At 40.5% G+C, this 144,179-nt stretch overlaps 2 protein-coding genes across 2 annotated transcripts; both read right to left on the bottom strand.

Annotated features, from left to right (window-relative positions):
* Positions 1-13,942: 13,942 nt before the first annotated feature.
* AQR (aquarius intron-binding spliceosomal factor) lies at positions 13,943-118,677 on the bottom strand. The gene is made up of 35 exons (XM_065402921.1): positions 118,438-118,677; positions 116,054-116,110; positions 113,143-113,183; positions 112,034-112,069; positions 107,868-107,988; positions 106,054-106,194; positions 102,546-102,614; positions 100,024-100,124; positions 99,109-99,185; positions 96,252-96,316; positions 91,206-91,322; positions 86,977-87,090; positions 85,808-85,911; positions 84,221-84,323; positions 82,361-82,481; positions 76,498-76,639; positions 75,392-75,570; positions 71,554-71,721; positions 71,077-71,246; positions 65,553-65,794; positions 62,848-62,994; positions 62,393-62,462; positions 51,552-51,662; positions 49,486-49,595; positions 45,869-46,004; positions 44,988-45,197; positions 43,905-44,042; positions 42,487-42,558; positions 40,696-40,883; positions 29,818-29,989; positions 26,453-26,623; positions 24,623-24,708; positions 23,731-23,905; positions 22,544-22,657; positions 13,943-14,346 (listed from the first exon to the last, which is right to left on the bottom strand). The coding sequence occupies exons 1-35, from the start codon at positions 118,513-118,515 to the stop codon at positions 14,119-14,121; spliced, it is 4,374 nt and encodes a 1,457-aa protein (XP_065258993.1). The 5' UTR covers positions 118,516-118,677; the 3' UTR covers positions 13,943-14,118.
* Positions 118,678-135,910: 17,233 nt separating this feature from the next.
* Positions 135,911-141,373, bottom strand: ZNF770 (zinc finger protein 770). The gene is made up of 2 exons (XM_065404032.1): positions 141,312-141,373; positions 135,911-138,170 (listed from the first exon to the last, which is right to left on the bottom strand). The coding sequence occupies exon 2, from the start codon at positions 138,029-138,031 to the stop codon at positions 135,911-135,913; it is 2,121 nt and encodes a 706-aa protein (XP_065260104.1). The 5' UTR covers positions 138,032-138,170; positions 141,312-141,373.
* Between the last annotated feature and the right edge of the window lie 2,806 nt (positions 141,374-144,179).

Raw genomic sequence — 144,179 nt, forward strand, 5'->3', positions numbered from 1 at the left:
AGTGTATCATCACAATACCCAAACACAGAAAGTCCTGCAGATGGCTTGTTGCTCTCAAAAGGGGCATCAATGAATCTGTAAGTGTAATGTGTTTAAGGTAATAACTCCACTATGTAGTCAGCTGGAAAGGTACCAACAAGATTTACTGGCAGTGAATGCAACACAAATACCATGTCCAGTACAACTAACTAAATCGAAATATCCTATGGAACAAATAGCGTATGCAAAAGAAGGGCAGTATTGCATAGTAACGAATCATAAAAAAAATTCTAGCATGGTCAACATAAATGTATGGTCACAAATCCAAATTTTTGTTTTAAACCACAAGTGCCTACAACAATTGGTCATACAACAATATCTCCAATGCCCACTTTTAAAAATAAAACTGTTATTCTAAGTATCCCTAATTATCAGGATTTAACTAAACAAAGTACTCCAGTTTTTCGTGCATATATACCACCACTAACCTTACAGCTAAAACAATTGTTAAAAAAAAAAATTCACAATTAAAATTAGTAACAACATGAATAACGCAAAAAGTTTTAAATAGTGGTAGTTCAAAAGATAGTACACCTAAAGAAATGAAAATTGAATGAAAAGGATGAATTACTGGTCACAGTATCCTTACTATGTGCACCATCCTTGCCCTATGTCACATGAAAGGAAAACTTAAATCACTACGCACAAGAAGGGTTAACCCCCTGCCGCGTATAACTTAGCCTGTTTCCTTTCCCTTGTTGTCAACTGTCACAGCCCCAGCAGCAGCCAAAGCTAATATAAAAAAGTACATAAGGAAGTTAAAACTTATAAAAAATGCAAAGTATAAGTCCACATCAAGTCCCAAAAAGCTCCATATAATTGTAACTATGTACCACAATGCAGAGGAGCAATTGCTCCCCCAATTGCAAAAGTCCCTACAAAAACCCAACCCCAATCCCTAATAATATAAAAGAATGGCGTGCAAATAGAGTTATTACATATAATCTTTAGGCATAAATTTAAATTACATATAATACTTTAGCACATAACAAATGTAATTGATGTGTTTAAGTATTAATCATTACTGTCATATGCATGTAACAGGGGGTTCTTATTATCTAATCATTTCTTAATAACAAGATAACACACACCCTGTCAAGGGGGGGGGAAGTGGCTGATGATTTTAGTTTAGTATCCATTTATTGTGTTCTGTTCTGATTAATCAATATGTTATATTACATATATTCACTGTATGTTAATTAGAGTTAATTTGTAGGACTATAAAAGTATAAGACTGATCAGTATTTAAAGGAACTATGTGGTAGACATTAGTAAGAGAAGCTGAAACGCAAAAACCCATAGGCCGAAGCCTGCAAGACCTTAGCTTAGCTATTTTGGGCCTTGGAGACAAAAAATAATGGCACAAGTCAATGACCAAGAAATAATCCAAAAGATAATGGAAAAGAGGTACCAACCGGTAATATTGCAAAAGTATAGCTGGAAAGATAAAAATTAAATTATAAAATGATGTGACAACAAATATTGTCTCTAACACATGCCCTAACCACAGAGTAAAGGTGGTACGTCAATGTTAACAAAAACCTACCCAGCCTATAGAATTCAGGGTCCCTTGTGTTTCCAGGGGACACAAACCAATAAGAAAAAGAGGGTTGACACTTTCATGTACATGCACAGAATGTAGGTATAGACAAACTCGCAGTATAAAAAAGGTTGCCCAGAACAGGAAAATTGAGCTTCCTAGGTAAAACTCCAGCAGGAACCACTCCCCTATTAAGGGTCAATCCAAAAAAGGGCCATCTAGAAAAATGTAAGTATGTCTGTAGGTATAACTGGTCCATTATACTTATCTTTAGAAATTGTATATGCTGTAACATTTATAGCTTTGTCAGTAATTTTAATAAAATTACTAACAAATAAATGCTCTTGTAGTTGTTTGTGTTATTTGCCTATGGTTTCATGTGTTCCCACGAACTCTAAATGTAAAACAAACAGAGGTAACTCTGTTGAACTTAAAACGATAGCCGCCAGAGCCAAACCTACTAAAGTATAATTAACCTTAAATAAAGTAAAAGGCTACACTCATAACATTTTAACAGTGAGGATAATTAACTATTAGAATAATTTACCAACAGCTGTGATGGGTTTGCCATCACTGGCAATTTTTAAATCAAGATTGGTTTAGGATATGCTTTAATCCAAATGGAATTATTTCAGGGAAGCTCTCTGGCCCGTGTAATACAGGAGATCAGACTAGATGATCACAATGGTCCCATCTGGCCTCGGAATCTAGAGCTCTATGCTGGCCGTCCAGAAATGCCATTATGCAGCTAGAGCTCCCCTATGTCCAAAGGGTCATGACAGTTGTGTAAAGCTTGCCATGCCAGCCAGAGATTCCCCTAAAAAAGGGGGAAATTCCGGCTGCCTTGTTATGGTAGTGTTAGGTCTCTCATGCTGTAGAGCAGCTTAAGGGGGATTGTTCAGAACTGAGGATCTGGCCTACAGTCTTCAGTGATGGCTCTGGCAGCAGCATTTCAGTTCAGTAAACATCCTCTCTTTTCTACCTCAGGGAGAGGAGAAGAGGGAAAGATCCATAGGGAGCTTAAGATCGAGTTTAATAAATATATGGATGGAATTCTATGTGACAACAGGGAACTTGGTCATGGACTGGAAGGGACCTGTTGGCTTACATGTCCTAAGTGATAGTCTGAGTCCTTTGTCTGGGTCCTTCAATCCCAGGTATTTCTTAGCAGGGCTGAGATCCAGAAAGGTTTTGCTGCAGTGTGATGGACACAGTCCTGACATTAGTAGTGCCCAATGGAGAAGGCATGTGATGGAAGTAGTGTAAAACGGGAGAGGGGGAAAAAATCAGTGCTACAAAATCCCCAATGGAATGTTGCTGTGTTTGTATCAGTCACACATTCACTTTAAATATTTCCAAATTCCTCTGATACAGTTCAGATTTTTTGTAATGTTTTTTTTTGTTGGGAGAAGACAAATATGATAGCATTTCTGTAGTTGGCGAGGTACTTTCATATTAGACCTCTGCTTTTGGTGTTTATTCCTTAACCAAATAAAGTTCAATTAAATTCGGTTTGCTATTTTGGATTACCTTACAGTAAATAAAAGGTATTTGTCATGCCATAAGAAATTTTGCAGGTGACTTTTCTTGTTCTTGGATAGCTCAAAGAAAGAATATTTCTTCCTTCCACCACCCAAAAGGATTCCAGCAGGTAGCTCAGCTGCATGCCAGTTACAGGCTTTGGCCCTGATCACAGTTATTTAAATTTTACATCCTACATTCAAGATATATACATGATAATCTGAATCTTATATTGCCATCTCTCATGCAATCACAGTTTATCATCAATTGCCACTGAATTTTTATTTTCATTAATAAAATTTTCAGTGCAAACTATATTAATGCAATATTATGATTGCATTATGATTAAATGTGTAGAGGTCACAAAATTCATAGTTATGGCTTTCACAGCAACCTTGACTTGGACATATTGCAGATATATTTCTAATTTTGGAGTTAATCTGCGTAGGAGGCAGAGAGTCCTTTTCCATTAGCTCTCCTCCAACCCCATCTTCCCTGAGCAGCTCCATAACTTCCAATTATAGCACACATTTTTGTCTTTTAGAGCTTCATGAGTCTAACCTTTACTCTGAATAGATAAGCACTCAGTGCCAGCAATCTCACAAATTACTGCTCAGTTTCCAATCTCTCTTTTTTAAGCAAGTTAATTGAGAAGTTAACTAAAAATAGGCTGCAACTACACCTCTCTGTTGCCAACATCCATCCCAATAAGGCTTCAGGCCAGGACATGGTGGAGACACAGCCCTTGTCGCTCTGGTGAATGACTTCCTCATGCCCACAGTTTGGGGGTGGGGGGGAGAAAGCAGATCACTACTCAATGTTTTGGACTCACCATGGCACATGAAATGGTTGACAACCTAATTCTGCCATTCTATCTGCAAGGCTGAAATTGCTCAGGTCTTTCCTCTCAGCCTGAGGACAACTGTTCCTCACTCTCCATGACTCTCATATGCAGGACCCTTCAAGGCTCCATGCTTTCCCTTCATCCTATTCAGTATCTATACAGATATATTCACTGAGCTGTCCACTTAGTCCTATGACTCATAAGCTTTTTTCCTGAGAGGCTCCTATAAAATCAGAGCCCATCTTTGGCAATTTGTGTTACTTCATGTTTTTCCAAGTTAAAGATAATCTGCCATACACTTAACCAGTCCCCCAATGTGTTTAAATCCATCTGGAGCTCCTCATAATTCTCCATAGCTTTTACTAAATTAAAATAACCTAGAGTCTCCAGCTAACCTTATCAACCCACTGTCCATATCTTCCTTCAAATTATTAGTACATTAAACAATACTGATATCAGTACTGACCCCTTGAAGTGTTCTACTATTCATTTCTCTGCAACCTGAGGGGCATCCATTCACTATCACTGGATTTTGTTCCTAACCACATAGTTCTTTATTCTTACACATAAAAACACAGAGTATGCCTACATACGATTTAGGTCCTGAGCCAGCAAAGCACTTTAGCATGTTCTTAACTTTAAGAACTGGAGTTGTCTCATTGACTTGATTGCAATTACTTGGGATCTTAATATTAAGCCTGTGATTAAATGTTTTGTTGGGTTGGGCCTTAATGCACATACAAATCCCAGTCACATGTTTAAATTCTGTAATATTATTAACACTTTGCATTTCGATAGCATATTTCACCCACAAATCTCAATGTGCTTTAAAGAACCTAGTAAATTAAGCTTCCCTTTATCTCCATTTTAACAGACAGAAATTGATGTGAGGCCAAAGGCCAAAAGCAAGTCAGTGGCATAACTAGGAACTGACCTTTGAACTCCTGCCCTGTAGTCTCATGGTCTTTTAGGGAGGACACCGAGGGGACATGCTTTACACACGGACAGACATGGACGTACACACACTGTCACTAATTTAGAGATTGCCTTTGAAAGTTTGAGTTGGCCAAGCATTGTAGGTGACACCTTTATACTGTCCATGTAAAGTAATCCCTCTCCTATTCATCATAGTTCTTAGACTTAGTCTAATGAACTATATCCTACCACGAGAAGCTGAAGACACAGATTTAAACTGGGTTTTCAAGGTGAAGGTTAGTTGTTATGGCATTTAATTAATGTGATCTAAAGAAAAGGAGGAGATGGGCAAGGGTGCAAGAGCTAAAAGGGCATTTTGTGCCAAACACAAAGCTGCCAAAGTGAAGAGGATGGAAAACTCCAAAGACTCAGGAAGACTGGCAGGAGAGAAGTCAGCAGACAGGGAGAATCAAGCACAAGAGAGGCATGCATTACAAAAGAGGCTGTCAACTTTTACAGATTTGATTAGTGAACCGTGTCTCATTTTATTGTAACATCATTGATTATTTTGCATATTATTCTTAGGGTTTCTGGTTTTAGGTGGAGACTAATCAAACTACAGAAAGCCCCTCTCTTCAGCAAAAATTGGAGAAGAGACTTTTTAAAGACACTATCAATTTGAAGTGACCAGTATATGTTACACGTATATTTGTCCCACAGGCACAACTGCTAGGAGAGGTTAAGGTGGACATTTCCCCTAGAAGTTTCAGGTACGGGTGGGGGAGCCGTGATGTCTTTTCTCCCCTGTAAATTTGCATCGGTGATAGCAGGGAGGCAAGAAAGGGAAAGGGAGACCATTTCTAATTTCCCAAATGCCGCTGTGTGCAGCAGCGGTTATCTCAGCACTACCTGACAGCTGAGGAGTAGAGATGAAAAGCTCAGTTCCCTAGCATATAGACAATATCACTTCAGACAGCAGGAGGAGCCAGAGAGAAGAGACCTGCTTTTCTCCTCCAATCCTCTCCCCAGAGGACTGGAGCACATAGCATGGGACAGGGACAAGCAGCCCCTGCCCTGTTAAGGAAGAAAGGTATGGCTGGGAGGGAGACAGATATGGCCTGCTGGGGAGATTGAACAGAGACCAAAGGGGAATACAGAGTGCTGGGGGTGATGTGACACAGGACACAACCTTGTACGGAGGACACTGCGGGGATATGCTTTACACAGACACACATATGGACAGACACGACCATACACACAAAATTGCACACACAGACTTTCAGATATACATGGGACATGGTGCTGCTGGGGGACTTTTGGGAGGATGGGAACTGAGCTCATCTGTGGAGTTAGATCCTCGTCCCGCCCAGCTTTGGGGTGGAAAAAATGACTCAACCTGGTCTTCCCCCCAGAATTTATTTTTTGTGTTTGCATGGTTCCCTTAAAAAAAAAAAAGTTTTTTTAAGGTGGAAAGGGTGCAAAAGGGTGTTAATCCAGACTACAACCAACACCCAACCACATATACTTACATCTCTGTCACACACTCTGCTTGGAAGGCAACTCCTCATATAATGCCTCCCCCCATCAGGTCTAATGCCTTCAACCACTGCTCTGTGCACACTGCCTTCCAGCTCCAGTTGCCCACAACAGCACAGTCCCTCATGCAAAACAGAAGCTCAGATGGTGCATCCTGGGAGATTAAACTTTAAACTAGGGCTGCCAAATGATTAAAAAAATAATCACAATTAATCGTGAGATTAAAAATAAATAGTTGCGATTAATCAGAGTTTTAATTGCACTGTTAAACAATAATAGAATACCAATTTAAATTCAACATGGAAGCATGTCCTCTGGAATGGTGGTCAAAGGATGAAGGGACATACGAATGTTTAGCATATCTGGCATATAAATACCTTGCAATGCCAGCTAAAACAGTGCCACGTGAACGCCTCTTCTCACTTTCTGGTGACATTGTAATTAAGGGGCGGGCAGCATTATCTCCTGTAAATGTAAACAAACTTGTTTGTCTTAGTGATTGGCTGGACGAGAAGTAGGACTGAATGGACTTGTAGGCTCTAAAGTTTTACATTGTTTTGGTTTTGAGTGTAGTTATGTAAAAAAAAATAATTCTACATTTGTAAGTTGCACTTTTACAAGAAAGAGATTGCACTTCAGTACTTGTATGAGGTGAACTGAAAAATACTATTTCCTTATTTTTTTTTTTTTACAGGGCAAATATTTGTAATCAAAATAATAATATAAATACGTTGTATTCTGTATTGTAATTGAAATCACTACATTTGAAAATTTAGAAAAACATCCAAAAACATTTATAATAAAATACCAATTTAAATGTAACAGTGTTATTAAAACTGCAATTAATCACAATTTTTAAAAAATCTAGTTAACTTGTTTTGTGTTAATCATTTGAGTTAACTGCAAATAATTGACAGTCCTACTTTAAACACTTAAATTTGCCTGTGAATTTTGCACTAATGGGGAGAGCCAGAGGCTAAGCGGATTGGATTTAGAATAGTCTCCTCTCCCCATGTGGTGCACTTGAGTTCAGATCAGAGATGCTCTCTCCTCCCATATTCTCTTCTTCCCCCCCAGTGGAGTCCCTGGGCTCTGGCTCGCTCCTCCATGCCTCTGCTCATGTCACCCAGGCCATGTATAGCGTATTTATAATGTATACATTTTTACTGCAAACATATATTAACAGGTATAATTGCACCACAGCAATAGTTATTTGTATCAGCTCTATATCTTTGTATCAGAGGGGTAGCCGTGTTAGTCTGGATCTGTAAAAAGCAACAAAGAGTCCTGTGGCACCTTATAGACTAACAGACGTATTGGAACATAAGCTTTCGTGGGCATGCGTCTGACGAAGTGGGTATTCACCCACGAAAGCTTATGCTCCAATATGTCTGTTAGTCTATAAGGTGCCACAGGACTCTTTGTTGCTCTATATCTTTGTAATTCCCTCTCACAACTTTCCTAAAACATTAAAAGGCACCAATTTGGAGCAAGGCTACCAAAAATAAATAAATAAATTGTAATTTGCAGGGCAAACCTCTTTCAGAGATGGGGGCGGGGGGCAGAGAAAGAAAAAGCAGCATTAGAAAAATATCATAATTGAAAGGCTCCTCATATACTGAACCCTCAGATTTCCAGAATGCCTCTACAACAACTTTTGCCCAATTTGAACCAAACTGTCCATAATAAGGACAGAATTTAGGTAAGATGTGTAATGTACTATGTCAGACGGATTTATTTCATTTTGATTAAATTAGATGGGTGCATTACGTTTGGGTTTATAAGAGAAGCTTGCTTCAAGGTTGTAACTCGGAATTACAACCTGTCTTCCAATAAATATACCTGTATATATGTAGACAAATAGAATATATAATTTATTTCATACCATAAGGAGCCACACATTTCCTAAAGTCCTCATCCTGATTTTGCATCAGTAAATCTTACTTGATTCAGCTCAGAATTTTATAGTTGGGTACTGTGTACAGGACTGAGCGATAAGTCAGCAGCAGCAGCTGTCCTCAATGCCTCCTCTCATTACATAGTTCAGGCTGACAGAATGCCAGTGGGTGAACGTTGTGGGAGTAGGGAGCAATTTAGGACAGTTGGCCCACCACTGAAGTCTGAGCTGTGTGCATGAGAGAGATTAGGACCTAGTGCATTACAAGCCTCTCTGCTCAGTGGGGATTGAATCAGTTTGTGAATGGGAACACACACTAACAGAATCTGAATTATGTTTGGATCATTTGGTACCTATGAGGGAGCCTAAGGAGTCCAGGAATGATGGCAATGGATAGTCAGGCTAAGGGCACCAAGTCAGCCCAGTTTCACTTCTAAACTGGAGGGGAGAAGGCAGGGCACAGGTTACTTTAATCTTAGCCTTGTACTTCCTTCAAGTTATACTGGCTCATTGATTTCTATGACAGGATGTGGCAGTTTTCAAAATGCGAACTGAAGCAGCATGGCAGACACTAAGGGCTTAGTTCTCAACGGAGCCAAGCTTACATACAACGCAGCTGGGAAAAAGTTGTCTCTAAGACACCTTTCTTTCCTCTGATCCTGAGCTGACCACCTCAATCTACTAAATTACATTGGCTGGAGCAATCCCATAGAGATTTCTGTTTTGGCCAAAGATCAGGCGGAGCACCACGTGCCCCACCCACCCCTAGTCCTAAATTTTCCTTGTTACATGCTCAAATAACATAGTGATGAGAGCAATATACAAATCTAGATAGATGCACATCATACTCACTCTTGTCAGTAGGATTCTCATGCTAAGGAATGACTTTAACAGTCCCCACAAGGCATGTATGTAATGTTCTACTTTAGGGTACACACCAAGACAACTGAGCTAATAAAACTGGAAGTCAATCTTTTTTGCAGTAAAGATTTTCTCTACAGGTGGGGCACTGGGCATAGGCACATTCTCTTCATTTATAAACAATTCCAGAGTCACAAAATATAGTAATAATTTCCAACATACATCCTTGCTAGCCTAAGCCATTCTTTTTCAAAAATACTTGTTACAAAAATTTCATTTTAAAAGTGACTTACAAATGAGACTGGGGCCCAGATCCTCAAAAGATATTTAGCTTGTATTGATTTCAACAGGAATCAGGTGCCTAAATACCACTGAGAATCTGGGCCATAGACACTTGAAAGGGCCTATTGGAAAAAAAGTTTCCAACATGGAAAATGAACACAAACTTTTACTATTCAGTGGGGTCTGTCTCATCCAGGTCCTTCCCTTTCTCAGGATGGTTCTTCTGGCCCACTCACTAAAGGGTATGGATACTTCAGCCAATATCAGGGTTTAAGGTTATTTTACGTAAACTTATTTTTTTCAAGCTCGCACATACTTAAATATGGTGAATAAAAACACTGACCGGACAATGTCCATTCATATTTCAAGACAGTAGCCAATACATGTCCAAAAGGAAGACTCCTTGGCAACTAAGCATTCTCCCAAAACTCTTGTTTCAGTATTCCTGTATGTGTCCTCAGCTAAAGGGGATGATTTTTAAGGACCTCTCTCTCCCTATCCAACTCAGCATCCCAAATGTATGTGGTATGTCTCACTTTAGAAAACACAGTATAACATTAAGCTTATGCTCCAATACTTTTGTTAGTCTATAAGGTGCCACAGGACTCTGTCGCTTTTTACAGTATAACATTGTTCAATAGGATGGGGAGGCTGCATACTGTAACTGGAGGTTCTTCAAGATGTATGGTCCCTATTTGGATTCCAAAGGCGGTGTGCATGCATGCCATGCACTGGGACTGTTCGTAGTAGTTTATTGACCCTCATGTGTGTCGGCCGCGTGGTGAGTTTAAGGCTTTAAGAGGGTATGGAGGGAGGGTATTGGAATCCAAATAGGAACCACACATCTCAAAGAACCTCCAGTTACAGTAAGCAGCCTCCCCTTCTCCTTCAAGTGATGGTCCCTATATGGATTGCAGAGAGTAGAGAGCAGTGCTCGGCCTGGAGGTGGGTGCAAGGACTCGCAAGAAGTCAGTCTGTAGGATGGCATGGCCAACTGCCGCATCCACTGCCACCGTTGCTGGGGTGATGGCATCGTGAGCGGAAAAGATGTGGATAGAGGACTCAGACTTTAGGGTCAGAAGGGACCATTATGATCTTCTAGTCTGACCTACTGCACAATGCAGGCTACAAAATCTCACCCACCCACTCCTGTAACAAACCCCTAACCTATGTCTGAGCTACTGAAGTCCTCAACTTGTGGTTTAAAGACTTCAAGGTGCAGAGAATCCTTCAGCAAGTGACCCGTGCCTCACACTGCAGAGGAAGGCGAAAAAACCCAAGGGCCTCTGCCAATCTGCAGACCACGTGGCCGCCTTACAAATGTCCTGCCACAATACATCTGCAAGGAAGGCATTAAAAAATGGAAACATCTATAGCTCTTAGGGTTTTGTAAAAAGTGCTTATTTACAGTTTGCATTTCAGTCAACTTGAGATAATGAAAATATACTATTCAATTTCACTATCTGTCTCTCATTCATTAGCACAAAGCTGCAAACCCTAAAAGGAGATGTTAAATCCCAAGAAAATATTGTCTTTCAAAAACAAGCCACCAAGACCTAAATTATGGATTTAGACGTGTGTGTGTGTGTGTGTGTCTGTGTGATATTTTTGTACGAGAAAAAGGTCAACAAGTAACTATATGCATTTTTTGGAGGAAAGATTTCAATATATTTAAATCATGAAGGCTGTCGGCTTTGAATGGAAGCATTCAAAAAGCCAAAGCTTTACAACCATTCAGTAAACCATCCATTCTCCCAAACTTCTGAAATTTGATCCCTTCCCCTTTCAAGAAAATGAAGCCTATCACACTCCCCCTACATTAGAAATTTACATCAGTAAACCCACCTAACTGTTGACCTAGCTACCACCATCTCAGGGAAGTGGCTTACCTATGTAAATGGGAGAACCTCTCCTGTCGGTGTAGATAGCATCTATACTGAAGCACTACAGCAGCACTGCTTCAGCATTTTAAGTGCAGACATACTCTAAGTTAATAGACCTTTAATTCTTCTCCCCTCCCACTCCTTGTTGTCCCTCAATCCCCCAGGGAGGCATGCCCCAAATGAGGATGCAGTAAAACAGTAATTCAAGCTTTTGCTATTAGTTTAGTACAATCTCGGTTCCCTTCCAATCCCCTTCACAACTCTCCTCACCATTTTAGGAGCAAATCTATACTCCTACTCTGGACACAGCAGAGTAAGTACAAATTGCACTGGGGAGCCAAGACTTCTGGAGACCACGCAGAAGGGTCTGCATATATAGCACAGCTCAACACAGACTCTGTGTGCATCAGCATGTGGGGTAGGCATTGGGGAAATCGCCAGTGAGTCTGCAAATACATTCCACAGTATCTTCTCATTCTTTTATTCTTTCTAATCTTCTCCGGTTGCTGTAGGCATTCAGTCAGGCTCTGTACTCTTATTGCTACTGAGATAGTTAAGGACACCTTAACATTGGTAAGGGGAGGAAATATAAATAAGGAAGAGGGGGAAAACTCCTACTGAATATGCATTAAACATATTATAAAAGCAGCATCCCAGGGCAATAGTAGAGGGAGATGTAGGCCTTGGGAGGGGCCAGAATGATGACCACTGGTTTGTGACTTTGCTAAATGTATTAATAAATTATTTGTAAATAAAAGCGTTCCTATAGTGTGAATGTTGCACCTGTGCACATCAGGGTTCCCAACTATATAATAATTTTAATAATACTAGGCCTGATCTTGGGACCTGTCAACCCTCAAAGTGATAGCTTTTATTTGTAAATAAAAAGTTTGTGACTTTGCTAAATGTATTAATAAATTATTTGTAAATAAAAGCGTTCCTATAGTGTGAATGTTGCACCTGTGCACATCAGGGTTCCCAACTATATAATAATTTTAATAATACTAGGCCTGATCTTGGGATCTGTCAACCCTCAAAGTGATAGCTGCAAATTCTTATTCATAATCTATAGATCAGGCTACAATATTCAACTACCTATTTTAGAAAAAAAAAATCAATTTTCCTCCTTTCAGTTGCTTCATTAATTACGTACAAATACCACATGCTCCTGCTCCATTTTTTTTTTAAAAAAAACCCAAGATAGATGATTGTCAAACACTCAAATATTTATAGAAAATAGGTTGGAAAGCAAAGACGACCCTCAGCTGAGCTGGTCACATGTTGCCCGAAGGCCTTGTACTATTCATCCCTGATTAAACATATGCACGTTAGTTTATGAAACTGTATCACCCATATATTTAACTCTGCACCATTCACCCTCCACTAGCAGATAATTTAAAAAAGAACCTGTGCATTTTTTTCCTCTCTGTTAAAAGTGATGGATGGAGACAGACACACACGCTTCTCAAGTGATTCATTTGCTGGTTTGGCTGAGTTCAGAAAACAAATGTAGCAGCTCACAAAAAGGCTGGAGTACCAAAACTAGATATTGTGATGTGCAATAGGAGAGACATGGGAAGGGAGATTGATTTTAATGAAGATGATGGGGGTAGGGGTTATCATACATCATGTTGGCGGTGTGTGTGTGGGTGGGGAGGGAGGGGAGGCAAGTTTTGCTTCTAATTGTTTTTCTTTACATTTGAGTCTCATTTTACTAAAAAGATATTTAGAAAACTTGAATGTTTTAATTCATTAGTATGAATGATTTTCTTGTCTATATTTTGTTGAGGAAATCTTGCTGGCAATTTCACAACCGAATTATCTTTCATTTGCCAGCAAAGAATATGAAGGATGGTCCAATGGCTACTGCTTTGTTTGCAAATCTACTGAGAAAGAACTGTGTGTTTAACTGAATCAATTGCCAAGTTGGCAGATGCTGAATCAGTGGAAAACCTTTTACTCCCTAGGAGCTTATGAAGGATGTTTGGAAGTTACCCCAGAAAATCCACTCAAGCACTGTTTCACTACGTGTTTGATGTTTTGCAGACCCAGTTCCTGTGCATGTGGAAAACGACCTTCACCTTTATTCGATGTTACTTTATCATGGGCAATTACTGTCTCTCAAAATAAAAATGAAAGTTCTTTTTTATTGTCTATGCTGACAAACTAAGAACAGCAGCAGAAGGCAGCAATGAAAAGAGCACAGCTAGCACATGGTCTTATGCTGCTCTCAGAGGTCCCTGTTCAGCAAAGCACTTAAGCATGTATTTAACTCCCACTGAAGTCAATGGGACTACTCATGTGTCTAACGTTAGGCACATGCTTAAGTATCCTGCTGAATTAGGGCCCATACCAACATCTCTGCATAGAAGCATAGGCAGTTTGGTTCTGAACCTCTCCACTGTCCACTTTATATATAAGCGTTAGGGAAAGTGAATGTGAAGTGGGCCTGAAGATAAATACTTAAAATCACTAGAAGTTTGATGGTTGAATCAATGAACATATTAAAAATGTCTACTTTTTCTAACCAAAACATTAAAAAGTATAAAAACATTTTTACTAAATGAAAGAAAAGCACTAGCCACTTGACATGAATAACTACAAAGTATTGATACTGATAAGAATTCAATACCCATTAATATTTACCACTATATACCAACCATTAAATTTGTCCACTGAAATATTCAGTGAAAAATATGCAGAACAGGTCGCATTACACAGCCAGCTATTAATAAGGTCCAACTTATTTTGGCTCTGTCACCATCTCCAGTCTGTGCCCAAAACATATTGAGGGTAAAGATCACTTTTCTGTCTCAGTCTCAGCTTCACTGTCTTCACTATCACTATCTCTTCCTGGATGCTCTGGCATTTTCCGATGCTCTCCCTCTTCCTTCACTGTCTCTCCCTCTTCCTTCACCGTCGTCTCTTCACTCTCCACTGATGTGCTTTTGGTTTCAACTTCCGCTTCTGCTTCCTGAGTTTGAACTGTTTCACTTTCTTCAACCAGGGCTGGTGGGGGCAATAAATCCTGATAACATAAGGGAAGATTATTCAATACACAAACATAACTTCAGGTTTTATGATAAGACTTGTATACCAATTTCCATTTTAGCTTTAATTGTTCACCTTAGATCTAAGACCTAAATATCTTTAATAATTTGTGCATAAGACCAGAAACACTAACCACCAAAGTCATAAATGTCTTTCTCCCTTACATTCATAAGTATTTACTGTTTTTGAATGTTAGGAAACAATTAATGCAACTCCTATAGAGATATGAATGAAAATTAATTTAGCATATACTCATGTATTACCAGTTCATGCTTTCCAGATTAACTAAATCCTATAAAAGAAGGGGGGAAATTCACCCCTAGTAAATTGGGGGTAGTGGAATTCACTCAAACACCCAGGTAAGGATAAAAGAAGTAAAAAAAACAACAAGGATGATGTCATGGAGGGGTCTACTTAGACCACCTAAGTAGGAAGCAGAGGTGGATTACACATTTTTTAAACAACAAAATCATCCAAAACACAGGACTTGGTGGTGGGTGATGGGGGACTTCAACTACCCAGACATCTGTTGGGGAAACAATATAGCAGGGCACAGATTATCCAGCAAGTTCTTGGAATACACTGGAGACATCTTTTTATTACGGCAGGTGGAGAAAGCAACTAGGGGAGAAGCTATTCTGGATTTGATTCTGACAGGGAGGAACTAACTGAGAATCTGAAGGTGGAAGTCAGCTTGGGTGAAAGCAATCATGAAATGACAGAGTTCATGATTCTAAGGAATGGTAGGAGAGAAAACAGAAGAATACAGACAATGGACTTCAAGAAGACAAACGTCAAACTCAGAGAATTGGTAGGTAAGATCCCATGGGAAGCAAGTTTAAGGGAAAGAACAGTTCAAGAGAGTTAGCAGTTTTTTAAAGAGACATTATTAAGGGCACAAGAGTAAACTATACCAATGCATAAGAAAGATAGGAACTATGGTAGGAAGCCACCCTGGCTTAAACAGGAGATCTTAAGCGACCTGAAACTCAAAGGAAGTGGAAACTAGGTCAAACTACAAAGGATGAACATAAAAAAACACCACAAGCATGTAGGGACAAAATTAGGAAGGCCAAGGAACAAAAAGAGGTTAAAGTAGCTAAGGATATAAAGGGCAAGAAGAAAGCATCTTACAAATATATGAGAAGCAAGAGGATGCCCAGGGACAGGGTAGGCCCATTACTAAATGAGGAAGGAAAGACAATGACAGAAAATGTAGTGATGGCCAAAGTCTTAAATGCATTTTTTTACTTGTTTTCACCAAAAATGTTAGCAGTAATTGGACAACTAACATAGTGACTATCACTGTAAATGGGGTAGGATTGAGGCTAAAATAGGAAAAAGAACAAGTTAAGAATTACTTAGAGGTCTTCTAGTCAGCAGGGCCTGATGAAATATATCCTAGAATACTTAAGGAACTGGCTGAAGAGATTTCTGAGCCATTAGTGATTATCTTTGAGAACTCGTAGAGGATGAGAGATACACCAGAGGATGGAAAAGGGCCAATATAGTACCTATCTATAAACAGGAGACTAAGTACTCCTGAAGGAATTGTGCACCAAAAACAAACATTCTGTGCACAATATTTTAAAATTCTGCATATTTTATTTGTCAATAAATAAACGTGGAGGCTCCAGCATGGCAGTGGGGAGGAGAGGCCACTGGCGCACGGAGGTGGAAGATCACCCTGCAGCCTCCCCCAACTCCTCCCCTACACTCAGGACACAGACTCGGCGGTGAGGCTGCACCCTGACACAGCGCAAGGGCCCAGCCTGCCCCAGAAATACCCCAGGGCCCTGCGCTTCTGCGCCAGAAGCGCCAAGATAGCGAGTGAGAGGGACAGAGTCCTGCATGCATGCCCAGCCCTAGCCCCCGATCCAGGTGTGGAGTGGCTAAGTGGGGATCCAGGCGTGGGGTTAGAGGGTTCTGTGTGGGGCAATTTGGGTGTGGGCAGCTTGGTGGGGGTGGGGTGGGGGAATCTGGATGCACAGGGGCTCACTGGGGGTTTCTGGGAACAAGATGATTGGGACTCTGCAGGGGGGGTCCAAGTGAAGGTAGTTGGGACTCAGCGGGGGCATGTGGATGTGAGGGGGTGGGGCTCGGCAGGAGGGTCTGGGTGCAGGGGGTTCGGGCTCCTTGGGATGGGGGTTTGAGTGGGGCGGCTCAGCGGGGGGTGGTCTGGATGCAGGGGAAAGGGGCTCAGTGCGAGTCTGGATGCGGGGGGTGGGGTGGAGCTTGGCAGGGGGCCTGGGTGTAGGAGGTTGGGTGGACAGGGGAGCAGCTTCCCGTACAATTACCCCTTCCCCATTGCTCCTCAGCCACAGGAAACAGAAAATAGGGGAAGGACAGGTGTGCGGAGCTTCTTGCAGCTGGGGGAGATTTCTGGGGGTGGTCTGCCTCGGTCCTGGCCACTCCTTACAGGGGAAGAAGAAATCCCATTCCCCCACCCCACCCCCCCAGCACATCCGGCACTAGCTGGGAAACTAGCTGGGAAACCCAGGGAATTATAGACCAGTCATCTTAACTTTGGCACCCAGAAAGATAATGCAACAAACAATCAAACTATCAATTTGTAAGCACCTAGAAGAAAATAAGGTGATAGGTAACAGTCAACATGGATTTGTCAAGAACAAATCATATCGAGCCAACCTAATATCTTTCTTTTACAGGGCAACACGCCTTGTGTATAGAGGGAAATCAGTAGATGTCATATTTCTCTACTTTAGTAAGGCTTTTGATAATGTCTCACATGACTTTCTCACAAACAAACTAGAGAAATATAGCCTAGAAGAACCTATAAGACGGGTGCACTATGGGTTGGAAAACTGTACTCAGAGAGTAGTTATCAATGGTTCATAAAGGAGTTGCAAGGGCATATCAGGTGGCTCACACAGAGATCTGTCCTGGGTCCAGTTCTATTCAGTATCTTCATAAATGACTTGGATATAGTACACTTATAAAGTTTGCTGAGGATACCAAGGTAGGAGGGGTTGCAAGCATTCTGGAGGACAAGATTAAAATTCAAAATGATCTTGACAAACTGGAGATATGGTCTGAAATAAATGAATGAAATTCAACAATGACAAATGCAAAGTACCCCACTTAAGGAATAAAGAACTACACAAACACAAAATGGGAAATGACTGCCTAAGAAGGAATACTGCAGAAAAGGATCTGAGAGTTATAGTGGATCATAACCTAAATATGAGCCAACAATGTAATACTGTCACAAAAAAAGAAAACACCATTCTGTGATGTATTAGCAGGAGTGTTTAAGCAAGATACACTTCCACTTTACTCAGCACTGAGAAGGCCTCAACTGGATTACTGCATCCAGTTCTGGGCACCACACTTCAGGAAAGATGTGGACAATCTGGAGAAAGTCTAGAGAAAAGCAACAAAAATGATTCAAGGCCTAGAAAACCTGACCTACGAGGAAAGATTGAAAAAAATGGGTTTGTTTAGTCTACAGAAGAGAAAGCTGAGGGGGGAAGACACAGTAAGTCTTCAAATATGTAAAAGGTTGTTAAAAAGGGGAGGGTGATAAATTGTTCCTCATAACCACTGAGGACAGGACAAGAAGTTAGATTTAGGTTAGACATTAGGAAAAAACTTGTTAACTGTCAGGGTAGTTAAGCATTGGAACAAATTACCTAGGGAAGTTGTGGAATCTCCATCATCGGAGGTTTTTAAGAGCAAGTCAGACAAACACCTGTCAGGGATGGTCTAGATAATACTTAATCCCGCCTCAGTGTAGTGCACTGGACTAGATGACATACTGAGGTCCCTTTCAGTCCTACATTTCTATGATTCTATGGAAGATCACTGGGCTGCACTATGCCTTCTTCCTACTCCATCTATGGCTTGAAACAGGCAGCACAGCCCCTTCACAAACCTTGGTGCAGACATTTACAACCACTGGGTATTCTTGAGATCTGATCCAGCAGTCCTTTTCCAGGTCTGTCTTCAACAACTCTCTGTACTAGCCTATTTGTAGCTAGCACGATGCCTCTTCCAGGGAAACACTATCACATAGATTAAAAGGTGTGGAACGTGTTGTACAGGCTCTCTACACTTGTGTGAATTTTATCCAAAGCAAAGAACTTAGAACAGTAAGTCTGAGTAGTTGATAAAGCAATCCTTAGATAGCCCATAGTGCATCACAGCAATATTGTGAAGATTAATTATTTAATATATGCAAAGTGTTTTTGTCCTCAGGTGGGAAGGCACTATGTAAGTATAAAGCATTAAGAGCAGTAGTATTAACAGCATTATGGATACCTGGCAGAGAAGACTGAAGATACAATCAGCTGAAAAAGATTGCTAGTGCTGGGCACAACTCCAGGTTGAGGAGAGATGTGAATGTATGATTCAGCTACATGATGGATACTTCTTGGTAATACTGAGAATGGTTTTAATGAACCCAAAGTTCAGACAAAGGGAGTTTTCCTTCACACTATAAATTATGTATTTAATTACAGTGAAATCTTATCTACAATTAGCTGACATTGCTATTACGTGTTTATGACAACTCTGGAGAGATCTATATAGCTGTTATTATGGCTAATTATGGAGGTCGAGAAATAATCTTATGAACTCTGAAGTTACCATATGGGTCTTTATAATGTATGGTGAATACCAATTAAGAACATGTGAAAAAGATGAATTTCTCAATCTGAGATTCTTTTATCCTTACTAAAGATATGCTTCCTGATGGCAGATGTAAACTGGGACTTCTATGATGCAGCTGGTTTCATTTTGCCTCCCGTGTGATTACTGCCTCTCATTTCTTTTTTGTAAGAATGGATTAATATAAATCAAAAATAACTTCTTGTACTAAAATGGATTATGGAAAACACATTACAATGCTTTCTAATATCTGCATATTTGTTTTTTTCAATTTTTGGCTCCATTTTTTCCTGCAGGGAGAGCATGACTCACTGTCACAGTAGGGAACAAGTAGCTGCACTGCTAGTGTTAGCTATTAATGAGTTAGTTTTAGATGCTAGCAATGGTACAGTAACTCCGCACTTAATGTCCTAGTTATGTTCTTGAAAAATGAACTTTAAGCGAAATGATGTTAAGCGAATCCAATTTCCCCATAAGAATTAATGTAAACGGGGGGATTAGGTTCCAGGAAAAAAAATTTCCACCAGACAAAAGGCATTATATACATATATAGTGTAAGTTTTCAATATTTTTAAACAATTTAATACTGTACTCACCAGTACAGTAGAAGTAGTATTCCAACAAAGTCGGGGGTTTGCTCACTCCCTGGCAGGAGTGCCGGGTGGGTGGAGCGAGGCAAGTCCCCGCACCCCGACCCTGCTCCCCGGCAGGAGCGCTGGGCGGGCAGAGCAGTGGCAGCCAAACAATATTATAAGGGAACATTGCAGGACTTTAAAGGAGTATGTTCCCTAATAGATCAGCAACCTAATAGTGAAACAACGTTAACCGGGAGGACGTTAAGTGAGGAGTTACTGTAGTTAGATGCTAGCAAAATTATGAATGTATCTGTAAGTTCTTTTACATTCTTAGGTCAAAGAGCTATGCAAGTGCAAAATATCATCATTAGTGCCTGATGCCACACACAACTGTTTCTAGCATGTAGCACTACTTAATGATTATTTTTATTATTTCAACTGCTGTAGCAGCTAAGGACCCTAATCAACGATCAAGGCCCCACTATACAAATCACCACAAAGACAGTTCCCACCCCAGAGAGCTCACAGACTACAATTTAGACAATAAGAAGCAAGTGAATAAACTGACAAATGAGGAGGGAAGGGATAAGAAGGGGGAACGAGGCAGAGACATGTGTTTGCATAAATTAGTGCCCACTGATGATTGCTTGTTGGCTGCTAATCAATACTTGGACCCTTCTGCCTAATTAACTGCTAGCAAACCCTATCCCTGACTCTTTGCATAAATGCTGAACCATCTCGCTATCCACCATATGGAACTCCAGAACCACATCATCATCATCACATAGCAAGAGAAAGAAAGACACACTTACATAGGTTTTGGGTAGTTGTGGAGATAGCCAGACAACTGGCTGTGGAGGAAAGGAGAGGAGTGGGCTGGTCTGCCTCAGGTGAGGGTGGTGGTATTGGAAGAGAAGAAATAACTAGGGGACAAACTCCATACCACATGTTGTGTATATTCTATTTTCCTTTAAAAATGAAGATTTTTATTATTTCAACTGTTTCTTTTTAAAAATAGTGGTCACATATGAGTGAGTCTTCCACTGAGTTCGATGGATGAGCTAGCCACTTATTGTGGATCCTGGGATGAGACCAAGATCCAATTTCAGACTTGCAGCCCCATCTGCAAGTGCCACAGGTGAAGACAACTGTAGATAAATGTGTGCTGCTTTTAACTTTACAGATTTCACTTCTCTCCTTGATTGCAGCAATCAGCAAGCTCTTAACATTTTTCAGTCTGAGGTGGCGGAGCGAACGCTATTGGACCTTGTCATGACCAAAGGGTTCCCCGGTCAACATTGATAGACAGGCCTTGAGAAAGTCTTTGTAACGTTTTCTTGGTCTGCCCCTAAAATGAGTTCCAGTCTGCCATTCTCTGTAAAAGATCATCTTCAGTATTCTACTGTCAGATATATGGACCACGTGACTGCACTACCTTAGCTGCGCTCTCATTATAAAAGCTTCAATGCCTGTGATGTTGCGGCACTGAAGGACTTTGGTGTTTTGAACCAAATCTTGCCATTTAATTCCCAATATCCACTGTAGACTTCATAGGTGGGATTGATCCAAGTGTTTTATGTGGCATTGATAGTCCACATGTCACAGCCATAGAGGTATCTGGTGATGATGATGGCACAGCAAACATCAATTTTTGTTTGCAGTCTGGCACCGTGTTCATTCCAAAGATGACACTAAAGTTTTCCAAAGGCATTGCTGGCTGCCCCAATGTACTTCCTAATGTTGTTGTCAAATCATTCTATTTGGTGAAGCTACACTGCCTAGGTAGCAAAATTTTTCAATGACCTTGAATGATACATCATCGATAGACACATCTGTCTTTCCTTTTGTAAAGGTGAATAATGTTGGAATCTGTAAGTTTCTGTGGCACAGTCGCCCATTCCTAAAACCTTAAGTAGAGGCCAGTGATGTTCCTGATCAGCTCGTGGTCTCCATATTTGACGATCTCCACAGGAATACCAGCTGGATTCACTGCTTCACCATTTATCACTTGCTTGACAACTTTCCATATTTCACGTATGTTCGGTGAAACTGAGAGTTGGTCTTGAACTGAAAGTTCTTCAAGATCATAAAGTGCTGATGCTGATTGTTATGTATGGGCAGTTCAGAACCTTATTGAAGTGTTCAGCCACCTTTTCAGAATTTGACCACAGTCCTTTTGCAGCAGAGACTCATCCGCATTTCATACAGGGGTGATACCATTACACTGCGGGCCATACACAATCTTCAGCTCATAAAAAAAACAACAACATTTGGAGTCTTTTTAGTCTGCTGCTGATTGAAGCTGTTCGGCTTTCATTTTCCACCAGCTGTTCTTCATATGGGGAAGCTTAGCTTGCATGATATACTTTAAGTAGCTCATTAACTATACAATACATTGTTGTACACTTTCTCCCACATACCCAGCTCAAAATTTGTTTTTAAATAATAACACTTGTATGAAGAGAGGCCACTGCTCAGAAATGTTAAACTTCTTTAGTCCACCGATGGTAACTAACTTCCAGCTGTTACACCCCAGTGACCGCTGCATTGATACTCTTGTACTTGAAGACACCCGAATAATGTATCAGTGTTGGTTTTGTGTGTTTTTTTTTTTTTTTTTTTTAAATAAAAACAGTTCTTGCTCCTTCCTACAAATAACTCTTGCCAGCAACAAAATTTGATTCCTTACCACCATTTTGTTTCTATCCATCGCATTCATATATTTGTTAATACAAGGGGAGTTTTGAGTGCTTGTGTTGCAGGAAGCATTTTTAAATTAAAAAAAAGGAATCACTTTCTCCCTGCCTCACTGATCTAAAAAGTTACAGGGACTATGGAAACCAATGTAAGATAAGAGTTGGTACATCAAATTTTAGCCTACCCATCTCAAAAGCATCCCCTGAATAAGTTACTTTCTGCAGTGAATTACATTTTAGATGCATGCTTTCCAAAATGTATAAGCCTGCTTACCTGTCTGTAGTGGCGTGTACTCTGTATCACGTGCATATACATGTTGTACACGAAGTTAGCCATCTGAGGCATGTTCTTTATAATATGTACTTGGTGAGAAGACCTTTCTCCATTCTAGGGGAAAAATAAGAACAGTTAATATTCAGTAATACAGAAACACCACAATGGATCTTCAGAAAGGTGCTTTTCCCATGTTAGGGAAGAAATGCAAAAGCACAAAAGTGAAATTAAATGTATTTTAAACAAGACTGTGTGGCGGGAAGGGGACTAGGTTCTTGTCTAGATATGCAGCTCCTATAAATGTAATGGAGGGTTATCTATCTATACATCGAGAGAAAGAGACATCATTTGGAAAATTTGCAAAGGCATAGGAAAAAAATTACTAAAATAGTCTCCTTAGAAACACCTCTCTTTTTTTTTACATGCGCATATTGCTATGGGGGCTGAAAGTCCCATCGCTATGCAGCATCAACTGTTTCATTTAATTTACAGTAGCAACATTAACCTAAGAGTTTGGAATATTAACCTCTTGATTCCAAGATACCAAAGTGGCCACTTGCAAAAGGAGGAACAAATACCATTATAATCTAGAAGCACAGACTAAAATTCCACTGTTATATTTGTAACTTCTATCCTATCATTCCAGGAAAACACATCTATTAGATTCTAGATATCTCAATTCAATATATGTGACACAATCACACAAAAAGAATTCAAGGTAAAAAAAGACAGTGATGATTAATAGATTAAACAATACTTCTCAATATGTTGTGTCAAATATTAATTTATATTTCTCTTATTAAGAAGCCATGTGTTTTATTTCAGATAATTTACATGACTCCAAGTAGTGGTTTTAGCAGGAACAAAATATCCAACATACTGTACTCATTGTACTTAAGTGTTTAACGTAAAATAACGTATACTGTCGATTCAGTGTTGCACAAGCAAAGCTTAATAAGAAAACACACATAACTGAACTAAATTGTATATGTATAACTAAAATACAAACAATTCAATTAATGACAGCTGGTGCAACATGGCAAATTCCTGGGCTATAAGTATCCAAATAACATTTGTCTGTAATGAGGAAGCTTTGCAATCCTGTCTCTTTTACTATGCACCCAGTGAAGAAAGTGGACTGCTAACACACTATTCTATGTAGTACAATTTAGAACAGATGTGCTTACCTGTCTGATTGTTGGAAAATACTCTGAGGGAATTATATGCAGTTGAAGGGGTCGAGCTGTGAGTTGGCTGAAAGCTGGAGTTAGCTCAAAGCAATTCTGGAACAGGGATACTCTTGCAAAGATATAAAGCCCAAGCCGGGCTCTTGACATAGCAACCACTAGACGTCTGACATCCCTTCAGGAAACAAAACATCAAATAGATCATGGTCTTTTTACTACCTCTAGTGCTTTGATTGCCACTGAAACATCTTCATAAAACATTAATCTCACAGCCACGTATAATTAAAGGGCATATACAGCATTAGGAAATCTGTAGATATAAGGGAATATCTTTCTCAGGTTTTTCAATATTTTATTCTAGTATTTACAGTAAAGATTTACATTCAAGCTCATGTACAGTAACAAGATGTTTCTACAAAATTGTGTCCATCTTTTTCCTCCAAAGGCTCTTTTTTCCTCCACAGCTGAAGTGCAGACATTCTAAAATGTGCACATCAGAAGGGAACTACACAAAAGCCAAACACCTCAGATACACAAATCAAGCTCAGACAGACCATTTTCTCAAGATTATTTCAAGCCTTTACTTGAACTAGCATTGCATTCGCTACTATTTTAATAAGGTAATATTAAATTCACTGTACCTGCAATAATATGCACCAATTACATTAGTTAGATATGACCCAATAGTGAAGGACAAAGTGGCTGTGAAGTGGGTACCAGACAGCTATATATGGAATTGGTTTTGAGCTTCTTTCAATATGTCACACTGATTTTGTTACTACAATTTAGTACATGTAATACGGACACTCATTACCAGAAATTCTGCTCTGGTAAAATTAGGTGAAGTGAATTACACATTTTAAGGCATTTGTGAAGATATTTTCTTACATACCTAAGATGACCAACAGCTTTGGTTCGCACTAATGAAAGGATAATATAATCATTTTGTTGACCTTGAAATCTGTCTACAGTTGTCACCTAAAAGATAAAAAGAAAGATAAATTAAGATTAACTCATCTACTGTATCTTCCAAAAAATATTTGCATTTCCAAAGGTATTAAGAACAATTTGGAATTTAGTAGAAGCAAACTGGCCTCCAGCAGCAAAAAGTATCATGCTAAATTGATGCTGAAGGTTGACATGACTTGGAGAGAGGGGAAGAGCATGCCTTATCACTCGCTGTTATGGTTCATTTCTAGCCACTACCAGAAAAACATCAACCTTGATGGCCTGGAACTATGGCAAACACAAACCCTTTTTTACTAGAGAGATTGTAGTGGCTTGAAGACTATGAAAGTATTCAAAACAAAAATCACAGGAAAGTATCAATAATATTTGTATTTAGCTCTGATTCAGAGAGACAAGGCGAGTATCTGCAATTTCCAAAGAAATTAAGAGGAGTTGAACACCTTTAACATTCATTGATGTCTTCTTAAACGTTGGAATACTACTTCTAAGGGGAGACCCATAAAATCAGGCTTATAATCTTTCAGCTATCCTTGGTGATTACTGAACGAGCGAAAACAAACCTATGTATTCAAGGCTGAATCTATGTTCTTTTACATTTAGCCTGCTGTTAACCATTTTCCTCATATAGTTTTGACATCTGCCATTTAAAGTTCACTGTCACTCAGTTGGCTCCCACTTAATAAGTGACCAACTTAACATATCAATTCTAATTGAGCAGCAACAATTGTTAAACAATGGATCTGACACTCACACCTCTATCTGTTGGCTGCCACTAGGGGCGGGGGGGGGGGGGGGGGGAGAAGAGGAGGAAGAGAGAAGGAAAGGGATGGGTGTCTGGGCTGGGGTGGCAACAGCTGGGCTCGGGGGGGGGGGGGGAAGAGGGTGTGGGTATCTGGGCAAGAGGGGCCCTCTGGCTGTGCTCTGGGAGGAAGGGGGTTTGGATGTATTGGTTGGGGGAGCACCGTGGCTGGGCTCGGGGTGGGGGGGTGGGGAGGGGTTGTGGGTCTCTGGCCCCCAAGCTGGGCTCTGGAGGGGTGGTGAAGGGGGCAGAGACAGGGACTGGGTTGTCATAGGGGTTTCTTTAACTTTCTACTCCTGGGGGAATTTTTGTGCGTGTCTGTATTGTTACAGACATACTTGCTGACAGGTATTTTGAGATAAATTACCTAAATAATTGAAGTTCGTGTGATTATGTAGTGTTATTTTGACAAATAAACTTTTCAGAATTTTGCAGGATTTTAAAATACTGTGTGCAGAATTTTTAATTTTTTTGGCACAGAATTTTAAAATTTTTGGCGCAGAATGCCCCCAGGAATAAACAGACTCCTACAGTTATGTTAGTATTTCTGTTAATTAGGAATTTTAACCAGATATTTCACCAAGTGGGCATCTACACTCTGGAAAGATCTTTTGTTAGTAATTATGGTCCTTCTGCTGTGTAACACTGCTAGCCATCTAATTTATCCTTCCTGTATAGCTTGCAACCTGGGAGCACCATATTTCATCTAGTTATACAGCCTACGCAAGAGTCCAAATAAACAAAAGTAAGTGAAAAGATTAATGTACTGTTGAGTAACATCTTGGGAACAGTGGTCTATCCACAGTATCCCAGTGAATATAACATTTGTAGTCATCAAAGAAAGAACTGATCATGTAGGTATTGGTGAAACTATATAATTACAGTATATTGTTTTGTAATTTATAATTCTAAAAAGTCAGAGAATGATAAGTATTTGGTTATTTTGAGAATTACCTTGTTTGGTCGGCCTATAATTGGGTTATTCCCACAACGCTGATTAATGATATCCCGGATCAGGTGCTTTTGTCCATTATAGGTTGTCAGAATACTTATCTTGTCTGCAGGGTAACCAAGCAGGCACATGTACATGAAGAGTGCTACAACATACTCTGCTTCACCAAGATTCTGCATTTTAAAAGGAAAATAAAATGTTAGCTGGCTCATTTGTGCCTCTGATTTTGGGAGTGAGTTGACCCTACTGAGGCATCCTGGTGCATTTAGAAGACCCATGTTTAAAATAAATCAAAGCACTGAAAAACAAGCTCATTGTAGAAAAATGAGAGGAACGAACAACAGATAGCCTTAGGTTTCATCCATCTAATTTAGGTTCCTCATGAATAAAGGGATTGCTGAAAATCCCAGTTATCATATTATTGTTAACTGTTGTTTCTGTGGTTACAACTGTTGATGCGCTGAGCAATTCTGTGACTATGGGTGTGATATGAACAGATCAATCAAGAAAATATTTACATGAAAAGCTTAATGCTAATAAGCTATGTGTAAATACAGTAACTCCCCACTTAAAGTCCTCTTGCTTAACACTGTTTCGATCTTACGTCCCTGCTTCATTACAGAACCAGCTCGTTTAAAGTTGTGCAATGCTCCGCTATAATGTCGTTTGGCTGCCTGCTTTGTCCACAGCTGGCAGCCCCCCCATCAGCTCCCCTACAACCCCCCCCCCCGGTCAGCGCCTTCCCCGTGCTCCCCTCACCTCCTGCCCGTGGCAATCAGCTGCTTTGCGGCGTTCAGGAGGCAGGAGCGAGGATGCAGCATGTGGAGTAAAGGGGGAGGAGGTGGAGCAGGGGGGGAGAAGAGGTGGGGGCTTGGGGGAAGGGGTGGATTGGGCGGGCCGAGGGTTGAGCCCCCCGCCCCTGGTGCTTGCACAGTAGGGGAAGCTGCAACTGCTGCTGTGCAACGTGCTTCTCCTAGCCTACGGCACCTATAGCCTCCTTGCTTGCCTCATTGTCTGCAGTGCCAGTGGGCTGTGCCTGTGTGGGGTAAGGCGAAGGGGACTAGGTTCCCTTCATACTCAGCAATGATGATTGTAGTATTAAATTGTTTCTTTAAAACTGTTTAAAACTTATACCTGAATTAAATTGCTTGTTTAAAATTGTTTAAAATGTATACAATGCCTTTTGTCTGGCAATTCCCCCCCCCCCCCCCCGAATGTAAACCCCCCCCCCCCATTTACATTAATTCTTATGGGAAAATTGGATTCGCTTAACATCGTTTTGCTTAAAGTCGCATTTTTCAGGAACATAACTACAACCTTAAGTGAGGAGTTACTGTATGCTTAATCAGTCCCACCTACCAATAACTTCTTGGGAAATGCTCAAATACTCTTAGTTCATTTCAATATAGGATTAAAACTGAAGTTATCAGAAGTCCTTGAATCAGGGACTGTATCTTGCTTTGTACAGTGGGACCTTTGAGTACTACAATATACAAACTGTAATTTTTCATTTCCTCCTCACGGGAGACAAAGTGAAATTACAACTCTTATTTATACTGCCTCAAAACCATGGAATCATAGTATACAGATACCTCTAAATAAGTATCATAGTTTTGAATAAGTTTTAAGGCTGAGATTTTTCAAAAGTGCTTAGCAGTGATTTAACTCCTACTGAAGCCATTGGTAAAACTCCCACTGACTTTGTTCCCATTGGCAACAAAACTAACCTAATGCTGAGGATGTTTGAAAATCCCACTGTCAGAAATGAAACAGGGAAAAGAGGGATGAGTTGCAGCCTGTATTTATATAAATATAACAATTTGAAATTGGAATATGAAGTTCTTCAAATTGTTATATTTATATAAATACAGGCTACAACTCATCCCTCTTTTCCCTGTTTCATTTCTGATTTACTTGGTTGAATTTATTGCTACAAATACTGGAACACTTTACTCATGGTCTACAAATTCTGGTCACCTTTAAGTCTATACAAAAAGACATACTCATATGTTCATGAACACAAATAGCATTCTGAAAGCCATATTAATCACTGCCCATTAAAAAACCCTGAACCACCAATTACACATTCCATGTGCTATAAATACACACAGAGTGTGTACAAAAACCTCACATTAAAAAAAATATCAGAAATTACATGGAAAGGATAAAAGCTACTATGATGAGAAAGTGTGTACATTTTTTAGTATTACAGTTTCCACAAACTACAGAACAATTAAGTTCTTATGAATAAAGATAATCAAGGGAACATGGTGTTACAGCAGTGATATATTCACTATACCCAAATAATGGTTTAATTTTTAAAAAAGTAAAAGAAGACCTCAGCCATAATTACAAACATTTTTATACACCTTAGAAAAATTACAAGATTCAAAAATAAAATCTTCACAGACACATACATATGAAAATCCTTAACTGTGCAAATTATATCGAAGACTTTCACAATAGGAACCATAACATAGGATCCTATTTTTGTACATCTGTACCACAGTTTTTAATACAAAGCTTTAGGTAAGAAAGGAACAAAGAATTGAAGGTGTGGGGCATTTGATTTTCAGTGTGATAGAGGATGCACATGTGATTAATGGGGCCAGATGAAGATTGCGCTTAATCTTAGCTGGTTGTTGGCTGCGGTATAGCATTTGACATAATTGAATTGTGAATTTTCTAGTGTTTTAATGTTTGCTTTGATGGTGGTTATACTTGAGCAGCTTGAACTGTTACACAATGTAGTGTTACACAACATTGTGTTGAAATATACACATCCATGCACACAATATAGACATAGTACAGTTTGATCCTTTTGTGAAGGCTGGTTTGGGAAACCATTTTTTGGAACACTATATACAGATCAATAAAAACAGTGACTCTCCCAGTCTGGACATGTGTCTCAAAGCAAATCCTCCCTCTTCCAAGGACAGAGAAATTCTGCCATGTATTTTAATGCTGAAGCAGATAAACAAGATTACAACTGGTTGTAATTGGCACTGGTCCAGAAAAACTATTTATCTGCAACAAAATATGCAGTCAAAAAAAAAGAAAAAAGGGAAATTCACTTCTACTTTTGGGGGGTGGGAAGGGAGAGTCAAGGAAAATCATAGTTCAGTGCGAGAGCCAAACACCACAGAATAATTATTATACTTTTATGACCTCCATAACTAAATAATCATAAGGACTGACCATTAAAAACTGCATTCCATTGTGTATGCAAAAATATAAAAAACATTTTAATGCTCTGAAAGCTTACTTAACTTCAGTTAAAGAAATCAATATTCTATCTTCATTTCTTTCCAGATTTAATGAGGCAGAATGATGCATTTCTAATAGGGCACTGAATCTCTTTTCTTACCTGGTAGAAATAAGGATTGGGTTCAGACTCTCCCACACCATGGAAATCTTCTACGTTTATAAGCTGGAAATCATAGAGAAATCCAGCGTTTGCAGTTCTGAACTCTGGCAGAAGTTGCACATGAGGCAGATTACCCAGATTCTTATAACGCCAGTTGTAGAGATTACACAAGCTTTCAGAAAAACAAAAACAAAAACAGTAAGAGGAGCTTGAACTCCTTCCTGGCTCAGATTAAAAATATTTCTTAAGTGACATGCAAACCAGATAGATACAGTGTTTCTGTTTTTCTCATTACTATGCCTTGCTATTCAAAGGTTGCCTGGTATTTTTAATTTAAAGTTTTTTTGCTTCTTTTTCCACAGTAGGAAACTTGGGGTCTCACTTCTGTTTAATGGGAGGAATCTGGCAAGGTATTTGGAGGATGTGAATGGTGATATCGCACATGGCTGTAGTCTGAGCTACAATTCTCCCTTCCCTCAACTGAGGGGTAGGAGATCATGGACATAACTTGCCACGGTCCTCTGGTAAAGAGTGACGTGAGGACCCGACATTCCCATTTTACAAATGGAGAATGGAGGCAGAGACACGCTAATTTTCAAAAGTATTTTTAAGTTCCATTTTCAGAAGTGACAGACATTTAGGAGCCTAAGTCCCAATTAAAGTAAATGAGTCTTATGCTGCTAAGTGCAAGTTACTTCTGAAAATAGGACTTAAAAAACACTTTTGAAAATTTTGCTGTAAGTAACCTCCCAAAGGTCGCACAGGAAGACTGTGGGGGAGCAGGAAATTAAACTCTGGTCTCTTGAATGCCAGGCTAATGCCCTAACCTTTGGATCATCCTTCCTTCTGAACCAACCTCTTCCAAGTGCAAAAGACTGTATCTCTCTTACTGCAAATACTAGAGGCAGTTAGGTTCATCCATGGGGATTGAACGTGCCCAATCTACCTTTATACAGAGCCACATGAAAACACTAAATTACACTGCTCTACAGCCAAAATGCTTCTGAAATTAATGTAGTCAAACTTTACTAATACTGGGTCACTGAGAACGAAAATGATGCTTAAAATTGTGGATTGGCTCTAGTTTTCAAGATATGCTATTGGGTCAGTATATACGACCCTTGACTTGGGAATGGCGGAGGATAAGTGAGTTATAAAGGGAAGGGATCTCAATTTAAACCAGAAATGACTAAAATACATCTTTGACTGGATCTATGAATAAATCTATGACTGGGTTTGGACAGTACTTGCTTTTTAGGCAAAACAATGAATGATGCAATCTGAAGCTGGCATTGCGTCATACATGATATGAATTGCATCATGTTATTCCTAGAAGTCATAACGAAGCTTACATCACTCTGCTGAACAAATTGCCCTATATCAGCTCTAGAAATTATACAGTGTCATGCTCTCTTATTTGTCAGGGTTTGATTTTGCAAAGGGACACATTTCTGTTTAGCCAAAGTGAGCAGAGATGCCTCGTACTTGTGTGAACAGTGCAGATAACTTCTGCTATGTTTGTGGTGAAGTGACTTTTGCATCACAAAAGCGCAGTATAACCACTATGGTTAAGAAAGCCTATCACCTTTATTTTGGCTGCAAAATTGGAGATCAGGACAAGAGGTGGGCCCCACACATATGCTGCAACACTTGTGCAACAAATCTTCGCCAGTGGTTGAACAGGAAAAGGAAATCTATGCCTTTTGCAGTGCCAATGATTTGGAGAGAGCCAACAGATCATACCAGCAATTGTTACTTCTGCATGGTGCCTCCAGGTGGGAAAGGTGTGTCAAAGAAGAAAAAGTGGACTGTGCATTATCCAAACATTCCATCAGCTATACGCCCAGTACCCCACGGAGAAGGACTGCCGGTTCCTGATGCACCAGAATCATTCTCACTTGAATTAGACGAGGAAGAGGATGAAACTTCTGGTCCTGAACCATCAATGTCACAGGACCCACATTTTCTCCCATCCTCCTCCTCTGAAGCACACCTCATAACACAAGGTGAACTGAATGACCTTGTCAGGGATTTGGAACTACCCAAGAGTAAGACAGAGCTGTTGGGCTCCAGACTACAGCAGTGGAATCTCCTGGCAGGTGATGTAAGGGTTTCCATGTTCCGTGACCGTCAAAAGGATCTTGTCCCATTCTTCTTCATGGAAGGTGATCTTGTAGCCTGCAACAACATCGATGGTGTGATGGCAGCCCTCAACATCGTTCACGATCCAGATGAGTGGAGACTGTTCATTGATTCATCGAAGACGAGTCTTAAAGCTGTTTTACTGCATAATGGCAATGTTTTGCCATCAATTCCAGTTGGTCATGCAGTCCATATGAAGGAAACCTATGACAACATGAAACAACTTTTGAGGTGCATAAACTATGACCAACATCAGTGGCAGCTTTGTGGCGATTTGAAGGTTGTTGCTCTCTTGCTTGGTCTGCAGACTGGATACACAAAGTACTGCTGTTTTCTCTGCGAATGGGATAGTCGTGCAAGAGATTCCCACTACATCAAGAAAGATTGGCCACTCCGACAGTCATTGGAGCCTGGGAGGAAAAGTGTTCAGCATCCACCACTTGTTGAATCAAGGAAGATTTTGTTACCACCCTTACACATCAAGCTGGGTCTGATAAAGAACTTTGTCAAGGCCATTGACAAAACACAAGCAGCTTTCAAGTACCTCCGTGGAAAATTTCCAAGGTTAAGTGAAGCTAAGAAAAAGGAAGGTGTCTGTTGGTCCTCAGATTCGTGAACTTCTTCGAGATGATGCATTTGACCATGCACTGCGTGGCAAGGAAAAGACGGCATGGAAAGCCTTCCAGTTAGTGGCAATAAATTTTCTCGGAAACAACAAGGCAGACAACTACAGGTTGTTGGTGGAAAACCTCCTCAAGGCATACAAAAGCCTTGGTTGCAACATGTCACTAAAGATACATTTTTTGCACTCTCATCTAGATTTTTTTCCACCGAACTGCGGAGCAGTGAGCGACGAGCACAGCGAGCGATTTCACCGGGACATTGCAACAATGGAGAAACGCTATCAGGGCAAATGGAGCCCATCAATGCTTGCAGACTATTGCTTGACAGTGACAAGAGATGCTCCATTGAATGAATACAAGAGACAAGCCAAGAAGCGCCGAGTAGACACTGAATAGGACTAAACTATGTACAGAATAGTTTTTTGCCTTTTGTTTCATCATAAATTTTATTTATAACTCTTTTGCTGATTTTTAAAGTGTTACATAAACAGGACAGGTGAAATATTATCATGTAAAGCAACCATAAACACATGAAAAGACCTAGGTTTACAATTGATGATTAAAACTCTACTATCTACACAATATACATAGACATAAAATGTAAAAACTTAAATATCTTAGCAACAGTAGCCAGTTGTTTTAATTGTCATATTTGAATTCAGCACATCAAAATACATAATAAATAGCACATTTTATCTCTGAAGCAGACGACTTCTCAAAAATTGTAGACCAGTGTTATTAGTAGATTAAATCTAATTTAATGATGACACTTGGGGGCCTTGAAAAGACCATGGTATAGGGAATTGGAAACTGTATCTCAGAAGGGGCAGACTGAGGAGGAGAAGCCAGTCTCAGAAATAAGGTAACGTATGTTCCACTTTGGATTCGACTGCTCTCCTAGTCTGAGACATTTGGGATGAAACTGCAATAAGAAAAATTGGTAGGAAAGAAAGAAGAAGTGGGACAGAAGAAGAATGTTCTTCCACCTCCTCCTCTAAAATTAGTCTATTTTCGGTACACTGCTTAGAGCACCTTCCTGCCAAAGGATGTTTCTGCAAAGGAATGCAGGTCAAGCCTGTGGGGCTTTTTATAAGCGTGTTGATAGATGACCAGGTGGCAGCTTTACAGATTTCCTTTGTGGTGGCTGATCTCCTTTCTGGACAGGATGTTACCATGAATGTGCTGAGTGGGCTCTTATCCGCTCTGGGATCAGTTTATCTGTAGCTGAATACACTGCTGATACAGAACTTGATCCACCTAGCCAGGATTGGTTTAGATGCTTCAGACCCAGGTATGAAAATAAAAGAAAACAAAGATGTTTTCCTATATGGATAGGCTCCACTAACGTACATTTTAGCATTTTAAATGCTTTTTCCTTTTGGATATTGAGGCTTTGAGTAAAATGAATGCCTAGTGGATCTATCTATCCTGAGACTAGGATCTATTCCTGGCTTTGTCAAGGGCCCGCTGGGTGATCTTGGACAAATGACTTTACCTCGATCAGTTTCTCCATCCATAAAATGTGGATAACACTGACCTCCTGTGTAAAGAGCTTTAGAGAGCTAATGATGGAAAGCACTACATAAGAGCTAGGTATTATTTTTATTAATAAGGCAGAATTATTTCCTGTCAGGTACCGAAGGAAGAAGTAATCTTGATACAAATTACTCTGGAGAATGAACAACAGTGTTGGTCCTGTGGAAGATGCAGTAAGGCTAGTGTCTTCTGAGAGCAGAGATTTCAGAAACTCCTCTAGTTATTATTATTTATAAAATGGAAACACAAAGAGTTAGATTCCATAGAGGTTTGAATGCCTGGATCATGAAAACACAGTATTGTGTACAGATCCCAGGTAGAAAAAAATTTCCCTAATTGTTGGCTTGGGTAGTCATGCTGCACAAGGAAACTGTTACCATCAGCTATAGGAGACTTGGATGGGCTTGCATTTATGCTGCTGTTTAATGTTGAGACATGTAATGCAATGATGGAATGTCTTGGGCCCAGGTCTAGGTCATGCTGTAAGACAGTGGTTTTCAACCATTTTTCATTTGTGGGCCTCTAAAAATTTTTGAAAGAAAGTGCAGATCCCTTTGGAAATCTTAGACCCCCACATGTTGAAAATCACTGCTGTAAGAAAATCCTGGCTTCAGAGAGTTGATATATTTCTGTTTTGATACCAGTAAAAGGTTTTTTGTCTAGACTCTTGTAGGACAAACGGGTGAAAAACCTGCACAAAGCTAGTAGAATCTATTATTTGGAGAAGTATCTTGTTTTGGACTTGCTGGTCAACTAACCAAGCTATCAGGTTTAGTTAATCTAGATTGAGATGTGGCAGACAGAAGAGAAGATTCTGCCTGTAAGGATGACTGAGCAGAGTAATAACTATGCATAAGACCAGAAGACCTAGGAGCAGCAGATAAAGATGGATGAGACTGTGACCTGATACGCCTAGGGTAGCCCACACTGAAAATACCAAGGTCAGGGCAGGCCGCAAAAAGGAGAGCAAATTGTACTTGTGAGTCTTAGCAGCATTGGTGAGTTTGCTGGCTTGTAAAGTCCCTGAGGAACACATCCAAAGCTTGGATGGGTCTATCAGTCCTTTGTTCAAAACTTCAGTTTGTAGAGAAGATACTCCAGAGGTGAGAAGCAGGATTGAAGGCAAAATGGAAAAGATGCAGCTGTTTTTTTATATCCTTTGTCATGTGGCTTGTACATCCTCTGTCCCAAATACAAGTTCACAGCACATGGGCATGGAAAAGCTCTTGGAGTCCCCTGTCCACAAGCGTGTCCCTACATGTCCTGCTGTCTCATAGGCGGAGCCCCGAGCTTCTCTCAATGGGTTCATTGTACAGCTGATTGCCCTTGATGGGCCATCAAACAGGATAGATAGCGTTGATGCCAATCTGTCTGGGAGTGTCACCCAGAAACACAGCATGGGTTTGAGATGCAAATATACCACACATATTTGTAATTCACAATATAAAGATGATAATACATATAAACCAGATTATCATACTTGGCATATGTTGTAAGATTCATTGCAATTTTGTAATATTGGTACCAATAATAATATAAATGGTGACCCATATTCCATACAGCATCACACCTCCCCACGCAAGACATCAATGTCTTGATCCTGACAAACCTTTTCTAGTTCAAGAAGACTGGTCTTCATTTTGTCTATCTCAACTGTTAGGGGGATCGTATAGTCACATAAAACCAGGTGTTTGAGAAGTAGGATATCTTGCTATTACAGGTCTGTTGCTGATAAAAGCAGACTAGAGTTCCCTGATCCCAACTTCCCTCTGGTGGTCTTGGGCAAGGTCTTAAGCTATGGAATAAGTAGAGTCCCTTCTCTGGTACCTTTGTTGCAGTTAAGAACAAAAATAACTTCTGTCCTTGTATCAGGACTCATTGCTTTCCACTCCAGCAAAGTCTGAGAAGGGCAAACACTGGTCTGTTTGTGTCCTCAATCCCATCCTACCAACCTTCTTCCCAACCAGGATTCCACCCAAGAACTTGGAGGCACAGAGGGGATTTACTTTCAATAGTTATGTACTGTTCAAAGGAAAAGCCAGAGTTGGCTTTCATTTAGTCTCATGGATCAGTCCTTCACTAACACAATAGGTATCTCTTTAGTATTAACTTGAATTCATCAAGGGATCAAGGCTTTTTAGCTTATTACACCAGCACACTGTGGTGCTAGAGATTGCCAGTGTGGCTCTAAGGGCTGCTAATGCTTCAAAGTCCCTTTTATGGATGTTACTGTCTGCAAGATCTTTTGTGATGAAATCCCCCTCAGCAAAAATTACTGCCTTTTGCTATGGATGCCACTGTTACATCAACTCTTGATAGGGTGAAGAGAGTGTGAATTTGGATTCAAGGGCCCAGTATAATCCTTGATCATTGTGAATGGTCTTTTTTTTGTTGAGTCCCAAAAGACGGAGAGGATGGAATCATTTTTGCAGAGGTATCTCCAGAAGAATCCTGACTGGTTTGGGCAGGGGGATGCAGAGATCCCAACAAATTGCCCTACCTTTGAGCTCTTTCCCTTTGCACAATGAGGCTCTTCAAATAAGTTCCACATCCATGACTCCCAAGGCTGTCACTTCACAGATTGAGCACCTCCTAACTATGGGCTTGCACCCTTTGGTAGGCTATATCGTGATGGGGAAGGAAAGATGGAACAAAGGATCTGAAGGAGTTTGGTGGGTGGTACTATTTGGGGAACAAAATGTTAGGGAAATATTGGTTTCCAACCCCCACCCCCAAGGGAAAAAAAGAGAGATGGGGGGGAAGGGATTTTGCCAACTGTTGCCAACAAATCATTTTAAAGGTTAGCAATCTATAAGATTCAAGTGCTGCTGTTTGTCCACCATATGCAAAGAATCTGGCAGAAGGGGAACACTCAACCCTGGAGCATCATGGAGAAGTCTGAATTGTTTCTCGCATTTTCAGAAAGGGAAGCCTATCCCAAACATCTCCGACAAAGGGGAAATGGTCAATATCCAGAGAGACAGAATATTTAAAATAAGTAGCTTCCCATAAAGTGTCCATTACAATTAAAATCGGGGAGGTGAAGGGAAATGGGGTAGGATAAGTGAGAGCCTTGATCAGGAGTTGTTTGCATCAAAATGTAGGAATTCTTCAATCCTTTCATGCAAATTTTCTGGGAAGATGCAGAGCAACAGATGGCAAAATTTAACTTTATCGTTTAGTTGCATTAGATACTCAAACATTATAATTTAAAAATGCAAATCTTCCTGAAAAATATTTGTAGTGAATATGCTCAGAAAACAAATATTCTGCAAAGCTTTAAATTTTTCAATAAATTTGTATAATGGAAAAATTAATTTTAAAAGTTCTCATTTATTATGTTCATTTTACTTTACGTTTTAAAAAAAGACTAACTAACTTACACCTCTACCCCGATATAACGCGGTCCTCAGGAGCCAAAAAAATCTCACCGTTTTATAGGTGAGACCGCGTTATATCGGAGTAGGGAGAGGAACTGCTCCCTGCCCCAGCTCACCTCCGCTCTGCCTCCGCTGCCGCTCAACTTCTCCCTCCCTCCCTTCCAGGCTTGCCACGCCAATCAGCTGTTTGGCCCGGGAAGCCGGGGGGGAGGGGCGGGGGGGTGGAGAAGCGGAGCTGCGGCGCGCTCGTGGGAGGAGGCAGAACGGAGGTGAGCTGGGGCAGGGGGGTCCCGGGGAGGGCCGCAGCAAGTAACGGGCGGGCGCAGAGGAACCGCTTGCGGTAACACGAATTCGGATATAATGCCGTAAAACAGCCCCATCCCCCGGAGCGCTGCTTTACCACGTTATATCCGAATTCGCGTTATATTGGACAGCATTATATCGGGGTAGAGGTGTATTTACTATTTTAAAATAGCAGAATTTTATAGTGCAACATTAGAATTAAAGTCTCACATGGCAGAAATCAAAAGTGCACTTACTGGTGGTCTTTTTCTTACAAAAATTTCAACAAAACGTAGACCCTTTGCATATAGTTCTTTGCCACTGTGCAATGTGGAAGACCTGAATTAGGGAGCAAACTTAAAACTGCAAGCACTCAAGCTCCAGAATCACTGTGGAAGTGCTCCTTTTAGCCAACCTGCAATCAGAACTGGTGCTAACTTTGGAGAAAGACATGGGGCCAGATCTTCAGCTGGTACAAAATGGCACAACTCCAATGGAGCCAATTTACTTAAGATCTGGCCCAAAATGTCTGCCCTCAGGGATAGCCCTACAATAAAATGTACTGATATCCAACAACAAGAAGAATTTGGAAAATAAAGAAGTCAATGGAGTAGGTGTTTACAATCCAGTTAATGGATAAAGGGTAAGATATATTCCCAGTGAAACTCAACTGACTTCAGTGAAGTTACACTATGTATCTATTTTAGTTATATATTGAGCAGAAATCATAATATCCAGGTGCTGAAACAGAATAAAGCAAGAGATGCTCAAAATCAAAGTAGATGCTACTCCTACCTACCTAGAGTTTGGTGGTTTGTTCTTGAATTTTATTCTATTAATTTAGCTTCTGTTATTGTGGACAGACAATTGTGAAAAGTGAGATTTGCAGATTTTAAGGTTGGTACTCCAGATCACTGTTTGATCTCTTCTGGCAATATGTTCCACAGACAGAGATCCAGAACTGACTACCACCTAACTCAGTTCCCTGATGAGCACAGTGAACTTGGGACAGTTGTGGCTGGAGAAGATCCAAAGGTAGCTAAGTTGCATCCTGTTAAAGGCTTTAGCGATTACCAGTACTCTGAACTGGAGCTAGAAACAAATGGGTACTATTGTGATAATTGGGCCTACAAATTTACCCTAATTGTAAGTTTAACTGTAAAATGTAAGTGAAAGTTCATAAACTGTCACAATGACCTGTTATATAAAATTTATAAGGAGAGAGAAAGAATGAATTAACTTAAACAGAAAGGGTTTTACTGACACCACTCAAGGACAGTATTAAGTTTATGAATGGTAAAGAAGAGGATTAGATAACTTGAAATGAATGACAGAAAATTAGTGTGTCAGAAATTAGGTTTATTGACAGACTATTTAATGAGAGGATGGACTATTTCATCCCAACACTCCCTTTAATAAACCCAAAAGAAGATGACTTTTGGAAAAAGTTAGCAGAAGAAACAGCTGCCTGCCAACAACTGCAGCAGTGAGCTGCCACACCCATCATCTCCTAGGACCCCAGACCACCTTCATCCTAATCCTGAGACCTCTAAGCAGACTGAGCCACAGGGAGGGAGCCAAATGACACCACCACCTCCCTTGGCTTTGGCTAAATCCTAACCGTCACCTGGACAGGAGACTTTGTCACACACATACCCTCCCGTTTGTGTGTTGTTTTCTTTCCTAATCTTATTTCTTCTCTTTCCTATCCCTCACCTTTTGCCTTCTGTCTAATAAGGGTCTGGCTTAGTCAGGCAGGACTGCATATTTTGCATCACTCCTGTAAGTCTGTGACCAGAGAGAGGCAGCTAAAAACAATGCCCTAAACTGTCCTATGCTGGTACGAGGTTTGCCAAGTCTTGGAGTCAATGATAAGACCATGTGCGGTGCCAGTGTTGGTACAGCATTGAGGTTGCAAGTGAGAGTCAACACCAGAAACAGAAGCTGCATTTTTCTATCTTTGCTGTTCTTTTCTCTCCCTTCTTGTGTTTGTCTTCTAGGAATCAGGATTGAACTTTAACAGCAGCAACAAAAACAGCTCATCTCAACTACTTTTCTCAATTTTCCCCAAAAAGGACAGTTATCTCCATGTAAGAGGCTGTAAAAAAAGGGTTTTTTCCCTTTAAAAAAACCTCTCTACAGCTAAAGGGAACAAAAGTTGTTGTTAAAATGAAAGCATTATTTAATACATTTCAAATGCTTTAACTGTTTTTCCTTCTTTTACGTATTTTTAAATAAACAGTTAAAAGGATTTTAAATAGTGTGTTTGCCACGGTACTAAGCAGGCTGAGGTCTCTGTATACTAAACCCTGAGCCTTGTTTAAAACGGTTTTATGTTGGACAGTTCCAAGGTCATGTTAACACCTTTGACTATTTGGGCCCTTCATTCCATATAAATGAATACAACAGGACCCACTGGAGGGTATGGAATACTGCTGTGATGTCCTCTCTAGGGCTAGTCATTCTCAGGCTCCTGAGGGTTGAGTTTAAGGTTGACCTTATTGATAGAATAAGCTTGAGAGTTACTGCACTCCAGCCCTGAAATGACAAATGTGTGAATCATGGATGCAAGGGAGAAATGGAATGTATTCTCTGATAGCGGTATTATGAAAATATGAATAGTCAATCATGAATGCCTCCTATACTTAAGAGCTGAAGGCCATGTCATCATAATGTTACATGAAAGGTGCATTTTCCCTAGATTTGTAACATGATCTAGAATTTGATTTCAATGTTCTTAAAGTTTGGGCAATGTACCAGTTCCTTGGAAGGATACTTCCACCTCCACTAGCTGTTAAAGGGATCATGTCAGATCCATTTGGCCTTAATACTTAAGAAAGTAAGTTATTCAAAACCATATGTTTTTAACCTAGTACCTGGGAATAAGACCTCCTGACTTTTTTCCTTTATCTTACCTTGCTCTTGCTCTTCCTTGAGCATCCAAGTCAACAGTTGGCACCCCCACACGAACAAAGCGTGTAAAGAGAGACTGTTCCATGTTGGAGTATTTTTGAAAAGCCATGTTCTTAATGACAGGTGGCAACTGATGATGGTCACCAATCATAATCCATCGTTTTAGTCGGCTGAATCCATCTTGGGGATTCTATTATACAATTAAAAAATTGCAGAATTAACCTGGGTTATCATATGCTCAGGCATTACCTTATTAAAATAATTCTAGTAAAGTAAGGGTCAAATTGGCTTTGTTATAAGCACTAATTTTCAATATTTAATATCATTTGTTTTTAAACTGCACTGAACTGCAAATGAAATGTTAGTCTAAAGCAGCGGTGGGCAACTTGAGGCCCACGGGCCGCATGCGGCCCATCAGGGTAATCCACTGGCAGGCTGCAAGACAGTTTGTTTACATTGACCATCCATAGGAACAGCCGCCTGCAACTCCCAGTGGCCACGGTTCACCATTCCTGGCCAATGGGAGCTGGGAGCTGCGGGCAGCTGTGCCTGCGGACAGTCAATGTAAACAAACTGTCTCGCGGCCTACCAGCAGATTACCCTGACGGGCAGCGTGCGGCACACAGGTCTAAAGGCATCTATTACTGCCCTTCCAATGTCTCCCATGACCTGAAAAAAGGAGAGTTTAATATTTTATGTTAAATTGCTCATGTTTTATGAACATAACCAGATTAATTTATCCATTAACACAATAAGAGTTATAGCAAGAATGAATCTGACCCACTGCAATGACGATACAACAGAAGTAGTAATGCTCTATTACAGAGGGCAAAAGGAAGAATCATATGTACCTTCAGAAATTATGGATATGAGTTAAAGGAAACTGCAGAAGCAATGCAACTGTGGTTTCTGCAAGCCTTATTGTGCTCCTAGTTTTTACCTTTGACAATACCTCCACTTAAAGGGAGGCTGCACGGGGCAGCCAATCAGGGCCCAATGAGAGCTGCAGGGCAGAGCAGGGTAAGTTGGTGTTGGGAGCTCATGGACTGAGCACTGTCTCTCTAGAAGGCTGAGACACCTGCACCTTGGACAGGAAGGGGCACTGCTGTAAGGGGCAGTCAGGGCCAGCAACACCAGCTGCTGGGGGCCGCTGCTCCAGCTGCCCTGAGGGCCACTGCCGGGGGCTGCTTCAGCCACCCCTGGGACTGCTGCTTGGGTAGTTCACAGGGCTAGCTGCACCAGCTATTGCTTGGGCGGTCCCCGGGGCCAGCTGTCCAGGGCCTCTCGAGCAGCAGCCAGTGCGGCTGATGTGGGGCTGCCCGAGCGGCTGGCTGCAGAGCCGCTCCAGCAGTGGCCGATATGGCTGTCCCCACGGCCACCTGAGCAGCTGGCCCTTGAGCCAGCTGCTTGGGTAGCCCTGGGGTGAGCCACACCGGCTGCTGTAGAAGTCACAGAGGTTGCGGAAAGTCACGGAATCTGTGACTTCCACAACCTCCATGACAGACACGGAGCCCTACTCATAATGAAGAGAATTTATGAACTGATGGGCTGATCCTGAAAGTGCCAACTCTTCCAAACTCCTACTACTTCAATGGAAACTGCAGGTACTCTGGAACTTTCAGTACTGGGCCCTGTTTTGAGGATGAAACAGATACACTTAAATGATTTTGGCGTCATGGGTGTAACAAGCAAATACTATTCTCAAGAATGCATATCACACTTTCAGTTATTAGCAAAAACATACTGTTCAAGATTTGAGAGAGGAGTAATTTATTTTACAATGAAATTCTCACCTGCAAGAGGAGAGGTATAAAGGTTTCTATCTCCAGAATCTGAGCAGACTCTTCCATTAAGATGTTATCATACTGAAAGAGAGGGGAGAGAAGGGGGGATTAAAGATTCTGGTCAATAAAAACATAAAACAAGAACAGAAACTGGAGTACATTTTTGATGGGAGAAGTTATTTCAGAACCACATATACAGACAGTTGAAATTAACTTTTCATAGACTTGTACCAAAGGAGCAGCAACATTTCTGTCTGAGAAGCATCCATGAGCATGAAGGCACATCTCCATTAAAACCTAAATAAATAAGTCCACATGTATTCTTCTGTGTCTAAAATCTCATCATCAGCATCAGCCTATAATGCTACTCAGTACTCAATCAACAAGGCTCTAGCATAAAATGAATGCTATGCCTACCTTTTCTTCCTTTTCAGAGGAAAGTATGGCTTGTATCAATGACAGAATAAGTTGAATACCAATCTTGTTATATTAAGTTTTTGATTTACTTTGCATTGGGTCCCTATCTTATTTTCTCTTTTTCTTTCTTGTTCGAGGAATAAGCCCTAAGCTCCTTCTTCCATTCATACTTCTGAAGATCCACTGGCTGGAAAGGGGGGGGAAGACTTGCTGATGAAAACAGATTCACCAGGGAGACAGACAACTCCATTTCTTCTGTTTATCCTGCTCCATTCCATTACCCACATAATAGCCATATCTAGTTTGGAGGTGGGGAGGACAGTCCTGCCCAGTTTCACCTCCAAACAGATCTGCCTGCCTTGGAAGAAGGACCAAACTCCAAAATCAAGCTAACATTTTTTTAAGTAAACCAATTTTGGTCTATAATTTATTCTCTCTTTAACTGAAATAGCTATACCAGTATAAAAAACTGTGTGCTGACCAAACCTAAGTGAAAATGCAGCACTGATATTTACACTCTTCAATGGAATAAGCAAGTGCTGCTACATGAGCCTCTTCTTCAAACTGTTCATTATTTAGCTAAGCAACATGTTAATAGGGTCTTATTTATTTCAGCTCTCCACCTGCTTTTATCTTGGCATGCAATCACGTCACTAATTTATCACATTAGTCTACTACTGCAGAAATTTACAATGTCTTCAAACAGAATGATATACATTTATGGAATGCATAAATAGTAAGAAAACAAGTCATGACCACATACAAACAAGCACACAGTTTCATATATGCAAGCAATATTCAAATTAACATCTTTATGCCTTTCAATACTCAAAATACCTTAAAGGATCTCAACTTGTACTTATATTGATTATTTTTCATTAAAAGGAAAACTAGGTAATTTAACAGATTAAAAATTGCAGTGAGTCAACATAAAGTCTATGTTTACAATATAGGATTTTAATGCAGGAAAATATTTTAGATTAGCATATTGCCATTATTGGAATCATTACCTTGAAGCCTAATTCAACCAGGTCATGTCGTTTCAAGGCTGCATGAGTACAAGTCATTGCAATGATCTTTGCTTCTTTCACCAAGAGGTATTTGGATCTATCCAGGCCACTGCGGAGGAGTTCAAATGCCCTGAATTCCTACAGGAAGAGAAAAAAATCACTCAAGAATGAGAATACAAAATGATATTGCTTACAACAGAACTATGCACTCAAAAGCTATCTGACTTTACTCCTTCCATTCTTAACCAAAAAAGATCTAGGTAAAAAGTACTAGTCTACAACAATTTCATGTCTTAATTTCTTAGCTCTAACAAAACATAGCTGAGAAATATAAACAAAATTTCAAAAGGACCTGTAAAAATACACCCACAAAAAACTGGAATACCTATTTGTGTCTGCAAATTGAAACTTACACACATACAAAATTGCCTGATACTCTGAGGACACATTCATTTTTAGAAACAACTTGCTTTCAACTGTTCCCTCTTTTTTTTATCATTGTTTTTTATTGCTTCACGGGATCAAATTTAGAGATTAGAAAATTAGGCTCAGATAGTTTTAAAGTCACCAAATACACTGACTAGATCAGTGACTCTCAAACATTCTTAGACTACTGTACCCCTTTCAGAAGTCTGATTTGGCTTGCGTATCCCCAAGTTTCACCTCATTTAAAAACTACTTGCTTACAAAATCAGACATAAATATACAAGTGTCACAGCATGCTATTAAAAAATTGCTTACTTTCTCATTTTTACCATATAATTATAAAATAAATCAATTTGAATATAAATATTGTACTTACATTTCAGTGTATAGTATATACAGTATAAAAAAGTCATTGTATAAAATTTTAGTTTGTACTGACTTTGCTAGTGCCTTTTATGAAGCCTGTTGTAAAACTAGACAAATATTTAGAGGAGTTGATGTACTCCCTGGAAGACCTCTGCGTACATCTGGGGGTACGCATACCCCTGGTTGAGAACCACTGGTCTAGATTTCCTTTTATACTATCTGGTTTTTAAAATGCCCACTCAAATAAATAATTCCAAAAATTCCAGTAAACTGAAATTTTACAAATCTTACCTCAAGTTGGGTGAATATTTTCTTAATATGTCTGAAACACCCTTCAGCAATTTCCATGTCCTCTTCATAAGATTTGCCTTTAAAAATTGGTTGAGGGGCATTTGCAAAATACTGGTGAAAAGGGAAGAAACTAGAGACATCTGCAACATCAGGAAGCTTGCCACCTTTAACTTTCACTTTGCTAATATACTCCTCCCAACGAGACATTACCTGCGAAAAAACAAAAGGTGTCATGATGGTGTATATATTTTTCTATTCAACAGGCTTTTTTTAAACCTTAGGCTACCTATTTTTATTTAGTACATATTTGCATAAAAATCACAGGTTTATATTTGGTTTTCAACATAATTTCATAAAAATAATTTACAAATATATTCAAAGGAGAGAAATTGCATTTCTTTCGTAAGACTAAACTATCTCTGAAACAGATAAATTACTATTTTGATGTTGTACTCTAGCATAAAAATCAAATGTAAAGTGAATTTCCAGTTGTGTGTACCCTTTGTTTTCCTTCATTTAGTTATCTAACAAAAGTAAAAGCGAGTTACTGCCTTGAGATCTATCATCAAGAGCATGAAGAAATTTGCTGAGATTGTCATATCTGAAGAGGAAAATCCAGATCAGAAACGTTGCTAATAGTTGTACAAAAAAGCAAGAATGCTGGCCTTTCAATGAGAGTCATTAGGCACAGAGTTAAAAACAATAGCAACACAAACAAGTAACATTATAATTATAGCTTCAGTTGCTGTCTACATTTTGAGCCACCAAACAAAACCATTTCTTTAGACTCAATTCTGAGAAATTCACTCCAATATCCACATTGTGCTTTATAACATAGGGAGGTCCAAATCTGCTCTTTGGAAAAATATTTAATCTCTTACTTGGTATAAGAAGAAGTGGCCAGCTGTTTCACAAGTATAAGAAACATCTCCTGGGACTCCCAGGCTCTCTTGTAATCGTCCAACCTCCCGTAGAAGCTCTAGTCTTCGACCCAGGACATAATTAACTCTTCCATACCTACAGAATGGATGCAATGTGATGCAAAGAATTATGTATTCTGAGTTTCTTTCTCAGCTGAAATGAATTTTGCTGAATGCCAACACTTGGGTGTCGCAAAAATAACTACACAGAACAAGCACTGGCCTTTTCTAGTTACCAATAAAAACAGAACAAAAAACTGCTACCTGCCAACTGTTACTATATATCTAGATAGTACTTCTATGCCCCCTCTCACCACAGAATCAAAGTGCCTCAAACATATTCCTGTGAGGAAGGGAAGAATTATCCAAATTTTACATGTGGGGAACGGAGGAAGAGAGATTCAGCAACCTGCCCAGAGTCATACAGGAAGTCTGTGGCAGAACTAGAAATTTCACCAGTAATTCCCGAGTCTTACTCACACAAACCATGCTTCCTTATGTGAACACCAAAGCTCTCTGTGGTTATCCTTTCATAATGCAGCCCCAGCATTCTTAGAAGCACTTCTGTGTCCATCCTCTCATGGCCGCACTCTAGACAGGTGATTGGACCCACTTGCAGGGGGTAAGAGGGATACCTTCTGTCTGTGCTCAGAGTGTTCATTTTACCCAATTCAAACCCAGAATTGTTTCCTTTGCACAGTCAGTTTTCCCAGTTTGTTTAAGTCTTTCACACAACAATGGGAGAGAAAAAAATTAAACAAAAATAAGAAAATGTGACTAAAACCATAACAAATGGCATAGGAAATCAGGGGTGGCAATAGTATGTGATACTATTTTAACTTTTTCCCCTCCCACCCAATTATATTGACAACATCCCCTAAAGGTCAAAACAAAAATGTGTTACTGAGCTTAATGAGTTTTCCATACGTGTGCTTTTAAAATATTATTTCTGAATGTGAGAAAAGGATAATTTTGAAAGACAGTAAAAGCTCCTAACAAAACATTTATAAATGCAAGTTTTTTCTCGTAATGACTAAAAATGGAACCTCCTAGAACTCATGATTATTTCTATTTTCTTATTTATCAAAAAACAGGGTCGCTGAAGCTGGAAATTTGAATACTATAAGTTACAGAACTGAAAAGAGCATTCTTTTACAACTGAAGAAACAAAATTACTTTTTCAGTAGCCATAATCAAATATGCTTTCTGGAGTGTTAAAAACAAAATCCAGCCTCCAGAGTTACAAGTGGCCACAACCAGATTTTTCACTAAAAAGAAAAAATGTTCTGATTCATCACAATTCATGGCATGTGCCTAGTTTTGTTTAACTAATATGTAAAATAGCATTCACACAGGGCTATAACCACCTTTCATATGTTAAAAAGACAATTGTACTGGTATGAAGAATGAACCCAGGAACGACCCAAACACCAGAAAGTAATCAGTCAGAAAAAAACAAACATAAGAACATAAGAACGGCCGTACCGGGTCAGACCAAAGGTTCATCTAGCCCAGTATCCTGTCTACCGACAGTGGCCAATGCCAGGTGCCCCAGAGGGAGTGGACCTAACAGGCAATGATCAAGTGATCTCTCTCCTGCGATCCAACTCCATCCTCTGACAAACAGAGGCTAGGGACACCATTTCTTACCCATCCTGGCTTTAGCCATTAATGGACTTAACCACCATGAATTTATCCAGTTCTCTTTTAAACGCTGTTATAGTCCTAGCCTTCACAACCTCCTCAGGTAAGGAGTTCCACAAGTTGACTGTACGCTGCGTGAAGAAGAACTTCCTTGTATTTGTTTTAAACCTGCTGCCTATTAATTTCATTTGGTGACCCCTAGTTCTTGTATTATAGGAATAAGTAAATAACTTTTCCTTATCCACTTTCTCCACATCACTCATGATTTTATATACCTCTATCATATCCCCCCTTAATCTCCTCTTTTCCAAGCTGAAGAGTCCTAGCCTCTTTAATCTCTCCTCATATGGGACCCGTTCCAAACCCCTAATCATTTTAGTTGCCCTTTTCTGAACCTTTTCTAGTGCCAGTATATCTTTTTTGAGATGAGGAGACCACATCTGTACGCAGTATTCGAGATGTGGGCGTACCATTGATTTATATAAGGGCAATAATATATTCTCAGTCTTATTCTCTATCCCCTTTTTACCAACCACCCCAAATCCTTCTCTCCTGCCCCAAACAGCATTACTCAGCATATTGTTTTCTCCCCCAAAAACCTAGGCATAGAGCAGTAGCTTTGCAGCAAGACCTGAAGGTCAACAGTCTTGGATTATTTTGTAGAGGAAAATGTTAATGTATTATGTAAATTACTGGGTGTTAATATTTGTCTGAAGTGTTACTGTAGCCAAGTTGGTCTCAGGATATCAGAAACACAAGGTGGGTAAGGTAAGTCAAGATACTGTAAAAATAATCCAGTACTTGTTCACTTCAATTATTTTCCAATGCAAGCCACTGATCCTACAAACATTTACTAACTTGTGTAGCTCCAATGAAGTCAGTGGGACTACTCAGACCTAAAATTAAGCATGAGAGTATTTACAAGAACAGGGCCTACACCTGTACAAAAGTTAAGCTGAAGAACTGAAATCTTTATGAAATATGTATAATTGTTAATCATGGACACATTCTTCAAAATTTATTATTTACCATTACAGTACAAGCTCTTTAGTTTAAATGGGTCTTAAAAAAAATGCTTTAAAATGAACTATTGTAAGCAATTCTGTAAAATAATTACAAGCAGAAGGCATCTGAGTTTGAAATTTCAGCCATTCTATAATATGCAATATTCAGCATACTGCAAGTTAAAATAACATGAATAGCTGCAAAGAGATTTGAAATTGCAAAGGGTGCATTATTTTAGCCTTCAATTTGCATTTCATTAAATAAAAACTCCATAAAATGTTTACATGCTTAAAATATATTTACAAGTTCAAACATCTGGATGAAGACAGGTGAATACACAACTGCCTTGGTGTGTATAAAAATAGAAAAGTGCCGTTTTTTAACCTAATTGGCTACAAAATTGAAAAAAAAAAAAGAAGAATTAGTTAAACTATACTGAAAATAAAAGCCACACTCAGGGCTCTAAGGGTATGTCTACACTGCAATTAAAAACCCACAACTGGCCTGGGCTTGGGCTAAGGGGCTGTTTAGCTGTAATGTAGATGTTTGGGCTCTGGCTGCAGCCTGAGCTCTGGGATCATCCCACCTCACAGCCTGAGCTCTGGGACCATCCCACCTCATAGATCCTAGACCTCAGGCTCCAGCCCGAGCCCGAATGTACGGCAATTAAGCAGCTCCATAGCCTGAGCGCTGCAAGCCCCAGTTAGCTGACATGGACCGGTCAAAGATGTTTAACGGCAGTGTAGACATACCCTAAGTTACAGTTGCAGTGACACTATGTTAGGACATAATTTTATGGGAAAGGAAGCATGAGTCTAAGCAAACTGCCCCTTGTTTATTACCAATGAAAGTAGGAGTTTAAACATACACTTGCCATGTTTACACAAATTAGCTTATCATTAGCACCTTCCTCTTGCCCATCAGCTCACCTGCTGAAATCTTTCTCTGTCTCCAATTCCTCCTCTCCATGACCGAGACGCAGGAGGTGGCGCTCATCAATGTCTAATGCCATGATTTTCTCAAACAGCTGGTTCAAGGCCTAGAGATTGACAAGAACAGGGGAGAAGGTAGTTTTTAGAAGTTCAGAGGCTCTTGCAGGGAAAACTCAAGATTTACTATTGAGCATGCTAGAAAAGGATGCCTAGTTTGGTAAGAACTGGAATCAAAGCAAACATGAAGGTAACACTTAAATTAGAGCTCTTAATCTTGGGGAGGAAAAGAAGTCAGTCTACTGATACTGCTGCCTTTACATGCTATAGAAACAGTTAAAAAAAAACGCATTCACCTCTACTTCAAGCCTCTGCTTAAAAAAATTGGCTATCGGTTTACAAAACTGTTTCAAGTACTAGACTTCTTAGCATCCAATTATTATTTGCTATGAAAGCAACAAATCATGAAGAAATGACACCCAAACCAATTTTTGTCCATTTACCATTTATTGTACATGCCTTCCTAAAATTCCCCTGTAGTTTCAACTGGATAGAATACACTTCACTTTCTGCCTTAAACAGTTATAGAGTAGTGCTGTTCATAGGCTTTCACCTCAGGTATGGCTTTATTTCACTGATGACTAAAAGGAATCCCTGTATACAGAAGTTTGCAAACACTAGTCTATATGCAGGTAATGAACTCCCTAAGGCTTAGCTCTCCCATCACCCTTTGCTTCATCAAAAGCAGGACTGCTTCAGACAGAAGCCATTATACCAACACAGCCTGGATACCACTATCCCAGATTGTAGCCAATCAACAAAAGGGTGGGGAGAGCTATAGGTCAACTGCATGGCTGCTTATATTTGTTTTAATGGAAGATGCAGAAGTAGTTGCTCTCTTGTTGTGCCAATTAGAATGCCAGTAGAGGAGTGAAGTGGGATGTGGAGAAAGTTACTTAGAGAGACTGGGAGGTATGTACTAAGAATGGTTGAACTCCCCCAGATGATGATAACGTTACACAGCCTAATGACTGATTTGAGCAAAGGGGCAAGCAGAATTGGTGGTTTTATAATGCCTGAAGTGAGAGGAGGGTGCTAAGTAGGGCCTAAGGACACTTTCTGACTTTAAAAAAATAAGAAATGCAAGGGTGTATGGTGTAGTCTATGGCCAGTGATGAATAACTAACTATAACTATACACACACACACACACGATGGATGGGTTAAAGGTGCATCTCTGGAATGCTATAGTGGTAGGTTTTCCTGATCACATTTGGAAGATGAACAGATGAGGGAGACAATTAGATTTCTTGACTACATAATAATAGGAAAGGTAATTAGGTCTCTATGGCCTGTGATGAGACGGTGGATGTAGGGAGATGTTGTGTCGTGTCTGTATGTGAAAGACAAGACACAAGTGTTATAGGCCTGGATTCTATCCAAAAAGTTGCACCCGTGTAACTAAATTGATCTAGTCACACAGTGCAAACCTTAATATAGACACACTTAAATGAGTTTAGCTTTGCCCAAATTAACCTAAACTGACTTAAATAAGGATTAAACTGATTTAAGTGTGTCTATATTTGGGTTTGCACTGGTATAGCTAGATGAATTTTATATTAATTTAGTAACACTAGTGCATTTTGCCTGATATCTGAAAGCCCATAGTATCTGGCTTGTCAAAGGAAGTTGGACTGGGATGGTGGTTCAGTGGTAAGTGCAAAATTGAGATGTTATTCTGTAGTCCCGATAGGGCGACTGGGGCTATAATAGGTATTTCAGATATAGCAGAAACAGAAAAGTCCCATACATTTAATAGGAGAACAATATGTAACTTTTTGGATTTCCACCCTAATCACTTAAACGTCCTAAACAGAAAATGCATCTGATAACATACATCAGAACGTTTTAAATTTTGATTTCACTGTAATTTCCAAATCTGTTTTTATCTAGTTTAAGACTCCACACAAACCTGTTCAAGTCCACATCAATGGAAATAACTGTACTATTCAAACCACATAAAATAGAGCAGTACAAGAAAGTGTCATACAGAAGTTGTTCATTTACCTGGTTGGAATGTGTAACTATCAGGGTTCTCTGTTCTGGGAAATTATGATAGAGATTGGATATTATCTGCACAGCCACATCAGTTTTACCTGTACCAGGTGGGCCCACTACCTACAAAATGAAAAAAGAACAAGTATAGATGTGAAGTAATTTGTAACATATGACAACTATACAGTTGGCAGAATAAGAAGTTATTATGAGTTGGGTAGAACAAGATGGTTTGCCAGGAAGTATCTTTATTTTGACAAAGCATTGACGTAGGAAGCGGATGACAAAATTCTACTCTAAATTGCTCCATTCATTGTCAATTGTGTGTAATTTGTTACTTGTTTCTGTGGACTCCAGACAAATACAACAAGATACAGTGGAAAATTTAGCCCTGTGCTAATGCAGAATCCTGTGCAATTGGAATATACCTGACCGTATAGACAAACTGCTGACTCTGATTCCGTGGTGCACAATCTGAAACCAGTAGGCTGTGACCACTGCTTAATTTGTGCCAGGGCGTGCCAGGGCTGAGCCCTGGCATCTCTAGGGTTGGCAGTTCATTGCTCCAGCACCACTGTGCTTGCTGCATCAGTTATAAATGTAAAAAAATGGCTTGCACCCCGGCACCTCTTTCATTACAAATTAAGCACTGGCTGTCACTGAAACTTCCTCATACATGTAGCAAGAGGCTGGGGAACCTCAAACACTAGTGAGATATGGGGCAACACAGAAAGGCAAGAAAGAGCAGAGACTTAAATATCATGGATAAGAAAGGAGGAGTGGGACAGATTCATAGGTTGGGTGCTAGCCTGATGAGGCCCTGCGCTTTTAATTTACAATACACGTCTGTTGCATCTTACTCTGGGGTTACGTTCCGCAGTCAGCGTGTAAAGCGAAAATCGCGTATAGTCAAAATTACATTGAGTGTAATGGTGGGCGGAATCGCCGCACTACAGGTACAATATTAAAATTGTTATTTTTCTCTTTTTTTTTGTTTTTGTTTTTGGCGACCGCGTAAAGCTGAAATCGCGCATGTTAAATGCGCGTAAGATGCGACAGACCTGTAGGTCCCTGCAAAATCTAAGACTGTCCCTGGTGACATTATCAATATATCTGAGATTAATACATTTATAAGAAACTGCACAGAATGTAACATTAATAAATACATTATAACTCCGCATCTCAGTTACAATTCTTCATATTAAAAGTTTGGTTTTGAAATTCAGACATTATATTTCACTCCATGCTGCCTATTTATGATTATAAATACAGTATTTTCATTTTTATTCATGTGATTTAGTTACCATTGATGTAGCTGCATTATCCTTAATATCATTGCTATTTGAAACATATGTATTTAAAAGCAGTTAAACCATCTGTCTCTGTCTATCCAGGTTCTTATATTCACATCTGTCACAAATATATTTTAATTTACTTTACATACCCAAACTCAGTAGAGCTACCAAATGCTTTCCTTGAACCTGAGGGAGCTAATGTGAGGAATACTCTGGAAGAGTTCTGTGGAGACTGAGCACCTCACATTTGCATCCTGGAGCCATCAGATTCACCCCTATATACTGAAGCAAACTAACTTTCTCTACACCTAGCATTTTAAATATAAGCAAAAATCCAACTTGAGTAAGGTTTCTAAATATTATGGACAATCTCAAATTGTAGTATTTTGAAGAGAGTTAAGAAATACAGCACACATCAGATTACAATGTCACAAGAACCTACATATGACATTTCAACCAAAACGGGCCAAGTCCTGCTTGCCTCCTTCAGATAAGCAGTCCTATGGACATGTCATTTGGACTCCTCATATAAGGACAGCAGGATCACACCTCATTACCATAAATAAGCACAATATACTCAACAGCGGTTCATCTTATTTATCATAACTGGAATGAAAATATGGGTTCACACTGTAAAATGAATTGGAAAGAGACAGACTCAAACAGCTGCCAAAAAACAAAAACAAAAAAAGATCTTGTGGGCTCAAGCAAGTAAAAATTGCAAGAGGCTTGTTATTTAAGAAATGCTCATTTTAAGTGTCATTTTTCCCATTATGTCTAAGAGAATGCTCTCTGAAATCAGAGAAGATATTTTTAAACTGAAAATAAGTGATTAGCAAAATATAGCCAAAACTTTACATGATTTCTCTCAGTAGTTATTTTTTTCCTTATAGACTGCTGGAACTAAAACACGATCAGGTACTACAATATATCCCTAAAAGCCTTCAAATAAAAATATGCAGATGGTATTTCATAATACATTGTGCTTATATTGGAAAAGTTATTCTTACTGATTCATCAAAGATTAAATTATATTAATTAACAGCGCATAATACTAGATTTAAAAAAAACAAGATTGAAACAAAGAGCTACATCACCTAGAGTTTTTCCCCCCATGTATTTTATGTGTTGATTATATATTACAAAATGGCAATAAAGATTTTAATTTACTAGTCATCTTTCCAGCTGACAAGTAGGGAATACTGGTATGAAAGGAGACTCCCATACACAAATGTGTGTATTCTTAGCCAAACGCTATAATTATTAAAAAGCCAGCAGTTCAAATCAATGGGCTTGTTCCAGAAAAAGTCATTATTAACTAAGCAATTTTTAATCACTTATCACTAGTGAATTTTACTGTCGCCCAAAAACTTATCTGACATGGAAAATGTCTTTTTTCATTTTAAAAGAATCCCTCAGGAACTGCAGATATAGTCTAACTATAAGCCATTTATTTATCATCATTCACAGGGTCGTCATTCATCGTACTGCAAACTAAGTTGTTAACCAATCCTACAGCCTTTACTTGGGTGAGTAGCTCCACTGATTTCAGTGGGCCTACTTATGTGAGTAAAGACTGCAAAATCAGTCCATGAAAATGAACTTAACTGTATCTGGAGATTCTTCAAGATGTATGGTCCCTATCTGTATTCCACACAAGGGCACCATGCACCCGAGTCCAGAGATTTTTAGTAGTATCCACTGGTCTGCACGTGCACAGTTGTTCTCCTCATGCTCCAAACCAAGAGTATAAAGGGAAGTGTGACTGATGCATCTCCAGTTCCTTTTCTTACAATGAATCTGATTATGATCCGCAGGTAATGGACTACAGTCAGGGACCACACATACATCGAAGAACTTCCAATTATAGGTTTTGGAAAAAATAGCAATAAGTAGATGGTTTGATTCATGTGAAACTCTGAAATTACTTTAGGGATGAATTTTGGGTGGAGGAGAAGAGAGACCTGTTCTTTATGAATGATGATTCACGGCAGATCTGCCGTGAGTGCTCCCAGCTCACTTACCCTCTTGGCTGATGTGATGGTGAAGGCCACTTTCATTGAGAGATAGGACATAGAACATGTGACTAATGGTTTGAAGAGAGCTTTGGTGAGAACTGAAAGGACAAGACAGATCCCACTGTGGTGTTGGTTTCACCTCTAGTGGGAAAGTTCTAATAAGTGCCTTCGGGAATCAAGTCATCGTAGGATGGGTAAAGACAGTATGGGCCTCGATTAGAGGATGAAAGATGGACCCACCAGGAACTGACAAAGGCCCAATGTCTTATAGGTAGGTAGATAGTCTTCTGGGATTCCTCGTATTCTAGACTATGGAACTAACCGGCATTGACTTGACCAAAAGGAGAAACATTTCCATTTGGCAGACAACATTTCCCAGTAGACTCTTGCCTGCTTTGGTTGAGACTGGATTGAACCACCACTGAACATGAGCACTCTATGTCAGATGTCCATCCAAATACCAGGCCTTAAGCTGAAAAGGTCCTGGGTTGGTGTGCTAGATTGTATCATTGTATTGTGTCAGCAGATCTGAAAATGATCAGATGTGAATGGGTTGAAATCCTCAGGCGGCCAAAGAACAGAACTGTTTCAGCCAGTTGAGTGCGATGAAGATGACCCGAGCCATATCATGATGGATCTTTTGCAGGACTTGTGGTATTAGTGGAATGGGAGGGAAGGCATAGTCCATCCAGGATAGTAGCAGGGCATCAATCACCCTTCAAGCTGTGGCCCAGAGCTGCTCTGGAGTAGTACAGAGGTAGTTTCTTGTTCTCCTGGGATGCAAAGAGATCCCAAGATGGTGTTCCCCACTGAGTGAAGATGTCATTCAGAACAGAACCATGTATCTCCCATTCATGGTGTGTGGAAAAATGTCTGTTGAGCTTGTCTTGCTAGGGAGTTCTGCACCTGTTAGGTATGCTGCCAAGAGGGTTATGGGTTTTATGATATACCAGTTCCAGTGGCTGACTCACTCTATACGCAGAGGAAGGCACATGGTGGGCATGTGTACTCATGTGTGGAATACACATAGGGACCATCACTCAAAGAAAAAACGGTTACCTACCTTTTCATAATGGTTGTTCTTCGAGATGTGTTGCTCCTGTCCATTCCATTCTAGATGTGTGTGCGCCCACATGCGGTTGTTGGAGATTTTTGCCTTATAGGTATCCATAGGGTCAGCAGTGGCGCCCCCTTGAGTGCTGCGCTCATGCATCAGTAGGGCCGGCGGCACTTGATATACTGATGCATGAGTGCGGCACTCGAGGGGGCACCACTGCTGACCCTACGGATACTGCTAATGCAAAAATCTCAGACGACCGCGTACGTTCACACACCTAGAATGGAATGGACATGAGCAACACGTCTCGAAGAACAACAGTTACGAAAAGATAGGTAACCAGTATTTCTTCTTCGAGTACTTCCTCATGTCAATTCCATTCTAGGTGACTCACAAGCAGTGTCAATGGAGATGGGCTTGGAGTTCACAGTCTTGCAGCTCTGCTCTGCCGAAGCCAGCATTGTCCTGGGCCTGCTGGGTAAGTGCATAATGGGATGTAAACGTTTAGACAGACGACCAGCTAGCAGCTCTCCAGATCTCTTGGATCGGCACCTGAGCCAAGAAGACCGCTGATGACGCTCGCGCTCTAGTTGAGTGCACCTTGACTATCGCCAGTGGAGGCACTTTCGCCTGTTCATAGCAGTACTGGATGCAGGCTGCGATCCAGGATGAAATCCTTTGAGCAGACACTGAGCGACCTTTCATCCTATCTGCCACTGCAACGATAGCTGCGTTGACTTGCGAAACGGCTTTGTCCTGTTGATATAGAAGGCCAGTGCCCTCCTGACGTCCAGGGAACGCAAATTGCGTTCCGCTTCAGATTTATGGAGCTTTGGGAAGACCGCCAGTAAGTATATGTCCTGGTCAGTATGAAACTGAGAAACTACCTTAGACAGGAACGCCAGGTGTGGCCACAACTGGACCTTATCTTTGTAGAATACTGTATAGGGCAGTTCTGAAGTAGGTGCCCTGATCTCAGACACCCTGCGGGCAGACGTAACCACAACCAGGAATGAAAACTTCCAGGAGAGAAGGAGAAGAGAGCAGGAAGCCAGAGGTTCGAAGGGAGGCCCCATGAGTCTCAACAGTACGAGATTCAAATCCAAGGGAGGGACATGGTCCTGGACGCGAGGATAGAGACGCTCCAGATCTTTCAAGAACCGGGCTGTCATGTTGTGAGCAAAGACCGACCTGCCTTGGAATGGAGGGTGGAAAGTCGAAATAACAGCCAGGTGGACCCTGATCGATGACAGGGACAAGCCCTGAAGTTTGAGGTGCAGAACATAATCCAGGATCACCTGCAGCGAGGACTGCTCAGCCCAGATATGTCGTTCTGAAGCCCAGCACGTGAACCTTTTCCACTTGGCCAGGTAAGTTGCTCTGGTGGAAGTTCAGATGCAGGAGACTGACATGGTCTTGGGACAGCAGGTCCAGCCAGAGAGGTAGCCACAGCAGGGCAGCTACCAAAAGGTCCAGGAGCATGCCAAACCAGTGTTGGCAAGGCCACTCGGGAGCTATCAGGAAAATCTTCGCCCTGTCCTGTTTGATTTTCATGAGGACTCTGTGGAAAAACAGCACTGGCAGGAAAGCGTACATCGGGGCCCCAACCATGGGAGCAAGAAAGCATCTGATAAGGAACCCCTGTCCATCCCCCAGAGTGAACAGAACACTTGGCATTTCTTGTTCTGACGGGACGTGAACAAGTCCACCTGGGGAGTTCCCCGCTTTTGGAAGATCATACTGACCGCCTCCAGATGAAGCGACCATTCGTGGCGAGACGAGAAGGTCCTGCTGAGGCGATCTGCTAACACATTCCTGGTCCCGGGCAGGTGCACGGCTACCAGATGAATGGCATGCCACACACAGAAATCCGAAAGGCGGAGAGCTTCTTGGCAAAGGGCCGACGACGTCGCTCCACCCTGCCTGTTGATGTAATACATTGTAGCAGTTTTGTCCATGAGGACCTGCACCACCTTCCCTTTCAGGTGAGGCAAGAAAGCCTGGCAGGCCCACTATGAAATGGAGGAAACGTCTGTGACCTTGGAACATGGAAATATGGAAATAAGTGTCCTTCAAGTCGAGGGCGGCGTACCAGTCTCCCAGATCCAAGGAGTGGATGATGGAGGCCAGGGAGACCATGCGAAAATTCAACTTCCTGAGAGACTTGTTGAGGCATTGCAGGTCCAGAATGGGTCTTAGGCCCTCTTTTGCTTTTGGGATTAGGAAATAACAGGAGTAGAATCCCTTTCCTGTCATGTCCCAAGGGACCTCCTCCACTGCCACCATGTGCAGGAGGTTCTCAACCTCTTGAATGAGGACTTGCTTGTGAGAAAGGTCCCTGAAGAGGGACAGGAAAGAGGGTGGGGTGAGGGAGGGCGGCCAAAAACTGCAGGGTGTAGCCTCGAGACACTATCTTCAGCACCCAGCAGTGACCAGCGAGCAGGCCAAATGGAAAGGAATGAAGACGGTTGAGGAAAGAATGGGCTGGATCCTGGGAGGTGACTGGGGCATCGCTCTTAACCACACCTTCAAAACAAGTGTTTCTGGCCCCCAGCTGCTTTGCCGGGCTGGGCTGCGCAAGTGAGCGGTAGGAGGAAGGGAAGCAGCGGTTGAAACTAACATCCTTATCCCTTCTCCTTGCAGACCCTGGACTAGGCTGCCAAGGTCTTGGCGGCCGAACTGCTTTCTTGCAGACTGCGGCGTACACATGCCCAATGAGTGAAAGGTGGCATCAGTGTCTTTTAACCCATGCAACCTCGCATACTGGGCCAAACCATGCGGGAGGGACTCCTTGAACTTACGGAGGGAGTCCCATAAACTGAAATTGTATCTCCCTAGGAGTGCCTGATGGCTCGCCACCTGGGATTGTATGCTGGCAGTTGAATAAATTTTCCTCCCAAACAGGTCCAATCTTTTGGCCACTTTATTTTTGGAAGTCGAGCTGATATGCCCTTGTTTATCTTTTTCATTGGCTGCAGAGACCACCAGCGAGCCTGGGAGAGGGTGGGTGTAAAAGTACTCAAACCCTTTGGTCGGGACAAAGTATTTCTTTTCGGCCCTTTTAGAGGTGGGAGGAATGGATGAAGGAGTTTGCTAGAGGGCCTTGGCAATTTTGAGGACACCGTCATGCACTGGTAGTGCAACACAGACTGGGGTAAAGCTGACAGGACATTAAACAAGGTGTTTGCCTGCTCGGCCATTTCCTCCACCTCCAGGCCCAAGTTCTTGGCCGCCTGTCAAAGTAGGGCCTGACGTTCTTTAAAATCGTCCGGCAGGCTAGCCCTCAAGGGCCCCACAACCGCCTTGTCTGGGGACGAAGATGATGACTGTACTACCGGGAGAGGCCCTGGGGCATCTTCCCCCATGGGGGAGGGAGGCTTACAGATGGATGTAGTCTCCTCTACCTTGACCTATGAGCGCGCCTCATGCACCAAGCCTGGTGCCGTCGGTGCCGCCAGCTGTTGCACCGAGGTGGTGCAGATGAACGGTGCGAAGGGGGCATTGCCATGACCGGCATTCCCTACGCACTCCAATAAGGCCATTGTGCTGGCCACTGGCCGTGCTGCCAAGGCGGTGCCGTTGATGCGGCCTCAGGTGCCCATTCGCGCCGGTAGAGTCTAGGCGAGGAGCTGAACTGCCCTTCCGTGCCGGAGGAATCCCCTTCCGGTGACCACAGTGGGGCAGTCGATGCCTGAGTCTGCCTGCTGACTGTCGCTGTTGGAGACCAGTGCCCAGAGTGAGGCTGTTGCCCTGGATTTGAGGGGTATATATACCCCAGAATGTGATCAAGCTAATTGCAACCATATTATGTGCACTCAGCCACTATGAATTAATGAAATAGAACACCACATAGTTAAAGGTTAATTTGGAGACAGGATTTCAGAAACAAGGTCATAACTACTGGCAGTTTTGCTAATCAGTATGGGAGGAGGGGAAGAAAAAGTAAATAGAGTGAAAGAAAATATGTGGATGGACAGCCTTGAGTCTAGATGCCTCTGATAGTAAAAGTTTATTGAAAGATAAGAAAAGTGATGATTTAGTAGGGGTCATTATGACCTATGTGTTTTGTAGAAGTTAGTTATAAAAAGTTTAGATAATAAAGCGTGTTTGGGAGCAGTTCTTGGGACTCATCCTGGGAGAGACCTTTTCCTGACATCTTCACTCCCCAACAGGGAGGTGTTTGGCCAGCGCTGACCTGTCATTGATTACTCAATACCATCTCAGAATATAGGCAAACATCTGGGATATTTTAAACCTATTGCTTATGTCTGCGCGTGCTTAAATCTAATAAACTGCAGTGTCAGACAAGAGCATGCTTACTTGCAGTACTCCTTCATCAGACAGAATTGCTGAGTTCCTGTTGATTTATTCCTTACACAGCCAGGAGTGAAATAGTTAAGTTAATAGTTAATCCCTGTTGGGGATTCTGACAACCCCAGGTAACAAGCGGATCAGTGCTGGTATCGAGGGGACCGGTGCTGGGGGGACTGGAGACATGATGGAGAGCACACCCACGGGGTAAGCGACCAGGACCTGTGCCGAGAGGATGACCAGCGGGAGGGCTAACGGTGCCGGTAGTATGGAGAACAGTGTCCCCCTCTAGGCGATCCACGTTGATACGGCGGGGACCACGATCGCAGTGACCCAGGACAAGCCCCAGAGGATTTAGGCTGTGACTCCGGTGATCTGCGGTGCAGAGGCGGAGCGCTGCTTTGTCTCAGGGGATCGGTGGTGCTCCACTGCCTTGAGGGGTCTTAGTGGCTGGCTTGCCCTTGTGGTGAGCCTTTGCGGATACCTGCGGCACCTGCTGCGTTAGCGGCGCAGGCGGAGGCCTCTGCTCTCTCGGCACCGGGGCAACTTGTGAAGGTGTTGGTGACGTCAGGGGTTTAGGTCCCATGCCACTCCCGGGAGTCGGTGGTGGACCTTTTAAGGGGGCTAAGGGCCCCGACTGGGGAAGCACGAACAAGTGGCTCCTGAGTGGCCCGAACTGTGTCCCTTGCCTGATGACCCAGGGCCCTTCTTGCTTGGTGCCGGTGAGCCATGCTTTCTCACCTTCTTTTTGGGCACTGGCGACATGGAATGATACTTGGCAAGTCCTGGCGGGACAGCACGGAAGCTGGACGAAGGGCGGACTCCATGAGAAGAGCCTGTAAACGAATAGCCCGCTCTTTCTGTGTGCGGGGCCGAAAGTTTTTACAAATACAGCACTTATTTCTCATGTGCGATTTCCCACAAGCACTTGAGGCAGCTGCTATGGGGGACACTTATAGGCATAGGCCTGTTACAGTCCATGTAGGGCTTAAACCCGGGAAACGGGGCATGCCTCACCTGGGACTCTAACTTCTAACTACACTTAACAAGTACTTAAAACTAACTACTATAAAAAACTATTTACAAGGCCTTAAGGCTCGAAGTCAGTAAAGACGAAAAACCGCTAGCCCGTGGCTATGCAAGGAAAAGCGCTCTGACTAACCACCACAGGTGATAAGAAGGGACTCAAAGGGCATATGGATGACGGTGCCTGATATACTGACATTTGAATGCGGCTCTCAAGGGGGCGCCACTGCCGACCCTACGGATACCGCTAAGACAAGAAACTCTGACGACCGTGCACACACCTAGAATGGAATCGACAAGAGCAAGCACTCGAAGAACAGTAATTAATAAGTAAAGTTTCATTTTCTTTCCTTCCTCTGCGTTTGTGTGCTACATAAGAAGAGATGGAGAGGAAAGCAAAGGTAGCATGAGGCCTAATTTCAAAAAGCAGCATTGAGTGTCTAGACACTCAATCTCCTTGTTGAACAGTGGTGTGGAGAAAGAAGAGTCAGTGAGGTATTCGGAGTAGTTAATTTAAGGAAAGACAACAGCTGGCTGGCGAAAAAGACACTTATGAGCAGAAAATTTACTTAAGAACTGTGACCCCTGTAAACCCTTCACTGGTCATGACTACATTCAAGCAAAATCAAGTTCAATACTATAGATTATGTCCTCAGTTTTGGAAGTGAGGAACTGAAATTCTCCTGAGGGGCCTGACTGAAGCTCACTGAAGTCAACAGAAAGGCTTTCACTGCATGCAGTGGGTTACTGCATCAGGCCCAAGATATTGCAATTACTGTAAATACAACCAAAACACTCACAAATTTAGCACAGAATCACTGTACTCTAAAATTAGTAATCCCCCTCCCCCAGCAAACACACACACGCATGTCAATTCAGTGATCCAGAAAGACTCCCCAACCACTGGAACACAGGACAGAATTCTATTCAGAGGTTTTTTTCGTTTGTTTGCTTTTTGTTTAAGGGAGAGGATGTTATTGGGTGTTTCCTTTTCTTTATCTGCTGGTAGGAAGAAAACACAAAACACAATCAGAGTAGACATAGAAAATGCAAGTTGCCCGCACTTCAGAGAACCTCTCCTAAACTTAAACAGCATAATTTTCAACAAGAAATACAGTAATAACTCTTTATTATTATTGTCCTTACCATAGTCAGCCCAGGTTGCATTCCTGCACGTATAGCCTCAATCTGAGTATGAGTAAATTGAATAGTATTGCTGTAACGAACAAAAATAGGTTCAGTAAATGCAGAAAATATAAAAAAGGTGTTTTTAAGGGACTGTCTATGTGGGACACTCAAAAAAATTAATCCAAATTAACTAAAGGTCTGAATTTAAAGTGGATTAGCTAAAATGCATTAAACTCCTGTGGACATTCATTCACAATTAAAGCGGCCTTAATTCAGTCTAGCTCACTTCTACTACCCACTGAAATAAATAAATAAATAAATATCCTCGGATTGTTTTATAAGCAGAAATTATTCCGGATTGTGTAACCAAACCAATGTGGAAATTCATTTGCAACCTACAATAAAATTTTGGTCTCCCAGACACTGGATTGTTACTTATGTATTGCACAGGCACAAAGTTATAACAATATTACCGTTTGGGTTGATTGTATGGATATGGTCCCCTGTTGGGAATAACATGAGGTTCCACAATTAATGTTTTAGCTTCTTCAGTCTTTTCTTCATTCTCATCCTCTTCTTTCCGTTTCTTCCCTTTTCCTCCCCTTAGTGGGAAAGTTATCCTGTAAAACATATTTGTAAAGTTTCAACTTCATTTCCTTCACAAGTAGGTCAGATACTCTTTCATATACATTTTTAGAGCACCATCAAATGACATGGCACTCTATATACATAAATAAGCTATTCCATTTCCCAAAGATCTTACAATCGTAAGACAAAACTCAAGACTAGAACGGGCTGGAAAATGCTGATTCATTGGAGTAAAATGTTTCAGCAAGTCTATTCCCCACTTGGGAGTAGGACAACCTGTGCAGTCAGCTGGCCCTGGGATACTCAACACAGGGCAGTCCACATGGCCCCAGACCCTGGGAGCCAGTCCTAAAACTTCTAGGCTCCTAGCTCCACAGCAGGGACTCTGGAATCTCTGGTTCAAGCAGGGAGCCTAGCAGCCCTGAAAGTGCCAGCAGAATGAAAATGACATTCTTTTCAATTTCATGGCTACTATTCAGGAAGTAGCAATCAGGAAATTGACACGAATGTCAATTTCATACAGTTGGTCTCAGGAACACAGTATTTTGGTGTTTCCAAAACCAATTTTTCAGGGATCTCTGGTTTGCCAAGAAATTTTGGTAATTTTGCTTTGGTTCCAAATTTGAACCAAAAACAAATCTGGAAATACTAAAACTTCTCCTGAACCAAAACCCGAGTTTCGGCCAGCTCTACTCAAGACAAGACAATAGGACAACAATCCAGGAGAGAGAAAATGTGGGATTATTGATGAGGCACAAAAGGATTTGGTTGAAGAGGTTAGTTTTAAGGAGTAATATAGAGGTGGAGAGAACGTGTACTTGGCAAATGAGGACAGGGAAAGTGTTCTAGTCATAAGACATGGGGTAGAAGATAGAGAACTGGAAAAAGAGATATGAACAAACAGTAAGGTGAGATAGTATGGAATAGCACAGAGGGAGTGGGGGAGCAGAGATGTAGGTGGGGGGTCAATATAAATATAAATTTATGATAGAAAATAATAGACACTCTACAGACAGAAGCAATGGACTCTTCTGTAAACATTGGTGATACCTTACTCCTTGTAGTAGTGTTTCCTTTGCAGATCGCCTACATTATTTTTATGACACAAAGAGCTCCTGCATCCTCCAATTCCATTTAATATTGTATTGTGACAGACACCGCTTCATAGTACAGCATATTAGTAAGAAATATCTTTACAATGTAATGGGGCTATAAATTAAGATGGAGGGCTTCTTTTTGTGGCAAGGGCTGTGTAAATCAAAGGAAAAATCTGTGATAGGCAATAAGTGCTCTCATCTTCTCTTTGTGTAGGGACTACACATCTATCACCAGATGTTACAGATGAAGCAGCATTTTGAAAGACTTTAATGACTTATATTCCGCTAAAGACAGGAAATCCTTACAATTCATTTCCCAGGAGAAATTAAAAATAAAGGTTACATGGCATTTTGAGATTTATTGGAATGAAACTACAGAATGCAATTTCTAGACGTTAGAACAGAGGTTCTCAAACTAGGGGTCGGGCCCTCAGGGGATCGTGAGGTTATTATGTGGGTGGGTCGTGAACTGTCAGCCTCCACCCCAAACCCCGCTTTGCCTCCAACATTTATAATGGTGTTAAATATATAAAAAAGTGTTTTTAATGTATGGGGGGGGGGGTCGCACTCAGAGGCTTGCTATGTGAAAGGGGTCACCAGTACAAAAGTTTGAGAATCACTGTGTTAGAACATATCATCTTGCACCTCACCCACTGGTTGTATATAGTTTCTCACACATATATTGTCCCATTATTATATTGCACCTCCCTTTCTCCCCAACTTATTCCATCACCTTATACTTAGATTGTAAGGTTTTCGAGCCAGGAATTATCATTTTGTGTGTGTACAGTGCCTAGCACAATGGGGCCCTGGATCCTTGACTGAGGCTCCCAGCCACGACCACAATACAAATAAATAATAAAGTAGTCTGGGTGCCTTATTCTACATTGCCCACTACAGATCCATAAGATACTGTCTTTCTCCCCCACTTCACATCTTCAAGACTCATGTCTGCCAAAACACATATCTAATTAAATGATAGCTAGACTGACAGATGGGAAGGAGTTGACACTTTTTATTTTTATGATAGAAAAGATGTCAAATGTAAAAGATATCTATATATAGATATATATACATACATATACACACACACACACACACACACACACACACACACACACAGATTGTATCCCCACCCTTCATATATCACTTTCCCCTATAAACTGTCAATTGTTTGGGTCAGGGACAATGTTCATACGCATTTGTATAGGGTGTGGCACAATGACATCCTGATCCTAATTTTGACCTTTGGATGCCACTGCAATATTACATATTAATAATAAATTTCAATGGCAGCTCTTATGAGCTATTTTCTCAGGCAAAAGAACATACTTGAGTCACTGAACTAAACTGACTTACTTTTCCAGTACCAGCTTCACTATGGTACTTTTTAGGAATAAAACTGAAATGACTTAGATTTATACCATGGTTTAATTGGAGAATTATCTGTTCAGACTGTCTGAGACCAAGTACATCTGAGATTCTTACATCACCTGAAAGGGGGTTTCTGTAGAGCTGGATTGTCAACAGTTACTTTTATGTTATATCCAGGAAAACTGGCTTTTAAATGATCAATGGAGAGGAAGGTGTCATTAAAATCCAGAGAAGCAATCTGATTTGGCATTTTTGAATAATGAGCGCTGCTTGGGTCTCCATATCCAAGGATGATGTCATGCAACCAATCAGGAACCACACAGTCTGTGTTCATCAGATTCCTAATAGTCTCCAGAACAGCCTGTGAGTGACAAAACAGAAGATGAATCAGTAAAAGTGACATCTTTTATCATCACAATGTAACAAACTGAAGATTAACTCTCTGAAGTACCCCAGCATCCCAGTGTGTTTCCGAGAAAAAAAAAGTTATTTTCCACTGACAGGTGTTTGGTTAGATTGAATCAGTTGCTATATTTTCTGCTGATGTCATTACATAGCCTGTTCTGCTTGAATACTGATATTTTGTTGAACAGTCCAAATACTGAACTATCCCATTAGTGAGCACTAATTTAACCCAAATGAAACAATGGATTATTTGGTTCACAATGGTGTCTGTACAATGCCACCAATCATCATCATCATCACTGAAGTGCCAGAGCTGTCAGACGTGTGATTCTTTAAAAGTGGCACTTTGATGCTGTAACTCTGTATCCTGTGTGTTTGACCATTATATGCTGAATTTACTAATAATGGCACTTTTCTTTTCTCAATGCTACAAAGCAAATATACTGTATCTACAGATGGGCATGCTGTATTTTATTCTGCCTCAAACATCATCATCGAAATTTCCATGAAGTTCTTATTCCAGAATCCTTATGGATGGGGAAGGTGTCAGAAGCAGAAAAACATGGAAAGAAACAAACAAACAAAAAAATACACAAAATTATTTTGAGATACAAGTTACAGACCAGGAATAAATTGGGAACACAAGGATGTGATAGCGTTATTTTTATAACAACTGTTCCATTTAGAAACTACTGATCTTCCTATTCAGCGTTTCATTAACCTGAGGTACTACGTAATTTTGTGCTTGAGCACTGTTCAGGTACTGTACGTTTTGGAGCTGTGGATCCCTCAGGATGATTCGTTTTTCAGAACTCACTTAGTCTAGTACCAGTGTCCCTGAAGAGTTATTAATCTAAAACCAGTCCTTAGCTCAAAAAGCAAAATCAGATGAGCTGTGTAAAGCTGTCTGCCCTCCTAAGCATCATCTGAGTGCATACAATACACACAGTACAAGCACTCACAGGTTTAAGCCAACTGAGAAGCACAAATCAGCAGGAAACATCTGGAATTTCATTCTGGGTATAAATGACAGGTTTCCTGGCTGATAAAGCAATTTAAATACATATTAGGAGTAGGTCAATTTATAATACTTATTTCAATTCCCTCAACTTTAATAGCCCACGATATCAGGAGAACAAGCAACTCAAAAGGCAAATCGAAAGAGCTTGTAAAGTTAAGGACTAGTTTATATTCATGACTTCACAGAGATGCCAGTACATAATGCCCTCGATGCTTCCTCAAACTTCTTTTGACACGAGTCAAAAACAGATAACAAATGTCACATCTAGAGGATGATGATGCTTAGTGATGGGGAAAGAAGGGAATAGATTGTGTGGTTTTGCATAATTTTGAACTTAGTGAGATCTTATTTCTCAGAAGCAGCACAATTAATTACAACACAGGGATATCCTAGATTATCCTTCTAAATGGTTATATTCAGTCTTTGGGTGGAAAGTGTAGAAATATGTCCCTAACGTTAAATATTACTTTGATGAATGCACAGACATGCAAACTTGGTAAGATAACCCATATAAGATAACACTGCTGACCTATCACAGAGAAGTGCTGACTATCATATCTAGCAATCCGATTATGTTCGCACTTCTGCTGCTGTCATATTTGCTTAATTTACTACACTGCACAGGTTTGTTTGGCTGCTCTCCCCCCTGCAGGCTCAGCATAAAAATCAGGCTGTCTTCTATCTGCCTGACACATTATTAACATTAATCATTCTAGAGTAATACCTTGCTTTCTGTTAACTGGCTGAAGTTGGTGAGAAGATATACAATAGATATGGGTAATCTGTACTCCAATTTATGAAAAGCTAACAGCTAATTATTTGTTTTTGCTTAATTGAATAAATGTGAAATTAAGGAAAACTAACAAGTAAGGCTTTGTGCAGTTGATTTTTTTTTGTTCTGTCCATTGGTTGTAAATACCCTGTACAAAACTAAAAACTACACTTCCATCCTTTGCCAAACACAAACCAATCTAAAGTATCCATTACAGTTCAAAATTAACTTTGTTTTATTTCTTTATTTGCATCACAACAGAGACCTGGGAATTAACTGCTGCTATGATGCCAAAAATTCATCTGCAAACAACATTAATTTAATAATTTTCTGACTTTTCAGTGCTTTGCTTTGCAATTGTAAGCATAGTTTTAAAAAAAAAAGAGTCACAAGCCATTGTTTCATTTCAGATACACTCTTCCATATCATATTAAAAAGAGCGGGATCTTTTTGCCTCCCTTCTTAAGCAGCTTCACAGATCATATTCCACAATCCCCTATGAAAACTAGAATTTCATTCAACTTTGTAATGCATGGACATACATATTTCCAATAGAATCCTACCATATCTATTCAATGGCAATTTCCCTTCGGTTTATATTTGCACCATGCACTTTGGCCATGGAATGCACATAGAAACCATAACTTAATGTTCTGTTTTGGTTTTTTTGTTTGTTTTCAAATCTGAAGGTGTTTGAATATCCAATTGATAACAGGAAGCTACCTTCACTCTTAACTGGAGCAGCAGCAGCTGAGATGTTGAGCGATAGGTCAACTCCTACAAAATGCACTCATGAGAATTCTTTCCTCAATTTGGTCTTTTATTTAAAACGACAAAAACTATGTTAAGTAGAAAAGAGCTGAACTAAGATGTGTTTCCCTTCAGCACTTTGTGCTCATGGCACAATGGCTAGAAATTAAGATTTAAAATAGTTTCCTTTCTCTTGCATTATCCTAACATTCTCTGAACAATGAGAATCTGTACAAGAGATAAGTCAAGGGCTGTATCATAGGTTTGTGCTGGGCGCGGCTCAGCTATGCCTCTGCTGCTGCTATCCATGGTAGCACAGCTACACTGCTATTTATACTCGTGCTAGCAGGAGTATCTGTACACAAGCAGGGGAATTACCTCCCTAGTTCGGAGAGTAGATTAGCCAAAGATGGCTAACCTGCACATTTTTAGCCACAAGACCTCTTCCCAACAGTAGCCTAAGACACACATCCTTATTTGGCAACAGAGTGGCCCCGAAAAGGTCCTCAGGCTTTTGGAAGAAGTCAATACTAAAAATCTCAGAACTTGAATAAAACATGGATAAAGTGGAAGAAATAACAAGTGGGGATAATAAGCAGTGATACATAATAAGAAATCTGAACAGATAAGTGATGTAACATTACCTCAAGGCCAAAGCAAAACAACAGATGACATAGATAAGACTGCAAAGAGCAAAAGGAAACACTGCACATATGCACTGGAGACATAATGAAGGACAAAGAAGCTCTTACAGTATAACAAGCTGGAAAATCAATACTGTGCTTCAAACATAAAAATACTTGGATTGTCCAAAACTAAGCAGGCCCTGAGCTTTTCTTGACACATGAATTATCACATAAGAACAGCCATACTGAGTCAGACCAAAGGTCCATATAGCTCAGTATCCTGTCTTCCAACAATAGCCAATGCCAGATGCCCCAGAAGGAATGAACACAACAAGTAATCATCAAGTGATCCACCCCTGTCCTCCCAGCTTCTGGCAAATAGAGGCTAAGGACACCATCCCTGTCCATTCTCGCTAATAGCCATTGGTGGACCTATTCTCTATGAACTTATCAAGTTCTTTTTTGAACCCTGTTATAGCCTTAGCCTTCACAACATCCTCTGGGGCAAGGAGTTCCACAGGTTGATTGCATTGTGTGAAAGGAGTTCCACAGGTTGACTGTGCGTTGAAGATGACTATATCAGAGTTATAAAGTATATGGAGTGCCCCTTCATAATTCTACAAAGAACATGACGATGGTGAATCAAGTGAAATTATTTGAGTGACGGTGACTATTCCTGTGCTGATGTGAAAGTAGTGGCCCCTCCTGGTCCCCACCACAGCACAGTGACTTGGTTTCAGTCATTTTATTTCCCTATGTGGGTCCCATCATTCAGGCGAAAAGTTACATGCTTATCCCACTAAATGAGCTGACTTTTTTTTATTATTTATTTATTATTGCTATACTCAGTCAAGTTGTGGATGGAATACAAAGCAAAATACAGACCTTTATGAGACTCTGAAAGAGTGATAGGCAATGGAAATTAGAATACAGAGTGCATACAAAGCAGAAGGGAATGATCTCACAAGATGTGTAGTGGTTTCTAATTAGAGCCCTGTGCAGATACACAATTTATATCCGTGGATATAACGCGGTGAAAGCAGCAGCATGTTGGGCCGCCGCTTGCAGAAGCCAGCGCCCAGCCCACTCCTCCTTTCCACACAGTAGTGTGCATCTCCTGTCCGGGAGCGTGCGAGACGCTTGCACACACTAGCATGACCAGGGACACCTGCTGGTGAGCCTGATGCCCATCCCAGTGGGCAGGGCAGGGGGTGGCACAGCTGGTCTCATTCGTTGTCACTAGAGCCCTGCAGCTCTGTGGATATCTGCTTTATATCCCAAATATAAATTGTGTATCCACGCAGGGCTCTATTTCTCAGTACTGTTTTCTAGTTGCACCATTTTTTGTGACCTTTATATTTGTAGTCTGAAACTTATAAACAGACTTTCAGAAAATATTACCGTCTCAATTGTGTATAGGTTCATTTCAGAGGTTGGCTGAAGTTTCCTAGCATTTATTATTTTTAAGATGCATCTTTACAAATTTTCTTTGTATTTAACATACTGTCCACACCCAAATTAACATGCACTCAGTGCACCTGCAGAGACCCCCCCCATCTCAGGGGGACCCTGACCACCAGGGGGCGGGGGGAGCAACAAAAACACCTGCACACACAAAAACCCAGGGACAGGAAGGAGGCAGGACCCCACCTGCACACTCTGGCAAGAGCCAACAGGTCAGAGAGGTGAGCCAGGCCAGCCCTGCAGGACAGAAGCTGCTCTGGGGTGAGTGTTGGGTGGGTCTGTACTCCAACCACCCCACCCTCAGGCCTCCCATCCCCCGAGGCAGGATCCAACCCCACTTGGAAGCCTCCCACTCTGGGGGACTGGACCTTATTTCCCCTCCCCAACCTCAGGGGGCAGTCCCAATTGCCATTGTGTACCAGGACCCAAAACTCTTTAATCCAGCACCAACACTGTTGTTAAACAGTTGAGGGAAATAAATTCTAGCCAGCTTTTTTCCACCAAACAATCTTAGTCAATGACATATAGTACATATATTTCAACAACTCTTCCAACTCAACACATTCAGAAACTATTATCCTAAGAACAGCTATAATGTAGCTTACCTTAAAGTTGTTTTCTTTTGGCTTTCTCCTCATAATTATATTGAATGTCTCATAAACATCTTCTGCTCCATTTTGGATTGTGTTTGTCATGTCCTGTTGATACTGGTTAGGATCCAGAAATACTCTAAATGTTCTTGAGTCTCCTTTAAGTCTTGGTTTGGGTTCTGGTCCTGTTTATATTTGAAACACAAATCAAAAGTAGATTAAAACAAGAAAACAATGTTGAAAGCAGATTAAGAACCACTTTTTAGGAGAAAAATAATCACTTTTGAAACAGAATTAAGACAAATTCACTTTGAAGCTCATATTTACAAGTATGATTTACTGGCATGCTTCCATACCATTTCTAATGTTTTCAGAAATAGGTCTATTTTGTTCTATAAAAACAAAGACCAATTCGTACCAGCTAATAGACTGGTTCATTATTTGTTCCAAAGGATTATATAGATATATATAGTTTAAAAATCATCATCATACCTTCTTCAATGACACGTCCTTTATCATCCAACATGCCCTGGATTTCACATCCCCTGACGTACACCAGGCCAGTTTGCTCAACAAAAAGTCTCCTTCGATCAAACTTTGTGCCATAAGGTTGTGTTGGACGCACCGTAACTAAAAAACAAACATCGTGCTTGCGCAGACCTGATTGAAAACAGGAAAAAGTTGAGTTATTTGGTTTATTCACCAACAACTGCCGTGTTTGTTCCTTAACAAGCAATTGGAAAGGTGTACAACAGGCAAGCTTCTTTTTAACCTTTTGGCTAAAATGAAGGGTCATATCCTTTTACTGGTCAATATAATTTGTACTGGGGGATTATGTCCTGCTTTTAGAGGATACAGAATCAACAGTCTTTTTTAATCTGTCTTTGATACTACAATTAGGCTAGAATACTTCCAAGTTTAGGGATAATTATGTAAGACATTTTAAATAAAATTCTATAGAAAGTTAAGGAAAATTTGGTGCTCTACAGAGGGGTTTCAGTAAATTCCCTAGCTAGGTCTCTTCCAACTCTACATTTCTATGAGTCTATAATTTTCCTCCTTCAAAAAACTCTCCTTTGTCATGATGCCCATAAAAAAAAACAACTTGTCAACAAGGCCACTTGTTAAAGGCCACTGCCTATAATGCTGAATAGTATTGTCTCATTGTACTCCCCCACCTCTCTATATCCATTTGGTGTCTCTTGTCTTATACTCTGATTGTAAGCTCTTTGGGGCAGAGGCGGTCTTTATTCTGTGTTTGTTCAACACCTGGCATAGTGGGGTCTTGGTCCATGACTAAGGTTCCTCAGTGCTACAGTAATGCAAATAATAAATACTCTAAAACCAATCCAGACTGGACCAAATGGTTAGGTAATCAGAGAACAATTTAAAAAAAAAAAATCTAATTAAAAAATACAAGTAATGACTTCTGGAAAGAGTCTGCTTAACAAACAAGATGGAAATGGAAAAAAACAAGAAGCAAAGACAGAACAGGGGAGCTTTAGACAACATAGTTAGAATGAATTATTTTGCAAAGAAAATGTAAAAGAAAGATCCATCTACGGAGACATCAGGGAAGAGAGAGACCAGGACTGCAGAATGTTTTTTAAAATAGATAGTGTGAATTCAGGGACTTGTCTGAGTTCCTAGCACAAACCTCTTAGACGTCCAGCATACATCAGACATCCTGCTTTTCAGACAATACTCTAGTCCATCTTTTACCATGCTGCCATTGATAGTCAATAATAGGTCATTGATCAGAAATATCTGAAACTGCATAACCATTGTAATTGGCTTACTGAACTGTACATAAGGTACCTATCCTTTCCATGTGACAACAATAAATCTAATATGGAAATACACCTCTACCCCGATATAACGCTGTCCTCGGGAGCCAAAAAAATCTTACCGCATTATAGGTGAAACCGCGTTATATCGAACTTGCTTTGATCCGCAGAAGTGCGCAGCCCCGCCCCCCCGGAGCACTGCTTTACCGTGTTATATCGGGTCGCGTTATATCGGGGTAGAGGTGTATCTATTAATACTACTGAGAAGCTACTATGTTACAAAGCCGTATCTGAGCTGGGACTTAAACTCATATCACAATCCAAAAGTTATATCTTTTGCCATAAACTCAATCCATTTTACTGCATGTTCTGCATTTAGCATTTGTGCTATGTGACAGTCTACATAGCCAACACACTATCCAACTCTAGCATATTTAACAGATCTTGCTCTAACTGAATTTAAGGACTATCAGTCAATGTCACTGCAGAATATGAATAATTGCTTCTATGCAGCTTGCCAACAAGGTCAACTCAAGTGTAATTCCCTAAGCACGTAGTGTTGCCTATTGATACCACACTAGGAAACATAGGATATACAGTGCCAGCTGGCAATTCTTGACAATATTAAAAAGCACAACCAGAAAAACACTGGCTTTAATCAAGTCAAAGCCCATCACCTTTCCATTGTAATATAAAAGAGATCAGATTTGCTCCACAACTTTAACAAAAGGAGACTACCAGCATGCAGGCCACACCATCTCTCCACACTACTTGTCTACTCTGTTCTTGTTAGCAAGCAGGGTATTACTTTTACAAGAGGAATGGCGTCATGGTGTAACATAGAAGGTACATGTTGGGCTTGCTGTCAGCGTGCTTATCCAATTGAGTAGTTTTCACTTGAATAATCCTGCAATTTTAATTTTGGAGGGCTCTTGATTTCTCAAGAGTTTTGGAGGATTTTAAATCCTCCTTATTTGGAGGATATCAAGATGGAGTTTTCCATCTTGATATCCCATTAAAGTAAATCATACAATATAAAAGAATATTATGGCAAGCTTTTTTTAAAAAAATAAATATTGAAGGCAGATCTTATGTAAAATTATTACCCCGTACATTGCAGACACTTTCCCTTTTCATGTTAATTATTCCAACAACAATATAGATATAGGCAATTTTTATTTTGGAGACATATTCCCTTTTCAGAGTCAATGCCAATAAAGCATCTCTAAATCAGTACGTACAAAGATGCAAACATAAATAAGATTTTCAACTACTACTTCTGCAAAAGTGACAGCCAGGCCTTGTCTAGATATAGCATATGTCAAAAGGAGGAGTGCTTCTGCCAGCATAGTAACTCCACCTCCCCAAATGACATTAGCTAAATGACAGAAGCATTTGTCTATCAGCTTCTAGAGTGTCTACAGAGGGGATTTTGCCGCCATAGCTATGTTGGCTAGATGGTGTAGCTTTTTCACACCCCTGACCAACATAGTTATGCCAACAAAACGTAGTAGTATAGGCCTGCGCCAAGTTTCCTTGTTTGTGTAGTTCTAGGCTGTCTAACGAACAGACAACAGAACAGGGGACTGTTGCCATCACGACAAACTTTATTTTCAGAAGTTTATGCAACTACCACTCAGCTACAAAAAGGTGGAAAGTATGTTCTGACAATGGCTTAAATTATGGTTGTTAATTTGGCGAGCACCACATGTACACATCAGAAAGGGGACAGCTTCTGAACAGGATGAAAAACAATTAAGTAGGTTCTTTAAAAAAGAACTCTTTAGGGAGAAAGCTTACTGTAGAATCCTGTAGTGGTAGGTGAAAAGCTGAAAGTGTAGTGGGGCTTTACCTTGCAGAGCTGAGGGAGAGACCTGACTATTTAAAGCAAAGTACATGAGCCAGAATAAAGAGAATGGAAGACTGGTTAGGAACAGGTCCTTTCTGCCTTGCCCAGATGGAGAATGGCTGTCATTTCACATAAAACAGTTTGAGTCTGCTACTGATGGAACTAACAGACCTAGTTCTTTTAGCTCAGGTAATAGAGGATCAGGTTTTTGGGTCCAGAGGTCCCACGTTCAATGAAAACTGCTGACAACCCATCCTAGGGTTTCATTTTACAGAAGTTTTCCTTCTTTATTTTATGGACTACTATGGAACAATCACAATGCCTATTGCCAAATACTTGGTAAAAACTCTTAGGGCTGTGGAAAGTTCAAACCACTAGGGTGATTTTTGAACTCTTATTTTTTCTATAACAATTTATTTTTCAAAGCACCATAAAAATATTGACTATATAAAGTTTATATTTGGGTTTTTTTAATATTTTAATTAGATTTTTACAAAATAAAGGTTTAAATCTCCTGTTAAAACTGAACTCTGTATACCAACATTAATAGTGTAGCTACTTCTGCGCCATAATATTGAGCAGGATCAGGGTACTTTAACACTAATATTATGAGAGCTCTACACTTATCCCAAATTCTGATAGTATGTATTTATGATGGGCATGGAATGTTCATTACTGACATAAAAATGAGCACCTTGCCATTCATTTTTGATGTGATCTCTGACATTCAAATGAATTGTAACATCTGCTCGTACTCGCATTGGCCAGTTTTCACCAATGTTGGGCTTTGCCACCTCTACTACAGTGAAAGACACAATGGGTTGTGCCATTCGAGCCCATCCACCAAACACAATGCCTCCATATTCTGATTTCCTAAAACAATAAAAAAAAAAAAAAATCAGTGTTGTGTTAGAGCCATTAACCATTGCTGCATTCAGATTTTCTTTAAACTGCTGAATAATTTAAAAATCACATAATCAGCTCCAATTTTTGAGAGATATGAGGAAGCAGAATTCCAGAATTTAAAGGCACGAAATTTCAGCATATCTTGTATCAAATAATCAACATATAATGTAAACTAACACATTTTAATTTCATACTCTCACCTCCTGTGTGAAGGTAAAATTTGTGATGACATTTCAAAAACAAAGTCATCCAAGGAAAGCGAGAAGATGAGAACACCACAGAAAGATTTAATGGATATGAAAGGGAGACTACACCCTATGCACTACAGAAAATGTAGTGAGGAAAAAGAGTACGGGTGACATATATAGGTGGGATTTTCAAAAGCACTCAGCACCGGTGTAACTCTGCTCCTAGTGAAGTGAGTGATAACATTTTGACTTCACTGGGAGCATAGTTAGGCCAATACTGAGTACTTGTGAAAATCCCACCAGTACTCCCCATCCATAACACTGATACAAATGATCAACAATTAAGAACAATTGTTAATACAGTGAAGTTTGCGGTTAACATTTTAACACAAATAAGGTCTTAATGTTACTAAAAAGGAATACTAGTCAGCACATAGTGGTCACAAGCGTTCTTCATGGGCAACCATACCCAAAATATATTTTCACAATATTATTAGAAGATTAATCTTGCATGAAACAGTATTTTAGAAGAGATTATGGAACACCGCATTTATACCTTTGTAACAACTGGAAACAGTTGGTTACTACTTAGATGAATGTATCCACTTTATATTATAGACGTCACTAATTATTTATTCCCCCAAAAGCTTTAGCTACTTCCTACATTGTGGTGTTTGGTTTGTTTTAGTTAATACAGAAATATTACCAAGGTTTCATCCTACTGACACTATCCTCAATGTCCTGTCTGATCTCATATGTAGACTCTAAGCGGAAGAGATTGAAGTTCCGTAGAAGGTAGTCATGAAGAGTCAGAAACTGCAAATTCAGTTTAGGAAGAGCGAGGCAGCCTAAGGAAAAAAAACATTAAGTCCATCTTCTGTCTATAAATGTAACAAATTCATTGGTTTTACATATTCATAAACACTATATAGAATTCCATCATCACGCTTTAGTCGTGATACGAGAAGATTTAAAGAGTACTTTCTTCTAAAACCACATACTACCCCAAAAAAAGGGGGGGGGGGGAGGGGCACAAAGGCCATCCCTCTCCCCCCCCCTTTGTAAATCACCTTCAAGCGATGTAACTGTATTATTTTATTCTTGTTGACCATCTCTCGGTATGCAACTGTTGTACTTAAAAGGCACCTGTCTTTGCATTGCCACAGCAAATTATTTGCAGTCACTGGTAAAAAAAAAAAAAAAAATCTCACTTCACCAGAAGTGACCCCATTTAGGACAACCATATTGGACAATTCTCTCAAAAAGTTTCTGATGTAGAACAACTGGCCCTGTGACACATGCTGTGGATAAGTCAGGTGGTTTCTTCGCTAGAAACCAAAAAAAGAAGTGAGGCTGGAAGACTGATGACTAGAGAACTAGAGCCAAAGAGTGAAGGCTGAGCAACTGAAAGAGGAAGTATTTTTTTTTTATTACTATTAAACTGATCTCTTTATTTTCGATGAAGAAATAACGTTTAACAAAAAGCTGCGTTGTCCAAAGATTCTTCACCATCATTCCTTCACTGTATTAGGGCTCACAATAACTTATCACCAACACCTATCAGAAATCCCCTCATAAAACAAGAGAGGACCAAACTTGACATTAACAATACACCTGAAGGAAAAAAAGGAAAAAATCCCCATGCTTTCTGTCCTTCTATTGACACTATGAAGCAGCAGAAAAAAAGTTATCTGAAGGTCACCTTTATTTTTCCTATCAGTAATATAGTAAAACATTTGAGGATAGGGTTCTCTCTATTTTTAATACATCATGGTAATAGTGATATGGGGCAGAGTAAAGGTGCTTTAGTGACTAACATTTGTGCTAGTGTTCAATGTTTTCCACCCTCCTTAAGTAACTGATACATTTTTGTTGATAGAGCTACGCAGAGGGAATAGAAGGAGCAGGAGGAAAGAATTTATCTATGAGAGAAGTACCTATTCTACTTAATGGGCCCCTTCACTGTCCATACTGGCCCCATATCTCACCCATTCAGTACTATCCCTCTCACTTGTCAACTGAAAAACCACACACCTCCCACCCAGCCCACATAGTTCCCTACCTTATCTTCCCAGCATTGTAGCCACCCATACTTAGCTCCATGTGGCTCCAGAGATTGTATTTTATGCAGAAAATGCTTTAAAACAGCTAAATAATGACAGCAACAACCTCCCCAACTATCATTGGCACCAGGTTTGGAGATTAAATAAATTTTGGAGTTTCTATCTGAGCCAAGCTTGTGGAGTTACCATGGGACAAAAAACAAAACAAAAAACAAAACAAACAAAAAAACAAAAAAAACACCATGATAGGAAAATGTTCTAGAAGTAGGATCACTACATACTTCAAGCCACCTTGTCCCTCAAATACCCTGCCCAATTAGCCCCAAATCATTTCCACATTGGCATAAAATCATTCTTATGAAATTTCAAGTGGATGGATTAGTTTTAATAAAGTCAAGCTAATGGAGGAAGACCTAAGTGTGTTAAAAATTGGGCACAGAATGCCCAAAATAAATAGCAATTTTGTTGTAGCCATGTCAGTTCCAGGATAATAGGCTACTTAACCGTAAATGGTCCCTCAGAATATGTGCTTACTACTTACGCTAATCTATCTGTTTGACCTTGTATTTAGCTGTGACACTCTGAGTACCTTTCTCAGAACTCAAGAAGAGCTCTGCGTAGTTTGAAAGCTTCTCTCTCTCACCAACGAAAAAGTTTGGTCCAAAAAAAAGTTACTACCTCACTCACCTTGTCTCTCCAAAATAAATAGCTGTATTTTTAGCCTATACTATGGAAATACTAGTGTTGCTCCACAACTCAAGTTCTTACACATGGCTCATTTAGAAGGCCTTTTGTTTTTGGTTTTTAATTTTAGCTTCCCAGGAATTTACCAGGTTTTATTTAAAAATGGGAGAAAATTGGTAAACAAAACAAACCTCCCCCGGGGGGGAGGGGGGAGAAAGAGGGGTACTGGGGGAGAGGGTGGGTATGCACCAAAAGGCAGGTGAGGAAGCCTTCCCCTCCATGTAATGGCCAGGTGGTCTCAGCTGCCAGGACCCAGTTCCCTGCTCTTCTCACTCCCCTCCTGTGCACAGGAAGCAAATAGAGTCATGCCAAAGGGCCAGGATGAGGAGAGGAGAGGAGAGGAGAGGAGAGGAGAGGAAGGCTGCAGCCCATGAGTACCACCACCTCTACCATCACCCCCCGACAGAGCCCCATCTGCTTCCCTCACGAAAAATTCCCAAGTCCCAAAAAAGCCAAACTTCCGGTGAGAAAAAAAAAAAAATTAAACTGGTAAAACCCTCTTACTGTCTTTTTAAAAACCCAGACATTTTGGGGGGGGGGGGAAGAAATCGGTAAATATTGATAAAGGGCTTTACACATTTAATACTTGACTACTGTCCCAGTTTTACACCTTTGTTTATGAACTGTGAAAGCGTGAAAACTCTTGCAACATGCAATATTATCCTTGAAATCTTTCTGGCACACAGTACGCGTTGGCTTCCACAAGCACAGAGACACACTGCCAATAAAGAAAGGTGATAGAACACAATTATTTCTATTCCGCGAAGCTATATGTAGATAAAATGTCTGGAGGAATGGGCCAAAGAGTCTGTGCCCAGTACAGCATACCCCTCTCCAGAGCCTGGAATGAACCCAAGACTTCTGAGTCTCACCAGTCCTCCGCTATTTGCAAACATCTGTGAAACCCACTGATAAAAGTATCCAAACCCCCTCTAGTATCAGTCCACATAGAGAATGACAGTCTTCTACTGCTAACAGTTACTCCCTTAACTCAAGTGGCAGAGGTCTGTGCAGTGGATCTGAAGGTTCCAGCCCTGCTGATGGCCCATGTGGGTGTCAATACGGCAGCACACAATGGAGTGACTGGCAGACAGTATCCTGTAATACCCTGAAACACCCTATGGAATTAAGATTAGCTTCATTTAATTAAGTTAAATCTTACTGAATTAGGGTTAATACCTATTGTGGCATTGCATGTACCTTCTCTAGTAGAAAGGGGGGGGGAATGCTAATGTACTTCCTCTGTTATCAACCCTTTGGGGCACCCCCAGAGAGATATGCATATACTAGTTCAGACTGGATTCTCCAGGGACCAACCAAGAAAATGAGTTTTGGGATAAACATTCTGGTTTAAAACTGGTTCATGGCCTTCTTCCTGATCCAGCAAATAGGCAGAAACCCTGGTCTGTGGACCCACTCAAGCACTCAGAAGTTAGGAAATGCCAGAATTACGAGTGAATAGGCAACCCTACTTCTGGCATTTCCTACTTTTGAGTGCTTGCCTTTGCAACCTTAATGTTCTTTTAATGAAGTTTTGTGTGTGCGCAATTATAGACAAATTATATAAAAGGGCTGACAGCAATTCAGCATAATATCTTTATAACAGTATACAATATTAATATTTTGCAATGTGAAGGATGAAACAAGCAACACAGAAATGAGTAATCACACAGGACGACAGGAAGTTTTTCCAGACATCGGTTAAAATTAGTGTTTCAGTTTACCAATGTGAAAAATAAGTCTGTCCATTTTTGTTGCATATATGGTTAAGAATGTAGGTATAAGAGCATTTGAAATGGAAGTTTCACTAAAAAGGGCACCATTGAAATAAGGATTTCTACAGACTCTCCACTATGAGAAGCAGCACTGGTGGCCTTACCTAATCTACATTCTGCTGGCAATGAAAACTCTTAAGGTAGCTATCTATTCCATGTCACCTGTTGGCTTCAAGAATACAAATAATTTTTCAGGCTTAATTTTCAGAAAGCGTTCTCCATTTCTGTGTGCAACAACTCATGTGCACACTGCTCCTCCACCCATCGTAGTAGGTTTTACACATGACATTTCTATCTTTTGTGATGGAATCTACCACAGCTAACAGTGCACAAAAATGCATATGCAGGTGTGCACAAACACAAATATGTATTAAATAATTAAAGTGATTCTCTGAAACATGTCAGACTGTTTCAAAGAATGGCCTTCCACTGGTGTCTGTATAAGACTGTGTTGTTGGAGAAAGTAGTACAACTGCATGGCCTTGTACCCAGTTAAGTATGTCGTCTGTTCTGGAATGTAGCCAGCTTGTTTGCCTGATTAAAAAGAAAACTTGATTTTCAAGCAGTTTAAGTATTACCTTCCTGGAGAGATAAGAGTGATCAAGTTAACACTGCAGTTTCCAGATATCACTGCTATAAGGAAAATAATATATGGAGATATACCTTTCTCATAGAACTGGAAGGGACCTTGAAAGGTCATCAAGTCCAGTCCCCTGCCTTCACTAGCAGGACCATTTTTTTTGCCCCAGATCCATAAATGGCCCCCTCAAGGATTGAACTCACAACCCTGGGTTTAGTAGGTCAATGCTCAAACCACTGAGCTATCCCTCCCCCCTCTTACTCTGCAGAATCTCAATCATGTTACAAGACAAAATACTGCCATAATATTAGTGCTGTTGTCAGTATAAGTTATTATTCTGCTCCGTGTGCGCTGATCTCCAAAGAATATCCACGTGGCTATTCAAACTGGAATTTTTTGTTTGCTTTTTAAAAAAGAATTCCGATTTAAAAAACCAATTTCAGTTCAGAGAACAATTATGTTCCTAATTTAAACATCTTCCCTAACTGTTCTGTTCTCCATCTCAGCCAAGGAAGAGATATGGCTCTACATTTCCTACAGCACTAGCAGTGGCAGAGCTCCAGGCTTTATCACATTACTTAGCTGACAACAGGAACAGATCTGTGCCAATGAGGGAACAGGTTAAATCGACATTAGAAATTCCATGAATTCCCTGACTGCCACACAGACTATGGATTCCATCCTGAAGTGCCCAGTGGGACATTCTGTGACAAATGTAGATAGGCACTTTTATCCTTAAAACTATATAGGTCGGTTCACTGACAAGCCATTACTGGCAAACGTATTTAAAATATTAAAAAAATTAATAGCCAATATTGAGCATAAGTAGTTTTATAGTACAGATGTTAGTTTTCAGGATATGTATTAACGTTTGGGATTTCAGTTTAAACTGAAAGTGACAAAACCTCACCACACTGAACTGACTTTTCAAGAATCAATATTGAAAAAGAGCAAAGTTATTTTAAAGGAACTCAACAGAATTCACTTGCTGCTCACTGTAAAACTATGGCATGAGTCACTTCTCTCTCAAGCTCTGTACAGTTCACTTCTTGGGAGCAGGTAGTAGCAACGTGGAAACCAGTTTTTTCCTGTGCTTATATATAGATGGAGTAAATGAGATTGTTTTATGATTTACTCCAAGCTTTTATTATTCTTTTTTAATCTATGTTTATCTAATTGGTAATGAAGACATTCATTTCAGATCAAATTTATGCAGTCCAATTCAAATAAGCGTATAAAAACGGATTTTTTTTTTCTCTTGGAAGTTAAAAGGCACTAAAGTAGCCAAAAGTAAATATTGTCCAGATTTAGAAGCTATGGAATAGTTCTTAATGAACTAGAATTAACTAAAAGTCCTTTGAACTATGAAGTTTTAAGAGCAATCCAAATATATCTGAACAAATATACCTTCTCCAGAATAGTACTCAGTTGGGACAATATTTTCATCCCAAATAATCTTCTCAGTGGGATACAGAGGCATCTGGTTAAGCTGCTGAATCTGAGATATTCGACGTGCATGACGGGACACCTAGGAAAGCAAAAGTGAACATTTAAACCAAAGCCTAACCAAGTAACATTTTGCTATGCAAGTGACAAATAATGGATGGTCACCCAGGAAGTGAACACTAAAAAGATCATGTCTTCAACACACATAACAAGCTGAAGTGATAAAAGTACCTTAAGACTTCAGAAATTAAAAAGTTACCTCCAAACTGTCTATGTTTTATTTTTCTTCAGTTAATCAATCTTGTTTGTATATTGAAGGAAATCATAAGATGTATTGCTAACAACCTGATGTGGGCTATTTCTTTAAAAAAACAATGAAAGAGGTCCCATTTTACTAAGATGACAAACAAGTTGAGGTGTAATTTTAGAGGCCAGGTTTACGCCTCTTTGAAAACTAGGCCTGTTTAATAATTCATTAATTAATGGTCTCATCCAAAGTCATCTGTAATAAAGAGTCCCATTAACTTCAAAGGGCTTTTGGATCAGGCTCTTGGAGAGCACAGGTGGTATCCAATGATGCATTATCAAACACAAATGAAGTCATACGATTATCACAGAATAGTTAGCATGTAGCTCAATGGTATTAGATCATAAATAGTTCAAGCATGGATCTTAATACTGCAGTGTCCCACTATAATTTGGATGTCCTAGTTTTAACATTACTCTTTGACAAGACAGGAGAAGAAAGATTCTCTTTCCCTATTAAAAAATGGCATTTTTTTTCATGAGTTTTAAACAAAAGCACAAAAAAGGTATGAAATGGCTGAAAATATCTAGTCTAAACGTTTCCCTCACAAGGTTAGAATTTAAACTGAAGATGAAACAAATTTTCACTATATTTTTTCTGAACACCAATGTTTGCCTATAGTAGTTAAGTCTGATACTTTATACCCAGCAATAAATATTTATATCAAGTGCCTATACAGAAAAATGTGTCTGATACCACTGCATCCTGTTTGAATAGGCCTTGTATTAGCAGGAGGATCTGTTCACAATCTGACTGAAAACTGCTCATACAACATCAAGAAAATATTCCAAATAATTTTAAAATATGATCAGCTACAGCAATGTCAGCCTTCGAAGAGGAAATGGAACGATGGATATGTTGAGAAGTGTCCCATCATTACAACACAGGTTAGAGTTCCTTGCTCAGATCAGTATCTACTCAAGTGAATTCCTCCCCCGACCCCCACCCCATTTCTATACTCGTGGAGATTTTCAAACCTGCCTATGGGATCTGAATGCTCAATTCTCACTTTAATTTATGGGAACTGAATGTCTAAATCCCTTTAGACAGCACTGAAACAAACAAAAACAAAAATCACAGCCTAAATATATTTTAAACAGGTCTAAACAACTAAGGACGCAGGTATCATGCAAGCATCTACACATGCTGTAACAACTTTCATGATATGTGGAGCTTAAGCAACTGCTGATGAAACACTGGTAACAGTCCTCTAAAGTTGCCATTGTTCAGACACACCAGCACTTTCCCAGAGGAGCCATATTTCCTAAGTCATCCTTTTCCCTGTTTGAAGATTAGTCATTAATTACTAGATTTGAATTCATATCTGTTTCCAACTCACTCAGTCATCATACTGCTGTAGTTCATAAGGCATTCCTAACTGTGAAAGCCATCATGTGGTTGGCAGCATTAGCGCTGCAATTGCTGTGATTTTATTCAGTTTGAGGAAGTGAACGCAAGCCTTCTTGCAAGAAAAAACATAGGCGATAAATTTAATTTGTATGTGTGTGGTTTACCAGTAATTCTAGCAGAAATTCTTTGTCATAGCTTGTATCTTCCCCTTCAGGTAGAGCCGGTAACAAGCAGAGGTATGATGCCACCTGGTGGAGTGTGTTTGGGCTGCATAACATGGGGGGAGGGGGGAAATACAAAAGTCACTCAGTGATTTTTTACATTTTATAAAAGCTGCTGTTAAAAAACAAAAACAAAAAAATGAAGACTTGATTGTGTTATTTGAACTGTAAAACTATCAAGAAAAAACCTTAGAGAGTCTTAAAAGTTAAGAAAGTTTGCATTTAGTTGCTTTACCTGGTAATTGCCTAGAGGTAACGAGCACAGTATCTGCATTACAGAAAGTGATTAATAACGACAGATACAGCACACCATTCATAAAGAATTCAGATACAAAAATAGGGAACATAATCAGACCTTCCAGCTAAGATTTTCATTTCCATATATATTCAGATATATTTGAACAGACAAGACACACTGCCTTTAATATTTGCTCAAGTGGTCAAGCTAAAGCCCAGGGTAGAGCCTGTGTGTTAAAGGCAGAATACCTGTCCACATTAGACTTTTAAAATGTGTTAGCACATTAGCTAATACGTGCTATTAGACTTTTAAACGTTAGTCTAGAAAAGGTCTACATTTTTCAGGATGAGGCTATTATGTTTGAACAGGAGAAAGCCAACTCTAACAAGTAGTTCAAGAGAAGATGGCTTTTTTGTTCACTGCTACTGCTATATTTTATTAAGACTAAATAGTGGGAAAATTAACAGAATGACAAGTCAGGCAGAAAGAGTTTAATCTATCCTACAGTATCAGAGATCCCAGAACTGCATTAAGAATTATTATAATAGCAGACATAAAGGGACACCCAGTCAACTTACAAAATGACTATTATAACTACAGCAAATATATACAGTGTTACTTATATGAAAATGTTTAAACTGTAACTAAGATTAGTGAAAAGCATTTATATTTTTTCCTGTTTCTTTATTTTATGCACTTGGCAGAACTTAGGGAGAAAGAGTGGCTCCAACTCAAATTCCCCCAGTGATTTCTGTGGGTCTTTGATACAGCAATAAGGAAAGAAAAACATTTTGAAAATATCAGGAAAACCTGAATTATTGTATAGCCACAAAAAATGGCAGGACGACTCAGGGGCATGTATAGTTCCAAAAACTAATAACTTCTACTTTTAAAATGACTAGATTTCAAATTGATAGTGTTTCTTTCACTCCAGAGATCAGAATTAAGGGAAAGATGCATTTTACAAGCAAAAAGTAGCAACCCAGCGATAATAAATTAAACTTCTGCACACCCAGATGTGGCAAGTAGTCTATGTACTAGGTTCCACAAATGAATAAACTGAAACACAAATGATTTGCCCAAGGTTAACCAGCAAGTCAGAAGCAGAACCCAAGAGTCCCAACTCCAAATGCCTTCTTCCAACCAGGAGTCATAATTTGCAATGTGACACTTAATTTCAGCATTACACAGGTATACTACAATATACATGAAAAGGCTGGAAGACTAATAACAAGCAATGGAGAGAAATAACCTTGAAACAGAAGAACTGAATTTCCATCTTTATGGCTTACCTCAGGGGTCCACACAGCTTTTCCAATGAACCACGAGTGTCCACTGCTGCCACATTTGAAAGTGCAAAATCGTATAGTTCTGGGAAATGTGCAAAAGCTGCTCTCTAGAAAAGCCCCCCAAAATTTAATGAGAGGTTAAATTGACCTTTTCACAGTAACTTCAAGTTTATTACGGGGGGGGGGGGGGCGGGGGGAGAGGGAGGAAGGGAATTGCACTGACAAGAGTTTAATAATAAAAGACCCTGATCATGAACATGTAAGAACTCTATCTTCCTCTGCATGTGGCAGCACCTAGCACAGAGTGGGCACTATTGGAGTAAAAATAATGAAAAAGCAACTATTTTTCTGCTTAGTATATGGTGATTTACTATTCTTGGGCTTCTGAGATGTATTTATTTTTCTAACATCTAATAAACACTAGATGTTTTGGCATTACAATAGCCTCCTAATTGGCAGTAATGAAATTTTGGTAGAGACTGACAAGGTTGTGAAACTCAGGGATTTCACTCACCAAAGTTCATCTAGTTCTGAACTTTAAAGGACATGAAAATTTCAGTGAACCTCCAGAGGTGCAATTCAAAACTGGTGAAAACCCAAAAAGAAATTTCTTCACAGTCCGAATTAGCACCATGTGAAACATGCATAATGCTCTTGTGAAAAGTCCCATAATGACCACAGGTAGTCAGGATTTGATTTATCTCTCACCTGAAAGACAGCACTATTAGCAGCAGGTGCTGTCCAATGCTCAGTACTTATTCTGGGGAAAAGTGACATCTATTGCATAAGCAATACCACTTCCTTCTGCACCTAGGTTTCCCACACAAATAAGTCTTACGGAGATTGACCCTTTTTAGTTAATGAGTTGACAAGATCAAAACTGGAGGTGGTATTGTTTTGCTGAATCGGATAATAGGCTTACTAATATTGACTGTCACTTTAGTTAGGTTCTTTTATCTGCTCATGCAATTCAAAGTGTGTGTTATATGAAGTTCTTCAGGATATTTTTGAACAAAGCTAGGATGCAAAGATAGGAACTGGAAGACTAGCACCATTCCTTCAATACAGCAGAAAAAGCAAGATGTTTCCTTTTGGAAAGACCAGAATCACCACCTTACTTGCAAATTATATTTAAACAAATACATTAAAAATGAAACACAGTGTTTGCCTACCTGTAAGGAAGTAATTCTATCATAGTGAATTGTAGTCATCTCATTCTCTGTCAAAGCATTCCCAGTCTGGTCATTAATTTCAAAGCCAGTGTAGAATTTAAGCATGTCTAAAAGCTGAAACATGATACATGTAAATTAGTGACGTATGAGAATGGGATCAGCAACTACCATATAAAGCCTTGAATAAAAAGAGATGGAACCTAACATCTCAACTTCAGGCACCCCTGTACAATATATATCTTACCAAGGTACTAATAATCTAGACAGAGAAATATGCATGGACTGACTAGTTATATGTTTTGTGCATTAGCCAAAAATAACTTGAAACCAATTGTATTTGAGATTCTAGCTACAGTTTAAGGAAGTCCTAGCAATGTCCATAATACCTATCTCTGTATGCAGAGAGTTGTAAAATATTTCATATAGGAACCCCTATATTGAATTTATATCCACATGGCCAGTCACATTACCCTGAATGCCATTCATACTAATTCTTGTAAAAAGGCTATACATGCAAATAAAATGAACTGTTCAAATACCACCTGATACATGCACAATACAATGTTCAACATGTGTGCACAATGAACTTCAAAAGTGACAATATCTCTCATAGGAATGCAAAGGCTACAGTTCTAACCAAAAAATAAAGGTCTACTATGGAAGTAATCTCTTAAGAGACTAAAATAATTGTTGATTAACTTTTTATCACGGCAATTCTCCTAGGAGCTGCCAAGAGTTAAAGTTGAGACTAGTTACATAGGGAATTTAGCTTAACTACCATGGGATAAAGCTGCAGAGAACATCTTAACAAATAACTTCAAGTACATAAAGTGAACTTCTAGTGCCTGCAATAAATGCAGGGAGATGGGTTTTTTTGGAGGGGGGGGGGGGATAGCTCAGTGGTTTGAGCATTGGCCTGCTAAACCCAGGGTTGTGAGTTCAATCCTTGAGGGGGCCACTTAGGGATCTGGGGCAAAAATCAGTACTTGGTCCTGCTAGTGAAGGCAGGGGGCTGGACTCAATGACCCTTCAGGGTCCCTTCCAGTTCTATGATATATGGAGATATACCTTTTTTTTTAATGCATAACAAGTGAAAAAGATAAAACCCTAGTCATCTGCCATGAAGTGATGAGGTATCATAATCTGATAGGGTTTGCTTCAATAGTATCACAATGAAAAAGTAGAATTAATTTTTGAATGCTGCACTAGGATCATAACCACCCCTTTACTAAAGAAAATTAAATGAGATTAAAATAAGCAAGAACTTCTTGAAACCGCTGGCACACTGTTTGCATAGATACATAGGCCTTGCATAGGCCTGGTACACTGACTGTACTGCTATATGCTAAGGGGTTACTGGCTAGCCTGCTTTGGCCACAGAAGGCACCTTTCTTTAAAAAGAATGCTAACCCCATACAGCACCTCTGGAGGGCAAAGCTCCTCCTATCAACAGAGAGAGACTATATCTGGATACATCCAGGTAACAAATGGAATTTGCTATGAAGGCAATGAAATCCAGCTGAAAACGAGAGGATCAAAGTTCACTCTCTTCTGAGTGGTCCAGGACAATTGCTACAAATACTGGTCCTGAAAATAGATCAAGAGGACTCAAACCTTTCTAGCTTTGACAGACCTCATGATAAAGGACCTGAGCAGAAAAAGAATTCACATCATTCTGGTTACCAGGTTTTTTTTTTCATTTCAATCTGGACTTGATTAACAGCTGCTAGAGTATTAAATTTAGAAATAGAAACAACAAGGAGTCCTTGTGGCACCTTAGAGACTAACAAATTTATTTGGGCATCAGCTTTCGTGAGCTAGAACCCACTTCATCAGATGCACAGAGTGGAAAATACAGGAGCAGGTATAAATATATGAAAGGATGGGGGTTGCTTTACCAAGTGTGAGGTCAATCTAACGAGATAAATCAATTAACAGCAGGATACCAAGGGAGGAAAAATAACTTTTGAAGTGGTAAGAGAGTGGCCCATTACAGACAGTTGACAAAAAGGTGTGAGTAACAGTAGGGAGAAATTAGTATTGGGGAAATTAGGTTTAGGTTTTGTAATGACCCAACCACTCCCAGTCTTTATTCAGGCCTAATATGATGGTATCCAGTTTGCAAATTAATTCCGGTTCTGCAGCTTCGCGTTGGAGACTGTTTTTCAAGTTTTTTTGTTGAAGAATTGCCACTTTTAGGTCTGTTATTAAGTGACCAGAGAGATTGAAGTGTTCTCCAACTAGTTTTTGAATGTTATGATTCCTGATGTCAGATTTGTGTACATTTATTATTTTGCGTAGAGACTGTCCAGTTTGGCCAATGTACATGGCAGAGGGGCATTACTAGCACATGGCATATATCACATTGGTAGATGTGCAGATGAACGAGCCCCTGATGGTGTGGCTGATGTGGTTAAGTCCTATGATGGTGTCCCTTGAATAGATATGTGGACAGAGTTGGCACGGGGTTTGTTGCAGGCTTTGGCTCCTGGGTTGGTGTTTTTGTTGTGTGGTGTGTATTTGTAGTTGCTGGTGAGTATTTGCTTCAGGTTGGGGGGCTGTCTGTAAGCGACGACTGGACTGTCTCCCAAGGTCTGCGAGAGTGAGGGATCATCCTTCAGGATAGGTTGTAGATCCTTGATGATGCGCTGGAGAGGTTTTAGTTGGGGGCTGTAGGTGATGGCTATTGGCGTTCTGTTACTTTCTTTATTGGGCCTGTCTTGTAGTAGGTGACTTCTGGGTACCCTTCTGGCTCTGTCAATCTGTTTCTTCACTTCACCAGGTGGGTACTGTAATTTTAAGAACGCTTAATAGAGATCCTGTAGGTGTTTGTCTCTGTCTGAGGGATCGGAGCAAATGCGGTTGTATCTTAGAGCTTGGCTGTAGACAATGGATCATGTGATGTGGTCTGGATCAAAGCTGGAGGCACGTAGGTAAATATAGCGGCATGTATAGGAGGATGCTATTTATACCTGCTCCTGTATTTTCCACTCCATGCATCTGATGAAGTGGGTTCTAGCCCACAAAAGCTTATGGCCAAATAAATTTGTTAGTCTCTAACATGCCACAAGGACTCCCCGTTGTTTCTGCTGATACAGACTAACACGGCTACCACTCTGAAATTTAGAAATGTTTTTTTTTTTTTTTACCAGCCTTCTGATGGTGTCAAACATTGACAACTACCAGTTTGTGAAATATTAACTGCTAAGACCTTGTCAGCACATTAAAAGAAAAGAAGGATGGCAGTTGGAATAATGTGATTCTAATGTCAAATTCAGTAGGATGTTCATGAAGCCTTGTCAGTTTTGGAATTCGCTCCCCAGCTGTCACGAATCAGGGCCTGCAGCAGAGCTAGTCTCCTCCCAGCCTCATCAGTACAGTCAGCCTGCAGCTGGCAGCCTGACTAGTCACACAACCTGATTGGTTGCAGAGGCCAGCAAGCCAACTCTTAAGCCAGCAGCAGCAGCTCACTAGCTTCTCAATACTCATACCCAGCACTGTGCCTGCTCCTGCCTTGCACTCAGCCTTGTCTCTGTCCTGTCCCTGCCTTGAAACCCTCCCTGCCTGATACCCTGCTCACTCCAATTCCTGACCTTCAGTTTGACCCTCAGCTCCTGATTATGGACTCCAGTCCAACTCTTGGGTCTGGTATCCAGTTTCTGCCTTCCGGTTTTACCCTTGGCTTTGGCTCTGGCTGCTAGGCCTGCTGCCCACTCCAGCCACTAGGCCAGACTGCCCTCATGCCATTCAGCTGACACCAACCCTTGGTCTAAAGTAGCCTAAACTGTTGAACTTCAGGGCATGCTACATTAACCATTCACTTCCTATGGCTTCTGGGGAGGACTGAGTTGTGCAGAAGAAAATGTCACAAATGTCAAAAAGAAGAGGTCACAAATACAGCAGAAGATTTAAACTGATTTTTGTTTTATCTGTGTTAGGACACATTGGGTGAATGCTGTGTAGACTATTTTAAAAACTGCTCAAAGCACAGAGACAAGGATATAAACACACACATACATAGGTAATGCAAAAATAATGTTTTGAGGATTTAAAATAAATCTGGGCACAAAGTCTACTCAATAATAATCCAACTTTTAGTTTATTTCCAACAAAATGTGACACAAAGTAATCATTTTCAGCAGACAAAGAAAGATAACATGAGAAGAGGCAGCAAATATTTTGAGCTGCTTCAGAACTGAAGAGCTCTCTTCAGTAAGATCAAAACTCACCTGGCAGAAGAGATGGCCCTCCCTTTCCCTTTTAGCAAGGCTAGACAGGTAACAATGAACAACAAGGTGGGAGTCATCTAATACTGTATTAAACCAGCGCCGTGTGGGAAGCAAGGCCTAAAATAAATAACCTGGCATTAGTAGTAGTCTTAACATACATGATTTTGAAACCCTTGGCTTGCCATATATATCTTCTTTGCATTTCAAGACGGCGAGTCAGGACTGAGTCCTGCATCAAAAGATGGTGATGGTTATTTACATAAAAGAGAATCCTCCCAGAGACATCTATCCTGGAATGCAATTCACCTGTGCTGACTCCTATTTAAGTGAGTGGATTTTGTGCAGGTATATGAATCCCTGAGTGTGAAGCCTTTTGCAGAGTCAGGGCCTCAGAATGCACACCTCACTATTGAGGTGTATTTGATTTGTTTGATTTCATTATTAGCAGGACATAGAAGCAATTATTTTATTAATGATATCTTTGACCTTCATATCTGTTGTATAGTACAAAGAGGCTTTTTTGAGAGCATTTTTTAAAATGTAAAAGCTGAGTCGTTCCCTTACATTTTGTGTGCATATTTTATTTTTAAATTCAAATACTATTCAAGACTTGTATTTCTCATGACACCAATATCAGTAAGTGTCCTTTGCTAACCATAATAAAATAATAATCAATCCTTCAAAGTTTACTGAAAACAATGGATCTCAGAATTTTTCACACATTAAACTATTTAAGCCTTATTAAAATCTTTCCTGATGTAAGGGAAAGAGAGAAATGACTTAACTCCTACCACTGAAATACAGATATTACTTTTGTGTATTATTGCAGCTGTTTAACAGCACATATTAGGTAACAGTTTAGGACAAGATATGAAGAATACCATACTCAATTGAAAATACAGATAGAATTTAAGCAGCCAGTATGTAGTTACCACCACTAAGTAATCAGAATAAGGGGGTGGGGGAATGAGGATGGAGGAAACAGTATGTCACTGCAGTAAGTAATAACTGGAATTCATAGTCACTAAAAAAAAAAAAAAAAAAGTCAAACCACAACAGTTTCCTTCAAAAACATATAATTTGCCAGGGGCAGAATGGTCAAGTAACTTAGATTCAACTGTAATGAATGTAATTTAATCTGAAATGCCCTGCAGGGAAGAGACCTAAAATGTATGTAAAAATACTCCACTCACATGGGACATGCTACAGAGAAGAAAGAACACAATGGCTTTTTATAACTAGTTTCTAGTTTGCCAGTTCCAAGCAGTACAGCAAGCTTCACAAACTATATGAACTCTAACTCTCCTGTAATACACATAGTAGAGATAGCAGACACTAAATTTACTGCTTCTTGGCCTTTTGGCTAAGATCCAGCATTGTATCCCAATCTGGGTCTATGCTGGTTATGTACTATGTACGTATCTTGTGAACCTTGTAACCGATAATTGTAATCTCCCATAACTCAAGCCTGACCCCAGATGTACAGTACCTTCCTTCTTAACTTGTGTAAACTTGATTTTAAACATTAGCTTTAATAAAAATGTCCTCTCTCTGGGAACAGTGCCCTGTACTTTCAAGGGGATGGCTTGGATGATCTAATTAGTCTTTTGTTATTAACTACTATGATCCTAGGAAACTTAGGGTTTTTAGCAAAGGGCCAGTTAACACTTATATTCCTCAAAAATAACAGGATACAGGATATTTTTGCGGATACAGACTAACACGGCTGCTACTCTGAAACTTATATTCCTGTATCAAACACTAAATCACCTGTAGTTATGGTTTCTGTAAGTGCCACCATCATGATCTTTACAGAGTTTAATGAAGTTGAAATAATTTAAAATAAACCTGCTATTCATATGTGAAACTATATCAACATCACTGATGTGTGAACTACTGCCTTTTAATCTTCAAAGTAGCTGCACTAGAGAAACCCAGAAGAATGTCACATTTCCAGTACTTGCACAGATCATATGTTATAGAACCTTATTGCCCCCCTGGATTGTTTTACAATACAATGTACTACTTTTGTGGCAGGGAAACAAAAAATGTCTTAATTTCTGAAGTAATTTGGCTGTAGTAATAGAATAAATCATGGGGTTTTTTGATAGCTCAAATGATAATTAATGTATTTATAGTCTTAGCAAATGAACTAACACAGGCATAAAAATTATAAGTCCAACTAAAAATTAAAGGAATTTACAATTAGAATTTTCTTCTGAATTTCCCTCCTACAGTTAACCAAGGTATCACTTTGCTAGCTACATTCTGAAACAGCATACAGATGGTTAAAAAAAAAGACAAGTGGATGTGGACTTTACACTACAGACGCCCCCTGGGTACGCAAATCCACACTTACGGAAAAAGTTCAGTAAGCTAGAAATAGGTGTTTTTTGTTTGGGGTTTTTTTTTTTTTGGCGTTTATAATTGTCAGGTATACGTTTCCAACTTACGCAAAATTCGAGTTATGCAAGGCGTTCCAGAACGGAACGCTTGCGTAAATCAGGGAGCGTCTGTACAGTAAATTCTGCTTATTAGCAAACCCCTCAGTTGACAGCAAAAAGTTGCCATTATCCAGCAGTTGCCAATAAGCAGAAGGCCGGTTTGTGGGGCTATAGCCAGGGAAAGAAGCACTGGGACATGGACAGAACGAGAACAGAGATGTGCGCCATACAGCTCTGTGGGCCCCCCTGGACCACCACTTCCAGTGGAAAGCCCAGGCATCTCAGCTGCTGACCCTCTTCCTGCTGCTGCCCTGCCCATAGCCTTCCCTCCCAGCCTGCAGTGCTTGGACTCCAGCAGGGGGTCCCCCTTTGGGCAGGGATTCAGGCATCCCAGCCACTTACCTCCTGTGTAGTCCCCAAGTGCAGGCAGGTTTGAGGGGCTGCAGCCAGTGAAGCCACATCCCAGTGCTTCCTTCCCTGGCTGCAGCCCTACAAACCTGCCTGCAGTAGGGGCCTATCTTCCAAAAAAGAGTTCTCAATAAGCGGCATGCTATTGCCAATATCCAAATCCCATTAAAGTCAATGATGGACTGGTTCCCAGCAAAATGTTGCTATTAACCAGAAGTTGTTAATATCAGGGTCACTATTAAGCAGTATCCACAGAAAGATCAATATAACACATTTTCCTATTACAACGAGTGAGGGAAACCAAGCCAGCTGTAATCCCATGCCAAGGAAAGGTTCTTTGACAATAAAGCAGTATTTTTCTCTGCCTATCAAGCTTGTCATGAACAAAGCAGATATTCAAGTGAAAATCCTAACCCCATTCAAGTCAGTCAATTACAAAACTTCCATTGACTTCAGTAGCATTAGAATTTCACCCCAGATATCTGTTCATCTTTGCTCATACCTGGGAGGGCAAGCAAATCAGCTCCCTCTAGTGCAGTGGTCACCAACTGGTCTATCGCGATCTCCGGTAGTGCAGTGGGGCTGCTGCTATGGCAGGCTCGCTGCCTGCCCCACGCTGCTCCCGGAAGCGGCCAGCGCAGCCTCGGGGGCAGAGGGGTAGGGGTCTCCCTCCACACGCTGCTCCTGCCTGGAAGCACCGCCTCCGCAGCTCCCATTGACCGGGAACAGGGAGCTGTGGCCAATGGAAGCTGCGAGGGCAGTGCTTGCAGAGAGGGGGCGCGTTGGCCCCTTCCAGGAGTGGCGTGGGGCCAGGGTAGGTAGGGAGCCTGCCTTAGCAGCAGCCACGCTGCGCCACCAACCGGGAGCCGCTGGAGATAAGTGCTACCCAGCGGGAGGCTGCACCCCAACCCGCAGCCCTGAGCCCCATCCTGGAGCCAGCACCCCAGACACCCTCCTGCACCCCAAACCCCAGCCCTGAGCCCACTCCCAGGGCCAGCACCCCAAACCACCTCCTGTACTCCAATCCCCAGTCCTGAGCCCCCTCCTGGAGCCAGCACCCCATACCCCCTCCGGCACCCCGTACTCCTCCTCCACCCCAAGCCCCAGCACTGACCCCTCTCCCAGAGCCAGCACCCCAAACCCCAGCCCTAAGCCCGCTCCCAGAGCCCGCACCCACACTGCAAACCCCTCGGCCCCAGCCCTGAGCCCGCACCCCCTCCCGAACCGCAACCCCCTACCCCAGCCCAGTAAAAGTGAGTGAAGGTAGGGGAGAGCAAGTGAACGGGGGTGTGTGTGTGTGAAATGGAGTGAGTGGGGCGGGGCCTCGGGGGAAGGGGCGGGGCAGATCCTGGATTACCTTTAAATTCAAAAAGTGATTTTGTGCATAAAAAGGTTGGAGACTACTGCTCTAGTGCCATGACCACTGCAGTTTAATGATCATCATTTAATCATGGTGTTAACAGATGCAGTCATTACCTCTTCCAAAGACTCACTGGTTTCACACATCAGTCACAGATTGAAGTTTCTAAATCAATGCTTGCAAACTTCTCACTGATTTTGAAGTCTTGTTGGACAGCCTTTCAGGCAGCTTTTTACCTGTGCTTTCTGTGGCTGCAATTGGCAATCCAAAATGTTTTAAGATGGCCCAATGTACATTAAGAGCACAGCTCTTGTAATGGATCCAAACCTTTGAACATTCTCATTGTTTTCCAGAATTATTGCCTCTGCTCCAATCAATATCTACTTGTTTTGGGCAATTTAAATTCTACACTTGCACACACTGGCAATCTGCCCTGCTTACAGTCATCAAAGATCAGTCACTTGTGCAGCTGCCATGGGGCAAACCCCTAATTATAGGCAGGCAAAGCCACTGTTTGCATGGGTGCAGCTTACCCCATTTTAAACTGGGGACGTGCTTCATTAGTGCAAATCGTGGATTATTGTGTAAAGAGGTCTGGTTTGGCAGGTCTGTGTCAATGCACAGGATGCCACTCGCTGGGCTTTTCACAGCCAGATTTAGTAATACAACATTAGAAAATTTTGTTCCCTCCAGATATGGAGATTGAACCCATTTCCATCTGGAGTAGTCTGTGTACAGTTAGAGGTAAATGAGCAGTATATGTTCAGAAAATATTCAGTATGTTCTCTCCAAAAGCAAATGCTTTGGAGAGACACTGTCTTATAGTTATCTTACCTCTAGATCTATCATGAGTTCGACGAATCTTTCACAGTAATGAACTTTGTCCATGGAAAGAGGACCTAAGCACAAAAAACAGAAACAAAAAAATCCCTGCAACTCATCATTTATTCCTCACATCGTTGTTCCACCACACTTCAAAAATTAAAAATATATCACATTTAAACAAGAACTAAAAAGCTGAAGCTCCCACAGCAACTTGGTTGTTAGCCAATAATTAACATTAATGCTTCTTAAAGAGACATGGTGGGTGAGAACATCTTTACTACCTCGTCCACCTCTTCTCTCTAATATCTGGGGAGCAACATGGCTACAACAACACTGCAAACATTAATATTTCTTAACATTTAATCCGTATTAGATTTACACATTTACTGGCTCATTCTTCCAGTATTCTGAAATGCTCCCCCAAAACCAAAACAGATTTTCAGACGTAATGAAGTCACAGGCCAAGATTTTCAGAAATAACTACTGAGTTTGGACAATCTTAAATTGCGGCACTCAATCTAACACACCAGGAAGGGACCAGATTTTCCCAAAATGCTGAGCACCCACTCTCCAAAAATCAGGCCTCTACAGTATGTCAAAAGCCGAGCATGCAAAATTGAGGCTCCTAAAGTCACTAGTCACTTTAAAAATTCTTGGCCATGACTTTTTTTAATAAAAGGTCTTTACAATTTCAAAGCACTCAGTTCTGATTTTTGGAATTGCCTATTAGAGCTCAATTATGGATCCTAAGACTCTGAGTTGCACTAGGAAGTAGGGGAAGAACAAACAATAAGCAGCAAAACAGATACCCTCTTAAGACTCCTGTTCAGATCTAGCGAGTGTACTCAACTTTAACACAGAGCACCCACTGGGCTTCCCAGTGCCTGCAAGCAAACTATGGCTATCCAATATAGGGCACAATTGACATTCAGAAGTAATAAAGGACAGTGAAACAAGAAACTAAATTTCACTTGGCAAAAACATTTTGTTTGATAATTAAATTTGAGATGCAAGTTATCCTTGGACCAGTCACCTTTAAGTCCTTTCCCCTAGCCTGACTGTATAATAAACATATGCATACTGTGGCAATGCACTATCAGATAATACAACTGCATTTCCATAAGCCAGCATATTGTAGTTAAGAAAAGCGGTGTGAATCCAGTGCACGGAGGGTACAGAAGCATGCACAGGCTTGGGGACACTATGGAACCCAGCTTCAAGAAGATTGCCTGAATGGCTCTGCATAGCAGCTAGGTTTGAAGGTTGACAGCAGTTGGCCAGGGAGAAGCAAAGTCAATGGATCCACTACTATACAAATCCAGTAGATTTTGCCCCTTGACAAACCAAGGACATTGGAATGGAAATGGCTGCAGCAGCAGCCACAGCTTGGATTGTATAGTGGAAGATTCTTTCCCCTAGCCCTCATGGAATCCCCCTGCATCAAGCTTGATTACTCTAGATTGGTGCAGAAAACAGCCTTAAGCGACACGCACAAGGTCACACAGCAAGTCTACAGCACAGCTGTGAATCATAAGGTTTTATTTAAATAAAGCTTCTCCTGCTAAGGTATTAAGATAAAAATATACAAGACAAGCACAAGATAAAAACATAATTAAAATACAATTAAGAATATAATAAACCACTATAACTCAAAATTCAAACAAATAAAACCAATCACAAGGTTCCAACATAAAAAGGGAATAAGGGCATGGAGAAGGGGGCCCAAACAGGGGACCAAGACTAATCTTTCTAAAAATAAACTCTCAAATGAAATAGCCTTGAGGCTTTTTTTTTTTTTTATTATTATTATTATTATTATTATTATTAAAGGGAAGAGAGATGAGCCCTGACAGATGTCGCTGTTATTGATTTAGGAAGTATCTTTTCCACTTTCCCTGCTGCTTTACAAGATGAATCAGTAAGGGTTACACTGACCCAGAAGGAGGAGGCATGAGCAGAGCAGTCATACAGGAGCCTCAAATAGGCCTGTGGGGAAGAATCTTAGGATCACACCAATGAGGAGGGTACTGGGTCTGCATTCATGAATATTCAGTTTTCTAGTATCTTCCAGATGCACAGAATTTTCGTTTTATAGCAACCTAATGCACTACTACAAGCTAACATTTTCCAAAACTAAGAACGGGGTCCTGCAGGAGCTATAGCCTAAGCTGATGCTGAAATTGGCAGCATTATAGTAATAGCCTTTATTGCAGGTTTAACATTGCTTCTTGTACTAATACATTTTCCTTCAAAATCAGGCATGCATATTTTCTTGTCAGACCAATTTTCTGGTGAAGACACATGAAACCCCACTTTTCATATATGTTTTTGTTCTCCTTACTCTAACCCCACAGTACTGAGAGTGCAGGTTATGTTGTGGACTTAAGTGCTTTGTTGAATGTGGGACTTAAGTGTGTGCTTAAATTCTATTGTCAATGGGACATAAATCCTTTGTTGAACAGTGATGGACTTCAGCACATGTTTAAGTGCTTTGCTGAACTGGTGACTTTGTTCACTCTGAAGCATCTGGCACTGCCAATGTCAGAAGACAGGATACTAGGCTAGATGGACCATTGGTCTGACCATGTATGGCCATTCTTATATTATTACAACAGAGAAGAAACTCTGTAAAGTAACATTCCAATTTATTTTATTTTACAAAAATATAGAGATTTAAACCCCCTGAAGACAGAGCCATGCAGGCAGATCCCTACATTAACACAATATCTCATTGAAGTAAATATCCAAACCTATTGGATCTGACTGAAGGATTGTGGCCTTAAGAATAGTTGGTTCAGCACCATAGGAGCTTCTAAATGATACCAGAAAAAATACATATGTATTATATACATGCACACAAAGTTACCTGAGTGGGGTATTGATTTTAGCACACAGATAAATTTCTGGATGAGCTGTGAAAGAAATCTTCTCTCTCGATGTGCCCTAAAATCAGACATAGGATCAAAGCATTAATATTTCATAAATGCAGGCTAGAAGTATATTATATCTCTCATTAGCACAAAAGGTTCTAAACTGAATGCAATTTATATCCAAGGTAAGTTTATTTTAGTAGAACTGTTTCCGGGAACTTTGAAATTGTACCTTAACACTTCCGCATCTTTTTTAAACAGCAGCAGCAAAACCAAGATATTTTTTGGTCAGCAATCATTTTCACTTATCACCAACCAAAGTGACTTACCAGTTAGCATTGCCAACATTTGTAACTTTACTACAAAGAACTGGCTCATCGATTACCACTTTACCATTGAATCAAAGAAAGTAAGTGATCGCAGTGCAGGTAATTATTGATGCATCACAGATGTATGCTGCATCTTACGCACAGCAGAATGTAAGTGTTTGGAAGAGTTAATATTGCTGGGTAAGAGATACATAAACTTCTTCAAAATAAACCATTAAGTGTAAGCAATAAGACTTAAATCCTCTCTAAAATCTGGGAGAAAGGGAAACATTTATTCATCAACTGTATGGAATGTTAAATGTTCTTTTTTGGCTTTCATCACATAGGTTTTTTTTAAGACCTGGTTAATCTGTTAATTGGCGATGATTCAATAAATAACCCCTATAAGCATTTCACATAGGATAATCCGCTGGAATGCTGTTCTATAACACTGTCCAGAAGCAGCACACTATCAACTGCTGATTTCAGTCACTCTCAGATCGATTTAATTCAAACAGATTTATCTCAGGAATACTAAACTGAACCACTAGCAATGCATTACATGCTTTGAATTCAATATGAAAAAATGTTTCTATAACATACTGCATTCGTGTCTTTTCATCCATTTTCTCATCATTCTTCTTGATCAGATTCCAAAATTTTCTAAGCTTTGGTGTCTTTTTCAGTTCTTGTTCCAGACGTGCCTGAAAAGGTGAAATGGTATTCATCCACCAAAAACAATTATGAACTCCCTTCTATTATACAGGATAAAAATCTAGTTAGCAGGGAAGGGGGAAAAAATGTAGCACCATGCACAAATAAAAATCTAAAACCAGATATCCAATAACATGATCAGGTTTCCCCAAATCTATTATCAACAAGTACCTATTACAACCAAGGTTACAACATTGCACGAATTAATAATCTACTGATTAGTCACACCTAGATGGTCTGCTGAGAGTCTTTAGAAGAGAATCATCTTCCAATATTCACATCCCAGTATAAAACATTTTTAGAAAATAACAGAAAACCTCACCATCAAAAAACCCCTGAAAATCTGGTTACTTTTCATTGACTTCATCAAAAGATCTGCAGCAGTGAAGCCCACAGAGTATTTTTGGTTTATGAATTAATAACCAGATAGTAATGTCTTGTTTAGTGAATTTCCTTCTTTTTGTGTGGTTACTTTCAATTGTTTGCATTAAGAATAAATAAAACACCATACTCTATTGTATATTGACTTTCCTTGTCTCTAAAAACAAACAATTTTTCAAAATACACAAACAATACTTTTTTCCTGGGAAAGATAAAAAATAGATCAAGTATAAGCCATCACAGACCATTCATTACAACAAGAGACATAATGTACTAGAAGCTCGTTAAAGAAAGTTAAGCTGTGCAAGGATCAATTCCGGGAAGAGAAGCATACAGGAACATAAAAGTGAATGATCATGCTATCCTTAGTGATAATAATTAGAAATAACTCATTTGGACACCCCAAAAAGATTTTAGTTAATATTGCATTTATCTCACAAGATGACATAGGTATGTAATAATAAACATTAGCTCAGTATATTTATTCAATTAAAAAATCATTACGGTTGCAAAGTCAAGCACTCAAAAGTTAAAAAATGCCAGAAATAAAGTTTCCCCTGTGGAACAATAGTATGTGATCATGGACTACCATAATTCATACACACAAGGGGGCCAATTTAAGATTTTATGGGCCACCTTAATTCAGACATTTCCTAACTTCTAAATTCCTCACTTTGCAACTATATAGAGGGTGTTTTTGCACGCAATTTCCTAGGTTTTAAAAAAATGCAAACTGAAAAGAGAAATTTCATCATGTGGAAGCTCATTGACTCCAACATGGTTCATCAGTACGGTTAGAATCTTTGGACCCAGAGCACAGAACTGTGCCATTTAAGTTAACAGATAGTATATAGGTTATCATCATCTGTGTGAAACAGCCACTATAGGGAGATTAGGTATACACATTGCCAGTGTGTTTCAGGGTTCTATTCCAGGTTCTGAGGATAGTGTATCTAATGCTTAGACCTTTCTATCCCTAGCCCCTCCAGTGTGTCCTTATCCCTGTCTCCCTGTCACCTCACAGCTACTCATACCCGTCCCAGTCCCCGCCACAAACATACATGTCTTGGTTCCTGATCCCAGCCCCAGCTCCCCCAACTCAGCTCCATGTCCCAATCCCTAACTCAATTCTTGCTCTCTTCATCAGCTCTATCCACTAGTCTCGATCACCCACCACCACCACCCCACATCCCTCTGCATTCTAGTAAGGCTGTATTCCAGTCGTGCCAGCAGGGAAGTATTAATACAGGAGACATTCTCTCTGCTTGCAGTTCATGTTGCCACAGTGGCCCCTGGGCTGCCAGACAAAGCAACTGCAAGGAAGGTCCTTAGCCCCTACAGGTGCAGCCTAGAGCTGGAGAATGCTCCATACAGATGGAGTCTACAGAGAATTTAGCAGTCACAGTAACAGGTACCTACTGAGTATATGTAAACTCAGATTTTTTTAGAGGTTCATAACTTGGCCAGATTTGAGCCCTTTTCACAGGGACAGCAGAAAGCACATCCCTGACACCAGGGTGATCTCCGCTGACAAATTTCAAGTCCTTGTTCCAAAGCATGGAGGTGCTAGAGTTTCTCAAATGATTATAAGAATTTTTTTAAATTGTTAAAACAATGCATTTTTCCCTGAGCTTGTTCTGAGAAACAGTTGATTTGTTTTTGCTGAATTTAAAAATTAATGATAATAATCAGACACCTGGCATGGAAGATCTCTCAACCCAACTCGTTAAAGTTTGACAAAGTTACAAACAACCGAAAACAGGTCTCATAATGGAAAGTATTAGGAAACCTTAACTGCAATAAATGCTACCCCTGCCACCTATAATACAATTAAACTGATTTTTGCAAGAGGACGCGGTAGGTCAAGTAAAGAGAAAGTTTTGGCAAACATGAAGGAGTTCATTTTTTAAAGAATTGCATAGGATTTTAAAAGTACGAGTCTTCCATTAAAGTTAATGGACATTTCATACTTAAAGCCTTGTGCACTCTTTGGAAGGTTGTTTTGCCATTTTTTGAGATAAAATACTTACAGGTTGTAGGCCCATCCACATTGGCAGGGAGATGAGCTGCTGCACCTGACCCCTGATCAAATCCACTTCCTGTTACAAGGTATTAAATAGAGAAGTCAACTTAGAGCATTTAAGATCTGTTTACAGAAATATTAAGAACATAAGAATGGCCATACTGGGTCAGACCAAAGGTCCATCCAGCCCAGTATCCTGTCTAACGACAGGGGCCAATGCCAGGTGTCCCAGAGGGAGTGAACCTAACAGGTAATGATCAAGTGATCTCTCTTCTGACGTCCATCGCCACCCTCTGACAAACAGAGACCAGGGACACCATTCCTTACCCATCCTGGCTAATAGCCATTAATTGGCGTTACATTAGCTATCTTTCAGTCACTGGGTACAGAAGCCAATTTAAAGGACAGGTTACAAACCACAGTTAGTAGTTCCGCAATTTCACATTTGAGTTCTTTCAGAACTCTTGGGTGAATGCCATCTGGTCCCGGTGACTTGTTACAGTTAAGTTTATCAATTAATTCCAAAACCTCCTCTAGTGACACCTCAATCTGGTGACAATTCCTCAGATTTGTCACCTACAAAAGCCGGCTCAGGTTTGGGAATCTCCCTAACATCCTCAGCCATGAAGACCGAAGCAAAGAATTCAAGACTGAAGCAAAGAATTATCTTGCAAGCATATTCCTAACACCTTTATGTCCATAAATATTATTGGCTCTACCCTTCACATAAAAAAAATACACATACTATTCTAGATTTAGAAGATTTCAAACAGATAAGAAAGAGTTGACCTCTACACAATGCCATGCTATCTAACACTAACTTTATTATTTTAGGAATTTTCTGTTTTGGTTTGCTTTCACAAATCCTCTGTCAGTACAAGACACTTAAGGTTTCTATTTAATCCATGAAACCTCTTATCTAACTATTTCAAAGCAGTGTTGCCAACTTAGCGACTTTGACACTAGATTTAGTGACTTTCTGGTTTCCCTAGCAAGAAAATAAGTGTCAAAGTGACCAGTGACAAATCTAGCGACTGCCAATTACAGTGACATTCAGAGAAAGAAGTGACCAAAATCGCTTGGAATGCGATTCTTTCTGAGGACATGCTCAATTGAAATGTAATGACATTGACTTGGTGTGCAACAGAATGTAGTAAGAAGAGCATGGAATGGATTTTAACAACACTATTGAGCTGCAGGTGAATGATTTTGTGACTATACTTGTGTACGTGCGTGTGTAATTCTCTGTTGAATTCTCTGGAAATGTTGTTCGGTGACATTTTTTACTCCTTTTGAGTGCTTCAACAGCTACATCTAGCGACTTTTCAGGGTTTGTCTGGTGACTTCCTGCTATATGGAGTTGGCAATTCAAAGTGAAGATAGGCAAGATCTGACATGACCATCCCAATCACTCCCTCTGCTCAATGACAGTGAATTCTCTCATTTCCTTCCTTCCACTATCCCCTCCACATTTCCTAGTAGCACAAGCCTCTTTTGTCTTCTGACTCCCATTGCTCCACTCACTCCTTCAGACTTTTCCTCAATCTGATGAGAGTGTTTTTTCTCCACTCATAATAGAAGCTTCTTATAGTCTCCCCAAAATCTGAAAGAAATCCACCCTTGACCCAACTTCCTCCTAATGCACCATCTCTAGAATTATTGAATGCTCCATCTACAACTCTGCCCTTGCTCTCCATCCATTTAGTTTTTGTCCTTTCCACTCCACTGAAACTGCTTCACCAAGGTCTCCAATGACCTCTTTCTAGCCAAGTATGAGAGGCTCTACTCTATCCTCGACCTTTCAGACCTCCCCAATTTAGCGTATGCCTTGTTAACCACTATTCTAACTTATCTTGTTCCCTATTCCATGTAAGATTCCAGCCTACATCACCAGTTTGCTCCCAGTTCCAGTCTCCTACCACAAGCACCTTCATAATTCCTTCCATACTGTGCTATGTATATGGAACATCCTCCCCATATTAGTCCATGAATTCCCATCATGTTCTCTTTCACAGCCCTGAAGATCTACTTTTACCATGATGCCTCTGAGAAAAATATTAACTCATAATAGCTACATAGAAGAACAACAGAGACACGTAATATTTATCTTATTTGTTTTCTTACAATATATTTTTACAAAAAAATTAAAACCACCTAGTTATGCACATATCTGGTCAATGTAAACACACTTTTATTACTGTTTCTCTTAACTACTCTCTCCCACACCTTCTGGTCATTACTTCTTAGATCCTGTCTTAATTTTATCGTAAGTTCTTTGGGGGACAAACTATATTTTACTCCATTTCTACAGTACCAAGTGCAATACGTGTAGGCTTGGAATCACTAAATATTTTATCTGTAAACATCAGTAAAAGTTGATTTCGCTGTACACACATAACCCGATCAAAAATAATTTGTATCAATAATTGAAATGTACATATAGGCAAAGTAAGAAAAATGATGCCTGAGAATAATTTAAATTAAACTCTAAGGATATTTACTTTATATTTTGACCTGTGGACCATTTGTGTTTTAACTGTTATAAAGCTTTAACTTTTTGAATCTCAGTGACTATTGTCATTAAATAATTATTGTCTGACCCTCCCCATAATATCCTGCAACTGTGAAGATTTAAGTTGATTAAAAAACTATTAAAAAAATCATTAAAAATAAACATTGATATTATCCATCAACATTAAAAAAAAAAAAAAAAGAATTATATCAAGCTTAACTACAACACTGAATTTGACTGGGGATTTGTAGGTGAAAGCAAAATACAAATAATGAAAGACCATCACCACCATGAATGACGGGGGAGCAATATTTCAAATAATGTGTGTGTGTAGAAAACTTATGCTCCAGAGGAGCCACCCTTTGGACAAAAGCTAGTTCAGCTTCAAATATCCATTGTATGTATAATGCCAATTGCACCAAGTTATGATCTATAGTTTTATACCACTTCCACTAGAAACTAAACACACACTTTTGTGGTTGCTCTTTAAAACAACTATTAGTGCAGCAATACATTAATAACTAGAACTGGTTAGAAAAGTAAAAAAAAATTGCTAAGTCTTTTTTCGGTGTTTCATCAAAATTTCATTTACATGGAAGTTTTCCAACCAGTTCTTTAAAAAGACACAATTATAAAATAAAAGCACATTTCCCAGTATAATATACAGTTATAAATTTAACTGAACTTAGGACTCCAATAACTAATAGTCTTATGCCCTCTTAAGTCTTCTATAGTACACACTCCCTCTCTCAACTTTGAGATAAGACACTGCATGCCCTTCCCCATAGCACGACAGTCAGTAGTTGGAAGGAGGCAGAAGGGAATGGAACAGTACACAAGGGCCACAGCAACTACCACAGCCTTCCCTGCTGCACCCAACTCCTGAGGATAGGAATTTCAATGTATGTCCTATTTAGCAGACTCACCAATTAAATCAATCTAGTTCTCACCTGGAACAGTACAGCCATATGGAAAATATTCAAACATGTTCAGCATAACTTACTAAACTGTTGAAGCAGTGATCAAGGAAGAGCAGAAGGACTGTCTGTTCATGCAGAGACAGTTCACTGTCACTCTCATCTAATGATGCTTCCAATATACATTTGAAAAAGAAAGGAAAGTGCTCTGGCTTCTTTTTGAATGTCTAGGAATAGAAGGGAAAGTTGTATTTTCAATTAGCTCCAGTCAAAACTATTTACTGTCTAACACAAAAAAATTTAAGTAAGTTCTTAACAAAATCCACACATGAAAAACATTGTGGCTGATTCTCTGCCCTACTTTGGTCCCTTTATGCTTCTTACACAGTACAAATAGAGCAGAGACTGGCCATATCTTCCTGTTCCAGAATTCCCATGATGTGCGGGAGTCCCCAGGGGCAGAGCACTGGCTGGCTTTGACACACACTCTACCCAGTTTGTGGCCCAGGTGGTGTGTTGGGGAGGAGGTATGTCAGAATCCTGGCAGGAATACTCCATGTTCTGGTTAGGCTCAGCTAGCAGAGGATCCTGTGGGACTATTACCAGCTGGTACCAATTAGATCAGCCCCCATACCACTCTAACCTGTGTTCAGGCCCAGTCAGAGTATCAGGGAATCAGGTGGATTCTGACTAAAAAAAAAAGTCACAGTTGTTTGGTGGTCAGAGCAATGAGTCTTGCTCTAGCTCCTACCCCACAAAGTCACCATAACAGGGGCACTCAATCATCTCAGCAGAGAAAACAAGGATTGGATAATCACGGGGACCGGTTGCCCCTCCAGAACAAGACTCAAGTACACGGATAGGAAGGTGTGAGGAGGCTTGCACCTGTCACTTCCCATGCAGTACCTGTGCTGATACAGAAGCTGCAGACACCTGGGCAAACGGAGTCACTCATCTAGGCTATTCATCTGGCCTGTTTCACTAACACTAAAGTAATTCCCTTCCTTTTCTCTTGTAAGATCAATATAATGGGCACTATTAAAAAGTAAACTAACACACTACTGACTTTACCGTACTATCACCTGCCTATACATGGAATGTATTGAGGTACAATGAGATTTGTAGTAGTTGTTTGTTTTTTAAAACATTGCACATGGTATATTTTTATATCTAATGGTGATCACTATTTCAGAAGTGCTTAAAAGGTCTATATATTGATATATATATATTTTAAATCAGTAAATCATATTAGGAGGAAAATGTGCCTCTGTTCTAAGGTTTGCATATTATATTTCTGCCTAGATTATATTGCTGACACCTACTTATATATATATATTTAAAAATTAGAGGTTTACTTAAGAAATGGTATTCTGAAGGCGTTACTAATAAGTATATTATACATAAAACATTTTCAGTTTATATAAGCTACAAAAATCTACTCAAAGGTTTCAAACAAGAAACTGACAGAGATAAAATAGTTGTCCTACTTCCAGTGATACATTTCTATATACACAAACGTAATTTCCTCTCAGCATTTTTTTTCCTACTACCAGAAAAAATCCTTCGCCAAATGCCAGACTTTCTGTCAAGTGCCAAAAAAAAAAGAGGAAACATATCTGAAATGCAAAGGCATTACACAGTAGAACAAATGATTTCATATCAAAGGAGAAATCCCTATGAAAAGAAACCTTTCATCTGTCCACTGCTTTTCTCAAAAAAAAAAAAAAAAAAAAAAAAAAACCACAACTGCTCAAAGTACTCTGGCAGACAACCTCAGAAAGCGCACCATTTACTTTTAACATTGTAAGCTCTGCAACCTTCCATCACTTTAAGTGGGCACAGTGTGAAAGCTGCAACTTGTGGATCAAAGTCAATGCAAGCTGTAACTGAAATTGGTTACCTCCCACGCAGGTACATTTTCTCTGAACTTCTCATTCACCATACAGCAGATTGACATTAAATAGGCCTTACTGGACACCTCTGGAGAATAATTCATCCACAGGTAATTTTCGAGGTACTGGCTGTGAAGAGTGAAGAGAGAGAATTTCTCATTAGTTCCCATCACCCACCTAATCTGTCACTTATCTGAAAAAAGCATAATTATCTACAGATTTTTTTTTTAAATCCATCTTTACAACTTGTGAGTAGTTCCTGAAGTTAAATCTAATCTAGGTCATTGCAGCAAAACTTATTGGATAGGCACAGTATATGAAGAGAGATGAATTACTCACTTGGAAGATTGTTGATTAAAGAGTTTTTACATGTACTAGGTGGTCATAATATCATAAGCCTGGACACTATTTCAGGTTGATTTTCCAGTAGAAGAGAATAACTCAATCTACTGCATATGCTAAGCACTTCAGACACTTCCTCTAGTACTCAGATACAAATGCCAGCTTTCCCTCATGAGAGAAAGCACTATGGCAGATCACCACATTTTATAAAATGATTATTAATATACCTATTTTACTTGATAATAGAAAATGACTAAGCATCAGCAAAGATTATACATATAAGTCGTATACAAAGGCAACAAAATGGTGTAGTTCCACAGGGCAAGCAATCTAAAATAATTAACACATTAGACTGAATAAGACCCCAAATCCTAATTTGCTTTCGCAACTGCAGAGCCCACAAAAGCTCCATGAGCTTAGTTTTATTTATTTACAGCAGTTCTACTCCAAAACCATAATACCCGAGCACCACACACAAACATTAATGGATTTAACCTCACAACACCCCCCTGTGAAGCAGGTAAGTATAATTATACTAGTTTTACAGATGGGGAAACAGTCACAGAACAGTTAAGTAATTTTCTCAAGGTCACATAGAATATCAATGGCTGAGTCAGGAATAGTAATCAAGTCTCCTTAGTCCCAAGATTTGGCCTTACTTGCCCCCACCCCCTTTCAAAGATTGCAACTCATCTGTGGTTTGTGTGACAACTGGACTCAGAGGAACTATATTGGGGAAGAAAGGGCATACTCAGTTTTCCTGTAATGTCTTAGCTAGGAGGCTGTTTTTTTCTTCTTTGACTGATAAGCTAAAGCCCTCTACATGGGAAATAACGCTAAAAATAGGTCAGTCAAAAGAGATGAATCAGGGTCACTTCTGACAAAAATAGGCCTCCACTCTTGATGGGAGCCATAATTGGATGCTACAAAACAGGCAACCTCCAATTCCCCTAAATCCTTCACTCCTGAGGGGAGCATACAAGGAAATTCTGCATGGAGGAAGACAGAATATTTGGAAAGTTTCCACAGGCTTTTCCTTTGAGAGGGTATGATATGAGTCCAGAGTAAGTACTTAAATAAACAAAGTCACTAATAGTTACAAAAATTACTCAAATAAAATAAACCACTATAAATTAAACAATAGTGCTCTCAATAATTCTCGCTTTTTACAATCTATGACATCAAATTAAGTAATTTCTTTACAATTAAAAAAACTCCAACTAATATGTTAGAGCGTGGTCTGCAGCTTCACAAATCCATACCTTGCTTATAATTGATAGGTAAACTAAAGCCCTTTATCAAAAAAATAAATAAGTTTTGAAGTATTACAGTTTGAATAAAGGAATGCTGCCTATTTAATTTGCTATTGTTATTAACCACTTTTTCATTCCTATATTTTTAATATTTTGGGTAACTTAACAGGTAAGTAAGTGCTATCAGTATATGCATAACTTTGCTTCCCAAACATTACAAATATTTCATACACACTTATCCATCTGACAACAAACTTCACTTTACCCACGGATATTAGATGAACTATCCCAACAATTTTATAGAACCAAAAAAAAAATTTTTTTTTATATCATAAGGGTATATAGTGCTGCACAAGAGGAGAGCAATGCCTTAGCAGTAACTTCTCTGCCCAAAGACACTTGCATTCTAAGGACAAGGTTGGTGCACCACAATACAGTGCAGAAATGGAGTGGCACATGGCCAGTCTAAAGATAGAGGACTAATCCTGCAAACCCTCGATGGGAGTTCATTGGGAGTTGCACATATGGACAGTTTGCACAATTGGGCCCAGGGTATGGAGAGTGGTCAGCCCTGATAGGTGGAGAAAAAGCCTCACATCACTCTGATTCTCCTGTGAGCTTTGAAGATTCTCTGGTTCTTGCAAAGGTGCTTGCCCAGTCATCCTCAACTGGTAGAATGGTAGCTGATGGAGCTCAAGGATAGGGAAATATGAAATGTGCAAATGAAGATGGAAAAGATTGAGGCTCTATTAGGACATGGAGATGGGGAGAGAGAGACAGAAAAGACACAGGGTTTAGGGAATTAGTGGGGAGTATATACTGACAAGCAATATCAGCACGAAGAACCTCTAACACAACTTAAAGAATGGGAGATTATTGGAAAGATTAAAACAGTGCATACTACAGAATACAGTAAAAGCTGTGTTATCCAGCCCTGTACCAACCAGAAAGCTCTATAAACCGGCATTTATAATCTTCATTGAAAGTCTGGTTTACAGTCCGGTTGGCGCAAGGCGGACAGGCTCCCTACCTGGCTGTGCGTGGCTCCCCGGAAGCGGTGACATGTCCCTGCTGCTCCTCGGTGGAGGAATGGCCACGCAGGGTTTAGAGTGCGGGAGGGGGCTTGGGGCAGGGATGCAAGAGGGGGCTCGGAGTGCCAGATCCAGGGGGCACTCACCGTGGGGCCGAATCTCCTCATGGGCGTCCTGGCTGCTCCTAGGCAGAGGTGCAGCAGAGGGTTCTGCACTCTGCCTCCGCCTGCAGGTGCCACCTCCGCCTGCAGGTGCCACCTCCGCCTGCAGGTGCCACCTCCGCCTGCAGGTGCCACCTCCGCCTGCAGGTGCCACCTCTGCAGCTCCCATTGGTTCCTGGCCAATGAGAGCTGCGGAGCCAGCACTCGGGGCGGGGGCAGCACGCAGAGCTGCCTGCCGCACCTCCGCCTAGGAGCAGCCAGGACAGGTTGCCGCCCGAGGTGAGTGCCCCCGGATCCGGCACCCCAAACCTCCTCCCACACCCAAACTCCCTCCCAGAGCCCGCGCCCCACACTCCCTCCCGCGCCCAAACCCCAGCCCTACACCCCCGCCCGCACCCAAACTCACTCCCTCTTAGTTATCCGGCATTTTTCACTTACCGGCACCCCCAGTTACCCCAACATGCTGGATAAGACAGCTTTTACTGTATTTCTTTACAAGGGTATCCATGCCAACTGGAAATGAAGTAAGAAGCTACTTAATCGTCCTGGTCAAAACCAGAATTGTATTTGATGTTGTCCTCAGATCTTTTCAAATACAAAAGGGAGGAAAGAGGAGAAAATGCCAACATTTAAAAAAATGAACATTTTGTTTCTAAGCTTATCCTACTTTTCCAATAAATGGTCCCATTTGTATACCACACTCCTTCCCTTCATCTCTCGCCAGCAGAAAAAGGGATAAAAAGCTTGTGTTTGACAGAGGTGAAGGGACAATTTAGTCCTGGCCAAGTGCCAGCTCATGCTACCTCCCCAGTAGGTGAGCTAGAGAAATCAAAGCGAAATAAAAGATTAATTTACAATTAATGTTGGCATTTCATACATTTTCTTTTTTTTGTGGTTTATATTTAATCCATTACAGTGAAACTTGAAAACAATAAAGCAGACTTTCTTAATCATTTCTAAATATCAGATTTCCATCTCCTGTCAGGTGAACAAAGTCATGCTACTGTCCTTAAAATGTACCATACCTTACAAATGTTGTACATTAATTATGTGTCTGATCCAAAGACTCCCACTGACTTCCATGGGCTTTGAATCAGAGCCTGTAAGAGGTGTCCACAATTTATCACTATTTGCCGCATACTTGGTACTCCTTTTCAATGCTCTATATTTATTGACATTACAAATTCAGGATCATGAAACAAGACCTTCTAAAAAGTGTTATCCCACATCATATCAAGTTTTCTGCACTAAATTTTCCTATTTGTCTCATTCTGAGCTTTAGCAAGTGTGGATGGACGAAGTATACTACCTTGCAAGCTCCTGTGTCTGACCTTTACTTTCACTGGTTATTATAGAGAGTTAATTTTCATTTCACTCCAAAACTTACCTAAATTCAAGAAGCATTATCTTTCTAATGGCAAACCTAAAAAGGAAAAAAGGACAAGAAGTGAAACAAAAGAAAAACTCTCATGTTTATCTTTAGTCTAGATGACTCAAAAAAAGTGTAAAACTTTTCCTTTACTTCATGATTTTTTAATAAAAAGTTGTACTTTTCTTCTAAAACTTCTGTGCAACTTCTTTCAAATATTGCCTTGCAATGACAGCTAAATGGATCCCAAATTAACTTCAGCACCTATTCTTCAAAGGCAATGGATTAAATTTAAAAGGAATCCCACATGAATTCACTGTAATAAAAATCTACAAATGATAATTTTTAATCCAAATGATTTTGGTTATTTTATAGGTAAAAGGGATTAAAAATAAAGCAACTGTAAATCAAACTCTGATGTCCCGGATTTTAAAATCAGAGATCTCCAGATCCCAAATTTGCTTCCAGGGATGTTAACTTATACGGATTCCATGAGCCTTCAAGGATATCAGTTGCTGCCCCCTTTTCTCTGGATACAGTCATGGAATGTTGTTTTTAACCTTACACAATGCTTTGCCTCATCTTCTTCTCTATTTAACATTAAGGTTCATTAGAATATGTTCAATTGTTTGTGCACATGAAACATTCTCTTTAGCAAACTGTTATTAGTAAACTAGGAATAAGACAACAACCAGAAGAGAAGGTCTCCCTAGCTGTCAGCTTCTTTACATATCTCAAACAGGAATACATTGCAGGGAGATCACAGAGGGTAGGAAGGAGAGATACATCTCCACATTGACTGGGAACTGGGGGTGAGGGGAACGACTCTAAAATTAACCATCACTACAAAGACCACCTTAGGCTACAACAAATCTCATAAAGGGAATAGAGAATGGAACGCAGAGAATGATTTATTCACTAGATCAGACCTTAGTTAGATCATAATTCTAGAAATGTAGCCATAAAGAAAGCTTACATTTAATCTCTGAAATCACATAAATCAGCCAACGGCCATTACTACACGTTTCATTCATTTTCTAACTTTCATATTATTAAAGTACTTTAAATTAGCATGGATACATGTCTCCAACATATTCTAAATAATAAAGGAGCAACATTGTACTGACCTTGATTTGACAATTTCTTTTGTATACACATCTTCAATAACCTATTGCAAATGATATATTAAAAAATTATATTAATAAAGAACTCATCCTTTTGGATGGATTCATTTTTATATTCTAGACATTAAGGTTTCTGAAATCAGAATTGCCATTAACTAGATGTTCTACGTTTAATGACATTTGGTGAGTCCTCAATTATATCAATACTACCTTGCATCCTTATTGCACTTTTCCTCCACAGATCTTAAAGTGCTTTACAAAAGTGGGTAAGGTCTCACAGGAAGTCTTTGGCAGTGCTCAGACTAAACCCAGTTTTGAAACTAACTAATAATTCTGGGTAGCCAATTTGAGACATATTAAAGAGGCCTGATGTTCAGAAAGTATTGTGAAACTGCCCTCAGAAATTCAGACCCCTTTAAGATCTTTCAAGTTGGGCAAACACACACACACACACAAAAAGAGGTATCCAAAACCACTAGAAACTTTTGAAAATCTGGGCCCATGACTTGTATGCTAGACAATACTGTCACCACAGAACTTCATCCAGCAACCACACACTATATTTTTCATTATTTTTGCTTCCTTTAAACCAAGAATTGAGTGGTAGGGCTGTCCCTGCAAAGCACATGGGAGCTGCCTGTAATATTTCATAAATATTATATATTCCATCTGTTTGCCTTTGTTATTGTGCTGTTTATAAGGAGTTAATTCAAAAAGGGGATAGTTGCATGTAGGCAGAAAGAGAGACAACTTCATATGCCCATCTCCATAAACACTTTGTGATTGACAGTGCTAGAGCGATCTGCTGTGATGCGATGGTCAGATCCCACAACTGGGCTTGTGAAACACATTTATTCAGGAACATCACAGCCCTGTAAAGGTTGTGAGGAGTCCAAAAGCCTCAAAGTTTTAAAGACAGACAGGAAGAGGAAAGATGGTAAGGGGGAGAGTGAGGCAGACTGCTGGGGAGGAGACTGAACCCCAGTGCCCAAAGGCAAAGAGGGTCTGGGATAAGTTGCAGTGTACACATACTGCCAGTGTCAAGCAATCAGTTTCATAGACCTGGTGCTTCCGTAAATGTCAGAAAATGCTAGTCAAGTTTACAAAGAGAATCTAAAATATTAGGTCTCCTGAGCACGTATTCCTAAATTTACTTGTATAACGCTAATAATACAAATATTGATACCTATTTCTTATATAATGCTTTTCATTGGTGGATCTCAAAGTTTCACAATCTTTTAATGCATTTATCCCCTCAACATCGTTGGGAAGTAGGAAGGCATTTTAAGGATGGGGAACTGAAGCACAGAGACTAAGTAACTTGGAAGTCTACAGCACAGCAGGAAATTGAACCCATGTCTCCCATGTCCTAGGCCAGTGCCCTAAGCACTGGACAATCCTTCCTAGTCTATGCCAGGGATCAGCAACCTTTGGCAGGTTCGGCCGATCGCGGCTCCCATTGGCCTGGAGCAGCGAATCGCGGCCAGTGGGATCCGTGATCGGCCGAACCTGCAGAGGTGGCAGGTAAATAAACCGGCCTGGCCCGCCCCACCAGGGTGCTTACCCTGGCGAGCCGCGTGCCAAAGGTTGCCAATCCCTGGTCTATGTTATCACCACAAAGATGATCTGATGCATCAGAAGACCCAGAACATTAAGGAGTCATCTACTATACAATTATAACAGGCACATGAGCTAATTACAGCTCAGTTTCAATTTATTTATAGTGCAGACAAGATCTTAACTAAAGCCCTAGACACGTTATTGTGGAATCTATTGTAATTAGATCCACTGACTCACCTGTAGTTGTTGGGTACACAAACCAAAGCTGGGTTTGGATTACTCCTGCCAGAATTCTGCGCCACTGTGTAATGCAAAATTTGCGCAGAATTGATGTCCCCACTGATTTTATTTTTCCCCTGCAGAATTTGTGATTTCTACCACCCACTGATAGCCCCAGCCACCCGGGGCTGATAGAAGGAGCATGATTAAATTATGTTAACCTGACAAATAAAATATGCAGAATTTTGCAGACCTTTAAAATATTGTGCACAGAATTTTTATTTTTTGGCATATAATTCCCCCAGGAGTAGTTTTGGATGCTCTATTATGCCTGATCCTGCAAACGTGTACTTAACTTTACACACAAGTAGTCCTACATAAGAAACTAACATTGCTGACAAGAAGAAAACTGCAGCCCTTCAACATGGTGAAGGCAAAGTCTCTTGTCTATTACCTGGATGGAAAAGACGAAGGACTCTTATGTTAGAAATATTATTGGACAGAAGCTGACTTATGTACTTTGATCACATCAGGTGAAGAGCTGGAAGTAATCTTGAGAAAATTATCATGGAAGAAATGGTAGCAAGTCATCATAGTAGGGGACAACCAGTGAGGAGAGAATTAGCTGATGTGTGACAGATCACAGGGTGGTCAGTTGCTGAGCATGCAAAGTTAGCAATGGATCGAGAAGTCTTCAGAAAATTCTACTATTATGTCACCAGCATTCAGATATTTTTGGATTATGGATTTACTAATACTTCCTAATCCTACATAAAGTTAAGCATGTACATTTGCAAGATTGGGGCCTTATTAACATGCAAGTGTATTTATCAATAAAAATCAGAAAGATTAGCATGATAAAAAGTTAACTAGGTTGTTTTGGGAAATTTTTCAAGACAATACCAACAAAATTTAGAATATCAATATTGGTTGCCTAATACCCTACTACTGAATTTTCTGTTTTGTTGTATAGAGAAACCCTCCTACAGTGATGAGCTCCGGGGGGGGGGGGTGAAGAGGAGAGGACGGGGGGGACAACAACATTCTTACATACTACTAGCCAAGAATTTTTTAAACATCCATCACTCTATTACATCCTGTTAATACCAATGCAAGTAATAACCTAAGTTTTTACCTTTGAATCAAAAGGTAATTTTTTCTTCACATGTGGAGCCCAGTACTTATTTGCCAACTGTAAGGAAAAAAAAAAAAAAAAAAGTATTTTCATTAAACATTTGGACAAAATACAAAATCATCTGTAACTACATTGTATCTATTTTATAGTGACCCAAAACCACAACGTTTTTATTCCACATGCTAGCTAAATTTAATCTTCTAACAGATATACCTAATAAAAAGGTGCTATTTAAGTCATGCACTGCTCCGTAGATGATGTGGGAAGGCTCAAGTTGGATGAAAAACTACGGAGCGTGAGGACTGCATGTTTCTCCTAAATCATCTTGATGGTGGGACAGGAAGGGCAGGTGGGCTCCCCACACAGTATGCATTGGTCATGGGCCTCCACCCAAGCAGATATTCTAAGACCTCCTGAGAAATGTCAGAGATTTCAGGATATTCAGAAAGGGCCAAGGAATTTCTGTTGAAGGCCTAGCACCTCCTCACTACTCCCCATCTCCTGATTCAGCAAGGTTAATGAGATATGCTGCCATAGGCTCCATGGTCATCTCTGAGCAAGCTTCATTCTGAATGAAGGAGGGGAGGATCCACTGGACAGAATAGAGCAGGAATTCACATAAAACTGCTTAAAAACACACCTGTTTCATGATACATTCTAATTATGCTGAACCTTCGGCCACAGTTACGATGTTCTGCTTACTTTGTACCATTACAAATTGTTTTCTTACAAGTCCCTCAGGTCAGAGGACCTATTACTTTCTTGGCAGAGACCTTCCTGTTGGGCAGCAGTATATTCCAACACTACCATACAATGAGAACTTGAAAAATCCATTCCCCTACAATAAATAGATAGCTTGCTCTACAAGTTTCATGAACATATGTTGAGTCAAAAACTGCAACTAAAACTTAGATTGACCTAGCTATGTCGTTCAGGGGCACGAAACCATTCACACCCCTGAAAGACATATAGTTAAGCTGACCTACGTCCCGGTGTAGATGCCACTGGGTCAATGGAAGAATTCTGCCTTTCTAGGGGGTGGATTTACAACAGAGATGGAAAAACCCCTTCCGTTGCTGTAGTAAGCATCTACACCACAGCTAGAGTGCTGCCGTTGTAAGGGCTTGTAACATAGACATAGCTTCTGTCGTTGCCTCTCCTTGTGCCATCTCCCTTCATAGGACATGTGCAGGTGTGCTAAGTGTGCATCCCCACAGGCTAGGTCTCGGGAACTACAAAGTAGCAGCAGGGGACAAAAATCATGTGGGGCAGTGGGCATGATAGTGGAGCGGTGACTGTCAGTGTTCACTCAGTCTCTGTTCATCGACTGGGGTTGATGTAATGGGATGGGAGATGGAGGCAGGGATGAGGGCAAGATTTCACGCATCAATGGAGCTTTGTATAGTGATGGCTCATGCTTGGCTTTTGCAGCTGCTCTTGCAGAGGAATTGTTCAGGAGCCCTAGCCGGAGGAGCAATGGGCAGAGGTGGACCTGAGCAGCGTGGACATCCTTCTTAGGAGACATGAACAGTCCTCAGCTTTCTGCCTTCCGCACAACTGGCTGTGAGTAAGCAGTCAGTGCTTTGAATTCCTCATCTGTACTCTCTGTAGTTCTTTTCACAGGCCATGTGCTTCCTTGGTGAGTAGGGGCTCTGTGGGATTAAGGCTGGGAAAGGGACCAGAGTCTGCTGTGCAGAATGATTATTTCGGGTGCCATTGCATGGGGTTTTTTTTAGTTGTAATGTTTCCACTTAAAGAAGAACGAGATTTTAGCCCTTGTAGTTGTAACAATAACCTTCCAAACGTGACCCAAGTGTGAGACAAAGCTGCCGTGCTGAGTCTGCTGACAGACAACTCAGTGCTCCTAGCATCGCCACATATCACGTAATTAAAAAAACCCAAGCCAACCCTCCATTAAATCACTGAACGGCGTGCACTTAAGACGAGGTCAGTCAAGCGTGCCGGTTGGTGGCTGGGACTGCAGGTGAGCGGAGGGAGACAGGCCACACAAGCGTACGAGGGAAGCACGGACGGACGGGATGTCGAACTGCTCAGGCGCTGTACACACCGTGCTCCATGAACCAGAGCAACGCGCTGCCTAGGGACGCCCCCAAAGCCAGGAGCTCAGCGGGATCAGACACTGTAAGGCCAAGGGGCTGACCAGCGCTACACCGGCACGAACGTCTCCAAGGCCAAAACCCCACCCGCCCGGCGGGGTCGCCAGGCGGGTGTCGTTAATCACTGGCCCGGGAGAGCCCAGGGCAGCTAACGGGGCTGACAGCACAGAGCTCCCACCCCGCGGCCGGTCCTCCTCGCCACGGCGCTCGGCCGCAGCACGGGGCGGGGGGCAGATATTCCCCACTCCGGCCCCTCCCCGTCCTCACCTGGGTCACGAACTCCGCGTTGATCTGCGCCACGGTGGGCGCCACTATCTTCTTGGGCTGAAGCGAAGCCGCCGCCATGTCGAAGCGCGTAGGGGGTCCCGGCGCCTCACTCACCCCGTCTCCTCCCGGTAACCAGTCTCGAGGCACGATTGTTCTGTTCCGCCCCCGTCTCGCCCCCGGTCCGACCCCGAATGGACTCTCCCGCCCAGAGCCTCAGCCAGCCCCGCTGAGTTACTCGCCTCACACCTGGCACTTGCCGCTTGGGTCAGAATAGCGGAAGTTTAGGGAGAAAACGGAAGCAGAATTGGCGTCATCATAGAATCTCCAGGGCTAGAGAGGCAGTCCGGCGAGGTCATAGAGATCGAGCGCTCGTTGCTAGAGCGGCAGTTAGTGGGAGACAATGCGTTGGCTGCACCACCTGCTGGGCACTCAGTGTAACTGCAGCAAGATGGTAATACGCGCCCTCCTCCCATACCCTCTACTTTTTTGGGGCCAGGTGAGTCGGCTGGGAGCCTGTGCTGCTGTGGGAGCCAGGAGGGAGTTTGGCAGTGACAGGGCATAGTCCCATTATACAGCACAGCTCAGTCTCCTCCTTGCCCTGTGCCCCTAACCCAGAGATTGGGGGCAGGTGCTGGGGTCGCCCTTTAACCCCATCACACTATTCCAGGGACCAAAAGTATGAGGGGTAAGCAAGCGGAGCCCAGGGAAGAATAGCAGTAAGAGAGACAATGGCAGCTCCTGACCCCGGTGCTGCAAGGGAGAAGGCTCTCTCCCCAACAGTGAGAAGGCAATGCCTAGGGACCAAGAGGCTAGTGCTACCAGTTGTAAAGAGGGAGCAGAGCAGCAGGAGTGAGAGAGCTCAGCTACCCCAAGCCTATTTCCAAACAGAGCAATTTTCATGTATTATTAGTGATTTGTTTTTCTTCCACACCTTCTGCCAATGTAACTCGCACTTGCCTTTGCCTGCAGCACCATCCCACTGAGTGGCTGGATAATGTAAGAGTTTAATGAATCAGCAACGGCAGCCAACTAAGACCCAATGCTTCAATTCACACTTTAGAGGCTCATAGTTATTGCACTATAGGTCCCCAGTTCAAATTCATGTCAGGCCAAACAGTGTCAGTTATACCAGCAGATCTCTGTCAGAGGAAAGACACAGTAATACTACAATATGGAGGAGATTTTACAAGCTCTAATGTCAAGGGGACAAATTCTCATCTCAGTTATGCATGTACAGCTGTGAAGCAGTGCCAAGGAAGTGCTATTCCTGTCGGGTTTTGGAATTGGGTTGGACAGAACAAACTCTCCAGCAGATTGGGAATTCACGGCACAGAATCTGGCCCAGGAACTTCCAACTCTTTGTGGTCAAAGTAAATGTATCTTGTCACGTTTTTAATATATGCTGTACACTATTTTGTGTTAATGGCTGCGGTGTTAAATTTTACATTTTAAAATACATATTTCAATGTGCCAATACTAAATGCAGGTTAAAACCAACTGTGCTGGCATCTTAAAAGGTTGTGACATTAAATTGTATAAGATTTTAAGCCTGTTTCCTGATTTTGCATTTGTAATATGAAGAATATAGAATAATAAGAAATAGATAGTAGCTTGATGTAGAACAGTGGTAAATTCACCTCTAAAATAAATGGGGGGGGGGGGGAGAAACACTTCTACTGATGACACAGGAATTGCGTGTGATCTGAGCAACTTAAACTCATGGTGGAGCTATAACTTTGAATTCCCTGATGGTCTTAAATTAAACTTCAGGTTATTTTTAAAAACCTCATATCACTACATTTATTTAAATTTCAGTCCTACCTATTCATTTTAGATTTTACCATGTACTACTGTACCCCAGAGCCAGAATTATCCTTTAGAAGTGAATTATTTCATTGTCATCTCATTGCGAGTTGCTCCTGTTCCATCATTCATTTAATAAGCCTCATCTCCTATCTCTAAGAGATCTGGAAACATAGCAGGACTCCTAGATGTTATGATAATACACAATAATTATGTAAGATCCCTAAGTTGACTTCAGATGTTCTGTAAAATTTTGTGTCTGGAATATATAGCCAAATATTGAGCCTGATTCACATTGAGTAGAATGTTATGATGTTCTGCACTAGTACATTGTAATCTACCCCAAGTAAAGGACAGAGCAAAGCTGTGCTATTCCAGGAGCAAATTAGGGACTGAACTGCAACTCTGAGGGTCATAAAATGACCCCCTTCCTCTCCCCGGCTCCTTGGAGGCCTTTTTCTGACACAGCTTGCTTCCCTTTCTGGTACTGAGCAGCTTATTGGGGTGGGCCGCCCAGCCCAGGCTCCATCTATTCCCTTCTCTGCCCCTTAGGATTATCAGCCCAGTGGCAGCTCTCCCCCACACTGCTGCCAGCGATAGGGGAAGCCTGCACAAGGAAGTTCTTAATGACATATATATAATGGAACCAATAATTGTTAGATGATATGAGGTTTTTAATGCACATCAAAGTAAAATACTGCTATCAAGAGTGATGTCTAGCTGACAATCACCACAATATAAAACTTTTTCAAGTCCAATATGCAGTAATTGGGTGTCAGACTTAAAGAACTTGGAAAGATACAATGAATTATGGATACAGAGATAGATGAATATAGTGCAATAGTAGATGTATGGGTGGGAATTGGCATGTCTGCCATTTCAGTTACCACAAATACGTGCAGAATATGTATCCCTTGCAAGTGCCTAAACCTCATTAAATGGAAGGCTATTGAGTAAGGTAAGATAAAAGGAAATGCCCACTTTACCCATCACACTGGGTTCCATATTATCCCACACGATTCACCATTACTTAATGTAACATGACAAAATTGTACCAAAGATGTAAAGAAACTGGGAATCTTCCTGTTGGGTAAAAAGGGTCAAGAGTAGTGAAATAATTATATGAACCTGGGAATCCTGCATTCACAGAGTCCTGAAAATGGTTTTTAGCAACTCACTGCAGATCTATGGAACAGAATTTTATAAGACTAACTTGAGGGGGTGTGGGGCATATATTTCCCTTCTCAGTAAACAGATAATACTGTGACATCAAGACATTCTAATGTAAACAATTTATTTTTCAAAAACCACTTAAGATTCATCTGATTTCAGTTCCCTTAAAATAAAGTATGGGAGGTGGGGACAGTAATTCAAAATGTGTATTATGTTTGCCGTGAAGAAACAGAAGCAGACAAAATATTTTCTACATAGCAAGCAGGAGACTTCTGGGATCAGTATTTTTCCACAGCAACAACAACTAAAGGAAGATGTGGGGATGTGGAACCTGCAAACACCAATCCCAGCCAAGTAAACTGCTTTCTGAGTTGTCTAAACATTGGTAATTTTTGTTTCAGTTTTTAAAATACCGTAATCCTTCAGTGGCAGCAACAGAAATCCTTAGTGGTGCCAGAAATATCAACTGTCAGTAAGTGTTGTCCTCCGTGGTATATTACTTACAATAATACAGGATGCTTTCTTGTAATAGGCATGTTTCCATGGTGCACAGTAGACTAATGAAATGTTAAGCTTAGTCAAAAACCAACTAACCACTATGCTCATGTCTTTATATGGTAATTCATCTGGATCCCATTTTTATTTTCACCACAATTCTCAATCTTCTCCTTCAGAAAGAAATGGACAGCGAGTGTCTTTCAAACTGATTTTCACTGAGTTTCAACTTAAGCCATCTATTTAGTATCCTTTACCTGAAGCAAGACAGCAGGGTCCAGGAGACTTGTGCTCTTTAAAGTAGGCTTCTAGCTCTATCTTGTTCACAATTATACATGAGCACAAGTTCTTTGAGGGGCATCCCTCTGAGAAGCTCTTCAGTATAAGGGAACTCCACATGTGATAATATTCAAGAGGACAAGCCCATCACACATGCACACACACTTTTTTTTTAATCTTGGAAGGAAAATGCTTACCAATATGTAGCAGTTTTTAATCAAGAAAGCCCAATAACAGCAAAAAGCTTTTGAAACAGGTACTGAGGGGATGGGGGAAAGGGTTGGAGAAAGAGAATGTTATTTAAATGATATGCAAAGGAGAGGGACATTCTCTTTTAGGAGGGGCAGGGACTCCACAGGGGAATCCTGTCTGTGGAACCTGATGGATAAATGTGCTCAACCAGCTCCAGGTAATCTGAGATCATATGTGGCAGGCATTAGAACTTCTTGAGAAAGGTCACAAGAATCTTTTATATTGGAAAGTGTTAGGCAGCCTAATAATAGGGGGTGCTACCAGCTCCCCATCTTGTAAGCTTTGGTTTTATTTTATTTTTGTGGGACTCAGTACCCACAGAAAAACAGCCACTACTGAGTTTATTCCAATTCAGTCGTGTGTCACTTTGTTTTTACTGATGTGTGTACAGTATTTGTCTAATTCCAGTAGTTCCATTCTGGGTACATCTCGTTAAATAGTGAATGTGGGTACTTTCAAACATGATGCCTCAGTTTAGTAACAGATGCGTCTTAAAATATTTAGAACTTTCAAGTGTAAAGAAGCCTACAGCGATGTTCTGGTTTCTTGTATAAAAATGTAGGACACATTCTGGGCAGTGTTCTGCCCTTGATTCTTTTGTGCAAAACTTTTGGGCAGCTCCAGGCACCAGCCTCGAAGGTGCGGGACTGGCAGATCACCTGCAGAAACGCCGCCGAATCCGCGTGACTGCCGTGCTTGGGGCAGCAAAAAACATAGAGCCGCCCCTGGCCATAGGAGTGAGGGGTACACCTAATGAGAGGGGGGGAACATAGGTTACTGCATGCCACTTTTAGCTTCCCCAACGCTAGGAATTGATTTGGCTTCCAGCTCAAGTTAGAACAGCCTCAGAGCTGTTTTAGTTTTCTTAGCTTGTGATATCTCCTCAGCGGACATTACATAGGATATGTCAGACTGGATCAGACCACTGGTCAATCTCATTCAGAATCCTGTGTCGGACAGTGGTCAGTACCAGATACTCGAAAGGAAGGTGCAAGAAAGCCCACAGCATGCAGTTATATGGTAACTTCCCAGGAGGGATGGGGGCGAGGTACACTTCCTCCAAAAACAATAATTTGAGATTGGCTTAAACTATCCTTTCAAAAGCTTTTTACTGTAAGTGTTCACTAGTATAATTCTGGCTATTCTTGCCCCTTAGAGTCTGTGAGGTGGTGGCATCAACGGTGGCTTTATGCCTATCAGGGATTCCTCTGTGCTAGGAGAATTCATCCATAATAGGGCAGCCTTGTTGGATCTTATGATCTGTCTCAGTACACATGTGGAAAATACTTCTTAGTTACTGTGTAATAGCAAAATCCAGAGTATATTTTAGACCAAGTTCTCAAAAGAGCATGAAAATGGCACACTGTCATTTTAATTATCTCATAGACATGTTGTACACAAATTACATTAAGAGAACACTAGTGTTCCAAAGTCAAACACTAAAGAGTTAGAAAATGCCAGAATTTAGATTGAAACAGAGAAAGTAGATGAGATAATATCTTTTATTGGACCAGCTTCCCAACCTCACCAAGTTCATCATCAGAAACAAGAACAGGAGTACTTGTGGCACCTTAGAGACTAACAAATTTATTAGAGCATAAGCTTTCGTGGGCTACAGCCCACTTCTTCGGATGCATATAGAGTGGAACATATATTGAGGAGATATATATACACACATACAGAGAGCATGAACAGGTGGGAGTTGTCTTACCAACTCTGAGAGGCCAATTAAGTAAGAGAAAAAAAACTTTTGAAGTGATAATCAAGATAGCTCAGTACAGACAGTTTGATAAGAAGTGTGAGAATACTTACAAGGGGAGATAGATGCAATGTTTGTAATGGCTCAGCCATTCCCAGTCCTTATTCAATCCTGAGTTGATTGTATCTAGTTTGCATATCAATTCCAGCTCAGCAGTCTCTCATTGGAGTCTGTTTTTGAAGTTTTTCTGTTGTAGGATAGCCACCCGCAGGTCTGTCATTGAATGGCCAGACAGGTTAAAGTGTTCTCCCACTGGTTTTTGAGTATTATGATTCAAGGTCACCACAGACCAGGACCACCAACTCAACTCCACTACTATGATGATCAGTATCCCCCACAACACACTTTTCAAGAATCATAGGTCCTACACATGCCTATTACAATGTGTGGTGTACCTCATCCGTGCATTAAATGCCCCAACATCTACTAGGTGGGTGAAACTAGACAATCACTATCCTCTCGAATGAACTCACACAGAAAAATGATAAAAGATAAAAACACAGTATCACCCAAGGATGAACACTTTTCACAAAGTGATCACTCGATAACCAACCTTGAGTCCTCATCCTTAGAGGAAACCTGCACAACAATTTCAAAAGGCAAGCCTGAGAACTTAAATTCAGAACTCTGCTAAACACAAAAAAAACCATGGACTTAACAGGGACTTAACAGGGACACCGGTTTTATGGCTCATTACAATTTGTAACTCATCGCACTGCCTGCTAACTTTTCATTGCCTACTTCATTTTAAATGGTGTCCTACAGCACGTGTAAACACCTTCTGCATAACAATCTAACCCTCCTTAGCTTAAGTGATTTATCTGTCACAATTTATATTTAGCTTAGACACTCTGATTTCCTTCCCCAGACCTGAAGAAGAGCTCTGTGCAGCCCCAAAGCTTGTCTCTTCCAACAACAGAAATTGGTCCAATAAAAGATATTACCTCACCTACCTTGTCTCTCTGATCCTGGTTACAAAATGGCTACAACAACACTGCAGAATCAAGACTGCCTGTGAAATCTTAGTTCACCTCTCCCCACCCCCGTGCAAATGCATTACAGTACATTCTTTAGTTGCATGATCACATACTATATTTTATACAGGACGGCTGCCCCATTCAGACCAGTTCTTGAGATGACTCAGGGTTGTGTGTGAAGGAAGCTGTCTATAGGACCCCAACTCATTTGTTACAGAAGTTGGAAGGTGTACAGTGAATGAGGCAGGGGATTATTACAGACAGAGAAAGGACATTTTCATCTTTATGGTCATTGAAGACTGGATCCTACCCTTGCCTCTACCATAGAATTCCTATATGATGCTAGTCTTGTCACTTAAACCAAACTTTTCACAGAGGTAGATCAAAGCACACTAAGGAACTTTTAGTGCACAGCGTCAGAGTACACATAGACAGTTACTGCACAGCAGGGACTAGTGGAAGGAAGATTTACACCACAGCTGGCTGTGCACTAACTGTGTGTAAAACAATTCCTCTATCACCAGATTATTGCCTGATTGGCCAGGATGACCTGAAAAATGGGGAGAGAACACACACAACAAAAGAGTAGCAGTACAGATACCCTTAACACCCCTTTTACTTTTAGTCCTAGATTCTATAAGTTCTGTATGTTCCATGTTTCTCAAGTATAAGTAAAACCTTTTTTCTTTTCAGGAAACCAAAGTTCAAGTTACCTTTAAAAAAAGGAAAGGCCCAGCCCAATTCATGCCTAAACACTCGCTGGTTCAGTACCTTCTTTTTCAAGGATCTGGCAAGGGTCTCCACCCTGCTCCTAGGATCTACTTTAGCTTTCCTGGGTTACTTGTCAATCTCCACACTCCCAGCTTCCACTACATCATCTGTTAAGAAGCACACTCCTTAACATTTCTCTTCTCCTGCCCCCTCTGGAATAAACTGGGTCTGCCTTATATAGGTCCCAGACCTCTGCTAGTCCCAGCAGCCTCTAAGGAGATTATGGTTGATTGGAGCCAACTGGACCACTTACAACTGCCTGGATTTTGATATGCTTGTCCCCCCAATCCGACCCCTCTGTCACAGGCTCAGTCTCCCATCTGTAAAATGGGGATAATACTACCCCTCATCTCTTAGGGGTGTGTGAAAATAAATTCATTAATACTTGTGAAAAATACAGTAGCCCCGAGTGACATAGAAATGCCCATGAGGAAATTAATTCTGTATTAAGAGCAGGGTTTGAGTGGTGTATAGTAAATCAGGTATAGGTCCATGCACTGAACAATAAGAAAACAAAATATTGAATAGCTGCTCATCAAATTAGCTCGTTGTGTACCATGCACTGAATGAGACTCGGATCCTGTGGAAAAAATAATATGTGATCATATAATTAAAGACTATATCACAATGCATACACACCAGAGGGCTGAATTAAAGTTGCACAGGCAACCTTAATTCAGGCATTTTCTAACTTCTGAGTGTTTGATTTTGCAACCTGAATGTTCATTTAACATAAATATGTGTGTGTACTTTTTTATATTTTTTAAAAAGCAAACTGAAAACAACAGAAATTCCATCATGTGGCATCATAGACACCCACATGGTTCATCAGCAGGGTTGGAACCTGTAGATCCACAGCACAGACCTCTGCCACTTGAGATAATGGAGTAGATTGTCATCCTCTATGGGGACCAACACTAGAAGGAGATGAGACACACACTTTGCCAGTGAGTTTCACAGATACTTGCTCACAGCACAGGAATATTGAGACTCAGGAATCTTGTGTTCCATTCCTGGCTCTAGAAGAAAACGTGCTCTATTGGTTACGGACTTCTGCCTGTTCCCCACAAGCTTGATCCATTCTGCCCTGTCCCCTACAACCTGTCCTTTACCCAGTAGTTTCTGTTCCCCACCCCTGCCTCCTCTCCCCAGATCCATTCTCCTTGCCTACTCAGTCACAATCTCCACTTCTCAGGCGTCTCATCTTGCACAGTCAGTCCCAGTCTCCCCTTTCAGCTCCCCATTTGAGTCCCAGTTTCCCACTGACTCACAGGCCCAGTCTCCTTGTGAAGCCAGTCTTACCTCCTCCTACCCCAGAAGCTAGCTATGGAGTGACAAAAGGGAGAGCAACCCTGATGTAGAAGAAAAAGCTGGCAGTAAGTCAGTTGTGAAGGAGCTTTCTAGTCCCCTCCCAACCTCCCATTTTATAAGGCCATAAGGTTTCTTATTGTGCACCAATCCAATTTAACCTGGTGTCACTACCAAAGGTAACCATGGCTGTCTTCCCTGATGGTCAGGGACTCAGCATTTCTGAGGTTTACCTGAGAGAGCACCCCTTACTATACAGGCCCTTGACAGGCAAACAAGTCCTAGCAGGCATCCCCTCAGACCACTACCACTCCTTTCAGCATCAGATTAACAAATAAAATCATGAAGTGTCATTTAACATCCTCCACTTGCTTTCTGAAACTATGCTAACACTACAGTATTATCAGACTGGTCCTTCTCCAACTAAAATTCCCATAGCTTAAATGCGTCTCTCTGAAAAAGATACTGGGACACATTTGTTTCATGCAGATATATGGGGCCTTCACCACTGAGAACACATGCTCAGGCAAATCACCTCCCTGCTCTCAGTGCTACAGTGGAAAACTATATGGAAAGCCGAGGCTATTCACAAAGTCATCCAAAAAGTAGATTTACAATCTTGGCTCCTGCCAGCTACTACAGAAAGGAATACAGGTTATATAGCAAATTGAAGCAGTGACTGAAGTACAAAAAAAAGAATGCCACTTTGCACATGGTAGCTGGAACAAATTCAGAGTGCTGAGGCGAGGTCTGTAGCTGCCCTCAGTTGCTTCAGAGATATCTGCAGGACTTCCAAACAGCCCCATCTGGAGTTAGATAGACCAACAGAAACACACACACGTACGTGCCAGGCTCTTCCAATTCAGGCAAATGGTTACCTACAACTCTGGTCAAAATGAGGTCACTGGACACTGGCCATATTCTTCAGACTTTAGATGTGGTGCAGCAAGTTTTTATAGAAGAATTATAAATGCAAAATAAAAGGAATTTTACTTGAAATAGTGACATCTGCATGAAATATTTTGAGTTGGTGTCTTAATACTTAACAATTTCCCCTTACTGAAAAATGTCTTCTACTAGGTTATAAACTAAAATAGTGCAAACAACCAATTACAGATAATTAGTAACTAACTCATTTTCCTTCTGCTAATTGCACTAGTATCAGATGCACTAATGCAGTGGTTCTCAACCTTTTTTAATTTGTGGACCCCTAACAAATTTCAAATGGAGGTGTGGACCCCTTTGGAAAGCTATTTTCTGTATATATAGTTAAATTCCATTCAGTCAGTTTTCAGTCTAAGTCTTTCACAGACCCCTTAAACATAGTCCGCAGATCACAGGTTGAGAACCACTGCACTAATTTTTAAGATTTTTTTTCTCCACCTTCACAGATGTCATAATTAAGACCCAGGATATATAAAGATAATGTACCTACAAAAAATTGTCATATTGACTTGCTTCATGCTAAAAAACTAACTCAAAAATTAACTAACACTTTTGGGGGCTAGGTGGCTGTGACACATGGCCAGAAAAGGTTAAGCAGCTCACAGGCTAAAGGACATGTTAGAAAAGTATGTAAATTGTAACTAGGGCCCTTCCATCTTAGATAGGCTAGAACTTTGAAATGTAAACCTGTATTGTTAGAAAATTAGAGGTGATCATAATTGTATGTGTTTACTTATATCTTGTTAGATGTTAGCCATGTAAACACAGTTCCTGTCTATTACTATAGCTATTGATTCAGAGATCAAAAGGGAATATTAACATTTAAATGAATCTTGGGTGAAATAATGTCATTGTCTATATGTCTCTTTAAAGTTTGTGGTAAACTGTATATGAACTGCTTAATGGATAAATTACCTTATGTTAATCCATGTAGTTGATTACCAGTGATGTTTGTGAAACAGAAGGTTACATCAAAAGCCTTTTGTTCACCCAGGACTGAATCGTCAAGAGGCTGCTAGAAAACGGTATAAGACTCTTGGGACCTGATCCTTTCATCTCAGATCTGCTTGATGCTTCACGCAGGGGAAGCTTGAGTCGTAAGACTGAGATCTCCAGTCCCATCTGGATCACCCTGAATATGAAAATTGGACTATAACCTATGGACTAATTCTGAAAGAATTCTTTGCAACTACAAAGCTCACCATCTCTAATATGAATCTGATCCCAGAACGGTACTCCTGTCTGTGTGTATACTGATCTTTTAACCAATACTCACTCTTTTTTCTTTTTTAATAAATTTTAGTTTTGTTAATAAGAATTGTCTGTAAGTGTGTATTTGGGTAAGATACAGAATATTCATTAACCTGGGAGGTAATGAGTCTTTGGGATTGGTAGAACTTCCTTATATGATGAATAAGATTTTCAGTAATCCTCATCATATTTGACTTGGGTGTCTGGGTGGAGGCCTAAGCCTGGGTTGCTTTAAGAGAACTGTGTTTTGGCTTCTGGGTAACCAGTTAGGTATTGTAGAAGCTGTTTTGAGGCTAGCTTGATGGATCTAAGGCCTGGTCCACACTAACCCCCCACTTCGAACTAAGATACGCAACTTCAGCTACGTTAATAACGTAGCTGAAGTCGAAGTACCTTAGTTCGAACTTACCGTGGGTCCAGACACGGCAGGCAGGCTCCCCCGTCGACTCCGCGTACTCCTCTCGCGGAGCAGGAGTACCGGCGTTGACGGCGAGCACTTCCGGGATCGATTTATCGCGTCTAGACAAGACGCGATAAATCGATCCCAGAAGATTGATTGCTTACCACCGGACCCGGAGGTAAGTATAGACGTACCCTAAGTACTGAAATTACCACCAGCTTTGGGGATTACCTGCCCCATTCTTTGCAGTTTGCCCTAATTAACCTCAATGTGGTTCCCCTGGGACCCCGGTCACAGAGGCACAATGGATTTCTATCATCATTTGACCCAATTGTGCACATACTACTGAATAGGACAATACTGGGACTATTCATAACATTATATTCAATTGTGTTTGTAGGAGCATGCCCATATGTTCGAAGTAAAATGGAATTTGAGGATCTCATCCTAGTTTCTGCACATCACAAAACTACAATTGTGAACAACTGTTCAGCACAAAATTTTAGTCTCTGCTCAAAAGGTCCAAGACTGGAATGATGAGGGCCTGCAAATCAGGACTGTAGGTGAATCCAAATCCATTAAAGTTAGTGGTGATCTTTTCATTGACTTCAGTGCAATTTGGATCAAGCTATAGGTGTGTTGGAAGCTAATGGGAAGCCAGGTGTGGGGAGAACTGGAATGGTAGGTCTCTGCAGATCCAGATTAGGTGTATTAGCAGAATCATGGTAGGCAGGAAAGAACTGGAAAGGTAGGGGGATGTAGATCAGGAGTCAGATACACAAGCAGAATCAAGTTTGCATCAAGTTTGATGGGAGGATATATTGCAATCTTGCAGGGATGTAGCTCAGGATTACTGTACATTCACAGATCTTTGAAAGGAACAGAACTGGAATGGTGGGAGATAGAGGGCAGGGTTAGCAGAGATGTAGGGACTCAGGGCTGGCATAGTGACAAGGTCTCAGGTCAAGACTCAGGTTTTTAAATAAGGAAGCATTCACTGTGCCTGCACACAGGCTTTTTGGCTCAAGGTACTGTAACATTATTAATTCTTCATTGTGAGCACTAAAAGTTTACAATTTTATTAGAAAAAAACAAAAATGTGCTATTCAAAGCTACTAGAGAAACATTATTACATAGTCATCACATAAGGTAGTACAATTTATCCACTCAGACTGGAGAAAATAATGTAGCTGGTAATAAAAAAAAAAGTCACTCTGTAATTCAATTTTCCTTATAATGACTGCCTCTCAGACATACATTACCCAGAGCCATCAAAGCATAAACCCAGTTTATTAAGTTATAACTCACCATTTAAAAATCCCCCAAACTCCTGTGCAACTACTAATATGAACACAAGCCTCTTTATAGTTTAGGAGACCCAGGCAGTTTGAACATTAAAGACACATTACTACAAGGGACTATTATAGGGAGCTATCCTGCAGTCCTTCCTGATGAGAGCGGTCCCACTGTACTCACTAAGGATTACTGAAGTGTGTAAAAGGGGCAGGATTAAGATTTACAGACGTTTACATGTACTATAGAAGGAAGCCAAGGTAATTGAGCATTAGAACAGAAGTCCCAGTTTGAGATTTGAAGTCTCATTAACTTCTGTGGGTTTTGGATTAAGCCCAGATCCACAAAGGTACTTAATTGCCTAGACTCCAGATTTAGATGCATAAGTCCCAGTTTCAGGCTCCACTGTGATTCACAAAACTCCCACTCAGTTGCTGCCTAACCCTTTAGGTGCCTAAACTCAGTCAATACCTAGATCTCCACTGTGCAAGGCCCGATCTGGTAGGCATGCCCAGAGGCCACCTACCAGATCTAGTCCCATTCAAGCTCTAGCTGGAGGAGGAGTTGTTGCTAGTGGTGCCCATTTTATAATTATTAGTGCAGTGATTAGAGCACTCACTTGGGATGTGGGAGACCTGGGTTCAAATCCCCCCCCTCTCTCTGAGGGAGAGAAAGGATTTGAAGAAGGGTTTCTTACCCTTTAGGAGCATGATCTAACCATTGAGCTATGGGATATCCTGATGCAGGGCTCCCTCAATCTCTCCCATTGAAGCTGTTTCCATCAAGGATAAACAGTCATTGAAGCAAGGAGACAGAACTGTGGGTCTCCAAACTCCCCACTGGGTGCCCTAACCACCAGGCTACAGCATCATTCTGTCTCTCTGGTCTGGTATTATCTTTTGGTGCTATTCCACAGACAAGCCAAGATCCATTTAATTGAAATTACACACTTATCTGTATTATTTTCTAAATATTTTTCCTTCTTCCCTCTTTCTACTTGTGCTAGATTAGGTCCTTTTCCTTATATGAAGTGTGTTTGTCTCAAAGCCAAACAAACATGTAGTTTGCTAGGTTCCCTGGGGAAACCTCAACTTTAACGTTAGAGACCCATTGTGAAAAAATTCTCTAAGTTATATCTGTTCTTACCATTGTTTGATTGTTTTCCTGTTTACAATTTCCCTTGATTTAGCATAAAGCAATTATTTTTTAAATAGCTAGCAGCTTATTACTATTAGACATGAGTCCCCTTTCATGAAGCAGAAGGACAATTGTTATGCTCCTAAAGATACTTCAAAGACTGGTGACTTGAATTTGCCGTGAAGCATTATGCAAAGTGACCATGGCATACTGATGAATAATATGAAGTGTGATTTAAGCATGTTTAAAATAGCAAAAATGGATCTGTGCTTCCCCAGGACAACCTCGCTCCCCCCCTGGTTTCCATGTATGAAGCCTGCAGAATCTATCATCCTGCAGGTTTGCCTGCTGGCTGCTACTCCAGAACACTCCTTCAGATGGGGTTCCATGTTGCTCCTTGGGACAGCCACTAATTCATATCAGTTGTGCACTTGCCACAGGTTTGTGGTAGGATAACATCACCAGTAGAAACAAAAGGTAAACTAAACAACCATTAGAAAGCCTGGAATTCAGAATGAAGGTTACATTTAAACACTTCCAGGACACCAGAATTAATGGAAATTCAGAGTTAACATGCCTGGACATAAGTCTGCACTCCGAAGGCTATCTTTGCAAGGAAAAGACCTACAGACACAGGGGAAAAGTCCTGGCCCTATCTGAATGTTGCCATTGACTTCAAAACAGCCAGTTTTTCACCCCCCTACATTTTTCCAGTTCAGTTTTAGGAGCCTGATCCTCCACTTCACTCCACTGCATAATTCCTCTGAAGGTTAATGGAATTACACTGGTATAGAAAGGAGAGGAAAATCAGTCCCTCAGTCTTCACCACTAACTTGGGGCTGAATAAAATTCCAACTAAATCAAGGGAAAAGACCCCTGGTGCCTTTTAAAACATTCCCTAGAGCCCTAACAATTATTCCATGATTCCAAAAATAACCAGTAAATAACACTTCCCAATGTGCCTTTCCTAATCTCAAAATTGGGCTTGTGCATTAAGTCCTTCCAAGATCTTTCAAATCTCTATTGAAATGTCTAGGAAAAGCTATTTTTGAGATAAGGCATGGCAAAAAAAGCATTCACTTTTTAAAACATGAGTAGACACCCATTTTTCTGAACCCCACTCCCGTCTATCAAAACCAGCTCATTTGGATCACCTCAAATTTGGGCAAAGAATTGTCCAGTGACTACAGATCACGTATGCAGAATTTGAAAAGGAAAGGACTCTTGAAAAATTTAATGAGACTCTGGGCAAAAATCAATTATAAAATACAACTTATTGTAAGTGTATGTTACCTTCATTTGGGGGAGGAGACTGTCTCTCCATAATATTTATACATGCAGATGTATAGGGAAAATAAAGTATCTGGTAGATAATAAAGTACTGGTATACCAGTATCTCTATAGTAGTTATTAAAATGCTCTTATGTATATTCCATTAGAGTGATTAGGTCTGTACAAAGAGATTAAGAAGTTACCATGGTTGTATTCCCCAGACTCCCCATCAAGTTTGATACAATTAATAGCAGTGCTCTTTAATTTAACCTTGTTTCAGGTCATTAATCTGACTCTCAAAACTTTTTAAAACATGAAAAGTCAGGTTCTTTATAAACATGTATTGAAAAGTTTATTGTTTTGTAAAGCAGAAAAAATGGTTTCAGAAACAATCCTATTTGTTCTAACATGCAGCAACGGTTAGTTACTGTGACATCTAAACTTTTACCTTCTGCATATCAAATTTCACATAGTTGGTCTTCACACCTCTAGAGTCTTCAAATGAAGTGCACAATAAAAGTACTACATAAATAAAAAGATTTGTTACAGGTATTTCAAAAGAGCTCTACAGCACACCTCCAAAACACTTTTTATGGTATTCCGTCTTTCAATACGAAACAACCTGAAAGAATGGGGGGGGGGGGGGGGGGGGAAGGACAGGAGAGGAGAAAAAAAAGTCAAAGTATAACCAATAGCCAAGTATGAGATCATACCAGCAAGACCATTTTTCTACTTTTTACTCTCTCATATAGGGGGAGACAATCTCCAGATAGGAGGAAATCCTCACTTCATTCATACCAAATATATAGCTTATGCCATTGTCAGACTTAGGTTAATCACTTGAAAAACTGCAAATATAATTCAAAAAGAGTTCATTTAAATAAATCTGGACCTACTTAAACAATGAAAAGAATCTCACCAATTTTCTGTTAGGTGGAAACTTTAGGGTTCAAGCATTGAGAAGTTACACAACAAAGACACACTTTAGCAGGCAGCTTTTCTTTCTGGGGTGGGGGGGAACTAACTTCATTCTTACCTACAGGTTCTCAGAGTCTCTTTCCCCAGCATGTCCATAATTATTTTTGCTTACGCATTCTTTCAGTGTAAGGGGAAAAGTGGGCATATACCAATACTTACCAGAAAATTCATACTGTAACTACAGCTTTTAATAATACAAAAATGGATTTACTTAATAGCAGCTAGTTGTCATTTACAGTCCCATTATTTCATGTTATAAAGGAATATATGACTTCCCAACAACATTGTTTGTCAGTTATCATCTTATCCCATCCTAAGGAATATTTCCTTAACTTGTGCAGTGTGCACTACCAGGAAACAAGGAGGCTGTTACTCAAAATTTTGGCCTTGCAGAAGAACTAAGGATACAAGGTGGCTGAGTGGAAAGGAGACGCATTAATGACATCATTATATGAGAAGAGAAAAACAACAACAACCACCCGGGGCTTAATTAAAAGTCTTATCCACTTCTCTTGCAGACTACCACTTGAATATTGTGTGGACTGACCCAAAAAGCTAGAAGAGGCAGGGAACAAGACTGGAAGAGTCAAATGAGGTTAAGAGGACTGTACTGACTCAGGAACACTTTGTTATTTTAATGTGCATATGTTCAATACCTAGCTCTTACATAGCACTCTTCATCCATAGATCTTAAAGCAGGTAAGTATTATCTCTATTAATCTCGTGTTACTGTTGTGGAAGTTATTTTTCCCTCTGGGCTTTCTCCTCCACTTCTTCCTTTTCCAACTCCTTTCTTTTTCTCTTGTATTACCTGATCTGCAGAACAAACAGGAGCATAAGAAAAATAGTATCAACCAGGCACAGTATGCATCTTATGCTTTCAACATACATGGAGACAAAGTGAAGTGGGTCAAGGACGGTCTTTTTACATTTGCTTTTTGGCAGGTGCAGTCAGAAAGCATATTGTCATGAATTAACTCCTCTGGATGGGGAAGAGGTACAACTTTTAAACATGTGATTTATATTGCACTACAGATTGCTGAAACACTTATGCAATAACTACATGTATTCACAATTTAAAAAAAAAAACATTGCTGGAAGTTTTCAAACATCAACCCCCTTATTCATCACAAAATATATAAGTAGACAGTCTGAAAATAGTACATTAACCTTTCTTCAGGTCATCTCTTTAACATAAGTAGTCACTTTCCATAAACCAGTCAAACTAATGTAAGCCTGTTCATAATTATGTAATCCAGAAGTTTTAGACTTTAAAAACAAACAAACAATCTCATTGGACACCATCCACTTTTGTTGAACACAAAATACCTTCTAGTGTTTGTTATCCCACTCAGTGGAACTCTGGCAGCCATTTTATCTTTAGGATTTCTTTTTAAAGTGAGTAAGGTGATGCCTTTTCAAATGTGGGGCCTGTCTGAAAGTTTTACCACAAACTGAACATTCAAATGGCTTCTGTCCAGCATGCATTAAATAGTGCCTTTCAAGTTTGGAAGGCGATTTGAAAGTTTTAAAGCAGACACTGCACTGATAAAACTTTTTAATAGCTTCACTTTTTTCCATACCTCCAGAAATATCATACCAGTGACTGTAATGGCTTTGCTCCGTTTCCAACGACTTACTACACAAATACGGCAGTGTGTTTCTACTGCTGGTGCCAAGAACAAAGTCCCCAGACTCTAGCTCAACTTTGATTTCAGCTGCTTGGTTTGACTGGATCAGCTCAAATTCTGGAAAGCCAGTTGCCTGTGAAGGCCTTTTGGAATAACCCACAGGCTGAGAAGACTTAAATTCAATGTGATCTCCCTGATGACTAAAAAGTTTGTTCAGATTTTCAAATTCCACCTGGCAAACAGGGCTTTTATATGGTCTCTTTTCAGTATGGGTGAGCTGATGTCTTTTTAAGTGAGCTGACTGTCTAAATGTCTTCCCACAAACATTACAGCCAAAGGGCTTCTGTCCCGTGTGAATAAGATAATGTCTTTGAAGTTTGGATGAAGAAGGGAAGATTTTTTCACATCTGTCACATTTACACACTGTGTGTCTATTATGTATATTTTTAGTAGGAGCTGAAAAAGCACGGTGAAGTGCTGCTTCTGGATTATCAAAGAAATCAGCATCCAATGAACCATAAAGAGAGTCATCTTTATTATGTACCGAATCATCCATGTTTAACATGCTTTCACCAGTAATTATACCATTTAAATTAATTTCTAATTTGTGCTTTTGTAGGTGCTCTTGCCAGGAAAATGGCATGACAAATGTCCTTTTCTTTTTATTGCTAATTATCTTGTGCCTGACAAGCTTGCTATGATAATTCTTAAAAGTTTTAGGGGAAGCATTCCGATCAGAATGCTGCTCATTAGATGCAAACAGGTCATAACTTTTAAAGTGACTTGTTTTATTTTTTTTTCTGTCAGACAGAGACAAATCTGATGCCTTTTCTCCAGCATGTTTGAGTTTCATCAGGACTTTACTTTTAATGTTGGCTTTGTGGCTGTAGGCTGATTTGCCACTGTTTGAATTTTTGCCATCTCTCAGGTAAAAACATTTGTGCAAATTTAGAACCCGCTCTGTTTCAAAACACTGCTCGCACACTGGGCACTGAAAAGGTACAATATAAATAGAGTGAACATCAAGTGGATCATTTTCCGGGGACTCATAAGTATCAACATTCTCAAAATTATCCCTTTTTCCTTCCAGCGAGTTCTGAGGTCTAGGGTATTTAGAAGTCTTTGCTCTGTAAAGGACTCTGGGAAGAGACTTATTTCTGACATGGAGTTGCTTGTGCTTCAGGAGTTTGCTCTGCATCTTAAATCCCTTCTGACAAAAACAACACTGGAAAGGCCTCTCTTCCGTGTGTGTGAGCTGATGGATTTTCAAATGTGTTGACTGCCTGAAAGATTTACCACACAAGGAACATTTAAAAGGTTTCTGGCCAGTGTGAATCAGCAAGTGTCTTTCCAGCTTAGATCGTGATGGAAACATCTTGTTACATGTTTCACACACATGAGTTTTCTTTCTCCTCCTGGCACTGTGCAGATGATCTGACTTTGTGCACTGATGCAGCATCCACCGCTCTTCTGTTGTAAAAGATTTCTGGCAAACAGAACAATGAAATATTCCATACAACAGCCTATCTTGCTTGGCATCCACCGATTTTTTAGCTTGCTTAATACCACTCTGGTAGTTTTCATTATGAAGCTGTTGATGCTTTAAGAAAGTAATTAAATTTTTGAAGTTCCTATGGCAAATGTTACATTTAAAAGGAAGTTTATGGGTTAGCTGATGTCTCTCCAAATGGACTAACTGTCTAAAAGTTTTATGACATACATGACATTCAAATGGCTTTTGACCAGTGTGTATAAGATAATGCCTAGCTAATTTTGATGGCGTTTCAAATTGTTTATAGCAGATGTCACATCTATATGGCCTTTTCCTGGGTGTCCTGTTTGATGTTATGCGTTGCTGAATTTTGAACATTTTAAAAGATAAGACGACTCCTATTCCGGTCAGTTTCTTCAGAAATGTACTTCAATTGAAACCATCACAACACTGAGAAGGAAGGCCGGAACAGCAGCAAAGTTATCTTAGAGAAGGATTCCTTAAATTCCACAGATCCCTAAAATAGTAAGAATGAGAAAAACAGGTATTTTAGGGACTCATTTTCTCTTGCCTTTTAGACAACAAACTGCAGTTATTTTAACTAGCGTAAGCAAAATTTAACTTGGTTTAAAACGCTTCCTAACAGCCTAGCCACAAATTATATCATGTATTAAGAAAAAAACTGGACTATTCTACAGAAGAGGAGAGTCAGTTAAAAGTCAGCTGTAACAAAGATTCATTTTAATCTAGCCTGTTACCACTGAATGTTACTCCAAAATCATATCAATTTCAGCTATGGTAAAAAGTAAAAAAATATAAAAACAATGCTCTCGTTAAAAAAAGTTGTTTGGTTGTGTTTTTTGGGGGGGGGGGGTTGTAATACATTTTCCATCACTATTATCACTGTAAATAAATACTAGTTATTAGCAACTTCGGTTATATACTAGATGTAACACCTGGGAGGATGAAGGAAGCAAAAAAATAAATAAATAAAAAAACCTAGGAGATTCTTGGATCCCAGAATAATAGTTTAATGTAAAAAGTGCCAAATTAACAGTCCTTTAAACTGAAGTCCAGAGAACAAGTACCATACAAGTTTCTGCACCTCACCAATGTACCCTCACTTCTAGAAAGGAAAGCATAACAAACTCCTAGCCCATTCAAGTTGGTGACCTCTCTGCTGAAACTGCAAAAAGAGTGGCAACTAGCACTAACAGTTAGTCATTTGTGGGATGTGGCCGGCTGTCCCTTTGAAACTGGACTCACATTACCAATTTATTTCATGGACCACCCAATAACCATCTAATGGTATAAAGACTTTTGTTCACTCTGAAATTGACCTATGTTTGAACCAGTGCCTAAGGGGCGACAGACTCTGTAACACATAAGCAATTCTCTGAGCAATACAATTTCCCTTCTTAAATAATAATGATTATCTATAAAGTCGTTTCATTGTGCACGCATTTGGATATTATTCACCACAAGTTGTGTGTTGAAATGAGTACACCAGTGAACACAAAATACTAGATATCTGACTTGTTTTAGAACACACACACAGATGCAGGTGCACACAAAAACTACAGGAATCCAAATTTTCAAAAAATTAGAAGTGATGCCTAAAATTAATGCCTTTAATATTAAACATTTAGAAAGAAATATCTAAAAAGATTAACACACCACAACACCCTCCCCAAAGTTAAGTGGAGAATAATAAACTGGGGGAAGTCTGAGTTATACGGAGAGGAGCAGTACCCAGGTTTCCAGTTTTTCTCCTTCATACCAATTCTGGGGTTTACATATAGGAAGGTCAAGTGGATTTATTAGCTACCAGTTTTTGAGAACCAGAAAGCCAACTATCACAGCTCTGCTTCCTTCTACTCTAGTTTATAGTATTTCTGAAATTCTCTTCTGAACAGCTTGCAATTCTCACTCTGGATGTCCCCCCCGACTTGCTATATTGTCAGTAACAATCCTTGTCTTGCAAAGGTGCAGCAGAATTTATGGAGGTAAACAGCAATGCTCCTTTGAAGTGGTAGCTACAACATTCAGAAAGACTGAGAAATTCTGAAAGACAGAAAACTTACGTCCCTCATCTCTCTCATAGGTCCACATCCAGACAAAAAGAACTGGATGGGCCTCCCAGCACAGCCTGACAAAGCGAGTTCATGCAGTGACCAAAGCCAATTGTTTGAAAGTAACATACTCCTTTCACATCTAGGGAATGAATGGGCTGCTTCTGCAAAACAAGGAGCAGAAGCCAAGCCTGGAATCGTCATTTACGCTGCCTTGTCAAGCCTTGACAAATAGACATATTAATTAATGTCATCAGATCTATTTCTCCACATGACCAGGATATGGTCTTTGGATTGCAGTCCTAATAGATATAAAGCCAATACTACATTTCATCTTAGACATAAGGGCATGGAATCAAGTAATATTATATTCACTAATTTTGAGGCCAAAAATATAATTCAAAGAAGGCCTTCACTTTGCCCAAGAGTTCTGCCCTGTTGTCACTAATCTATATTCAGACATACTTAATGCTCTACCCTAAAATAAAAAGAATTATCCTGATCCCAAGACTGAGTTTTGCGGTGCAATCTACATGTATCTTGTAAAATTATCTACAGAACATGCAAGCACAAGCCTAGTTGCATATTTTACAAGATACATATTACAAGATAGAGAGATAAGAATCTGAATACAATGTCAGACATATCATAGCCTGGCTTTCTTCACTAACTTTCCCTTAGGAAAAAAATATAGATCTCATTAATAAAAATACTGTTTACCACATACACTGTCTCCACCCACAGTTGTTTGCAAATGGGCCAAAAACAAAACAGTTTACACGACTAGGATAGCACTCTCTCTCTCTCTCTCTGGATTTTCCCATAAACGTTTTGAAATATTTTATGAAGCAAAACAAAAGTGAAACAATGAGCATGAGAATGGTACCATGTTTGAAGGAAACTTAAACTGACGCCCCAGGTCAACCTTTTACAGATACGTCCTTGACCATCTCAATTTAAACACATTTTTAAACCTTTGGGATCAGATCTTACAAGTGAATTATTCCCCCCCTGCCCAAAATTTAGAGGATCACAATCTGGTGTGCTAGTTTTGGAGAGAAGTAAACCAAGGATTAAAAAAATGTCTCAGATATATCAAAAGAGTGAACAGACTACATAAAAGACCAGCTTTTTCACTGTGGAAAAAAAGTGACTTCCACTAGCCCTAACACACCGGCACCCCCCAAAGCAGAGAGGGTTTAGAAACTCCCCATAGTACAGGGGAAAGGGAAGGCTACCGCGGTGACACTTCCTACAAAGAGGTGGGGGACAATCCCATTTATAGTCAAGGCCAAATCTTGCTTCCACTTAAGTCCACTGCAAAAATCCCAGTAAACTTTACTGGGGCCAGGACCTGAGCGGAAGGGCAGAGAGGAATCAGCAGCAAATTGATGCCTCACCCCAGCTGGGGGCTGCAGCCTGCAGTGCGCTGAGGGGAAATGCCCGAGAGGCTCCTCCCGAGAGCAGCTGCGCTAGCAGCCGGCAGCGCGGGGGCTTCCCGGGCCGCCTCGGGAGGTGGAGCGCAGCGCTCCCGGGACCCGGCGACGCCCCGGCTAAGCAAGGGGCTGGGGGGAGGGGGAAGCAACCTGAGAAGCGGCCGCTGCGCCCTCGCCTTCCTCATTCCTCGCACGGTTTCTGCCGTGCAAACTCTTCCCCCCGGATGGCACCGAGTCTCCGGGACTCAGGGAAACCCAGCGCCGAGCTTTCAGTTCCCACCGTTCAATCCCACCCCGCCTCCTTCCCCGGGCCGCAGCACTGGGCGGGGCGGCACCAGCGGCGGTGGCAGGCGCTCGGGAGGGCTCTGGCTAGCGCGCCGCTTGCTGCTGCATGCTGACGGGGAGACTCGGGAGCAGCGGGGGAGAGGGGCCGGGGGTGTCTGTCTCTCACCAGCAAAGCACTATATAAACAACTGAGAAGCAATCCCCCCGCCCAGTGGAAAATCACTGGGTAGGGACCGCTTGGTGGTGTCATCCACAGAGATCTGCCAAATCTCCCCCTCCCCCCCCCCCCAGCCCCGTCCTTTTGGAAGTCGATTCTCTCATCTTGCGCCAAAGTGAGTCCTTAGGCAAAGCTGTGGTGGATGTGTAGTCTTGTCCTAGCTGGGCAGTGGAAGTTTTGACCCAGAGGGAGTTTAGCTTTTGCCCCAAAGGGTTATGTTTTAAAGATGGTTTCCTGGCCCTCTGCTGATCAAGGGTTGTGCAGGTGCGTCTCCCAGTGAAACATTTTAATATCACACTCATCATCAAGCAGTCCAGGTGGAGAGGCTGCTTGGGGGACTGATACCTTTTCAAAAAGTCTGATCGTTCTATAGGGATGTTTTGCAGGTAGATCACTCAATGCACAAAAAGGATCTAGGCAACATTGTAGACAGCTCACTGAAGATCTCTGCTCAAGTGCAATCAAACAAATAAAGTCTTTGGGCACCTAAGGAATGAGATGGAGAGTAATATTGGAAATATTCCCATGCTGGTATATGTCAGTGGTATATCATCACCTGGAATACTGCATTTAGTTCTGGTCACCTCATCTCAAAAAGAATATGGTAGAAATAAAGAGGAGTTCAGAGACAGGCGACAAGAATGAAGTGCTGAAAAATGTCCATAGGAAGATAAATTGAAAAAAACTGGGACTTTTCACTTAGAAAGGAAATGAAAAATAGGGAACATGATACTATACAAAATAATGAATGATATAGAGAAGGTGGATCAGGAAATTCTATTGACCTTCACAATACAGGAATATGGAAGCTGTCACCACATCACTAACCCAGTCTGGGATCATGCTCATCACTGCCTCAGTTTCTTCTCTTGGACTCCTCGATGACTCACAAAAGCTTTCATATGTCCAATAACACCAGGCCTTTTTGGGGTCTGGTTTATTAACATAAAGCTCAGAAGGAACAACTTCCTGTTGAGGCTTCTTCAGTCAACTTGTTCTCTAGACTCTGCTTGGTACTAGCTCTCTTCATTCCCCAGGCCCTGTCCCTGGGAGCTAAGAAGATTCTTTGTGTAGGGTTGTTCACACCACCCTTCTGCTCCCTATTAAGGGATAGGCTCCTAGAGTCTCCCTTCTGGTTCTTTACAGACCTCTCTTACCTATGCCCAAAGACCTGATTTAGCCATATGATCCACCTGTCATGTGACATTATTACTCATTCTCTTCACCTGGGAAAGTGAGTTAAGTGTGTCACAAGTGCAGCTCGACCTTCTCTCCTTAAAGGGGGCAGCCACTCTGTGACATGTGAAATGTGACAAATTAAAACTGATCAAAGGAAATACTTTTTCACATAATGCACACTTGGCCTGTGAGACTCATTGCCATAATATATCACTGATCAGGATTCAAAAAAGAACTGCATGTTTATATGGATAATAAGAATATCCAAAGTTACAACAGAAAGGATTAAAAATAAAGAGTTTTGGAAGGACTAGAAACCTTTATATTTCAGGGCATAAGCCCACCTCTAACTAATGGAACTAGGAAGAAATTTTCTCTGTAGGCAGATTATTCCTTGACTATAATCTTGCAACTTCCTCTGAAGCAGCTGGTACTAGTCAGTGCTGGAGACAGGATACTTGTCTATATAAACCACTGATTTGATCCAGCATGGCAGTTCCTGTAATTAAGCTCCAACAACATTTATCTTCCTATAATGTCCTAGACCCTCACAGTTAGGCTTCAAACAAGCTCATGACACAGAGACTGTCCTACAAATACATATTGATGGTCTACTGATGGCCTTGGATGAGGTCACATCATTGGGAGATGGCAATCAGAGCCATCACTGAGTTAAGCATCTATCACTGCTTGCAATACACAGTCAGAAATGCCTTTCCTAGAGTCAGGTGGCTCGGGCACTTGGAGCTCCACACAAAATGGCCAGGGAAAGGAGGAAGATGACTCCTTTATTTATAATCTTTAGCCCAGTGGTTAGTCACCTGGGATGTAGGAAACCCAGATTCAATTCCCACCTCTGCCTGATAAGGAAAAGAGATTTGAACAGGGATATGCCACATCTCAGGTGTGTGCTTGAACCACTGGACTATACAGTAATTCTCATGCAGTTGCTGGCCCAATTCTTCCTCTGGTTTGAGGATTTACTAAGGCTTAGGTGAGACAGACATCCAGACACTTGCCTGAGACAACAGAGTGCATGCTTAGAGGTAGAAAGGTAGGTGCCTAGGAACTTTTGGGGCAAAAATTTAGCCACTAAGTGAATTTAAAGTTGGGGACAAAATTTAATCACTGAGTGAGTTTAAGTGTCTATAGGGTTAGGAGGCAGCCGAACAGGGGTTTTGTGGATCACAGTGGTGCCTAAAACTGGGCTTTAGGTGTCTAAGACCTTTGTGGATCTGGCCCATAATCTCTGAATGAGTTTGCAACTGGAAGAGAGAGATTATTTAAATCACTCAATAAAATGGCTGCCTTGTGTGTTGTTTTCTTAATATAGATAA

Source organism: Emys orbicularis, chromosome 4 (assembly GCF_028017835.1).
Source record: "Emys orbicularis isolate rEmyOrb1 chromosome 4, rEmyOrb1.hap1, whole genome shotgun sequence".
Lineage (NCBI taxonomy): Eukaryota > Metazoa > Chordata > Testudines > Emydidae > Emys > Emys orbicularis.

Coding starts and splice junctions, on each gene's coding strand:
- AQR (XM_065402921.1), bottom strand. CDS start 118,515: ATGGCGGCGGCTTCGCTTCAGCCCAAGAAGATAGTGGCGCCCACCGTG. Junction 46,005..49,485: donor ACAGAGAAAGATTTCAGCAG/GTGAGCTGATGG, acceptor TCCATTCTGTAG/GTATGGAAGAGTTAATTATG. Junction 23,906..24,622: donor AAAGCTGTTGGTCATCTTAG/GTATGTAAGAAA, acceptor TGTTTCCTGAAG/GGATGTCAGACGTCTAGTGG.
- ZNF770 (XM_065404032.1), bottom strand. CDS start 138,031: ATGTTCAAAATTCAGCAACGCATAACATCAAACAGGACACCCAGGAAA.